Source organism: Schistocerca cancellata, chromosome 6 (assembly GCF_023864275.1).
Source record: "Schistocerca cancellata isolate TAMUIC-IGC-003103 chromosome 6, iqSchCanc2.1, whole genome shotgun sequence".
NCBI classification, from domain to species: Eukaryota; Metazoa; Arthropoda; class Insecta; order Orthoptera; family Acrididae; genus Schistocerca; species Schistocerca cancellata.
This window is the reverse complement of record NC_064631.1, coordinates 180159844-180304022: the sequence shown is the minus strand read 5'-3', so window position 1 is coordinate 180304022 and position 144179 is coordinate 180159844. Positions and strand designations below refer to the sequence as shown.

The window sequence follows — 144179 nt, the reverse complement described above, 5'->3', positions numbered from 1 at the left end:
GGTGGCTCATGTCGGTACCAGTGACGTGTGTCACTTTGGATCGGACCAGATTCTCTCTGGTTTCGGGCGGCTAGCGGAAATAGTAAAGACTGCCAGTCTTGCTTCCGAGATTAAGGCGGGACTCACCATCTGCAGCATCGTCGATAGAACCGACTGTGGTCGTTTGGTGCAGAGCCGAGTGGAGGTTCTAAATCAGAGGCTCCAGAGGTTCTGTGACCGTGTAGGCTGCAGATTCCTTGACTTGCGTCATCGGGTGGTGGGTTTCTGGGTTCCACTTAATAGGTCAGGAGTCCACTACACACAGGAGGCGGCTACACGGGTAGCGGGGGCTGTGTGGAAGAGACTGGGCGATTTTTAGGTTAGAGGGTCTCAGGAAACCACAGAATGGACGTCCGTCTAAAAGTGGGCATGTAAAACACAGTGAGGTAGTCGTAGAAATGGTTGGTATTGTAGTTGTAAATTGTCGTAGCTGTGTTGGGAAAGAACCAGAGCTCCAAGTCCTAATAGAAAGCACTGAAGCTCAAATAGTTGTAGGTACAGAGAGCTGGCTAAAACCGGAAATAAGTTCAGCCGAATTTTTTAAAACGATCTAACAGGGTTCAGAAAGGATAGATTAAATGAAGTTGGTGGTGGAGTATTTATTGCTGTCAGAGGTAGTTTGCCTTGTAGCAAAATTGAAGTAGATAGTTTGTGTCAAATAGTATGGGTAGAGGTTATACCTGACAATCGGACTAAACTATTAACTGGATCGTTTTACCGACCCCCCCTCGACTCAGACGATGCAGTTGCTGAACAGTTCAAAGAAAACTTGAGTCTCATTTCAAATAAGTACCCCGCTCATACAATTATAGTCGGTGGTCACTTCAATTTACCCTCGATATGCTGGAAAAATTATACGTTTAAAGCCGGCGGCAGGCATAAAACGTCATCCGAAATTGTACTGAATGCTTTCTCAGAAAATTATTCTGAACACTTAGTTACTGAGCCCACTCGAAGCGTAAACGGTTCCGAAAGCACACTTGACCTTTTAGCAACAAATAATACTGGACAAATGTGGAGTATTGTGACGAATACAGGGATTAGCGACCACAAGGCAGTTGCTGCTAGGTTGAATACCGTAACATCTACAACCATCAAAAAGAAACGCGAAGTAGATCTATTTTAAAAAGCTGATAAAAATTCTCTTAACGCCTTAAGAGACAGTCTTCACTCCTTCCGATCTGATCATGTAACTGTAGAAAAGTTGTGGAATGTTTTCAAAGAGGTAGTATCGACAGCAATTGAGAGATATAAACCACATAAATTAATAAGTGATGGTACTGATCCCCTATGGTACACAAAACGGGTCAGATTGTTGTTGCAGAAGCAACGAAAAAAGCATGCCAAATTTAAAAGAACGCAAAATCCGCAAGATTGGTTATCTTCTATAGAAGCTCGAAATTTAGCGCGGACTTCAATATGAGATGCTTTTAATAATTTCCAAAACGAAATTCTGTCACGAAATCTGGCGGAAAACCCAGAGAGATTTTGGCCATACATAAAACACACCAGTGGCAAGACGCAGTGAATACCTTCATTGCGCGGTAACAATGGTGAAGTCACTGATGACAGCGCCACTAAATCAGAGTTATTAAACACGGTTTTCCGAAACTCCTTCGCCGAAGAAGACGAAGTAAATATTCCTGAATTCCAAACAAGAACAACTGCCAAGATGAGAAACATAGAAGTAGATATCCTCGGTGTAACGAAGCAGCTTAAATCAATTAATTAAAGGCAATGCCTCCGGTCCAGATTGTATACCAGTCAGGTTCCTCTCGGAGTATGCTGATAAAATAGCTCCATATTTGGCAATTATATACAACCACTCGCTCACAGAAAGATCCGTACCTAAAGACTGGAAAATTGCTTAAGTCACACCAATACCCAAAAAGGGGAGTAGGAGTAATCCGCTGAATTACAGGCCTATATCACTAACGTAGATTTGCAGTAGGGTTTATGAACATATACTGTATTCGAACATTATGAAGTACGTCGAAGAAAACGATTTATTGACACAAAGTCAGCATGGTTTCAGAAAATATGGTTCTTGTGAAACACGACTAGCTCTTTATACTCATGAAGTAATAAGTACTATCGACAGGGGATGTCAAATAGATTCCATATTTTTAGATTTCCAGAAGGCTTTAGACACCGTTCCTCACAAGTGTCTTCTAACCAAACTGCGTGCCTACGGAGTATCGCCTCAGTTGTGCGACTGAATTCGTGATTTCCTGTCGGAAAGGTCACGGTTCGTAGTAATAGACGGAAAGTCATCGAGTAAAACAGAAGTAGTATCCGGCGCTCCCCAAAGAAGTGTTGTAGTCCCTCTGTTGTTCCTGGTCTATATTAACGACATAGGAGACAATCTGAGTAGCCGTCTTAGATTGTTTGCAGATGATGCTGTCATTTACCGTCTCGTGAAGTCATCAGATGATCAAAACGAATTGCAAAATGATTTAGATAAGATATCTGTATGGTGGCGAAAGTGGCAGTTGACACCGAATAAGGAGAAGTGTGAAGTTATTCACATGAGTACTAAAAGAAATCACCTAAATTTCGATTACACGATAAGTCACAGAAATCTGAAGGCTGCAAATTCAACTAAATACTTAGGGATTACAATTACAAATAACCTAAATTGCAACGATCACATGGATAATATTGTGGGTAGAGCAAACCAAAGACTGCTATTCATTGGCAGAACACTTAGAAGGTGCAACAGGTCTACTAAAGAGACTGCTTACACCACGCTAGTCCGCCCTATTCTGAAGTATTGCTGTGCGGTGTGGGATCCGCATCAGGTGGGACTGACGGATGTTATCGAAAAAGTACAAAGATGGGCAGCTCGTTTTGTATTATCGCGAAATAGTAGAGATAGTGTCACAGACATGATACGGAAATTGGAGTGGCAATCATTAAAACAAAGGCGTTTTTCGTTGCGACGGGATCTTCTCATGAAATTTCGATCACCAGTTTTCTTCTCCGATTGCGAAAACATTCTGTTGGCACCCACCTACATAGGGAGGAGTGATGATCACGATAAAATAAGAGAAATCAGGGCTCACAAAGAAAAATTTAAGTGCTCGTTTTTCCCGCTTGCCGTTCGAGAGTGGAACGGTAGAGAGACAGCTTGAAGGTGGTTCATTGAACCTTCTGCCATGCACTTTATTGTGAATAGCAGAGTAATCACGTAGATGTAGAATGTTGTAATCCCCAAATCCTCGAAAAATAAGCGAAAAATATACCTATTAAAAAAAGCAGATAAAAATTCACTTGACGCCTTCCTGAAAGACAATCTCCACTCATTCCGAATTAATAATATAAGTTTAGGCCAGATGTGGCTTAAATTCAGAGAAATAGTACCGGCAGAAATTGAGAGATTTATACCAAATAAATTAACAAGCGATGGAGCTGATCCTCCTTGGTACACAAAACGGGTTAGAACACTATTGCAGAAACAACGAAACAGACATGGCAAATTTAAACAGACGCAAAAGCCTCAAGATTGGAGATCTTTTACACAAGCTCGAAATTTAGCGCAGACTTCAATGCGAGCTGCTTAGAACAGTTTCCACAACGAAACTTTGTCTCGAAACCTGGCAGAAAATCCAAAGAGACTCTGGCCGTATGTGAAGTATGTTAGCGGCAAGGAACAATCAATGCCTTCTCTGCGCGATAGCAATGGAGATACTATCGAAGACAGTGCTGCCAAAGCTGAGTTACTAAACACAGCCTTCCGAAATGCCTTCAAAAAAGAAGACTAAGTAAATATTCCAGAATTCGAATCGAGAACAGGTGACAACATGAGTAACGTAGAAGTAAATATCCTAGGAGTAGTGAAGCAACTTAAATCACTTAATAAAATCACTTAATAAAAGCTAGTCTTCTGGTCCAGATTGTATACCAATTAGGTTCCTTTCGGAGTATGCTGATGCTTCAGCTCCATACTTAACAATCATATACAACCGTTCGCCCGACGAAAGATCTGTACCCAAAGACTGGAAAGTTGCACAGGTCACACCAATATTCAAGGAAGGTAGTAGGCGTAATCCACTAAATTACAGGCCCATATTGTTAACGTCCATATGCAGCAGGATTCTGGAACATATATTGTGTTCGAACATTATGAATTACCTCGAAGAAAACGGTCTATTAACACACTGTCAACATGGGTTTAGAAAACATCGTTCCGTGAAACACAACTAGCTCTTTATCCACATGAAGTGTTGAGTGCTATGTACAGGGGATTTCAGATCGATCCCGTATTTCTGGATTTCCGGAAGGCTTTTGATACTGTACCACACAAGCGGCTCGTAGTGAAATTGCGTGCTTATGGAATATCGTCTCAGTTATGTGACTGGATTTGTGATCACGGTTCGTAGTAATTGACGCAAAGTCATCGTGTAAAACAGAAGTGATTTCTGGCGTTCCTCAAGATAGTGTTATAGGCCCTTTGCTGTTCCTTATGTATATGAACGATTTGGGAGACAGTGTGAGCAGCCGTCTTCGGTTGTTTGTAGAAGACGCTGTCGTTTATCGACTAATAAAGTCATCAGAAGATCAAAACAAACTGCAAAACGATTTAGAAGAGATATCTGAATGGTACGAAAAGTGGCAGTTGACCCTAAATAACGAAAACTGTGAGGTCATCCACATGAGTGCTAAAAGGAACTCGTTAAACTTCGTTTACACGATAAATCGGTCTAATCTAAAAGCCCTAAATTCAACTAAATATCTAGGTATTACCATTACGAACAACTTAAATGGGAAGGAACCCATAGAAAATGTTGTGGGGAAGACTAACCAAAGACTGCGTTTTATTGGCAGGACACTTCGAAAATGTAACAGACCTACTAAGGAGACTGCCTACACTACGCTTGTCCGTCCTCTTTTAGAATACTGCTGCGCCGTGTGGGATCCTTACCAAATAGGACTGAGGGAGTACATCGAAAAAGTTCAAAGAAAGGCAGCACGTTTTGTATTAACGCGAAATATGAGAGTGTCACAGAAATGATACAGAATTTGTGCTGGACATCATCAAAAGAAAGGCGTTTTTCGTTGCAATGGAATCTTCTCACGAAATTCCAATCACCGACTTTCTCCTCCGAATGCGAAAATATTTTGTTGACACCGACCTAATTAGGGAGGAACGATCACCACGATAAAATAAGGGAAATCGGAGCTCGTACGGAAAGATACAGGTGCTCATTCTTTCCGCGCGCTATACGAGATTGGAATAATGGAGAATTGTGGAGGTGGTTCGATGAACACTCTGACAGGCACTTAAATGTGATTTTCAAGGCATCCATGTAGATGTAGATGTAGGTATTATATGGCTTGAATATAGTTTTATTTGACTTATTTACAGCTGAACTGTGTAAGGAAGTTATAATTCTACGAATGTGAATCCTTACACTGGGATGAATTTTTGAAATCTTTCCAGTGACGACCCATAGAAACATTATGAATCGTTTATTACAGTATGGCATGAAGATCTTGCTCTCGCTTCCATATACTTTCAGTAGCATATTTCCACACTCAGATTTTTGTTGGTCAAATTAAATAATGTGGTACATTGGGGAACATTCTTGAAATCGCACCTTCACGTAATTTTGGGCGATTTCTTGAGTTCTTCTCATTTATTTGCAAATTTTGAAAAGTATTAATCGCTATTAACTTCTCCTCTTCTTAATGTTTCACACAGACCATGGATATATTCGAAATCACCTAGATTTTCCTGCAAATTGCTCCATACTTGTAGGTATCTGCTCAGAAACAGACTACCATGGTTTAGCTCATATCGTCTCTGTAACAACAACAGTTCGCCCATCCAGCGACAACGTATTTGTATGGCATCTGGAACATGTTATTTAATTAATAACAATACACATTTACTGTAAGTTATACACAGCTCTTTACTAATATTACTGCTATGCACTTTATTATTTGTCTTCAGACTCTCTCACTATCTTTTAATATCGTTTCTACAACAGAAAGTCACCAGTAAAACTTGCCTTTACAGACAGATTAGCAGTCCTTTGACGTCTAGGGGTAACATTTTACCAGACATTGCACATCTTACTACAAATGAAGTCAAAACGTTCACAATTCGTATATCCTTGAATATAACACTGCATCAGTAGTAGATCATCTTCACAGTGCTACCACTTGTAATGACTCAGGCTTGTGTAAAGTTGGCTGTGGTAGTATCATAGCACACTCTACGCAAGCCCGAGTCGTGAGAAGTGGCAACGTCACTACGATGGCTTACTAAAGAGATTTAATTCTGCGTTATAAGACACAACTATTGTGAGGGTTTGAGATTCATTTGCTGTGAGATCTGCTACATTTGTTATACTTTTTCTGTAGAAGTGCAAAGAACGCTGGTCTATCCGTAAAGAAGAGTTTTCTGACTGATGTGTTCCTATAGAAGCGAAATTTAAATACAACGTAAGACAGTGAAGACCTGTAGTGAACATGTCACTAAAGAGTGGTGTGTTACCCACAGGAAATGTGTATTGCTATTAATTCAAGGTTATTTTTCAAATGTCACACAAGCCATGTGTTGCAGGATGGTCAAGTGAGTATAGTGAGTATAGTGCAGTCTTGGAGAGTGAGGGGAGGAGTCGAGTGATCAAGGTAGATGTGTTAGGCTATGCTGTGTGCCGGAAATAATTTTCTTATGGTATTTTTCAGTTATGGAGAGATATTTTGTAAATTCATCCAGAAGACTTCAACAGCTACTGTAAGAGCGCATTTGCTGAAACATCCAAGCATATTGATTAATTTGGTCAGTGATTTAGAACTGGAGATTTTTATGATAATGTAACAACAGATGATTTACAGATGGATAGCATTCACGTTTGTAAGAAAGTAAAGAAAAATTTTTCAGATTTTTTCACTATTAAAGTAAAGTGAATTTTTAATATTTCAAGTGTTAAAATACTTTGTTTTAGTGATGTAATGTTTCGTTAATACTTTTTGTTGTTTTTCCATCAATCAGCATTCGTCTCTTTATTTCAAGTTCCACATAAATACTTTTGCTTTCCCGAGTTTCTCAGTAACAGTTTAGTTGACAGTGGTTACTGCAGTAATGACATTTATCGGTACAGAAGTTTTGTGGACGTCTCAACAGTTTAAAGCGCGCATTGCACATCGTGCTGATAGTAGTTTGAATTTTTATTTTTTAACTAGCGTAGAAGCAGCAGCTGCAGTAGTTTGGAGATAGCAGCAGGACAGCATTTATGCATTGCGCAAACAGGCAGGCTACTTACAATTTTTGTATGATACAATTAACATTTTAACAGTGACATACTTTTCAGACAGCGTCTTTCTGGTAGTTATTTATGTTTCATATTTCTTAAATTCAGCAGACAGACTGTATCTTGCCACAAGCGTTACAGTACATTGTTTAATGTTCCATTCCTGATTAACTTTTGCGTTGCTGATCACTTTTCAAGAATTACGAGATTACTTATGAACTTAAAAAAGAACTTAACTGCTTCTCTAATCAAGAGTTTAACTTCACATTACCACAGAGGGAAAATACCAATAAATATTATAATACATTACCATACAACAAAACGAATTAGCCACTTTCGATGTAGACGTACAATTGATACCACTAAAAAATGGTCGAGCGTGAAATTTGAATTACCCACCATGTTACGCAGGTATGTGTTAACTATCTATGTGCCAGACAGAAACGTATAAAATACGATGAAGCGGACGCGCGTGCTAAATAGGAAAGTTCAACTACTCGATAACTCGATTCAGTCGGGTCGACTGATGAAAGAAACGAACGAATAGCGTGCGGGCTGACTGACGTGGGCAGAGCGGGTGGCAATGTGTTGGCCCGCAAGGTGGGGGGGGGGGGAGGGGGGCACAGCGCGCCCCCCTTATGTATCCGCCACTGCGTCCCACAACCTCAGTATTGGCTCTGGAGCAATATAGTTTGACGATCACTGCTCGAGACAGTAACAAGAAATTCCGAAATTCTTTTTTGTCGATTACATGGAAATGAGGGCCCACATAGGGGAATGGCTGCTGGAGCCCTGACCTACACCAGGTGGTCTCAAAGAGTCTATCCATTTCGCCGGCACTTCTACTGAGACGTAAGAGATGACATTTGTTGTTGTAGTCTTCAGTCAAACGAATGGTTTGATGCAGCTCTCCATGCTACTTTATCCTGTGCAAGCCTCCTCATCTCCGAACAACTACTGCAACCTACATCCTTCTGTATCTGCTTATTGTATTCATCTCTTGGTCTTCTTCTACGATTTTTACTCCACATGCTTCCCTCCGTACTATACTGGTGATCCCTTGATGCCTCAGAATGTGCGCTACCAACCGATCCCGTATTCTAGTCTGGTTGTACCACAAATTTCTCTTCTCCACAATTCTATTCGCTACCTCCACATTAGCTACGTGATCTATCCATGTAATCATCATTCTTCTGTAGCACCACATTTCAAAACTTGTATTCTCTTCTTGTCTAAACTGTTTATCATCCATGTTTCACTTCCGTACATGGCTACACTACGTACAAATACTTTCAGAAAGGACTCCGTGACACTTAACTCTATACTCGAGGTTAACGAATTTCTCTTCTTCAGAAACGCTTTCCTTGCCATTGCGAGTCTACATTTTATATCCTGCCTACTTTGATCAGCGTCAGTTACCTTGCTTCCCAAATAGCAATAGCAGATAGAAGAGGTTGACAGTCTTACATTCCTGGGATTACAACTTGATAATAAATTCAGTTGGGAGGAGCACACCACAGTACTGCAGAAACGCCTTAACAAATCTGTATTTGCAATTCGAGTCTTAGCAGACATAGGCGACATGAAAATGAAAAAGCTTGCATACTTTGCCCTACTTTCATTCCATAATGTCATATGGTACAATATTTTGGGGTAACTCTTCAAGTCAAACAAAATTTTTCAGAGTCCAAAAGCGTATAATACGTATTATTTGTGGAGTAAATTCACGGGCGTCCTGTAGAAACCTCTTCAAATAACTGGGTATACTACACTACTGGCCGTTAAAATTGCTACACCACGAAGATGACATGCTACGGACCCGAAATTTAACCGACGGGAAGAAGATCCTGTGATATGCAAATGATTAGCTTTTCAGAACGTACACACAAGATTGGCGCCGGTGGCGACACCTCCAACGTGCTGACATGAGGATAGTTTCCAACCGATTTCTCATACATAAACAGCAGTTGACTGGCGTTGCCTGGTGAAACGTTGTTGTGATGCGTCTGTAAGGAGGAGAAATGCGTACCATCACGTTTCCGATTTTGGTAAAGGTCGGATTGTAGCCTTTCGCGATTGCGGTTTATCGTATCGCGACATTGATGCTCGCGTTGGTCGAGATTGTTAGCAGAATATGGAATCGGTGGATTCAGGAGGGTAATACGGAACGCCGTGCTGGATCCCAACGGTCTCGTATCACTAGCAGTCGAGATGACACGCATCTTATCCGCATGGCTGTAACGGATCGTGCAGCCACGTCTCGATCCCTGAGTCAACACATTGGGGCGTTTGCAAAACAACAACCATCTGCACGAACAGTTCGTTTGCAGCAGCATGGACTATCAGCTCGGAGACCATGGCTGCGGTTACCCTTGACGCTGCATCACAGACAGGAGCGCCTGTGATGGTGTACTCAACGACGAACCTGCTTGCACGAATGGCAAAACGTAATTTTTTAGGATGAATCCAGGTTCTGGTTACAGCATCCTAATGGCCGCATCCATGTTTTTCGACATCGCGGTGAACGCACATTGGAAGAGTGTATTCGTCATCGCCATAGTGGCGTATCACCAGGCGTGATGGTATGGGGTACCATTGGTTACACGTCTCGGTCACCTCTTGTTCGCATTGAGGACGCTTTGTACAGTGGACGTTACATTTCAGGTGTGTTACGACCCGTGGCTCTACCCTTCATTCGATCCCTGCGAAACCCTACATTTCAGCAGGATAATGCACGACCGCATGTTTCAGGTCCTGTACCGGCCTTTCTGGATACAAAAAATGTTCGACTGCTGCGCTGGCCAGCACATTCTCCAGATCTCCCACCAATTGAAAACGTCTGCTCAATGGTGGCCGAGAAACTTGCTCGTCACAATACGCCAGTCACTACTCTTGATGAACTGTGGTACCATGTTGAAGTTGCATGGGCAGCTGTACCTGCACATCCAAACTCTGTTTGACTCAATGCGTATCTAGGCCGTTATTACGGCCAGATGTGGTTGTTCTGGGTACTGATTTCTTAGGATCTATGCACCCAAATGGCGTGAAAATGTAATCACATGTCAGTTCTAGTACAATATATTTGTCCAATGAATACTCGTTTCTCGTCTGCATTTCTTCTTGGTGTAGCAATTTTAATGGCCAGTAGTGTAACTACTGCCTCTCAGTATACATTCCTGGAAATGGAAAAAAGAACACATTGACACCGGTGTGTCAGACCCACCATACTTGCTCCGGACACTGCGAGAGGGCTGTACAAGCAATGATCACTCGCACGGCACAGCGGACACACCAGGAACCGCGGTGTTGGCCGTCGAATGGCGCTAGCTGCGCAGCATTTGTGCACCGCCGCCGTCAGTGTCAGCCAGTTTGCCTTGGCATACGGAGCTCCATCGCAATCTCTAACACTGGTAGCATGCCGCGACAGCGTGGACGTGAACCGTATGTGCAGTTGACGGACTTTGAGCGAGGGCGTATAGTGGGCATACGGGAGGGCAGGTGGACCTACCGGCGAATTGCTCAACACGTGGGGCGTGAGGTCTCCACAGTACATCGATGTTGTCGCCAGTGGTCGGCGGAAGGTGCACGTGCCCGTCGACCTGGGACCGGACCGCAGCGACGCACGGATGCACGCCAAGATCGTAGGATCCTACGCAGTGCCGTAGGGGACCGCACCGCCACTTCCCAGCAAATTAGGGACACTGTTGCTCCTGGGGTATCGGCGAGGACCATTCGCAACCGTCTCCATGAAGCTGGGCTACGGTCCCGCACACCGTTAGGCCGTCTTCCGCTCACGCCTCAACATCGTGCAGCCCGCCTCCAGTGGTGTCGCGACAGGCGTGAATGGAGGGACGAATGGAGACGTGTCGTCTTCAGCGATGAGAGTCGCTTCTGCCTTGGTGCCAATGATGGTCGTATGCGTGTTTGGCGCCGTGCAGGTGAGCGCCACAATCAGGACTGCATACGACCGAGGCACACAGGGCCAACACCCGGCATTATGGTGTGGGGAGCGATCTCCTACACTGGCCGTACACCACTGGTGATCGTCGAGGGGACACTGAATAGTGCACGGTACATCCAAACCGTCATCGAACCCATCGTTCTACCATTCCTAGACCGGCAAGGGAACTTGCTGTTCCAACAGGACAATGCACGTCCGCATGTATCCCGTGTCACCCAACGCGCTCTAGAAGGTGTAAGTCAACTACCCTGGCCAGCAAGATCTCCGGATCTGTCCCCCATTGAGCATGTTTGGGACTGGATGAAGCGTCGTCTCACGCGGTCTGCACGTCCAGCACGAACGCTGGTCCAACTGAGGCGCCAGGTGGAAATGGCATGGCAAGCCGTTCCACAGGACTACATCCAGCATCTCTACGATCGTCTCCATGGGAGAATAGCAGCCTGCATTGCTGCGAAAGGTGGATATACACTGTACTAGTGCCGACATTGTGCATGCTCTGTTGCCTGTGTCTATGTGCCTGTGGTTCTGTCAGTGTGATCATGTGATGTATCTGACCCCAGGAATGTGTCAATAAAGTTTCCCCTTCCTGGGACAATGTTCTTATTTCAATTTCCAGGAGTGTATTTACTCCTTAATGAAATTTGTCCTAAATAATAATATTTTTCCAACAAACAGCTCAGTTCATATATACAATACCAGGAACAAAAATGATCTGCATAAGGACTTAAAAGCACTTACTTTAGTTCAAAAAGGGGTCCACTACTCAGGAACACTCATCTTCAATAATTTGACAGCAAACTAAGAAACTTTAGTTACAAATAAAGATCAGTTTAAAAGGAACCTGAAAGACTTACTAGTGGCCAACTCCTTCTACTCCACTGACGAATTTTTTAATAGAAAGAAATGCTGTATTGTGTATACTCATATTATTGGTTTTGTTACTTCAGCTTAAAAAAAATGATGTATTGTATATACTCATACTATTAGTATTGTTATTTCAGCTTAAATAAGTTGACATGTTTCACATCCACGAAGATCTCCTCAGCACGGATCTATGGAATGAAAAACTAATCTAATCTAATCTCATTTACAACTTTAAGTGGCTCTTTTATTAATCCAACTTTCTCAGAATCACCTTATTTAATTTGACCACATTCCATTATCCTCATCTTGCTTTTGTTGATGTTCACCTTATATCCTCCTTTCAAGACACTGTCTATTCCGTTCAAGAGCTTTTCCAAGTCGTTTGCTGTGTCTGACAGAACTACAATGTCATTGGCAAACCTCAAATTTTTATTTCTTCTCCCTGGACCGTAATTCCTACTCCAAATTTTTCTTTTGTTTCTTTTACTGCTTGGTCAGTACACAGATTGAATAATATTGGGGATAGGCTACAACCCTGCCTCACTCCCTTCTCAACCACTGCTTCCCTTTCGTGCCCCTCTACTCTTATAGCTGCTATCTGGTTTCTGTACAAATTGTAAATAGCCTTTCGCTCCCTGTGTTTTACCCCTGCCACCTTTAGAATTTGAATGAGAGTATTCCAGTCAACACTGTCAACAGCTTTCTCTTTGTTACAAACGTAGGTTTTCCTTTCCTTAATCTATGTTGTATGAGGAGTCATAGGGTCAGTATTGCCTCGCGTGTTCCTACATTTCTCTGGAATCCAAACTGATCTCCCACATTGCATTTATTCTACACTCAGGCTCATAAATTAAGGATAATGCTGATAAATGGTGAAACGACGCTCTGGTGGGAGGTTTGCGGGTTTAAATCACCTCGGGGTATGACCATGCAGTGCACTTGACCTGCGGTCGTCGCACGGTGGCGCTGGCAGTAGTCCACATACACAAAGGTGTGTTGGTGCATGTCAGAGTATGGTGCACTGAGTAAGCGTGCAGACGTTTTCAGACGTTCTAATGGTGACTTTGTTGATAATGGCTCAAAGAACACATATTGATGACGTCATGAGGAGTAGAATACTAGGGCGACTGGAGGCTGGTCAAACACAGCAGGTCATAGCGCGGGCCCTCCGTGTGCCACAAATTGTGATTTCAAGATTATGGCAACGATTCCAGCAGACAGGAAGCGTGTCCAGGCGCTACAGTACGGGACGTCCACTGTGTACAACACCACAAGAAGACCGATATCTCACAATTGGTGCCCGCAGACGGCCACGAGAACTGCAGGTAGCCTTGCTCGGGACCTTACCCCAGCCACTGGAACAGTTGTCTCCAGACACACAGTCTACATACGACTGAACAGACATGGTTTATTCGCCCGGAGACGTGCAAGGTGCATTCCACTGACCCCTTGTCACAGGAGAGCCCGTAAAGTCTGGTGTCCATTGGATTTCCAGTCCCCAGTGTAACGCATTGTGTAGGGTCCACTTGGTCGCTCTCTGCACGTCGCACAACGCTGCCTGCCTATAACAGCACGCAAATACGTTAAACCGTGACCGGGGGAACTTAGCGTACGTCCCAAAAAATGTCACGCTGTGCCTTTGTATGTTTGTCAGTCGTTGGACAACGAATCGAATGCGGCCACATTCCTGGTATTCCGCCCTTGCCAGTGGCGCATGGCGTCTCTTGCGGATGGTAATGCTCAACCCTCAGCGGAAGACCGGTTCCTTGTCCACGTACATTCAGCACGTGGCGTAACGACTGACATCACCCACGAAGCGGATTCACCGGAGACGAAGCTTCCTGGCTCTTTCTGTCGCAGACCATGACTAGATCCGGTTGGACACGGATGGGTGGTTCGATATCGCTGCCTTCTGTTATTTTGAAACGTGTTAGGTACTAAAAATCATGAGAAATTATCGAATGTGTATGTACTGCAGAGGGATTAGAAATGGAGAAAAAATTAAATTGTTTTAAACGTACTGTGTCGCATAAATGACCCCACACACGAGCAGCCATATTGCCCACATCGCTGCTAACCAGCCAGGCAGCCGTACTGCGTTCGCGAATCAATCAGACTGCCTGGGATCCACATCGCTGCTAATCAGCCAGGCAGCCGTATTGCGTTCGCGAATCGATCAGACTGCCTGGGATTTCTCTGCGACAAGCGATCAGCGATCGATCGCATCATAGATCGCAGCGATCGATCGCTGATGGCTTGTCGCAGAGAAATCCCAGGCAGTCTGATCGATTCGCGAACGCAATACGGCTGCCTGGCTGTTTAGCAGCGTTGTGGGCAATATGGCTGCGACTAGCTTCTCTATTTAGCAAGAGTTGTCGTGCAGTTTTCTTTCGTTTCCCTTCTCCCGAGTTAAGTGAAAAGTTACGTTAGAATTTTTAGCTATCCACAGACAACGAACTACTGCGAGAAGTGAAGCGGAAGCCAGAGTTGCCATTTACATTAAGAACTACTACAACAAAATACACCCTCCGACTTTGCAATGATTAGCATTTTGAAGCTTATAGCGTAAAAGTAGAATTGATAGGAAGTTCATAGTAATAGTCGCGATGCAGTGGGCACAATCTTATGCTGTACAGTTATTTATGAAGTAATTTTATGCATTATTAAAGTTTTTAACTTTTAGACAGAATGTCACACTTACCTACGATAATGTTAAGACATTTATTATTTAGGGCAAATCAATTGTACAACTATACTCGAAACTCTTTCTATTTCCTACGATCTAATTCTGCTTGACACACTTTATAACAAGAGTTATCGTCATCAGCAGTGCTGCTATTGACTAGGCATCTCTGTAGACGCATCGAGCAAATTGTGTAAATATTTGCAGTTAAACTATAAGGACAAAGAACAGAAATCGAAATGCGGACTAATAAACGTAAAACGAATTTTATTGTCACACTGAAACAATGTACACAATTCATTTGCCGCCAGGGAAAAACGTAAATACCCTGGAAACTAACCTATAGTTCCCAATAAAAGCGTTTCAAGACAAGTTTAATAAATTGTAATTATAGTTTATTTTAAATTTGTTTTGCATGTATTCTTAGGGATACGGAAATCAACTGCAATTGCTGCTAAACGTCACAGTCCATTTTCCGTAGCTGAACTTCTCTACATAGTGGCTTTCGTAATACTGACCCAGATCGAAATTGTTCGGCAGATCGCTCGTGTGTGGGGTGTCGAGGTGATCGACCGATTATAGGTGATTTCGTATGCAGCGCATCGCTGCGATTAGTCACTCGTGTGTCGGACTCTTCAGAGTAAAACATTCAAATTCATAACTCCGAATTATTCATCAAACTGGACATACGGTCTGTTAAGAAAGAGCATGGCCGGCGTTTCAGTACTCACACATGGTACATGCAAGGTAGCGCCTTAGTTTTTTCACAACTGAACATTGGGAACCTTTGTCCTCTATGTAATGTCCATAAAGCATTAGTTCACGTTGAATTCTTGACTGAGGTACACAAGAAGAGACATGGGCGCAGCTTACGCGTCGGGTTTATCAGAGATGTTTAACGCCGGCTGCCAAATGTTGGTTCAAAAATGAAGGTTGGATACTGCAAGAGGACAATGATTCAATGCACCACAGCAGGCTTTGCTTTTTTTCCTCTGGAAAAAGGTGAAAGTTGTGCGGGTACTGTATTGGCCCTCACTGTCGCCTGACGCTAAACCTATTGAATATGTATGTCCTTACGTCGAAAAGAACTTAGAAGGGAAAAATATGTTCATTTTCAAACAGCTGGCAAGTCAAGTTCGACGCATTTGGAGATCTCTTCCACGTGAATACGCGGGAAACCTGGTTTCAAGCATACCTTGGAGAAGCCAAGTAATTACCGACGCTGCCGGTGACTGGATGTGCTATTAACCGTAACTTCATTTCTCTTTTGTTCATATATGATGTATATACATCTTTTAGCGTGTTGTCAAATACATTTTTCTGCTGATTAACCCGACGACGATCATACTTAACAGACTGTGAGCAGGATTTGTTTCATAAGGAAACTTTTTGAAGGATATATAAAGGTCTGAAGATTGTGACTGGGTTAAAACAAATAGCTATGTTCTTAGTTTTGACAAGGAAAACAGAAAAAAGTAAAATCAATAACAAAAAATGTTTTTTATGCAACAACAAAAACACTATTATGTCAAAACAAAATATTTCACCGCCATTAAACTTGCAGTCCTCGTAAGAAACCATCATTCCCTCACGGGGGAAATAATCTTGCTTCTCTGGTTTTTAAAAGAACAGGGAACAACTGTCGTTCGTTCTGACGAAAAAGAAATGAAGCTATCCTTGTACTGAAGGATAATTCGAACGCAGCAGTGCTTCGCTAGGAATAGTCCTGTTGCCTAGGACACGCCCTTCACTTCTTGTGCCAGTAAAATTCACTCATTCAATTTAACTTACCACGGTTCAACCTGGGATTTCTCACATTAACAAGTCATTGCCAAAGGTGAATCAAACGATGATTCACAGAACAGAAGTTCCCAAGAAGCACTACACTGAAGGGCCTGTACGTGCCTGTCTAGAGAGCAAGATGTTGCGCATTTATTCTGTCAACGTTCAAATTGCCCTCAAATTCTAGTGAACTCATGTAAATTAGGGAACTGCTTTGGCAACAGTAAGTGTAAGCGGACCGGGAAGTTTTGTAAGTGATAGCAATCGGTAAGCAGTCACTCATTTATTGGCAAACACAACTGTCCGTGATTTCTTCGGAGCCGGCGTGTAAGCTTGATAGCAACAGAAAGATACTGTTTTCAGGCTACACGTACAGTCCTAGACTGTCTCCAAGTTGATAAGTCCCAACTGTGCACAAATCAACTATTGCGAACTGCCTACGACAATAAACTAATTGTAAACTATCTACGAAATATTTTAGAGTCTGAATTTTACAGCTATCGAGCCACGAATATTGACGAACCAATCGATAATAACTCTCGCAAAAGACTGATCCCGTACTCGCTCCCTGCTGCCCTTACATAGCAGAGGGTTGCGCGAGCTCTGTCCTTACCTGCTACCAGAACAATATTTTCGTCACTAAATGCGATTCGTCAGACTGCACAGGGTCATTTTACTTTTCAATCGGTGCATTGTTCTACCCTTTAACGAGAAATTTGAAACGTTACTCAAACTTTAAATGCATAGAATGAGTTTTTGGCGTACTATATTATTCACAAGGCAAGTATCCTTATTCTCTACGTAAGACTATAATATTATTAGATTATACAAAATGACAGATTACCTGCTTCTCCATTGTGCACAATATATTGGCTGGGTTCTCATGTTTTATACTTAAATGTCTGATTAAAAAAAACAACAAAAAAAAAAAACAAAAAAACAAAAAAACAAACAAACGAAGCACCCGGAAGTGGAGGAGGACATGAAAGTAAACGTTACAAGTTGACAGGGTATGTGATGTTAGTCCTGTGATTACAATACAGAGCAAATTTGCAAACGACTAGACAATATGAGTCCACTTATCAGAATGATGTTGCAGCCGCTCTGGCCTGGCTCGAGCTCTATCGGGGACAGATCTGGTGTATCTCAAAATCACCCAGACAGTGCATAGAGACACGTGCCATGAGTGAACGGGCATTATCCAGTTCAAAAATATGATACTGTCACTCGAGGGGTAACACATGAGGATGCAAGATGTCTTTGACGTATCGTTGTGCCGCCAGAATTCCGTCAGTCACTGTCAAGCTTGACCTGAAGTTATACCTAATGGCTCCCCACGCCATGACGTCAGGAATAACACCGCTGTGTCTCCCCAAAACATTGGAAGAAAGACGCACATCCTCAGGACGCCACCGTGCCGACGATGGTCATCCAGGCTACTGCAGAAGCGCCCTCCAAACGCAGCCTTTTTTTGTTGTGGTATTAACGCTTGGTTCGGTAATACCATCCATACCCTTGCAGACGCCAGTCTCCGACCAGTATTGTGGGATGAAAAAGACTGTCAAAGGGAGTCCGTTTATTGTCCTCGGACAGCAGTCTAGACGTGCAGGGGTCGCGATGTGCTTTCTGCACAATACAGCATTCCTTCCTTGTAGTGGTCAGAAGTGGTCGACCAAAACCTTCAAAACTTTGACGATCAGTATGCCTGCTCAGACGTTCCCATGCAGTCAAACAACGGGCCTCTGTCGCATCTGAATGCTCCACAAATCTGGATATTATACAATTCGACCAGCTGGCCAAATGGAGACCCCACAAGGAGACTCTTTTCAAACTGAGTCACGTGCTGATAACGCTGTCTCACACGAGCACACGGCATCTCCGTGTCCTTCACACTGATCACTCAGCATCTGACGCTCTTGACGCCCCTTATACAGCGCGAAGGAAATTTCGCGCACTCTGACTTCGTAGCGCGGTTCCTCACATACCAGCAAGACAAAAATGTGTCTCACAAATTTTCGAAATTTCGTCCTGCGCATATTTCTGGCAGTAAACGGACGTTAAAGACTGTCAATCTGGCGACAGTGTAACCACTTGTACGGTAACTATCTCGGGTGCAGCGGATAGCGTTTTGGGTTAGCACGCAGGTGGCCAAGGGTTCGCTACTGGGTCGAGGTTTATTTGTTTTTATTTGCCAAAACCGGTCTGCCTGGTATAGTATGTGACGTCTTAATCGTTATACAGCGATTAGAGTGGGTCTTCTACAAAACATTTGTAATTACCTACTACGAACACAGAAATGCAAGTACAACCGTTGTCATTGGTCAGCTTTTAAAGAAGCGTTTTGCATGTCGTGGAGGAGAATTGTTTCGCAACACAGCATCTATTAGATTCCAAACATGCCTTCTGTGTACTCTCTCCCTATAGTCCCATTGAAATTATTTGCAAAGCACGTTGCTATCACTATTGCTCACGTAACGCCCTAACAAAATGCAATGGGCCTGAATGTGAAAAATTAATAGTTGCTATTTGTCGATGGGACCATTAGGGGAAGGACACAAAAAATCTTTGGGTCCTGGTAGATACAGTGGTGTGAAAAAATTTGCGTCCGTGACGTGCAGTAGGCTTTTAAAACCTGACCAATGTAACGACTGTACTTACATTACTATGTTCGTAATACGTAACGGCAAATGTTTTGTAGAAGTCTCACTGTAATCGCTGTATGACGATTAAGACATCAGATAGCGTACCACGCAGACCACTTTTAGCAAATAAAAACAAATAAATCTCGACCCAGAATCGAACCTTCGACCTCCTACATGCTACCCAAAACGCTATCCACTACAGAAATCGCACAACACAACTCCTTTATCCCGACAGAGGTTGTTACCGTACACTTGATTACAGTGTTGCCAGATTGAAATCTTTAAATTCCATTTACTGCCCGAAATATGTGCAGGACGAAATTTTATGAGGGACATTTTTGTGTTTCTGGTATGTGAGGAATCGCGCTGCGAAGTGCGTGTGCGCGAATTTCTCTTGACCCTGTATACCGAGCCGAGTCACGCAACAATACCAAATACGAGCAACGTCAGGGCACTCTAATGGCCGTTCTCTCACAGAGAATTGCACTGAGGTCATTTACATGGCCGTCGATGGTGCGTTAGTGTACAAAGTTAACTGACCCCCTACCATTTCTGCTGGGTGGTACCCTTATTTGTCACACAGTGTGTGTCAGATTGTTACTCGCTACACATATCGGTCACCTGGTTTGACAGACAATGGAAGTTCCTCCGAATGCGTCTTCCAGCACTGTGGTGCTACTTCGCTTAGGAAACGTGCCTACTTTCGTGATGGACAGTTCTGATGTCTCGAGTTGGTGCTTTGCGTCTCGGCATTGCAGTTTTGAGTTCACTTTGTCGCTTACACCGACTGGCCGTGAGCATAACATATGGAACCTACAGATGTCACTGGAACACCTTTCGCGAGCTGCAAGCTTGTCTGTGGCCTTGACATTATCCTAGGGCCTCCAAACGCTTTTGGCATCGATCATTATCTGACCAACCAGTCAGCCGTAATGGCGCAACTAAGTAAATCGTGTTGTTGAAACATTACACCATCCTCCATATATAGAACAGAGATAGATCATGAATGCTTCGGCATTTCAGTAATTCCAGCTGTCTACGTGATCGGAGAAATCTATGCCCACTTTCTGTGGCAGTACAGCTCGACTGTTCGTTTACCCGTCCACATGCAACATTCTCCCGTGTCCAGGAGCTGAAGTAATGAATTAAAATATATGCCGAGGCCTGCCCGGTGACCAGTGGCTGACATACCTGCGCGGACCACCCTAGTCCAATGCCCTCTATAACGGATCTTATACGTTGGGATAAATTTATTTTATTTTTTGTTAGATGTTTTCGTTAAATAGCTGAATAAATTGTAATTAAGAATAATTTAATTAAGCAGAGTAGAAAAGATAGTCAAAGAGATGTTCATTGGGCGGACATTGTCGTAATGTAACGTCATTGCGTTGTTCGGTTGTTAAAACAAGTCGTTTGTGTTCCGTTCTGCTATTCGGTCGTGCGCGTATCTGAAAGGAATTAATTCAGGAACTGTAATAAACTTTCACATAATAGTCAAGATTCGATGTTGCGACAAAAGGGGTTAACGTCATTGTTAATTTGAAATGTGGGCGACAGGATTAGTTTTGACAGATACGTGAAAACGGACGTAACGAAAGTTGTTCGCATATCATCCTTGAACGTGGCTTTTTATTCAATTTACGATTGCGGTCTCATTAAAAGCTATTATCTCATGATTAGGATGAATCCCTCTTTCCTCCTAGATAGTGATCATTCATTAACATTTACGTCATAAGAAAAAGGATTATTAATAAAAGTGATGTTAAATGACAATTACGTGTTATTCCGTTAGTGTGGAAGCGACGTAATATCTCTGAAATGACATTGATATATAATTTGTGTTCAATACTGAACTGAGATAGGAAGTAAATTGAAATTAGTGAACATTTGATACTGAGACTATAGAAGCAGAAGCGCTTAAGGTTTCTCTTCTCTAAAATGGCAAAATAGGTACGAACTTTAACTCAATAGTCGACATTATGTATTGCAAAGACATTAGCATTTCATACTTATTTTGACGACGCGCTGTTAAACAAAGGAACGTCGAGTCTCTGTACGAGTAAGAAAATTAAATCTAAAAACATAATTAATAACGGCGAACTCCGCTTTAGCAAACTGTATTGCGTGTCGTCATCGGGCAATGAAATGAAATGGCGTGTGACGAGGGCCTCCCGTCGGATAGACTGCTCACCTGATGCAAGTCTTTCGATTTGACGCCACTTCGACGACTTGCGCGTCGATGGGGATGAAATGATGATATTACGACAACACCCAGTCCCTGGGCGGAGAAAATCTCCGACCCAGCCGGGTATCGAACCCGGGCCCTTAGGATTGACAATCTGTCGCGCTGACTACTTTTTTTTTTTGCATTTTGTTCGTTATTGATCGTTGTGTTTGGTCGTTGCGGACGTCGCAAGACATCCTGTTCAAGTTCGGTGGTTGATCCTTCCACTCAGTTTTTTATTACAGAGGCCAACCGGCTCTCTGAACTAACACGCTGAGCTACCGTGCATCACTCAGCTACCGGGGGCGGACGTCAGCGAGCAATAACTGCTCGACCCTGCAGACTTGTGTGGTGAAATTAGAAGTCGGGCATATAAAATAAACTTAAAAATCCGTTCAAGCTACAGTGGAGTCGGCACAACACGACGTGGGCAGTTATACCTCCCTAACACAAACTTCAGGAGCCCGATATGTGGGATTTTACGGATTCAATCGTTCAATGCTCCTGATCTGCGACCCTGAGCTGATAAGAGATGTGCTGATAAAGGATTTCGGGACGTTCCACGACAGGGGGATATTCTTCCACGAGGAGGAGCCGATCAACAGGCACCTGTTCGCTCTGACTGGCGTCAAGTGGCGCCAGCTGAGGATCAAGCTGTCTCCAGCGTTCACGTCGGGCAAGCTCAAGGGCATGTTCAAGGTGAGTGGCGGCGCAGGAGAGGCAGCTGTCCTCGTGGAGACGTCAATCGTCTGTAGTACACTGAAGTTATTTTAAATCTCTTGACTGATTTACAGTTTACATTTATTCTGTACAGTGTTGTGCTACAAGAAGGAAGGAACATACCACTTTCAGTTTATTTCAATTTTATTCAGACGTTATAGGTCCCACTGGGTCCATTGGGAAGGCCACGTTGCCCCAATGGTTCTGCGTCCACCTTCTCCATTCCTTCCATTTCACCAGCATCGCAATACAGGTCCACACTTGATACAGGAAGTACGCATGTAGTTTGAGTTGTCCATATTTTTGGTGAAAAAAATGATGACCAAATAGAATTAAAATCAGTATGCAAGGTGATTTTGCTTAGTGGGCACAAACTGTAGGAGACGATCCTTCAGAGGATAAGGAAGATAAAATGTCATATGCACACCTGGTCAGAAATGTGTTACGAGGGAGGTGGTGATAAAAGATTTTTGACAGTGTAATTTTCAGTGTAGACACATATGGCAACACAACAGGCAAGTCGAGATGTTCTGACTGTACAGCGTTTTAGTTCCACACAGCTCCACACTCAACTGGAGCAACACCACGTAGTAGCCACATGTCACACCACCAAAGGCACAATGTCCAGCAGAAGAGGCACGCTCACCTGCAGGAAGTGCAGATATGACTCTCCTATGAGGCCTTGTGGACGGATAACTGGTCCCATGAGGTGGTCGCCAATAATCCCAACCTACACATCAAGACTGAATCGGTGCTGATGGTTTGCTGACACCATACCATAGGGATTTTCCGTAAACCACAGGTGAGTGTTGTGAAGATTGTCGATACAGCCCCTCATTAAGGTAGCCACATCTGTGAATAGAATGAATTATAGAAATTACAGAGCCGTGGAGGCCTTTGCGATGAACCAGCGACAAAAGTGTTGCCATGCAGACAACTCTGTAGGCCTGAAAGCGTTGTAAGTGGTACAGACAGTGACAATAATCATGGGGAATCTTCCACATGTTCCTCCGGGTTACCACGTGCTGATGGGTCACCTACCCGGTTCTGAAAACAGGCCCACTGTTGAAGGTCCTTTATCTCCACTTTCAAGTGGGTGTATCTACTTTAGAACGCATTTCCGGCAATATGTCTGTAATATTTTCTGCTCCTTATTCTCTCAGTAATCGCTTCCTGCTGTTTGTATCCATTCAGCAAAATCACCCTGTATATATTTTGCTACAGACAAACGGAGCAGAGAGGAAATAGACGGTTTTATTCTAAACAAGAAAATTGAAAACAATATTATGAATACTGAACGAATCAGACAGACACATTAACTACAGATATCGTCTGGAAGCCACTGCTTCAACACGCACACATTGTAATAAGAGGGTTGAGGACTTATGCAAAGTCATGAAAGCTGTTAAATTACAACAAATTCAAGCACTATGTGAGAAGGGAGGATTTTATTGCGAAAGTACGTGAAAAATTAAATAACGATTATTTATAGATAAATTTCAGATATGATACCAGATGCAACAGTAAATATGTCGAGAAGAACGACAGAAACATCCTTAGCACATTCTTTCAGAAGAAAACAGAAAATGGACTCTCCAAATGGAACCAAAACTTGTTTACCATAAAAATAAACAGATTGTAGAGAATGTGATGGCTTTGAACCACATTCGGACTGAAAGTGATCATCGACTCATCAGACGTGAGAAATCAAAGAGAGTTGTGGACAGGAGGTCAGATTTGTAGATTATCAGAATTTATTTAAGAATAGACAGGTATACCAGATTAAATTAAGGAACACGTCCTACATCTTAGAAAACGAAGGTTTTGCAGACATACATGAAACGGATAATTATGTGACACCGGTACTTATACATAGAGAAAAGGTCTTAGTATTACAAGGAAACCAAAAGATAAAGAAATCGTAATGAAAGAGAAGTCGAGAATTTCAAGCAACCTATAATTCGAACTGCTGAATTGAAAAATCTAACTGAAAATATCTCCTAAAGGGACTCAGAAGATGTACACAATCCAAACTGATCTTTCCCAAGGTTGGCTTCTACCAGTTTTTCCATTTTTTTTAAAGAATTCGTTTTAGTATTTTGCAACAATGAATAACTAAACTGATAGGTCCTTCATATTCACACCTGTTGGCACGTGCTTCTTTTGGAATTGGAATTATTATACTTTTCTTGAAGCCTGAGGGTATTTCGCCTGTCTCATACATCTTGCACACCAGATGGAAGAGTTCGCTCATGGCTGGCTCTCCAAAGGCTGATGAAATGTCGTCTACTCTTGGAGCCTTGCTTCAACTTAGGTATTTCAGTGCTCTGTCAAATTCTTCTCACCGTACCATATCTACCATCTCATCTTCAGCTACGTCCTCTTCTATTTCTGTAATATTGCCTTCAAATACATCTCCTTTGTATACGCCCTCTAAACTGTGTATAAACAGCATAAGCTATGAAAATTATACAGATGGTACACGTCGGCGTGCTTGACAAAAGTGTAATGAAATATCTTTGTATCATGTTCTTTATTTTTGTATACCTAAAAGACAGATATTCATAGGAGTGACAGTAGATGCATTTCTGTTTACATTATGAACTGTCGGTACATGATCTTGCTTGTGTGTTATCGACATCGACGCGGCGGTCAGAGAAAGGTAACGGACGGACCAGAGGAGTGTAAACATTGGATGTGTACAACGAAGAGGCGCTTCAGTTAGGTGTTGCTGAGAGAAGAGGTGTAAACAATCATTTGGTTCTAAAGAACAGGCAGTTCTTTTCACATAAGCAGTGAGCCAACTGTAACCAAACGTTTTCTGTTTTGCAACATTACCATGACGATGGCTGTGGTAGTAATGAAAAACTAACATAAAATAAAATGTGCTTCTCTTAGTACAAAATCAACCAATTACCACCCAATTCGTTGTGCATTAATTGCAATCAAGTCTTCCCTCTTTTACAACAGTATCATATGGAAAACTAAATTAAGATTTTTTTCTTTAAACACAACAGCCACGAAAATGAGACCCGTATTACTTTGTTTTCTCTTACACCAGTACTACTATAGGTGTTCTAAATGTCCACCATTCGATTCAACATATGCTTCAGTACGACAAAGCCAGTTTCGTCGCACTCGTTCACACACATGCACGTTTGCCTGTATGGTACTGGCAGCATCGAAAATGCTCTGAGTATGTTCATCCACATTATTTGCTTGTTAAGCATAAGTAAGTTCCTTCATATGGTCACAAATGTAAATATCTAGTGGATTTAAATAACGACTGCATGCTGTCCATCGACATGGACCAGAACGTCCTGGAAATCAACTGCTCAGAATTCTTTTTACTCTGTTACCAAGGTGGGATGGAGCACCATCGTGGAATATCCATATGTTATGACGTTACGGCTAACGAATGTCCTGTACTCAAGTTGGGAGTAATGTTTCCTGTTGTTACCAGTGAATCGTACAGGCAAATCGTAAGGCCCAATAACGTAATTATCAATTATACCCCATCTCCCCTCCCTCTCCCCGATGCATTAACGGAAAATGTGTTGCTACTACACGGCGCAGGCTGTGTACATATGACATGTGCGTGTTACGGAAATTAGTTATTGCGTCACGAGTGATACACGGTTCATCCGTGACGAGTATTTTGTTTACAAAATCATGCTGCGCAAAAATGGTTCAAATAGCTCTGAGCACTATGGCACTTACCATCTGAGGTCATCAGTACCCTAGAACTTAGAACTACTTAAACCTAACTAAGCTAAGGACATCACACGCATCCACTCCCGAGGCAGGATTCGAACCTGAGACCGTAGCGGTCGCGCGGTTCCAGACTGAAGCGCCTAGAACCGCTCGGCCAAACCGGCCTGCCATGCTGCGCACTTTGTCACAAAAACCACTCTCGTGGAGGGAAATCTTGTTCTTCCAACGCTTGTATGCGTTGGACGTGGGAAGGTAGCAGAATCAATGTGCGGTGAACAACATTGTGCGATATCCCGAATTGGTTGGCAATGCTTCTAGTACTCTGTGTAGGATCTTGTTCCTCAGCTTCCAATGTGCGTTCTCCGGTTTGTGGCCTCTGCCTTCTGAGCGGGGCAATAAAGAGCCAGCATCTCTATGCAAATTAAATACGCATATTAGAACAGACAATATGTTTTGCAAACAGAATTAAATGCAAAAAGGTAAAGATAACTAACTACTGCACTTCATTACAAATGAATAGCAAAATAATCGTTCAAAAGCAGAGAATTGTGATGATACAAATGTTTGGTGAACAGCAACAAATGTCGGTCAGCAGGTAGTCTTCGTTGTGGGAGGCGTTATCGATAAATTCGTACAGCTGCCCTCGCAGCACCTTTTGCCTCGCCATAAATTAAATGAATATCGAAAAGTTCAGCGATAGTAAATATCCCTTCCATCCTAATGTTTAACAGAGTAGCAATAACGTGTGCACAGGCAACTCGACAACAGGCCGTAGCTGCCTACGAGTTTGCGACTCACGCTCGCGGCGTCAATGTCCGGATAATTAACCTGTGTTTGGGGGAGGGCGTGGAGCAGCCACCCCGTAGTGTTTTGATCTTTTTTAGTGAGTACTTACACCCTAATGTGCATGGTGTTTACACAAGTGACGTATAATCCGGGTGCACTTTCAAGTGTCTGCTTGTCCAAAGACGTTGCCCCGAAATTAATATTTTTGTTTTGTTTTTTTTCGTTGGCAACCGTAGGAAACGGACAAACACGTTACTACACGTTTTAAATCAGCTACTTGTGTTCTGTTAACAGGATTTTTTTGGCAGCTTATATCGTTTACATCCTGTATACTCCTTCCATTTCTCAGCTTTCCCTGCTTCGCTCAGGACTGATTTTGCATCAGAGATCTTGTTATTCAGGCAACTGCTTCTTTTTCCAAATGCCTCTTTAATTTTCCTATAGGTGATATCCATCTCTGCCCTAGTGATATAACCTTCTAAATCCTTACACTTGTCCCCCAGCCATACCTGCTTAGGCGTTTTGCACTTCCTGTCAATCTCATTTTTCAGAGGTTTGTATTCCCTTTCGCCTGCTTCATTTACTGCATTTTTATATTTCTTCCTTCCATCAATTAAATTCAATATCTCTTGTGTTATCCAACAATTGTCTACTAGCCCTCGTATTTTTACCTATTCGATCATTTGCTGCCTTCATTATTTCATCTCTCAAAGCAACCCATTCGTCTTCTACTGTATTCCTTCCACTGTTGCCGCCATTCGTTTACTAATGCTCGCTCTGCAACTCTCGACAGCCTTTGGTTCTGTCAGTTTATCCAAGTCCCATCTCCTTAAATTCCCACCTTCTTGCAGTTTCTTCATTTTTAGTCTACATTTTATAACCAGGACATTGTGGTCAACTCCACGTCTGATACTAGAAATGTCTTACAAGCTAAAATCTGTCTTACCGTTACGTAATCAGTCTAAAACCTTCTGGTGTCTCCAAGTGTAAGGAATGATTAAACAGCGCTCTGTGCAAAATTCTACCAGGCGGCTTCCTCTTTAACTCCTTTTCCTCAGTACATATTCACCTACTATTTTTCCTTCTCATCTGTTTCCTACTACCGAATTCAAGCTCCCACCGCGATTAAATTTTGATCTTCTTTAACTAGCTGAATAATTTGTTTTAACTCATCATACATTTTTTCCGTGTCTTCATCATTTGGGGAACTAGTTGCCTTCTAAACTTGTATTATTGTGATGGGTATTGGCTTAGTGCCTATCTTGGTCTCGCTAATACGTTCACCATGCTTTACGTAGATACCGTCTGCAAAATGGTTGCGAATCGAGTTGGTAGTAAAAATGCAATAAAGTAAAACCTGATACCTGATGCTGAGGATTTACTGCATGAACAGTGAAAATGTAGTAAGACCTGAACTGTTTTCCTTCCATTACTTTGTGCGGGATATTTGCGAGAAAAAGTTTCGATAAGGTTTGAAATTATGAGTAAAGTTTGTTTGAAGATGGTAAGCGCTCTCATTCGCAAATACTGGACAATGTACACAGTCTGTAACTTTAATATTTGTCTTATAATGTCAAACCTTTAACGTAAGATTATTCCTTCTAACGAATAAAGTATGACAGCATTTTAAATTTTAAATTCTGTCAACAGTTACAGGGGCTGGACGAAAATATAGAAACAACACAAACACAACACATCTCATACCTGAACTTCTTCTTTACTGCATCTGTCTTATATAGGTTTCAACTGGAGGCTCTCCATCGTCTCTTGTTCTGATCATCTTCCTTCATCTCTTTGTATATTCATCCTCTTGTAGTGTCATCCATCATTCCAATTATTTTTCTACCTGTTCTTCTCATTCCTTTCACTTTTACCTCTATAATTCTTTGTTACAGACAGTTCCAATGCAGTGTTTGTCCCAACCAAGATTTTTCCCCTTTCTGATTACTTCCAGCAATTATCTTTCTTGTCCTATTACCTTCATTACTTATTCATTCTTAAGTCTGTCAATCAGCTTAAACATTATCTCCATAGCCAATGTTCATAACTTTCTAGTTATGTTTTTCTTTCTTATAATACTAAACTCTAGGGATAACATTTAGCAGATCTTTTCCTCAGCTCCATTGGAACTCTTTTAGATGTTAGTAATTGCTTCACCGTTGCAAATGTTCTTCTCATAGTCATCCTCCTCATTGCTTCTGTGCAACTGTTATTCTGTTATTAAACTTCTCAGATACAGAAAGAATTGTACTCATACTGTCTTCTTCCATCTTCCGCTTCTTTCTTACTTATTCTAATCATTTTCCTCTTTCCTATTTTCTTATTCCACCAGCGTTGCTTGATCATACGCATATTGTATAGTCTGTATCCTTTCTTCTCCAATCATAATGCCTCTTGTATCGTCTCTGGCGTTATCTATCAGATTATCTCGATGTAAGTTGAATGGAATCGGGGACACTGAGCCTTAAACCCCTTCTAATGCTCATCTCTTCCATCCCCTCATTCCGTACTGTAATTGTCACATTTTGCTGTGAATACATCTCCTTTATTAACTTTATATCTTTCCAGTCTAGACCCTTATCTTATAAAATTCTGAACAGCATATTCCAGTTGACTATCGAAAACCTCCCCCCAGGCCATAATAGAAAAATACACCTTGTTCATTTGTATAATTCTTTTTTCAATCATCCTGAGACAACACGTAGCATCTCGTGCTCCTTTACCTTTTCTGAAACCACTTTGATCTTCCCCAGTGTCTTCTTCAATTTTCTTGTTAACTCTGCCTAGTGTGACTCTAGTTATAGCCTTTGTAAGATGACTGATACAACCAGTTGTTCTACAGACTTTGCCTTCTTTTGTATCGCACTTTTTCCGTAAGATAGGGTGCAGGAAAATCGTTGGCACTCAGTCCAGTTCCAGTCGTCTAGGAATGCATAAATACAGATCCTATATGGTTTTGAAGAGAATCTTGTTCCATTCTTTCTACAAAACAGTGGCAAGTTCAGGTAACGACTGTGAACGTGGGTAGCGATCACGTACCCTTCTCTCCAACGCAGACCTCAAAGTCTGAGTAATACTGAGATATGGGGACTATGGTGGCCGGGGGTGATGTGACATTCCAAACTCGTGGTGACAAAGCCAGTCCTGGACAATGTGAGCCGTGTAAAGAGGGACCCTGTCGTCTTCAAACACATCGTCACCATTGGGGAACATACATTGTACCATGGGATGAATCTGATCAGCCAAAGTGCTCAGATAAACGTTGGCAATAATGCGATCTTGCAGAGAAACCACGGAGCCCACGGTATACCATGATATGGCTCCCCAAATCATCACTGACCACTTGCAATGTTTCACCCTTGAGACATGAAGTTGGAAACAGTCTGCAGCAGCACTCGACCGACCAAAAGACTGTCTTCCATTGCTCCATGGTCCACCTTTTATAGTTTCAGCCCACGTTTTCCTGTTACAAGCATTTGCATCTCTGACAGACGGTTTTGGAGTTCCAGCTTGCCCTGCAAATTGCAGGTTATGGAACCCACTGCATGTTATTTTGGTGCTGACAGGATTCGTGAGTACGACGTTCAGTTCTGCAGTAATTTTTTCAGCCATCATCCTCTTATTTTTCGTCACAATTCCCTTCACTAACTGTTCGTCACTATCACTCAACACACACTTTCATCCACGTTGTCACTTAGTGGACAACATTCTTCCGCTTACCCCATTTGCTGTTTCAGTCTCCGACATGGTGCCTCTTGAAACGCCAAACACTTGTGCCCACTTTGTTATCGGAGAAACCACCATATAAGCACCAGCAATTTGCATTCACTTAGCTCCGACAGAATGCACTCACAACTAGACGGAACACTGTTATCATTGCGACTGACACTTCATCGTATTGAGGGCACTGCACAGGTGCCATTCTTGGTCAAACACGAGAGTGCATCCCGCATGCTTGGCTAGCATCTCCATTTATGTTCAACTATGCTTTTCTCATGGTGTTTCCATGTTTTCGTTCATTTCCTGTATCACTTTCTGGAATTCGTTAGACAGGCTATCTGTATCTGGGACTGGGTGACTATTTGAGCCATTTACTGATACAGATTGTCTGGATGACTGATTATTCGCGCCGTCTTTCATCAGTATTAACTCTCGGGCAGTTTTCAAGTGATTGTAAGGTCACGAGTGATTCGCGTCCACTAAGAGACGCTGCGAGCAGAGCCAGTGAGTAGTGGGTGGGTGTACTTACTTATCCAGACGCTGGTGGATTGCGGCCACGAGATGGCGGCTGTGCCGGAGGGGGTGGCGGGGCGCGGCGAAACGGTGGAGGTGCGCGAGCTGCTCGCCAGGTACTCCACCGACTTCATCGCCTCCGTCGGCTTCGGCATCGAGGTCCACTGCCAGCGCGACCCGGACAACGAGTTTCGCCGCTGGGGATCTTCGAGCCCTCCCTCATCGCCGCGCTCGCCATAATGCTGTCCATCATCAGCCCCAAGTTGACCAGATTCATTCAGTAAGTGGCAGTCTGGGGCAGTCACATTACCTTTAAAATGACGGTAAACGATTTTTCTTTCTTCTCACTGTATTTTTAGCACACCCCTTTGATCCATAATGACGATAGTCGTATATTGTGCCATGGACTTTAGGAGACATAGACAGTCACGAGAGTTGCTCGACTGTCCGCCAAATATTAGAAGCATTAAATAATAAAATATCGCCAGTTCTTTTTTGTGATCTTTCCAAACTGACTGATAGTGTAGACCACACTAACTCTTGGAAAAACTTAGTTTTCTGGAGTAGATGGTATTACACACAATTGGTTTGAATTGTGGAATCGTAGAATGCAAAAAGCTGTGCTGAGCAATTCCTACAATGGTGAAAAGAGAGAAAATTATAGTAACTGGGGGAGAGATCACAAAAAGAGATCTGCAGCGTCCGCTACAATTCCCTATTTTCATAATAAGACACCCAAAAAGACCGACACATTAGAAAGCAATTGTCCGAATGGGACGAAATTGGTAGATGCGACTTATGTATAGAGACAAACAAATTATTACAACTTCAGAAAATTTGGATGATTTGTGCAAGAGAAACAGCTTCACAAATTGAGCAAGTCAATAACGTGTTGGTCCACCTCTGGCCCTTATGCAAGCAGTTATTTGGCTTGGCATTAATTTATGGATTTGTTGGATTTCCTCCAGAGGATATCGTGCCAAATTCTGTCCACATGGTTCGTTAGATCGTCAGAATCTCGAGACAGTTGGAGGGCCCTGTCCATAACGCTCCAAATTCTCAATAGGGGAGAGATCCAGCGACCTTTCTGGCCAAGGTAGGGTTCGGAAAGTACGAAGACAAGCAGTAGAAACGCTCGCTCCGTATGGGTGGGCCTTATCTTGGTGAAATGCAAGCCTAGTAAGGCTTAGCATGAAGGACAACAAAACGGGGCATAGTATATCTTCGACGTAGCGTCGTGCTATAAAGGTGCTGCGAACAACAACCAAAGGGCTCCTGCTATGAAACTATATGGTACCCCAGACTATCACTTCTCGTTTTTGGGTCCACATGCCGAGCGACAGTAAGGCTGGCATCCCACCTCTGCCCAGGGAGTCTCCAGACGCTGGTCATTGTCCCTCATTTCGAAGTGGTACTCATCACTGAAGACAATTCTATTCTAGGAAATGAGATTCCAGACCAAAGATGTGTCAGGAGACTGCCCAGACAGTTGTGATATACCAACATGACTGTTGCCTGGTATATGGCCTAACAGCCATGAGATGCCCGTTCTTCTCATTGCAAGACCCCTTCGGTTGTTGTACGCAGCACCCTTACAGCACAGCTCTACATATACTGTACCTTGGCCAGCAAAGCCGCTGGATCGCTCCCCAATTGAGAACATTTCGAGCATTATTGAAAGGACTTTCCAGCCAGCCCTGGAGTTTGACTATCTAACGTGCTAATTGGACAGAATTTGTCACGACATACCTCAGGAAGACATACAACAGCTCTTTCAATCAGTGCCAAGCCTAGTGCCTGCTATCATAATGGCCAGAAGTGGACCAGCGCGTACTGACTTGCTGAAGCTCTAACTCCTGAATAAATCATTCAATTTTCTGTAATTGTAATCATTTGTTTATCCGTATATGTACATCACATCTACTGGTTTCTGTCCCATCCGATAATGCCTTCATAGTGCACGGTTCGTTCTTTTTTTTTATTTTTTTTTTTTTTTAGTTGTATGAGATTGACCTTCCACTTAACATTCAACAAGCAGAACTGGTACTTTTTACAGACGATAATAGTGTTATAATAAACCGCATTAATGATGTTTCTCGAAGAATCATTAAGTGGTGCTCTGAAAATGCACGCTCTCTTAATTTTGAGAAAACATTCTGTATTCAGTTCTGTACAACAAACAGAGCCACACAAAAAACTGATGTAGCCCATGAACAGGAGTCAGTAAACAGGGTAGAATGCTCCAGATTTTTGTACACATTGATGAAAACTTGAACTGGAATAAGCACATTACTGAGCAAAAAAAATGGGTCAAATGGCTCTGAGAACTATGGGACTTAATATCTGTGGTCATCAGTCCCCTAGAACTTAGAACTACTTAAACCTAACTAACCTAAGGACATCACACGCATCCATGCCCGAGGCAGGATTCGAACCTGCGACCGTAGCAGTCGCGCGGTTCCGGACTGAGCGCCTCATTACTGAGCTTCCCACACTCTTTAAGGTTTGCTACTTTTCCTCTTCGTATATTTGCTAGTCGTGAAAGCAAACGAATTAACCTCCTTACAGATTTTGCATATCTCCATTCAATAATGTTTATTGAATAACTTTATGGGCAAACTCATCACCTTGAAAGAAAGTAATGGTCGCGCAAAAACGAACAGTAACAACAATATGTGGTATTCGCTTGTGGTCATCATGTAGGTATCGCTTCAAGGAATTGGGCAATACACAATACATTTTTGTTAATTAAATTCGTCATAAATAATCCCTTAGAATTTGGGAAGAGTACTCGTGTCCACAATTACAACATTAAAAGAGGAAAAAGTGGCCTTTATTACCCATTATTGAAACTTCAATGGCCCAGAAAGGAGTTCAGTATGCAGCAATAAAAAGTTTTGGTCATTTGCCCAAAAACATGAAATGTTGACGGATAGCAAAGTAAGCTTTAAATTTAAACGAAAATCGTTTCTCCTGGACAACTGTTCCATAGACTAATCTGTATTTAAAAACTGGTAGTCTGTAAAAAGTTGTTTTTTGAATATAGCTGCACGAGTAGGAATAAAAAATAAGAAATAATGTTTTCGTTGATATTACCACTAAATGTATGTACATATACTGTAGACTGACTCGTTTCAAATCAATTCGAGGAAAGAATGATTGATATAACATGCAATCAACTAGCCATCGTGATTCGTGACTGTGCGAAAACACTACACAGGTTGGTCCAAACTGGTTCCAAAGTTAGCACATTTGGCCACGTGGTGGACAGTTGGTTCCTGTATTGTTCTTTGGCGAGAAACTGTGACAGGCGCTGCAGGGGCCTCATTTCATCCCGTGTAAACATCCCCCACGCGAGTGTCCTTCCACCATTTGGCTGACCACAACTCCATTAAAACGCAGGACGCATCGCTTCATGTGGGTTGTAACTGTGGCGATTCCCAATCTCAACTGAACAGACAGCCTTGATCCTAATCGTTGATGTTCGAAATAAAACATAGTTCTATTTGTGAAGCGTTGCTGCGACAAACCATAGCTTTTAACAGATCTCACTGAAAATTATTACTAGCACAAAATACTTTACTGGGACCCTAAATAATCATCTCACTGCTTAGTATTAATACCCGCGGCTGTGCTAAGTATTTCTACTAGGCTCAATCGTCTCCTCTACTGAAATTCTGTCACTTTCGAATTAAACATCGTCGCCTTTCCTCCATTCTGATAATATGATTGGATAACCTTTAGAACTTTTCTCTGAGCTATTTCCTTTGTCCTTGGTGCTAAGCGAATCAATTTGTTTTCTTTTTTTTTTAGTTTGTAAGTGTCAATTATAACTTTCCTGTCAAAACCTTATATAACGTACTAGCGAGTACCTAGCATGCCTTGCATGTCATTCAGGGAAAGAAAATGTTTGTGTTTAAATTTTGTTAGTTGAAGTGCTTTTGGATACACTATAATTTTTTGTGCATAGGCAAATAAATCAGGTTTCCCTACACACCGGAAGGCCACACACAACTGCCCAGGCCAGAAGATTAGGATTCGTCAAATTTAATTCACAAACTAGAGCAATTGTCCCTGTGCTTCGTTGATGGTCATAGCAAATGCGAGTCGCACCAGAAATCGCAAACGTTTGAATTCAAATGGTATACCTGTTGGGATCTTTGGGGCATGTAGCAACGGTATAGCTTTTCATGTAAATTTTCCATTTGAAACTGTAGCTTCGATTATATTGTTCATTTTTGTCACTGACATTCTGATGCGGTTGAAAGTCGTGGTGGATTTATGTTTCGGAGCAAAATGTAGAGAAGTCGTTTGATTTCGATTTTCGCATACATGTCGACAATGTATTGACAGAACAAATGTCCACATTTCGAGATGTGATTTTCATATCGACTGATGATTCACGAAGCGTGATGTGAATAATTTTTGCGCCAAATTATGTCATTTGGAAAAATGAATTGTACTTTCGTTTGTTTGCCAAGAAATATTCCGATTGCTTTATGTCGCCTGATACCAACGTTGATATAGGTTCGGGTGGTGAAAATATTCTGGCAGTTTCAGTTTTCCTCCCGTGCACCACATTCTCGGTGTTTCATTCTCAAATTTGAGGGCACCGCAATAGAAGCACAAATTTTTCAAATAACTCCACTTGGCTAAAGGCTGTGATAACAACATCGTAATGGAATGCACCGAGATGTAAATCAGCCTGCTGTGTTCGTCTGGACCGAGCATTGCCTACTCGAGAACATTCCAGTTTCCCGTTTCTCGTCTGTTTCTGAAGCTCGTAACACCTTTTCCTTTGGTGCCTGAGCTGTAGATCGAGCAGTCGTTTGTTTTGGTGGCATAACTCATTTGACAGCAAGAGTAAAGTTTTGAGACGGCTATTAGAAATTCGCTTGGAAAAAGAAAAGAGAATGAGTGCGATACCTGTCTCTTAATGTCCACCGGCAACTGGAATTTCAGAGTGAACCGCACTTTTTATGTCACACACTAACGGAAATGTCGCTGTTTGTATTTGATTAAATTCAGATGCGTATGTACTCACACATCGAAAACACACACTTGCGGATAAGCTATATGAAATACACACAAAGATTGAAATTACTCGCTCGTCACCTATAGTAAAATCGATATACTAATTGAGAAAGTTTGGCAGGTGTACGCACAAATTTTCAGAGCAGTCGAATGACTGCTGTGGGATGGCATGTGGGACGAATGAAGACACAGTCATTTGTATATGTGGATAACCAAATGCAGATGTTGAAAGCACACATTTCTCACCAGTTCACGTACTCTACTAGTATTCAGCATATAAAACAGTGAATGAAATAGGCCTGTCTGGCACAACCAAAATCCGTCAATTCATTTAGAATACAAAAGCAATGACCAACTATACAAGGTGTTCACAAAGGACTTCACAATTTTAAAATTTCATGTAAATTTATTGAATGAAGATATAGAGCTGGATTTAGTGCTATTTTATAGGCAAACATATCAAGTTTTTTTACCTTGAACTAATGATGTTGTATGTGGCCTCTACTTGCTGCACACAACCCATCGGAAGTTAGCTTCTTCCCAAATTGCTGTAGCATTGCAGGTACAACTTGCTCAGTGACGGCGTAAATTCTTGCTCTAAGTTCAGGTAGAGAAGCCGACACGGAAGGTTCAAACACAGTATTCTTGATGAATCCGCATAAAAAAAAGTGTAGTGGTCTCAGGTTTGGGGGCCATGCAATTGGCGCATCATGGCCAATCCATTGCCTTGGGAAGCAGTCACTGAGATAATCCCAGATGTCAGCCAGGTAGTGGGGTGGTGCACCATCTGTCATGAAGAAAATATTTTGTTATTGGTCATTCTCGTCGATCTGTGGTATCATAAATTGTTGTAACATATCCAGGTACACTAAACCGTTCGTGGTTCTCTCACGGATAAAAAGGGGCCTTACACTTTGTTCTTGCTGAGTGCACAAAAAAGGTTCAGTTTAGGGTTATCACGAACATGTTGCAATGTTTGATGTGGATTTTCACTGTCCCAAATCCTGCAGTTGTGTATGTTAACCTTGCCTCTTAAGTGAAAGTCGACTCGTCAGAAAAGATGATTTTGTCCAAGAAATGTTCACTCTCATGTAATCGATTTAATATATCAGCACAGAGCTTCTTGCGACCAATTTTATCAGTATCTTCTAGTGTTTGTACGATCGTCAATCTTTACGGTTTCAAATGCAGACTGTTTCTCAACACTCTCCAAACAGTCATATGTGTGATTTACAGTTTGCGAGATGCATGCTGGGTCGATTTCGTAGGGCTGCTGACAAAACGTTGTCTCACTCTCTCAACGACGTCGTCAGCTGTGCTTGGATGACCTACCGATTACCCATATCTTACCGACTGCCCTGTTTCTACACAAAATTTATGCCACTCATAAGTTATAGGACTACTAGGAGGATCTTTAGCGTATTTGGTACGGAAATTGCGATGAACTATTGTCGCCGACTTCAATTCTTCAAACCAAAACACACAGCATGGGTCCAGCAGAGACAGCCATTTTTAACGTAACTGCCGCTACCGCTCATTACGGTGCGATTCGGTACTACTGAACTACGCGAGTCAAAACTTGATGTATTTCCATACAAATTGACACTACAATCACCTCTGTAGGTACTAGGAATTAATTTATATGAATTTTCAAAACTGTAAAGTCCTTTTTAAAACACCCTATATTGTATTAAATTTTTATTTTTCTAAAATAACTGCTGACCTTGAACAATACCTCGTCGTATTCCTTGCTCATGGCCTCTGTCACATGCACGTTTCCCAGACACTCTGTCTCCACCAAAAAAAGAATCACAAAAATATTTTTCATAACAAGCAAAAAATGAAGTGTCCATAAAGGATGGAGGAAAAAAAATGAAACTTTATGGGTCGAGAGGATACATGACGTTATTTCAGAGATATTAAAATCGAGCAACATTTACAAATAATGTGATGGTATGAGCGCACTTATCAGTAAGACGTTGCAGCACATGTATATGAATGCATGCACTAATTCGGATGGGAACTGTCTCATTAATCTTCCTGCCCTCAGGCAAACTGGCCCACTGTTGTGACTGCTCATTGATATCCTGGATATTGGAACTGGGGATGAGCTGAAATTCGAGTTGATCCCACATGTTCTGTCAGGCATACATCTGCGCTTATTGCTGGCCACACAGACAATCATAGGGACACGTGTCGTGTGCGGATGGGCATTTCGTGCTGAAACATGGCACCACAATACTACCACATGTGAGTTAACACCCGAGGACGCAGGATGTCCGTAATGTGCAATTTTGTGGTTAAGAGTTCCCTCAGCCACTGCCAGCTGTGACCATGTCGTACCCAATGGCTCTCCACACCGTGACACTAGGGGTAACACCGCTGTTCCTCCCTGTAGCATTGGAAGAATGGGACCTCTGTCCATGTTTCCGCCATACTCGCTGATGATGGCCGTCCAGGGTATTGCAGAACCGCAGTTCATCACTGAACTCAATGCGACAGCACTCAATAAGCAGTGCATGGTTCCCAGTCTCAGCACCACTCAAAACACAGCTGTTTGTGTTATGCTGTCAACAGCAGCCTACGTGTACAAGTGCAGTTCCCTAATCTGGCTACTGCTAGTATCCGACCAATGATGTTGGATGACACAGACCATTGCACGTATCCCATTACTTCCTCTCACATGACAGGCATAGATGTGAAGGGGTTATGAAGTGCTTGGTATTGTTACAACTGCCCGAGCTCAGGGGTTGTAATATGTCAGAACGACCGAGAGGTATGGTTTTGGGGAGACGGGTGACTCACACCAAAGTGTGCAGAGAAACAATGGAAATTTGTGATTAACTTTATTGCACTCAAGTACACAGGTCACCTTTCGCTGATCCTAGTGAAGGCGGCACACAGCGTGCGTGCGTGCACCAGTACCAATGCTAATTCCTGGATCTTCTGCATCCAGCCACCCAGCCTTGTAGACGTAGTGCTGCCACTGACGCTACGGCGAAGTGGTTGCTGTGTGTACTGGCTATGCTGGTATCCCATGACACAGCTGACTGGTCCCCCAAGCGCAACTTGTCGACCCCACGTAGAGCACCAAAGGGAAACAGCCTTTGTCTGTCATTGTAGTGAGCTCTGGCAGTCCTCCCAGGGCAGATAAGTCGGTGACCACATATAGTTCTGCAACCAGGCAGCGATGTTACATCCCGACCTCTCCCCTGAGATGGCAGGGGAAGTCCGCTGAACGATGTCACCCGGAGAGCAGAGGCCAGCAGCCCTCTCGCTCCTCGCGCCAGTGTAGCTCCAAGGTAAAGCCTGCCCCACCACAGCTATGGCATGATCGTGGCAGTAGTAGGGCCGGTTGGTCACTGATGTCCATCACCAGAGGTCGTCGTCATTTTCTTTGGTTCTAGATGCAAACAAAATGACGACACAACTGCCTGATTTGAGCTTCCGGGCTCACTGTTTTAAACGTCATATTCCTACGCATCTGACATAGTTCCTTTGGAGGGGACAAGTGATGTGCTCTGTAATAATTACAACGTCTGCTTTCTTCAGTCCGCTTCGGCTCTGAATGGCTCTGAGCACCATGGGACTTAACATCTGAGGTCATCAGTCCCCTAGAACTTAGAACTACTTAAACCTAACTAACTTAAGGAGATCACACACATCCATGCCCGAGGCAGGATTGGAACCTGCGACCGTAGCAGTCGCGCGGTTCCGGACTGAAGCGCCTAGAACTGCTCGGCCACGGAGGCCGGCGCCGCTTCGGGCCCTACACGCAGAACACTAGGTACTGTTGTATCTGGGTTCTTCACAGCACATCAGTGTCCTATGCTGCCCTGATTACTTTATCATACTTGTATACAGTGCCCGCCAGGCCATGCCTCCTCACTGTTGCTTAAACCTGCCTTGCTGAATCGCTTGCCAAATATCAAGATCGCCTGTGCCTGCCATTCAATGTGACTATCAGCCCCTCAGCTATTACCTTCGAGCCATACTGGGCGAAATTTAGAAGAATTCCCCAAATCCTCGCCTGTACTTATTCGTGGTGTAGCGTACCTCCTGCCTTCCGGGAAGATTCCTCCCGAATCTGAAACATCATACTCCCACTCAAGTACCTTAACTCTAATAATGTACAGGTTGAGGACAAACTCCAGAATTCAATATACAGGACTTCCGCTCACATTTTATTATTACCATGTACCTCTTACCATACCCTTACATACTAATTAAGAGCTTAAAATTAATTGCTTCTGCGACTAATGGTCGTCAACTATTCTATTGGTAATTGGTGTGTTGCTATGTCCACAGCCTGTGCCCTCTTGCATCTTACCCAGAAATACAATACGCAGAAGCCTGCTAGAAACACGCCACAACAGGTGGCAGATACGCTGACCACTATTATTTTGAGCTCCTGTTATTCTCGGAAATCGTGTACATGCTGCCATATTTGTTCCGTCGAAATTCCCCATTGCTGGCACTCTATTAATCTGTCCAAGGACTGCAAAAGCTCTGGATTGAGGTGTCATTTAAATAAGTTTAATTTTGAATGGGTAATACTCTCAGAGGTCCTTCTGCAAGTCATAACAATTGAGCCTGTAAATGTAGCCAGAAGACGAAAATCCGTCCCGACTACCTCACAAGTCGTGCCATTAACGATAATTCCGCTTTCATGAAGTTCGAGTTTTTTCAACCCTACCGGTCTGCCTTCTTCATAGCAGTTCAATCATACAGTTTCTGGCGTAAATACGGCGAATGACCATTGGCTACCCACCCTCTGGGAGTATGTTCAGGCTGGCAGAAGCTCCTTCCCACAACTCGTCCCGTTTACTTCGCCCACGAACAAACTCGCTTCACATATCCGCAAACAAGACTGTACTTTACCATGTGGACAAATCACAAATTACTCTATCACTCCCTCCCTCTTCCCGAGAACTCACAATCCACTAAACACAATATTAATAATAACGACATGAAAAACTAAAAACACCAGGAAAAAATAATATCTCTGTGGCAATAAAAAATACTCACTCCCTGATACACTAAATAAAAAAAATAGGTGTACGTTACAAGCAACGAGCTGTCATTGAATTTCTCACTGCAGAGAACGAAACTGTGGGGAATATTCACAAATACTTGTCCAATGTCTATGGAGCATCTGCTGTCAACAGAAGTCCAGTTAGTCGCTAGGCACGGAGGGTGATGTCACCAGAAGGCGCTTCGGTGGAGCTCCAAGATTTGCAGCGGTCGAGGAGACCATCCAAGGCTGTTACACCTGACATGTTGCAGCGAGCTGATATTGTCATTCGCGACGACAGACTCATTACGATTCGGCAGTTGACGCTGCATCTGTCAATCAGCAAAGGAAGTGTGAATGCAATTATCCGCATTCTTGGATTCTCAAATGTGTGCAAGAAGGGGCCCACGGTGTCTAACGGTGGATCACAAATCGCACACAAAAACATTTGTCTTGATTTGTTGCAGTGTTTTGAAGCTGAGGGGTGGCCTTCTTCTCTCAGACTGTGGCAGGTGATGAAACCTGGGTTCACCATTTTGAGCCAGAAACAAAACGACAGTCGATGGAATGGCGCCATTCTCATTCCACACAGAAGAATAAATTCAAAGCTACTGCCTCCGCCTGTAAGGGCATGGTCACCGTGCTCTGGGACTGTGAAGGTGTGATTCTTAGTGATGTGATGCCAAGAGGCGGTACCATTAATACAGAAGCATATGTCAACGCTTTAACAAAACTCAAGATGCGCTTCCAACGACTTCAGCGCCACAGCAACCCAGAAGATGTTTTGTTGCAACGCGATAGCACTCGGCCCCACTCAAGTCTGAGGACTGCTGAACACTTCACAAAACAAGACTGGACATTGTTACCCCATTCACCCCACAGCCCTGACCTAGCCCCATCGGCCTTCCACTTGTTTGGGCTATTAAAGGATACCATTCGTGGAAGACATTTTGCGGTCGACGTGGAGATGATTCACACGGTGAAGCACTGGCTCCGCAAGCAGGACAACGATTGGTGCCGACGAGACATACACGCCCTTGTTTCGCGCTGGAGGAAGGCCATAGAACGGGATGGAGATTAAGTGGAAAAAAAGGGTGTGTAGATAAAACACCATTCTTTCGTGTGTATAATTCTCATTATGTTCAATATAGAATTGTTGAAGAAAAATATGCAATGCATTACTTTCTGGGCAACCTTCCTAGCATTTTCGTTGTTTACACTACTTCCTTACATGCCCCTCCCCACCACGTCTACAACACTAGACTTCAGAAGCGTACATGCGCTGGTCCATTCTCTGCTTTTTGGGCATATCCACCTCCTCTATAAATGTTGCAATCCTAAGAGCAGACTCCAGGTCCTCTGGGTTCTTCAACCGTACCCTTCGTGAAATTTCAGTAGGTATACCACGCAAAAAAAACATCCATCGCTCTACCTCCTGTAACTGCATTCTGGGTCTGTACTTGTGTCTTTGCATTTAGCTTACAGATTCTATCCGAGAACGCTTCCACATACTCTTTGCGCAGCATCGATGACGTACTTAATTTCTCCCGAAAGAATCGCACACTGTTCTGCTTTTAGTATCACTGGCACAGTCCAGTGGCCCACTCCTGAAACATGCGTGCTTTACTGAATGTCTCGTGGTAGACAACATAAGCATTGACGTCCCCCGCCAAACGCATATTCGCAACACACTAGGTTACCTCACCTGGCCACCCATGTGCTTCCGCAACGTCGCTAACATCCTTAATGGAAACTGTCATGTCCTCCGTTGCCTTGCCCGATAAGGGATTAACCAACGTGACCACTGTCGGGTCATATGGAACAGAAGGCACACTCAGCCCAGACTTATTCGACCGTTTCTCTGCTTCATGCCCTCAAACTACTTTATTAACGATACCATTTGCCGAGTTAAAGCACCAACTGCATCTGAGGTAGTGGCATGTGTTTCAACCATTTTGTGTGTGGTGTCACCGCCAGACACCACACTTGCTAGGTGGTAGCCTTTAAATCGACCGCGGTCCGTTAGTATACGTCGGACCCGCGTGTCGCCACTATCAGTGATTGCAGACCGAGCGCCGCCACACGGCAGGTCTAGTCTACAGAGACTCCCTAGCACTCGTCCCAGTTGTACAGCCGACTTTGCTAGCGATGGTTCATTGTCTACACACGCTCTCATTTGCAGAGACGACAGTTTAGCATAGCCTTCAGCTACGTCATTTGCTACGACCTAGCAAGGCGCCATATTCAGTTACTATGAACGTATTCTGAACAGATAATATTGTGAATCATGTACCGTCAAGAGCGACATTCATCATTAATGGATTAAAGTTAAGTATTAAACTAATTACGTCCGCTTTCTGAATTCTCATTCCTTGTCATGTTCCAGACCTCACGCCAGTATAGTTCTTCCCTCTTCACACCAGCCTGCGTGAGCTAAAACGCGTGTATTTCGGCCTCCACTCGTAACACGGTGTTGGCTCTTCTGCTAACACAAAATTGTGTTCTCTACTTCTACCTTAATTCAACTGATTTTTTTTAAAAAAAGACAAACACAAACTCCCATTCAAACCATCACAAAAGATGTAAACACAAATTAGTTCCCCCATCGGATCGTCACCCATCTACAGTCAGTACAACTACTAGACTGATGACTTTTATGCCTACATATGGAACAAACAGCTGCTGCAGTTCTGGTAAATGGCGACATATGCCGTGACAAACTGTAAAATGTACACCTTATTGGCACTAAATTATCTTGTCCACCATTACCGATAAACAAGTCCACAGGAGCCGGCCGGAGTGGCCGTGCGGTTCTAGGCGCTACAGTCTGGAGCCGAGAGACAGCTACGGTCGCAAGTTCAAATCCTGCCTCGGGCATGGATGTGTGTGATGTCCTTAGGTTAGTTACGTTTAATTAGTTCTAAGTTCTAGGCGACTGATGACCTCAGACGTTAAGTCGCATAGTGCTCAGAGCCATTTGAACCATTTGAAGCAAAGTCCACAGGTTTTATGGCTTCACAAAAGTAACTCGGAACATCCTGTACCCTAGCTCCCACAACTAAATCTGACAAAGACCACAAACATCCAAAATAATATAAATAAACCTTAAACTCACCACACCACATTGTGCTGAACTGGTACCACCCAACCTATTTCAATTGCCACTGCCTCACTCACCGCTCACCAAATCGAACTCTCCCACCAAACTGTAGAGTTGGATGTGGGCGAACACTTTCCGACACAACCACTTCCTGACGCCAAATTGTTACAACTCCCCAAGCTCAGGGGTTGTAATATGTCAGAACAACCAAGAGGTATGGTTCGGCAGAGAGGGGTGCCTCACACCGAAGTGTGCAGAGAAACACTGGCGAGTGTATCGTTAACTTAACGCATCGAAGGTACACAGGCGACCTTTGGCTGATCCTGGTGAAGGCGCCAATGGCAGTGCTGGAATCTGCTGCATCGGGGTCCGATCGCCAACCCCTGCAGACTTAGTGCTTCCACTCACACCACAGCTACGTAGCCAGTTGTGCCAGCAGCCCGGGGTACAACTGACTGCTCCCTCAAGCGCAACTCGTGATTCCGTGTGGAGTGCCCGAGGAAAACAGCCGTCCGCCGCAGCTGTAGTGAGCCTTAGCAGTTCTGGCTGTCCACCCAGTGCAGCTTCAGCTTTGCCAGTAACCACACACAACTGGCAGGCCGCGTGTCTGTGCCACGGCCTTGCCCTTGCGGATGGCAGCTTGCAGTCTGCCAGACGATGACAACCAAGAGAGCGGAAGCCAGCAGCCATCTCACTCCTCGCATCAGTGCAGCTCCAAAGCGCAACCCACCCCACCAGAGCTATGGCGCGTCCATGCGGCGGAGATTGGTGGTAAATCAGAGGGCCAGTTCGCTGCCGATATCCATCACCAGAGGTTGTCGTGCTTGTCCTACAACTTAAACAAAAGTCGTTCTCCCCAGTTCTTGATGCAGACAGAATGGCGACATGACTGCCTGATTTGAGCCTCTTTTCCCTACGCCTCTGATGTAGTTCCTCTGTAGGGGACAAATGGAGTGTTCTTTAGTAGTTATGTAAGTTTTCCTCAGTCAGCTTTGGACCCTACACACAGGTCACTAAAAAAAAGCACTCCGTCGTCAGGCCACAAGTGGCCCATCGGGACCATCCGACCGCCGTGTCATTCTCAGATAAGGATTAGGATAGGAGGGCCGTGTGGTCATCACACCACTCTCCTGATCGTTACGATGGTTTTCTTTGACCGGAGCCGCTGGTTCGTCAATTGGCATCACGAGGCTGAGTGCACCCCGAAAAATGGCAACAGCGCATAGCAGCCCGGATTGTCACCCATCCAAGTGCAGGCCACGCCCGACAGCGCTTAAATTCGGTTATCTGACGGGAACCGGTATATCCACTGCGGCAAGGCCATTGCCACCGGTCACTAAGCTCCGTAAATGCAATGTATGGGTTCTTCACAGCATGTCAGCGCCTGTGCTGCCCTGATTACTTCACACTTGTATACAGCACCTGACAGGCCACGCCTTCTGGCCTGCGAGTGCTGTTGTAAACCTACCTCACAGAATTGTTTGTTAAATATCAACATCGCCAGTGCCTGCCATCCGATGTGATAATCAGTCCTTTAAATACTATCTTCCCGCCACAACTGCGCGAAATTTACAATAATTCCCCAAATCCATGTCTGTACTTATTCGGGGCACAGCAATACACAATACAACGCTCCTCGTTTGTGGTGCACCGGTATGGTCGAACAGAACCTTGAAGAGCGATATGCTGGTCCTCAGGTTCCCATGCAACCAACACTAGGCTTCTGTCGCACCTGAATCCCCTCATATCTTGACATCGCACAGTTCGAGCAGCGAGCCAAATGGAGGTCCGAAATGAGGACCTTTCATACTGTCAGAGATGATAACGCTGTCTCACATAAGCGCATGGCATCTCCGAATCCTTCAAAGTGATCACTCAGTATCTGACTTTGTTCACGCCTGTTTTATATCGTGCCAAGCCTACTCACAACACTAAACGAGAGCGACACTAGTGCATTCTGGGGGCCATTCTACTTACCACAGAGAACTGCGACTCTATTCATTTACATACCTGCCGATAGTGTTGTAAGTAGGCTGTTTATGTTTTCTTTATGTAAGTAGGCTGTTTACGTTCTTATATTGGTAACGCCGCCGCCACGTAGCGCTCTCTGTATGAAAATCACTGGCTGTGCTGTGTGCAGTCTGTGGCTAGTTTGCATTGTTGTCTGCCATTGTAGAGGGGCAGCTGGATGTTAACAGCGCGTAGCGTTGCGCAGTTGGAGGTGAGCCGCCAGCAGCGGTGGATGTGGGGAGAGAGATGGCGGAGTTTTGATAATTTGTAATACTGGATGTCAATTATGAATATTAAGGTAAATACATTGTTTGTTCTCTATTAATATCTTTCATTTGCTAACTATCCCTATCAGTAGTTAGTGCCTTCAGTAGTTTGAATCTTTTATTTAGCTGGTAGTAGTGGCGCTCGCTGTATTGCAGTAGTTCGAGTAATGAAGATTTTTGTGAGGTAAGTTATTTGTGAAAGGTATAGTTTAATGTTACTCAGGGCCATTCTTTTGCAGGGATCTTTGATAGTCAGATTGCGTTGCGCTAAAAATATTGTGTGTCAGGTTAAGCACAGTCTTGTATAAATTGTTCAAAGGGGACGTTTCATATGTCGACCCTTTGCCTAGGATACCTCACTGGAATCTTCTGATTTTTTCTTGTAGTTTGTGTATTTAGTGTAGCTTTTGTTTATTGCTAGCGCGTAATTGTAGAGAGAATCTCCTTTGTAGTTGCAGTCTTTCATTGTTGTACTGTAAAACAGTTGTGGCATGGATGTAGATTTGCACCAAGTATTTCGCAGCTGCGCTTGTAATTAACTACATATTATTTTCAGTGCTATGTTAATGTGTTCTCTTATTTTTGCTATTCAAATTGTGCTTTTCTGTGTTATCGTGTGAAATATTGTGACAATAATGGCGTGTGAAAAACGTAACACTAGGCTCCAAAGTAAACTGAGAAATAATAGTGACGACGAGCGTAGCTTATCAGCGCCGCCGAGTAATGAATTTACTAATGTTCAAAGTAGTAATTTGGTAACTGTGCACAGGGAAATGGAGCGGGCGTCAAATAATGGTGTAGACAGTGAAACAGGTAGTGAACAGGGAAGCATTATCGATCGATCGGTCGGCAACAGCTCGCCTCAGGAATCGGGAATGACAGAACACAATATTGCAAATACTGTAGACTCAGGTTTTGGGTTCTCACCGTTTTTTCAAATGAGTCAAGACACATTTTCCGCTTGTCAAAATGTGAATGTTGCCGGTGCAAATTCACTGCCGAAAAGCACTGAGGAACATGTTTCAGACACCAGTGCATTGTTATTACAGTTAATGCAACAAATGGGACAAAGGCTACAAAAGTTAGACACAACGCTTGAACAAAATCAGAGACAAACACAGCAAAAGCTTCAGAAGTTAGACACAATGGAACAAAATCTTCAGAAGTTAGACACAATGGAACAAAATCAGAGACAAACACAGCAAAAGCTTCAGAAGTTAGACACAATGGAACAAAATCTTCAAAAGTTAGACACCACACTTGAACAAACACGTGAAGATTTAACTACTGAGTTACATAACATCGAATCGAAATGTCAAAAGGTCTGTAATGACGTAAAAACACAAATTTGTGAGCATTTCCAACCTATTTTTTCGCGTCATGAGAATGCGTCACAGAATCACGAAGCAGCCATAAAAGAACTGCAGACTACTGTTCATGAAAATCATGAGACCTTGCAAGCTAAAATGGACTCAGTTGCATCTAACGATTCGGTTACGCAACTTGCAAAAACTCAGGAAAACTTAAAGGACACAGTAGAAAGACACATGGGGGAAATTAGTTCATTATCAGAGAAAGTAGTTGAACTTTCGGATCAGCTAAATAATTTATCTACGAAGGTAGATGATAATCTGAATGGCACAAAACCAGTAGTGTTTAATGACACAGAAGAGTGCAAACAAATTAGGAAATTCAAACAAAATCAGAATCAAATTAATACGCAACACCAAAGAGAAATCCGGGAAGTACAAGATCAGCTGACACAGGTAATACAAGAATTACGTATTTTAGAGGACACTCGCGCTCCAACACGGGAAGAGGAACTTAGAAATACGCAAAAGCCACAAAATAATAACACAGGGCATTTCGGTAATTATGAAAGAAATTGGCAAGGTACACCGAATTTTGAGATGGAACCGCCGACACGACGTAACAATGACCGAGATGCTACTCGCCGACACGATGATTTTGACTATAAGCTGTTCATTACTACACGTAAATTCAAAACGTTTAAGAATTCTGCCAACGACATTCATCCACAAGCGTGGCTCCATCAATTCTCTCATTGTTTCCCTCCCAACTGGTCATTGGAGCACAGGTTAGAATTTATGTGTGGCTACTTAGAGAATGAACCAGGTGTAAGAATGCGATCGGTCATTCACGATTGTCACAGTGAAGGAGATTTTTATCATGCCTTCCTCTCAGCATATTGGTCTCAAGCTACACAAGACCAAGTAAAACATAGCATCATAATGATGAAACACTTCGAACAATCTGAATTTTCCAGTCTTGTGAAATATTTTGAAGACATGTTGCACAAGAATCAGTACCTGTCAAACCCATACAGCCCCTCAGAACTCATCCGCATTTGCTTAATCAAACTGCCTGAACATTTACGACATATTATTTTAGCAGGACGTTGCAAAGACGACATTGAAGCTTTTCAGGGACTGTTACAAGAACTAGAAATTGACACTGACAGTCGCGGGATGCGAAAACAGGAAAACAATCACTACAGGTCACATCCGTCACAATTCCGTGACGACAGAAACGATAACTGGACGCGACAAGGCTATTGACACCACACAAATCGTGACCAAAATAGACACCACCCGTATGACAACCGTTGGCAAAGTAGTAATAATTACAGGGAAAGATCACCTCTCCGCAGTAATGACTATCACAGAGACAATCAGAGAAACAGACAATATGGGAACCAAAATAATTATTATCAAGGGAGACAGAATAACTTTAGACGCAACGGTCCAGCGCGCAGTTACGATTCAGGGAGAAATTCTCCACCACGTGACCGACAAGAAAGATACTATCGAATCTACCGACATGACGACAGACGATATGATCGTAACGACAGACCTGATTTGCATCAGAACTGGCGAGATTTAAACAGAGCAGAGCACTCTCGTCACGATGAATTTGTAGAAGTTAGGTCTCCAAATCCCAATAACGACGCGCGCCAACAAAGAAACAATAGGCAATGACTCACTCCGCTGGCAGCCACAATACGTACTTATGAAACTGACGACGGAGCTGCCGTAGCTAGTAATTACGTAAAAATGGAAGACATAAGGGACATCTTACTCCAGGAACACGACGTAAAACATAACAACATTGCATATCCTGTGATTCACATTACTGTAAATGACGTAAAATTTACGGCAGTACTTGACTCTGGCAGTCCCATTTCAGTAATTAGTGAAACAGCTTTTAGCAAATGCAACAAATCGAACGTTTGCCCCACACTTCCGTTACGTAAGATTAAATTACAAGGTGCAATCTTTGGAAAAAGTGTAGCTGTACGCCAACAAACCAATTTAGAATTCTTTTGCCAAAGCCACAGCTTCACTATGAACTTTCTTATTGTTCCATTATTGTCGACGGAAATTATACTGGGAGTAGACTTTTTGAATGAATACAAAGCAATCTTAAGCTTTCACGATGCTGAAATAAGTTTAGAGAAAGAAGGTAAGTCAATAGCTTTGAAATTTGAAGACTGGCTCTCAAACCATGATGAGGAAATTAATCGGCTTTACCTTCTGTTAGATAACAGTTCGGAATTTTCTACGGAACTAGACACTAACAATCACTCTGCAAGTACTGACAGGGATGACATCGATGGCATATTTGAAATTAATGAGTTAATTCAGAATAAAATTCAAACAATTGAGAATTGTAATGACACTGATAGGCAGGACCTTTTTGAGATTTTACAAGCACATTCCACAGTTTTTACTCACAAAACAGGAACAATCAAGGGATTTCAATACCAATTTCGTGTTCGTGAGCATACTAAATTTTGTGTTAGACCATACGTAATTCCAGCACATTATAGGGACCGTGTTAGAACAGAAATACAATCTATGCTTGACGAGGGCATTATTGAGCCTGCAGTAAGCTCATACAACAATCCGTTACATGTTGTTGAGAAGAAAAATGGATTGATCAGACTTGTCTTAGATTCGAGACAAATCAATACTATCATTATTCCTGAAATAGACAGGCCGCAGACGATGGAAGAACTTCTTCAAAATTTTAATGGTGTAAAAGTGTTGTCTTCCATTGATCTCATATCCAGCTTTTATCAGATCGAACTTCATACAGAATGCAGAAAATACACAGCTTTCCTTTGTTTCGGCGTTTGTTATCAGTTTCGGAAACTTCCTTTTGGTTTGAACATTTCTTCGGCAGCATTCATTCGTGGGTTAAATTCCATATTACCTGAGTTCTTAAAACGTCACATCGCCTTATATGTGGACGATATTCTAATAGCAGAAGCTTCATGGGAACAACATAACCGCATCCTCAACAATTTGTTACGTATTTTTGCAGAATCTGGAATTACAGTTAACTTGGAAAAGTCTGAATTCGGTAGGACAAAGGTGAAGTTTTTGGGACATATTATTTCTTTTGAAGGCATTCAGCCGGATCCTGAAAAGTTAGAAGCAATCAGAGCCATTCCAGTTCCATCCACAAAAAGACAAGTCCGTAGTTTTCTAGGTCTCGTAAATTTTTACCGTCGTTTTCTGAATATGCAAATTCTAGTTACACCAAAACTTTGTTCTCTCACTGGAAAAAACACTATTTGGAACTGGGACGAACAAGCACAGTTGGAATTCAATTCTTTGAAAGAAGCGTTACTTCACGCGCCAATACTAGCTCATCCACATCTGTCACAAGATTTCTGCCTTAGCACGGATTCTTCTAAAGTCGGTCTTGGTGCCCACTTATTTCAAGAAGCCACAGAAAATGACACTACTGTTCAGAAAACCATTGCTTTTGCTAGCCGAGTGCTAACAAAATCTGAAAAAAATTATTCCGTTACTGAATTAGAAGCTTTAGCTATCGTTTGGGCATTTAACAAATTCCGTTTCTTTCTTTCCGGTAAGCACGTAAAAGTATACAGTGATCATCGTGCATTACAATTTCTTATGTCTTCAAAATTAAATCATGATAGGTTAAAACGTTGGGCATTGTTTCTGCAAGAATTCCGCTTCACAATAGTCTACATTCCCGGCAAGGAGAACATTGTTGCGGACGCGCTGTCACGCGCACCGGCTGGGCTTGAGAAAAGTAACACAGAAGGCAACCTCGAGAAAAATTTCAGTATTCTTTACATTCAGAAAGTCGCCTTTGAAAACTTCATCACCACATCTTTAAAGGACATTGCTCATGAACAAGATAAAGATCCGATTTGGAAAGACATCAAAAGTAAATGGCATGAAAAGACACACACTCAGATTCGGCATTATTACCTGGTTAGAAACAACATACTCTTCAAACGCTGCACTGTTGATGACAAGCTATGGGTACTTTGCATTCCAGACGATTTTGTTAATAAGCTCATTTGGTACATTCATTTCAGCTACGCACATTTTGGCCCACGAAAATGTTATCATATTCTTCGAACGACTTGTTATTTTAACAATATTGAAAAGCGAATTCGAAGAGTCTTGTCTATTTGTAAACTTTGTTAAAAGGCGAAACCGTCTACTATCTCACATCGTGCTCCGTTGTTTCCAATTATTCCTTCTAAATTAAAAGAATTTGCTGCTGTTGATCTTTTTGGACCCCTTGTCAGAACATCGAATGGATTTTCGTACGTTCTAGTCGCTGTTGAAGTTACTTCAAAATTTGTTTCTTTCACTCCGTTACGTAAAGCCACTGGACGGTCTGTATCCAACGCCTTTGTTAAAAATTTCTTACGTGAAGTTGGACACGTTAGTAAAGTCATTTCAGATAACGGACCGCAATTCAGATCTGCTGTTTGGTCACGCATGCTTCGGAATCGTAAAATCAAACCTGTTTTTATTTCATTGTATTCACCACATTGTAACCCATCTGAACGGATTATGAAAGAAATCAATAAGCTTTGCAGACTTTATTGTCACGGAAAGCATCAGCATTGGGACAGATATTTACACTTATTTCAAAACGTGCTGAATGAAATGCCTCATGACCCCACTGCTTTACCACCTACTCTTGTACTGAAGAATGAAGAACCACCGAACAGAATCAGAGAGCTTGTACCTTTCCCGAATACACGTAAACTTCGACACAAAGACATAATTGATTTGGCTCTTAAAAATATAAAATCTGCAGCAGACAAAAGGAGAAAACTACAAGGTAAAGCAAATGCAAAGAAATTATATATTGGTCAGAAAGTTCTCATTAAAGCTCATTCATTGTCACATAAGAAGAAACACTTGAGTCACAAATTCTTTCTAGTTTACAATGGACCTTACAGAATCCGACGTATACCACATGATAATTGCGTTGAAGTTGAAACTCTGCGTACTAGGAAGAGTAAAGGTTTACACCACATTTCTCATGTAAAACCATTTATTGACAGATAATCTGCTTTTAACTTAGTCTTTGCAATTTTCACTTCACGCTACTTGTACAATTTGTCACACTGAGAAACTGTTAACATGCAACAATGTTTGAAGTTAAATATCCAGTCAAGAACCAAGAGAACTTATTTAAACAGAAATTACGAATGCATTGTTATTGTGAACAGGCGACACAGTGTTATTGTGTGTGTGCATTCTTGCTTGTTAGTTGCACGATTATGTAACGACTATAAGGCTCACATACTTGGAACATATACCGGCACTGCTAATGAAATTTTCATGCAACATTTTGGTTTGCTTGAGAGTGGATTCTGGATTTAAGGTACTTTCAGTGAGATACCAGATGAGACAGTGGTTAGTTTATGTGACAGCTACACGGTTTTATCACGACGCTACTAATGAGCGAAAATTTACAATGTTGCTTTTGCGGTGTATCTGTTTGATATCTGCACAGTTTTTCTGAATTCTTCTATAAAGTGAGACATGTTTTAGTGGTGACTTTTGTGGTATAGTTACAAGGAGACAGCCTTTTCTGTAGCACAACAATACGTTACAGCACAGTACTTTCTTCATCACGGCAATAAGCGTAATAAGTATGATATCTATACGCAAAGCATTTCACTTTGTTTATTATGAGGTCAGTACATTGACTTCTGCAGAACTTAGCTTTTGGAGGACGATAACTACGACACTTCCACAGAGATTATCTTACAGCAAGACGCACATTTAGCTCTACAGGACACGTATTTGAGTGATTAATTTTGTACTAAAAACATTCATTTTCAAAGATATTTGAAATACAATGATACAGAGGTTTTCCGTAATACATTTCATTCCATTCTTGTAATCTGTAACACCTGAGGGTATAATTACAATAATCCTCAGGGGGGTACATGCCTGCTTTGTGTATCATGTGTTTGGCAAGCACAAGGAGCCCTAGCTAATATGGTATTTGCTTATACAACTTTACACATCGGTACCATATTCCTCTAACACACAAATTACACAGCTATCTGATCATTTAACAGAGAAACAAACATCTTTTTACTACGTCAGTGACACATGTTTACGTAATTACACCGTTGGGTAACTTCACACTTATGAAATTGTATTCGTCTGTACTGTGTGAACTCTTCATATTTTTTCGGACCCATTGTGATACTATGAGAGCTTTGAATGATGTATTTGGTATGAGATCGTGATTTTTAAAGTACGTTTGAGGTAGATGACACTATTGACATGAGCAGAGAATTTTCTTTAGGTTTTAAAATTATTGCAGAAAGCTACGACGATTTTGAGATTTGACTGAGGTGTTATGATGTTATTTTTACGACGACGATGTGTATTATGCTGTTGCAGTATGTTTATGATTAATAAGATGATGCTACCATATATGAGGAATGTGATTACGTGTTTATATGTATATGAATAATGAATAGAAGTTAAGGACTCTTGACTTGTGAAAAAGGATGTTGGAAACCAAGAATCGTACTTTAAGAGTTATGAAATGTGTGTGTAGATGCGTGAATGTATCACAATGCCGGCGAAAATTTTTTGGACACTGTTATATTCATAAGATTTGGTTTCTACACATTTGCAACTCAAATTCTCGACCCGTGAAATTTTGTATATGAGACTGTCTCTGTAGCGGAAAAATGTCGTAAATATTTCCATAAGAATGTTAAGTGACCACCTGCACGTGCGTCGTCGGCACACAGCTGTGTCAGACACCTGGAGAACAAGCCATTAGGGTGTGCCTTTCCGGAAGCACAGGCAGAAAAAAAAAGGAGGCCTAGACGCCCGCTAATGACATTCGTTTCTAGAAAGCATCGCAAAAACGACTTGGTCGAAATTAAAAACATATGATAACACTGTGGAGCTCTTAATTTATGATATTTACTGAAATGCCTAATAAAATGACAAGAAATATTTTTACATCTGCACACCTGATTACGACAAGCGTCTTTCTATGAGAGTTGAGAGAATTTCTACTAACTTATGAAATGTCACATGACTATTGAATGATATTTTTATGCTTTGGTTTGCGTAATTGCTTATTTCATTTGATATCTGGTTTCCAGCTGTGTTACAGCATTGCTTTGATAAAATAAAATGCATTTGCTAATGTGAACACTTTCTGTCAACAGATCTATTAAATAATTATTTTATGATCCACATTCTTTAAAAAAGGAGCACTTGGAAAGGAAAGAACAATAAGAAGGAACTAGTAACAGTAACACATAATTTTCTTTTCTAGTACATAGTATATTTCTTTCCACAATAAGTTGTTGTGGTGTACCACTTTAATTCATAGACATTAAGATGTGAATATACATTTTCCTTTTCTGCATTGTTGTTTTTACTGTAATATTTTTTCTGCTTGAGCTATGTCATGTTTAGATATAAGTTATTTCTGCTGCTGTTTGCCAGGCATAGTGCTGCTAAATTTCACTTTGTATTACTCTGTTAAGCTAGTTTTACTATTGAATTATTTTTATTGTTGCTGCACATTGCCTTATATTAGTTGTAATTTCTTAATGCTGCTTGCTTCGCAAATCTGCGTTTTTCTTCATTGCTGTTTATATTAATTTATTATGTGCTGCTGCATTGCCTCGTCCCTTAGTTTAGCATCTGAGCTCAGTAGATTTAAGATAGCTTAAGAGGGGGTAGACTATATAAGAAACTAACTATGATGACTTGGAAGAAATGTATTGAGAAGCTATATGAAAATGGTTTGGGGAAAAAAAAGGATACTGTACAGTGGAGAAAAAGTATTTTTGACAGTGGATGTGAACAGGATACAGAAAGCAGGCTTAGATAGGACTTTTTGGGAATAATGATGAACGAAGGGAGATCTCCATGCAAAATACTGCAGTAAAACAAACCCTGTCCTTTCCTTTTGTGTCATCCCTCTATATGTTTGTGTACCCTTGTGTATTTGTGTTTTTCCTGTCTTTATGTGTTTAGCTGATGAGAGCTATGTTGTAGACATTTTCTAATATTCTGTTATTTACTTTGTAAAGATGTTTAGACATTATTTATACTGTTTGGTTGCTCACATGTGAAGGTGATGTTTCAAACGTTCTTCTGATCTTTTATGTATGTACTTATGTCATAATTCTTGTAACACTGATGTATATGTTTATTTCTATTGTTTTGTAAAGCCTGTACTACAAATGTTATCTGTATTGTTATGTTTTTAATGATGTATTTTGTACCTTTGTTATTGTATTTTTATGTTATAAAATTGTAATTGACACCAGTTCATCAAATTAACTTGTAAGTTCCATTTCACTGCACACATCTCTGTTGGTCATAGTATATGGACAATATGTGAGAAGTAGGGACTGTTAGTGTTTGCACGTGTGTTGATAATTCAGCAAGGGACTGGATAACAGCATTGCTCGTTCTAAGGACAATTCCAAAAAACTTTGTGAGTGCACAAGTGGTGGTTATGGACTTGCTATATTAACCGCAAGACTCTTCGATGGTGAATGTGCACCTGTACAGTCGCAACAGATGGCTGCTGGCCGTCTCTACAAGGACTACAGTGGGTCTGCATCTCTGGTGGCCCACCAACACCAATATTCTCTACCAGGACTGCAGTGGGTCTGCTCTGTGATGACCTACCTACCAATATTCTTCAAAACGTCGAATGACTCTGCTGTGGGTTTGCTCTGTTGTGGCCCATTACCTGTCTGCATGTCAAGAGTCAGCACTGTCTTTCTGTTGGAAGGAGAACACTACTTCTGCAAGACTCCATGGAAATCCACTACTTCCGTGTGCATTTTCTTTTACTGCTCAGACTTTGAGTAAAACACTGAAATTTTACGGTGATGAACAATCTGGACTGTCTTTATGGACTGTGAGAAAGTTTTAGCTTCTGACCAACATTGTATCAATAATTGTGTGCATTTGATTTCTTTGTTATTGTAATTGTAAAAAAAAAATTAACAAATATGTATTGGCCACTGCCCAAAAATATTATGTAAAATTTTTTGTGGGGAGCATGGGGGCTATGTAAGTAGGCTGTTTATGTTTTCTTTATGTAAGTAGGCTGTTTAGGTTCTTATATTGGTAACGCCGCCGCCATGTAGCGCTCTCTGTATGAAAATCACTGGCTGTGCTGTGTGCAGTCTGTGGCTAGTTTGCATTGTTGTCTGCCATTGTAGAGGGGCAGCTGGATGTTAACAGCGCGTAGCGTTGCGCAGTTGGAGGTGAGCCGCCAGCAGTGGTGGATGTGGGGAAAGAGATGGCGGAGTTTTGATAATTTGTAATACTGGATGTCAATTATGAATATTAAGGTAAATACATTGTTTGTTCTCTATTAATATCTTTCATTTGCTAACTATCCCTATCAGTAGTTAGTGCCTTCAGTAGTTTGAATCTTTTATTTAGCTGGTAGTAGTGGCGCTCGCTGTATTGCAGTAGTTCGAGTAATGAAGATTTTTGTGAGGTAAGTTATTTGTGAAAGGTATAGTTTAACGTTACTCAGGGCCATTCTTTTGCAGGGATCTTTGATAGTCAGATTGCGTTGCGCTAAAAATATTGTGTGTCAGGTTAAGCACAGTCTTGTATAAATTGTTCAAAGGGGACGTTTCAGTGTGTATTCATATGAAGTTACATTGACATCCAACCGTATCTTCTGGATGCTTCACTATTTTTACAGTTAGTATATTTATAAAATCTAACTAGCAGATATAATAAATTAGCGAATACGTAAGTACATATAATAAAATAAAATAACTCAAAATATATGGAATGAGTGAATAAAATTCCGCAGTATAATAATAAAAGCTAAACCAAATAATTTAAAGGTAAATTCCAAAGAATATTTGAATAATTGATGTGGCCACATATGAGAATGGTGGCCTCACAATATGTTTGTTGATTGAATATAATGAAACATTTAAACAATAATTAACTGAACAGTGGAAAACGTAGTCATGTAGTGTGAGCAGAAATTTAAAACACAGTTTTATATGTTTTATCTAATGCGACCCGTTGCTTGCTTTAATCATAATTATGCTAAATGTTATTTTCTTTGCATAAAGAAAAGTATTATCTTCTCAATAACTATAAATCATGAGCTACACCCTTAATTGTTATACATGAAATCAGTGAATTTACTCGTGGCACTTATGTTGCCTATGTTTACAGTCACTTTCAAAACTCAAACTAATAATCAAATTAACTAAGCTATATATACTGCACCTTGAATTGCTGGGGTATCTATGTATCACCACAATAAAATAAAATCAGTGAATATTTGAGGAAGTGTGAATGAGAAGAGTGGCGTATTTAAGTTTAGAAAACTAATTACAAGTTTTATTAATTCTTTTAGAACTTCAATGAGCTGATAAATCTTACAAAAAAAAGTGGCAAACACGAATCAGAAGTGGAATGGTGCTTGATTGGCAAAGCATTCATTGATGTGGAAGGTACACTCCTGGAAATGGAAAAAAGAACACATTGACACCGGTGTGTCACACCCACCATACTTGCTCCGGACACTGCGAGAGGGCTGTACAAGCAATGATCACACACACAGCACAGCGGACACACCAGGAACCGCGGTGTTGGCCGTCGAATGGCGCTAGCTGCGCAGCATTTGTGCACCGCCGCCGTCAGTGTCAGCCAGTTTGCCGTGGCATACGGAGCTCCATCGCAGTCTTTAACACTGGTAGCATGCCGCGACAGCGTGGACGTGAACCGTATGTGCAGTTGACGGACTTTGAGCGAGGGCGCATAGTGGGCGTGCGGGAGGCCGGGTGGACGTACCGCCGAATTGCTCAACACGTGGGGCGTGAGCTCTCCACAGTACATCGATGTTGTCGCCAGTGGTCGGCGGAAGGTGCACGTGCCCGTCGACCTGGGACCGGACCGCAGCGACGCACGGATGCACGCCAAGACCGTAGGATCCTACGCAGTGCCGTAGGGGACCGCACCGCCACTTCCCAGCAAATTAGGGACACTGTTGCTCCTGGGGTATCGGCGAGGACCATTCGCAACCGTCTCCATGAAGCTGGGCTACGGTCCAGCACACCGTTAGGCCGTCTTCCGCTCACGCCCCAACATCGTGCAGCCCGCCTCCAGTGGTGTCGCGACAGGCGTGAATGGAGGGACGAATGGAGACGTCTTCAGCGATGAGAGTCGCTTCTGCCTTGGTGCCAATGATGGTCGTATGCGTGTTTGGCGCCGTGCAGGTGAGCGCCACAATGAGGACTGCATACGACCGAGGCACACAGGGCCAACACCCGGCATCATGGTGTGGGGAGCGATCTCCTACACTGGCCGTACACCACTGGTGATCGTCGAGGGGACACTGAATAGTGCACGGTACATCCAAACCGTCATCGAACCCATCGTTCTACCATTCCTAGACCGGCAAGGGAACTTGCTGTTCCAACAGGACAATGCACGTCCGCATGTATCCCGTGCCACCCAACGTTCTCTAGAAGGTGTAAGTCAACTACCCTGGCCAGCAAGATCTCCGGATCTGTCCCCCATTGAGCATGTTTGGGACTGGATGAAGCGTCGTCTCACGCGGTCTGCACGTCCAGCACAAACGCTGGTCCAACTGAGGCGCCAGGTGGAAACGGCATGGCAAGCCGTTCCACAGGACTACATCCAGCATCTCTACGATCGTCTCCATGGGAGAATAGCAGCCTGCATTGCTGCGAAAGGTGGATATACACTGTACTAGTGCCGACATTGTGCATGCTCTGTTGCCTGTGTCTATGTGCCTGTGGTTCTGTCAGTGTGATCATGTGATGTATCTGACCCCAGGAATGTGTTAATATAGTTTCCCCTTCCTGGGACAATGAATTCACGGTGTTCTTATTTCAATTTCCAGGAGTGTGTACAAATTTTCCTCTGCATTAATCCCTTTTACAATGCAATGTCACTTTGTTTACGAGAATTCACTGCAAGGTACAGTTCTATTCAAATGCCGGCCGCGGTGGTCTAGCGGTTCTGACGCTGCAGTCCGGAACCGCGGGACTGCTACGGTCGCAGGTTTGAATCCTGCCTCGGGCATGGGTGTGTGTGATGTCCTTAGGTTAGTTAGGTTTAAGTAGTTCTAAGTTCTAGGGGACTTATGACCTAAGATGTTGAGTCCCATAGTGCTCGGAGCCATTTGAACCATTTCTATTCAAATGGAGTCAACTAAGACCAAGCACACCACAAACTATGATTCATCAGAGAACAGAGAGCTGTGAGTGTCATTTAACAACCATATGTCAGCGCAGCAGTACTTTACCCTTTCACTTTGATTCAGGGGGCAGCAGGAAACGGCGCGCTATGGGCAAGAAGCAGAGCACTGCAGCGCCTGAAGTGCTCTGATGGGTCTATAGAAAATTGCGAACTACATAGACTGGCGTTCTGATTATTAGGAACTTCCCTATTAGTGCCCTGAAATCCCGGAAGATTTTAATGTGATGTGCACCCATTCGCTGTTCTGGTCAAGCCAATCTGACTCACAGGCAGAACGGTGCGTGCTGAAATTGTCAGACGTCAGACGAATAAATCCATCCTCGTGACACTCGATATGTCCGAGATGATATGCAGTTCAACTGTCACTACAGTTAAAAACTGCCAGTGGCTCTTAGCCCACCACAAGTTACAGACCACAAGTCTCAACCACTAGGGAAAGACCTGAAGTTCTCTACCAGGGGTGGACCAGAAGATGAAGAAGGCAAAGAATCACAAACACTTTCCACCAAGCCTCACTACAGGAGCCGAATTAGCAAAAATGAAAACACCTCCACATTGTACAAACCAAATGAACTGTCTCCTACTCATTGAATCTCCCCTCTTGACTGTTCTGTTGGCCTGGTAGCCAATCCAGACACAGCACTGGGATTTCCACGCATGGGAAGCAAGCCTCTGCTTTGATTATCCTGAGAAGAGCCATCAGCGACTCGAAATCTCTCTTGTCTGAAAAAAAAAAGATTTTAAACTAGGGAGGTGTCTGCCTAGATGGGACCACAGTCCCTCACTTACCGAGAGATCTGATCTTTCCAAGCCAACCACTTCCAATTTCTGAAAGAACACTTTTAAGCTTCCCAAACACTCATGGTCATGAAATATTTGTTTTTGCCGTTCGGTAAAAGAACCTAGCGACTTCCCGGCTTCTGGGGTGCTACGTCTTGCCTCTACTAAACATGTGCTCCAGCTGCTCTGTCCATATGAACACAGCTTCTAACATGAGAATGCTCAAGAGTTTTATGGTCTTCCCACCATTTGCACAAAATGAAATGATAATTAAATAAAGACCTTATGCTGCCGACAGGTATTAACATGCATCAATGGGGACAGTTTAAAATGTGTGCCCCAACCAGCACTCAAACCCAGGATCTCCTGCTTATATGGCAGACGCTCTATCCATTTGAGCGACCAAGGGCACAAAGGATAGGGCGACTGCAGGTACTTATCCCTTGCACACTTCCCGTGAGACCCTCATTCCCAGCTTAATGTCCACACACTATATTTGTAGTGCCCTTACCCATTACACTCATTACTCATGACAGACAATCTTACTGAGTCCCGTAGGAGTTCGGGCAATAGTTGTTCATCCACACAGAAGAAGAAGGTCATTGTCCGGTTAGCCTTAACTATATGAAGATGGTATCATATCAACGCACACTCTGCTGCAGAGTGAAAATCTCATTTTGGAAACATCCCCCAGGCTGCGGCTAAGCCATGTCTCCGCAATACCCTTTCTTCCAGAAGCGCTAGTTCTGCAAGGTTCGCAGGAGAGCTTCTGTAAAGTTTGGAAGGTAGGAGGCGAGGTACTGGCGGAAGTAAAGCCGTGAGGACGGGGCATGAGTCGTGTTTGGGTAGCTCAATTGGTAGAGCAGTTGCCCGCGAAAGGCAAAGGTCCCAAGTTCGAGTGTCGGTGCGGCACACAGTTTTAATCTGCCAGGAAGTTTCATATCAGTGCTCACTCCGCTGCAGAGTGAAAATCTCATTATGGTACCAGTTCTTTCGGACATATCCGAAAGAACAGATACCATATTCATATATTTGCACAAAAGCTCAGATTGTCGCAGTCTCTCTTAGATGGCTTCCTGCACTCACTTACTCCAACTGGCTACCTTTGCAATGGACTGTCACCCGCCCAGGTAAAATGTCTTGTGGACTGGTACCCTTCTGCTCTGACCGTCAGTAGAAAGAGGGGAGTGCCACGAGTGACATGACAATTAAAACAAGAATAAAATGATACATACATAACGCGATGAAAAACGGGAACACAAAACAGAATAAGGGGAGAAAATGGAGGTAAAAATACACTGACATGGAGACGTTCCTGGGGGACAGTAAAAAAAAGTCACCAGAAAGTTAAAAAACACAGTTGGCGATTCTTAAAACACAGAGAAGACACTGAATGCGCATCAGGTTAAACGTCGGCCACAGTATGAAAAACACTCCGGAACAACACACTTAAAACCCACTTGGAGCACACATGAGGAAGAATAAAACTGCCAGGTGGGACCTGCCGAGGGAAAGGTCAGAGAGGATGGAAAAGGAGGGGAGAGCTAGTTGCAGTAGGGGAAGCGGCGGGATGAAGAGAGTAGGGGCGTCAGCGGATACACTAACAGACAGGAGACACGTGGGGCAGGAGATGAAGAGGGAAGACAAGGCAGGAGGAAGTGCAGAGACACTGAAAAGGGGGCACAAGAGAGGGAGGGGGAATAGGAGGGGGAAGCCACTCAGGGGGAGGGAGGGGGAGGAGAGGTAGCCCTGAGGATGAGGCAGGAAGATGGGGTTAGAGTTGGTAGGAAGGGTAGATGTCAGGCGCAGCTCATCATCCGGGAGGGGTAGATGGCGGAAGTTGCGTTGGGAAAGGAGATGGTGGGTGTGGAGATGGAGAGAGGGTGGGACACAACGGTAAAGGTGTGGCAAATGGTTGGACGTGGAGAGGAAGGGCGACACCAGGGGGTGAGGGGGATCAAGGCGGCGGACAATATATAGTGTGTGGATGTGTTCAAGGAAAAGGAGAAGGTGGGGGAAGGGAATGAGGTCGTAGAGGATGCGCGTGGGGGATGGAAGGCGGATGCGGAAGGCGAGGCGGAGCGCATGGCGTTCGAGGATTTGGAGGGCTTTATAGAACTGGGGAGGGCCGGAAATCCAAGCTACGCTGGCATTACAGAGGATGGGGCTGTTCAAGGATTTGTAGGTGTGAAGGATGGTGGAAGGATGCAGACCCCACGTCCAGCCGGACAGGAGTTTCAGGAGGCAGAGGCAGTTGTGAGCTATGTTTTGGATGGTAAGGAGATGGGGAGTCCAGGTGAGGTGGCGATCGAGTATGAGGCCAAGGTATTTGAGGGTAGGAGGGAGGTGGATAGGATGGCCATAAATGGTGAGGTAGAAATCATGGAGGCTGTAGCAGCGGGTGGTGCGACCTATGATGATCGCCTGCTGGTTGAGCTTTTTTTTTTTTTTTTCCTTTATTGAATTTCAATTCCCCCCGAAGGGGGCGGGCTGGCAGCAGCTTAGGACGCCGCTCTGCAGCCTACAGATTTTCTGACAAAGAGCAGGAGAATAAATAATAATAAAAAACAGGCGATAAAATCGGGGACTTAGTGAGTAACAAGGTGAAAAGAAAACGAGGAAATTAAAACAAACAACAGGGGGATGATGAAGCGAATAAAAAGACATACGGAGCAGACAGGGAAAACAATAGACAATTAAAAAACACGGCGACAGTCTGGATTCTGTTCGCAAAGGATATAAAATTCACACCCAGCGACAGCATGGTTTCTGTTCGCAACACGTGGAAGACAAACAACACTGAATAGTCACTAGAACACTGCACGAAAAAGTCGGCAAAGGTGACACCACAGTCGAGAGCAGGTGGGGGGAAACGGGACAGAAGATGGGAAAACAAAAAGGGGGGAAAGGAGAGTAAAAGCGAAGGGGGGGGAACCGGGAAAGGAGCTGATGGAGGATGAGGACCCATAAGAGGGGTGGGGGGCAGATGCGACAGGGATGGGGGTAGGCAGAGGAGGGGAATACAAAAGGACTGGGGGGGAGAAGGGAGGTACGGAGAGGTGTAGTGGGGAGGAAACAGGATGGAAGGGGGGGGGGAAGAGGGAGCCCAGGGAAAGGACAGAGGAAAGGAGGGGGAGGGAGGATCAGAGTTGATAGGAAGGATAAATGGAGGGAGAGAGGGCATCATCCGGGAGGGGGAGTTGACGGAAGCCACCTTGGGAAAGGAGATGGAGGGTGTAGAGATGGAGGGTAGGGGGGACACAACGGTGAAGACGTGGCAGGGGGCGAGGATGGGAGAGGAGAGGAGCAACCAGGGGGTGAGGGGGTTCAAGACGGCGGGAGGTGTAGAGGATGCGGATATGTTCGAGGAAGAGGAGCAGATGGGGGAAAGGAATGAGATCATAGAGGATCCGCGTGGGGGACGGGAGGTGGATACGGAAGGCGAGGTGGAGTGCATGACGCTCAAGGATCTGGGGAGACTGATAGAATTTGGGGGGGGGGGCAGATATCCAGGCAGGACTGGCATAACAGAGGATAGGACAGATTAAGGATTTGTAGGTGTGGAGGATGGTAGAGGGGTGCAACCCCCATGTCCGGCCAGAGAGGAGTTTGAGGAGGCGGAGGCGGTTGTGGGCTTTGGATTGGATGGATCGGAGATGAGGGATCCAGGTGAGGTGACGGTCAATGGTGAGGCCAAGGTAGGTGAGGGTGGGGGTGAGACGGACAGGACGTGCGCAGACAGTAAGGGAGAAATCCAGGAGCCGGAAGGAGCGAGTGGTACGACCTACGATGATTGCCTGGGTCTTGGAAGGATTGAGTTTCAGGAGCCATTGGTTACACCATGCAGCAAAAAGGTCAAGGTGATGCTGGAGAAGGCGTTGGGACCGTTGGAGGGAAGGAGCGAGGGCGAGGAATGCGGTGTCATCAGCTTATTGCAAGAGGTGCACTGGAGGGGGGGGTTGGGGCATATATGCCGTGTACAGGAGGTAGAGGAGAGGGGAGAGGACAGAGCCCTGGGGCACACCAGCAGAGGGGTAGAAGGTGTGGGAATTGGCATGATGGATGGTAACGTAGGAGGGGCGGCGGGAGAGGAAGGAGGCCACCAGACGGATGTAGTTGATAGGAAGGGCGTAGGTTTGGAGTTTAAACAGGAGACCGGGATGCCAGACACGGTCGTAGGCCTTTTCAAGGTCAAGTGAGACAAAAATGGCGGAGCGACGGGAGTTAAGCTGGAGGGAGAGGAGATGAGTGAGGCGGAGGAGTTGGTCATCAGCAGAGAAGGAAGGTCGAAAGCCACATTGGGTGTTTGGGAGGAGGTGGTTTTGGTGGAGGTGGAGATGGATGCGCCGGGAAAGGATGGATTCCAAGAGCTTGCTGAACACCGATGTGAGACAGATAGGACGATAGGAAGAGGCATCAGATGGAGGCTTATTGGGTTTGGAGAACATCAGGATACGGGAGGTTTTCCACAGGTCGTGATAGAAGCCAGTGGCAAGGATGACATTGTAGAGGGTGGCAAGGAGGGAAAGGAAGGAGGGAGGGCAGTGTTTGAGGTGGCGGTAGGTAATGCAGTCGTGGCCGGGAGCAGTGTTCCGTTTAGTGCGGAGTGTGAGGCTGATGTCCTGTGTAGTGATGGGAGTGTTAAGTGCAGATGGTGGGGTGTGGCCCAAGTACTGGAAGTTAGGAGCAAGGGGAGGAACAGAGGTATTCGTACGGTCCATGACATCAGGGAAGAGGGAATAATCAAAGTGGGGATCATCTGGGATGGAAAAAACATCAGAGAGGTGGGAGGCAAAGTGGTTGGCCTTACTGAGGTTGTCAGGAAAGGGACGGTCATTAAGGAGGAGAGGGTACTGGGGGGGTGGGGCGGTTCCCAGTAAGGTGGTGGAAAGCAGACCAATACTTGGAAGAGTTGATGGGGAGCGTGGTGTTGAGTTGTGTACATGTCTGGCGCCAGGCTCGGCGTTTCTTCGCAACAAGCAGGTTGCGGATGTGTCGCTGTAATTGCCGGTGGCAGGTAAGTGTATCCCGGTCACGAGTGCGGAGAAAAGAGCGGTAGAGGCGGCGGGACTCGCGAAGGAGAAGGATGGCCTGTGGAGGCAGGGCGGGGCGGTGAGGGTGGATGGCTTTGGTGCGGATATGGGTGGCGACGGCGTCAGACAAGGTCTGGTGCAGGAAGGCAGCAGTGCGAGAGATGTCATCAGGAGACTGGAGGGTAAGGTCGTGGCTGTCAACCTGGGTGTGAATGGAATCCCGGTAGGCATCCCAGTTGGCACGGGAGTAATCATGGACAAGTTTAGGAGGGACGTCAGGGCGAGGAGCGTGGCGGGGATGGCGACCGTTAGAGATAGTGAGGAGGACAGGAGCATGGTCACTGCCAATGAGGTCAAGGACATCCGCAGTGATGCGCCCAAGGAGGTTGGGAGAGGCAAGGACTACATCAGGAGTGGTGTTGGATTCGGGCCGGGTGTGCTGAGGCAGGGGAACCAGGTCTCCATGGAGAGTGGTGAGAAACTGATGCCACTGCCGGAGGTCGGCAGGATCACGGCTGTGGATATTGAGGTCGGCGGCAATCACGTAGGTGGAGAAGGTGCGGTCAATGTGGGCCAGGAAATCGTATGGGATGGGGGTGCGAGGGCGGACATAAATGGTGGCACAGGTGATGGTAAGGGCGGGGAAGAAGAGGCTGAGGGTGAGATGCTCGGCAGGATTGTTAAGGAGAGGTTGGGGCCGGACAGGGAGGTGCTTGAGGTGGCCTATAGCAACTCCGCCACGTGCCAGAGGGTACGGGTTATCTGTGCGATGTAGGGTGTAAGGGGCAGTGGAGACGGAGATACAGGGCTGAAGGAAGGTTTCATTGAGGATGAAGGCACCCACGCGGTGCTGACGTAGGGTGTGGAGGAAGAGGAGTTTGTGGGTGGGCAGGGAGCGAATGTTGTGGTACAGGATACGGTACGGTTGTTGTACCATGGGAGTGGAGAGTTAGACGAGGGTGGTGAGGGGGGTGAAGGTGAAGTGAGCCTGGTTGTGGGAGTAAGTGGCATAGGTGGTAAGATGGAAGATAGAACGGGCAGCGAGGGCGATTTGGGAAAGAGTGTGGGAGCGCTGGAAGCGGTGGATGTTTTGGAGCACAATGGTGGTGAAACGGATGATGTCCTCAGCAGTAGGGGGAGGGCGGAGCGAGTTGTTGGGGTGGATGGGGTCATCAACAGGACGGACAGGGACAGTGAGCTCAGGGGTTACTGGTGGAGGTTTCGCTTTACACTTCGAGGAGTAGGTAGGATGGGGTTCATTACAAGTGTTGCAGGAGGGGGGAGAGGTGAGGTTGGGGCAATGCTTGAGGAAGTGGGAAGCTTTGCAGTGGGGACAAGTAGGGGGGTTCTTGCAGGCAGAGGTAACGTGGTCCTGGTTGAGCTCGAGGCAGGCGCTTAAGTACGCTATCGGGGGCACCGCTATTGGCCGCTGGGATCACATGTTCCACTGTGGCGCCCTCACACTAAAAGCGGGCCAGGAGGCGCGCGCCGCCACAGCTTACAGCGCGATGGTGCAGAGACCTCTATGGGTCTTCTACGTCCATGACGTCTGGCGCGGATTCAAATTCCGCAGCGCGCGGTACCAGAGTTTCCTTTGCTGAGCGTCTTTTTAATTAGGCTCAATGCTGGTTCCCATGCTCTGATGAGGTTATAGCCGCAATCTCGGTTGATGAGTCCGTCCCTGGTACGAATTTCGATAGCCTCTCTAACGACGCTGTCCCAGTATTTAGATGTCTGTGCCAAGACCCTGGTATGTTGATAGTCCATTACGTGATTTTCGGCCAAACAGTGCTCTGCGACCTTCGATTTGTTGGGGTAGCCAAGTCGAGTGTAGCTCTGATGTTCTCGGCAATGATCTTCGATGGTGCGCACTGTCTGTTCAATATAAGTCTTCCCACATTGACACGTAATCTGGTATATGTCGGCCTTCCGCAAACCGAGATCGTCTTTGACACTTCCCAATAATGCTCGCGTTTTATTTGGTGGGCAAAAGACAGTTCCTACTCGGTGTTTCCTCAATATACGTCCTATTTTCCCCGATAGTGCGCCAATATACGGTATATAGACCGTGGCTATAACCGCGATCATCCGACCTCATTAGAGATGCTAAGAGGCAACATCCAACAGCTATTTCTTACCTCATCTACTGATATGTGGTGCAGTGTTGTTTGCAACATTGTTGCTTGACTACAGGTATTGTTGATGAGTGACAGCCAACATGTTTTAGCATTTGTTATAGACAGCACTCTCTTTGCTAAATACAAATAGTTATGGTAACATCTGCGTTTGAATTGCTTGAAGCGCCATCGGTTGGTCATTTTGTCCAGTTTTTTGTTGCAATAAAATTCCATGTCTTTTCAAGCATCTGTGTCAGCTTTTACCTCCCTACCTACATTATTGCGTGAAGTACTGAATTTTCAGATGTTACCCGATTTTTGGGCCATCTGTACAATAATCTTTTGTTGCAATTCCAAACTCAGACAAGGAGTATTCACTGTGGAGAAAAGACCTGTTATGGTAATATCAGGTGTCAAATCTCACGTAAGTAACTGTTTAAGAAACTAGGCTTCATAAAAACAGCCTCATGGTGCAAATACTCTTATTTTGGAGAACAATTTACAGTTTGAAAATAACAGAAGCATTCATAGACATAACACTAGGATCAAAACTGGCTTCTATCAACAGTGTAGCCCTATTCTTGCACAGAGAGGAAGAAAGTATGCAATTATAAACATATTTTACCACCTCAAACATGAATATAAGATGCTGACACGCAGTGGAAGATTTTGAAAAATAAACTGAAATTCTTTCTGCTTAACAAGTTATTCTCTTCCATAAATGAATTTTTAAATTGATGATATATTTTTAGTTACTTATATTAAATTTTATTGTATAGTAAGATTAAAGTACAAGTACTGTTACGCAAATGGTCAGGATGTAGCCATATTTTCACTGAGAAAGTGTATATTACTTGTAACCTTATTGACATGTTCCGTGAGTTTTCCTGTGGAATATGTATGCAACAAAATAAAACTAAAATTTCGTCACCTTCCCTATAATTGTTACCACTTTCCTGTTACTGAAAATCTTGTGAATAAAATTCCCATTTTGCACAATGCCAAAACTGTTCTGTTCCTCGTTATTTTGTGTTATTAATTACTAAGTTTCATTTTGTTGCAGAGTCAGAGGTAAAAGAGCTGCTGCTGTCAGTAAATATTTTCGTGACATGGTGGCGCACACAGTTGCTTATAGGGAGAAAAATAACATTACTAGGAAAGATTTCATGGACCTTCTGATACAACTCAAGAACAGAGGATACCTCGACGGTGAAAAGATTGAGATTGGAGACAGTACTAACAAAGAAGTTTCGCAAATGGGTATGTGTCTTGTCTTTTGTAAGAAGCACTGCATATTATTTCTTCCTGGCCTATGTCTGGCAGGCATAGGGTGTAAAACTTGAACACTAATCGTTGTAAGATAGATGATAACAGCAAACTTCAGGTTCAGTAAACAACTGTATCCATATCCGCTTACAGCCTGTAAAGGAACTATGAAGTCTGTGGAAGATGATAATCAGTATTATAAGTCTGGTACTAAATATGCTTCCAAATAAATTCTTTGGAGGACGTGGGGTTAATTTAATTTTTATTTTCTACTGCCACGATCTACGGTAGATTATTTGTTTAAACATATCTAAAATAGCTGGGTAATTTCGACCCTTAAAGCTTTGTAACTTTTTTTCTGCAAGACGATAGCTATCCTTTTTCCATTTTTAACTTATTCAAAGAGATGTACAAAGTGTTTATTAGGTTTGTGCATAAGTTAGTAGCGTTTCTCCATAAGTTTAATAAACACAACAGATGCATATACACTCCTGGAAATGGAAAAAAGAACACATTGACACCGGTGTGTCAGACCCACCATACTTGCTCCGGACACCGCGAGAGGGCTGTACAAGCAATGATCACACGCACGGCACAGCGGACACACCAGGAGCCGCGGTGTTGGCCGTCGAATGGCGCTAGCTGCGCAGCATTTGTGCACCGCCGCCGTCAGTGTCAGCCAGTTTGCCGTGGCATACGGAGCTCCATCGCAGTCTTTAACACTGGTAGCATGCCGCGACAGCGTGGACGTGAACCGTATGTGCAGTTGACGGACTTTGAGCGAGGGCGTATAGTGGGCATGCGGGAGGCCGGGTGGACGTACCGCCGAATTGCTCAACACGTGGGGCGTGAGGTCTCCACAGTACATCGATGTTGTCGCCAGTGGTCGGCGGAAGGTGCACGTGCCCGTCGACCTGGGACCGGACCGCAGCGACGCACGGATGCACGCCAAGACCGTAGGATCCTACGCAGTGCCGTAGGGGACCGCACCGCCACTTCCCAGCAAATTAGGGACACTGTTGCTCCTGGGGTATCGGCGAGGACCATTCGGAACCGTCTCCATGAAGCTGGGCTACGGTCCCGCACGCCGTTAGGCCGTCTTCCGCTCACGCCCCAACATCGTGCAGCCCGCCTCCAGTGGTGTCGCGACAGGCGTGAATGGAGGGACGAATGGAGACGTCTTCAGCGATGAGAGTCGCTTCTGCCTTGGTGCCAATGATGGTCGTATGCGTGTTTGGCGCCGTGCAGGTGAGCGCCACAATGAGGACTGCATACGACCGAGGCACACAGGGCCAACACCCGGCATCATGGTGTGGGGAGCGATCTCCTACACTGGCCGTACACCACTGGTGATCGTCGAGGGGACACTGAATAGTGCACGGTACATCCAAACCGTCATCGAACCCATCGTTCTACCATTCCTAGACCGGCAAGGGAACTTGCTGTTCCAACAGGACAATGCACGTCCGCATGTATCCCGTGCCACCCAACGTGCTCTAGAAGGTGTAAGTCAACTACCCTGGCCAGCAAGATCTCCGGATCTGTCCGCCATTGAGCATGTTTGGGACTGGATGAAGCGTCGTCTCACGCGGTCTGCACGTCCAGCACGAACGCTGGTCCAACTGAGGCGCCAGTTGGAAATGGCATGGCAAGCCGTTCCACAGGACTACATCCAGAATCTCTACGATCGTCTCCATGGGAGAATAGCAGCCTGCATTGCTGCGAAAGGTGGATATACACTGTACTAGTGCCGACATTGTGCATGCTCTGTTGCCTGTGTCTATGTGCCTGTGGTTCTGTCAGTGTGATCATGTGATGTATCTGACCCCAGGAATGTGTCAATAAAGTTTCCCCCTCCTGGGACAATGAATTCACGGTGTTCTTATTTCAATTTCCAGGAGTGTAGCAGAGACTTTAGTCATCAATAGTATCTGCTCCTTCACTTTCTACAACAGTCCTCCAACAATGTGGTAACTTTTGCGATTCTGCGACTGTAGAAATCACGTAGTTTTGAGGCGAAAAACTCCATGTGAATGTTCGGAGCTCATTTTCGTCCGGAAAGGAAGTTCCTTGAAGGTCGTTCGGTAGAGATGTGAAAACACGAGGCGCAAGGTCAGATAAATAAGATATGTGCTAACTGCCCAGCTCAACTGCTGTATAAGTATTTTGTCAGCTAGCAGAGTGCGGGAGGGCGTTATCATGGAGTAGCATCACTTCAAACAATCTTCCTGGTCGTCGTTGTCGGACTGCGTCTGCAAGACGTCTCACATGTCGAAAATAAATGTCAGCAGTGATGGTTACACCACGGGGAAGTAATTCGTAATACAACACAGCGTTGCTGTTCCACCAGACGCATAACGTTATCTTTTGTGGACGCACACAGGCCTTTGTACGGCGTGTTGCTGCTTTTATTGATCTCAACCATTCCTTTCTTTTCCTTTTGTTAGCGTAAACACACCATTTCTCGTCACCGGTAACGGAATGGTTGGCGCTGTTCACGAGCCAATTTATGGTGAGCAAGCAGAAATGTACAGTCGTGGACAAAACGAGCGAGACCCCTCGTCTTTTCGTTATGCTGATCCGCACGGCTTTAAAGTCTGCTACGCAGGATAACAGGCAAGGCGAAAAAGTGCTACCAACATGCTATGCACAGGCGTGAAATTGAAAAACTATCTGAACTTTTTGGGCTGTTTTCAGTAATTTGTAGGACTATATTAATGCTGATTAGTGTGTTAAATACAACACGTAAATATGACAGAACTGAAAGAAGAAACGCTAATTGGTATAAACTGTACCAAAAAATATGAATTTCAACTTACCGAGATAACATAAATGTTTTAGTAAGACAAAGAACCCCAGATCATTACGAATTAGCAAAATATTATCTGCATTCGGCCGCGAAACGGTCTGTGTCAGCGTGCAGACCAGTCATACTGGATTACCGTTGCTGACCTACCATGAAAGTGTGCAAATTTAGCAATACGTGAAGATTCATAACGAAATTCAGTTAAAAATCATTCAGTGCCACACTTAAGTCAATTCCATTATTGACAGAAGCGGAAAAAGTAGGCAGTAACATGTGTGAAATTCTACAAGTGTGTCATATTGACATCCATAGGGCGCCAGTACAGAATAAAGGTAGCGATAAAACGTATTGGGGGCGCGAGAATTTCGTAAATTTGCTTTACTGATATTCTACCTGCCTCCATCGAGATTAGAACCGAAAACAAACCAGACCTTCCTTTCACTACGCTAGCAGACAACCCAGGCAAACAGCCCTCTGTTATTACCCCAGACACGAATAAGCCGGCAATTTCGCAATGAAAATTGCAAAATGATCTGCAGTTTCTGTTGCATAGAGCTTTCTGGACTCAAAAACATGAATTTTCTTCCTTTATGTCACCGCTTATGTGACAATCATTCGGGATGTTTATCGAAATGACAAAATGCTGTTATTAGAGTGTAAATTTAGTAGGATAATTCTGCACCACCCCAGGAAATAAACGGCTCCATAGCTGCCAAACGTATTCTACACTGTTTCGAATTCTCCACCAGACTCGCCCCAGCCAGAAAACGTTCATTAGCCGAAGTGTTTCTTAAGCTAGTTAGCAATGGGAATGTTCGCACTTCTAAAACGCGGTGGCATAAATACTGGGATGTGAATTACCATGTGTATAGGCAAATGGATTCTATTTGCATTCCTATAAACGTGATTTGGATCGAAAGCGTAGCTACGATTAATATGCTGATGTATCGACTGCAACTAGAACATGTCGAATAAAGAGTAGGGGGTGTTATTTATGCGGACCTCATCTTCATTAGCTGTCGTAGCTGTTGTCGTTGTTAGGATTTCGTCACCTAAACCGGTAGAAACGGAACCCTACTAGTCTCACTTTCTTGACTGTCTATCGGTCTACCCAACCCTTAAAACCCGTTTACCTCCAGAACGGGTACACATAATAAGCGGAAATGTATCGCACTTCTTGCGGTAACCGGTCCGTTGGTGGTGTAAAAAAGTGAGCTTCTATGTCAACGCAATCTAAAGATACGGCCGTTTATGTAAAGAAAATTTACGCGAAAGGTCAAAAAATGGCTTCAAGAACTATGCGACCAAACTGCTTAGGTTGTCAGCCCCTATACCTAGAACTACTTAAACCTAGTTAGCCTAAGGACATCACAGACATCTATGCCCGATGTAGGATTCCAACCTGCAACTGAAGCAGCCGTGCGGTTCGTGACTGAAGCGCCTAGAACCGCTAGGCCACCGCACCCGGCGAAACCCTATTCACCTCATGTATAATGATAATATATACTGTCTAGTGAGGATAAACTGTATTCGCCAGCAACTCAGATCGTTTGATCACGGAACTTTTACGAAGCTACATTCAAACTTTGTTCGAAGTCGTCTGCAATATCCATTTATAAACAGTCTAGGTACGTCGTATGCGATATCAACTTCTGAAGACGCTGGCAGATACTGCAGTACCATAACAAGTAGGTAAGAATTTATTGTTGTTGGTCCATGCATGACATTTTATTTCAATATCAATTTAACGCGCCTAGGTGTTCGTATATGGCTGAAACTAATGAACAAAAAGTAAATAAACAGCAAACAACTTCGATGTTCAAATCAAATGAAAGTCACATGTCGCAATTACAACATAATTTCGTTGTTACATCTACATTACTAGATCAACAGGATTTCTTTGCAATCCAGACTTACGTGCCTGACAGAAGGTTCTGACTATTTCTCTACCGTCCCTCTCATTAACAGTGAGCGGGAAAAAGGACCACTTAAATCTTTTCTTGCGAGCCTTGAATTACATTATTACTATGGTTTCTTCCTGTGTAAGTTCCCAAGGAAATAATGTTTTGGCATTCAGAACAGATGTTGGTGATTGAAATTTCGTGAAAAGATCTTGCGGCAACGAAAAACGCTTTTGTTTTCATGAATGTTACCCTAACTCGATTATCAAATCTGGGACCCTCTCTCCCCTATTTCGTGACATTATAAATCGTGCTACCGTTCCTTGGACGTTTTTGCGTGCACAGTCAATCACGACTGTCAAGGATATTATAGCAGTGGACGGACAAACGTAAAAAAAATGGCTCGGAGCACTATGGGACTTAATATCTGTGGTCATCAGTCCCCTAGAACTTAGAACTACTTAGACCTAACTAACCTAAGGACATCACACACATCCATGCCCGAGGCAGGATTCGAACCTGCGACCGTAGCGGTCACGCGGTTCCAGACTGAAGCGCCTAAACCGCACGGCCACACCGGCCGGCGGACAAACGTAGTGTAGGCAGTGTTTTCAGTTGGTCTGTTGCGTATTCTTAGTGTGCGGCCAATAAAACGCAGTCATTCGTTTGCCTTCCCCACAAAAGTATGTTTTCGATCGTTCCAGTTTAAGTTTTGCTGGCTACTGAGATGAACTGACAGTACTTCGACTTGTGTTTTGTCATGTAACCGAAAGTTAATTATTGTTATTGGACGCAGCTTTCGTGTTTTATTTATTTCTCATTCAACAGAGTACACTCCTCGTACACCGGACATAACTGTTTCAAAGTATTAAATTGTTACTGATGTTACCAAGTTGCAGTGGTCATCTTAACTTGCCGTTTTGAAACAAAGGAAAATATTATAGCGAAATGTAGCAACTAAGAAGCGGAGTATGCAAATAAACAAACATTTCCGGTTTAAGTAGTTGCAGTAGGTCTACTACACAGTAACGTAAATTAGGAGCAAAATCCATTAGTAGATCGTTATCAGGAAAACCAGCCCTCATAATGCAAATTGCCACTACAAGAAAGAAAGTTTCCAAACATGTCAATAAGCAGTCGAGGAAAGTGGACGCATTCTGTCTACTGAATCCCAACGCACACCACTTACGAGGGGACACGCCAAGTGTCATACCCCGATCTTGCTGAAACTTCGCTCAGTGAAAGAGGGGACAAAATAAGCGAAAACGTGTGTCGGCTTATCTGCTTACACTCTACCGCTTCTGAGAAAACGACGGTCAAAGTTTTCAGTGCGCTGTTGCTATAGTGTAGATACCTCTTAGCGGGTAAGGATTCAACTGAAGCGGTGGCTCTGCGGCTACCATAGCGACTTCGGGACTTTGCGCTGTGAGTTCGAAACCCGGTTTTTCCTTTCCACGCCACCCCCCCCCCCCCCCTCACTCTCTGAATTATGTACGAATGTTTATTCCAATTTATGTTGAAACACTGTTGTCGTTATTCGTCAGTTAATTTACTGTATAAAGAAATAAGTTCAAAAGGGAACGCATAGTGCGTAGTGGGCGATCACTCTGTTGTAGAAATAATTCAGAAGCCAAGATCGCTTAAATGCTGTTTACTGGATAACCGGTTTCAACACACTAAAGGTGCCATCATCGGATATGAATGTAGACTAACATTTATAAACCATTTGGATATAACGATACATGAGGCAGACCAGATGATTTTAGATCAGCTTGTCTCATTCGTTTATTATTTTTTAAATTCATTAATTACACATAAAGTTAATTGGCGAATAATGACAACATTATTTCAACATAAATTAGAAAAAAAAACATTCGTAGATAATTTTGATAGAGAGGCAGGAAAAAATAATAATAAAAAAAACCAATATGGTCTCGAACACGGGAACGGGAATCAAAGTTAAGAAGGAACGACGATGGCCACTGAGCCATCGCTTCAGTTGCGTTGTCAGCTGCAGAATGTATCTACACTATAGCAACAGCGCGTTGATAACTTTGACCGTCGTTTTCTCGGAAACGGTCGAGTGTCTGCAGATAAGTCGGAACACATGTTCGCTTATTTGGTCCTCTCCTTCACTGAGCAAAGTTTCCGGACAATCAGCCTGTGACACCTGGCGAGTTCCCCTCGTTAGTCGAGTCGCTTCTTACGCCCGGCGAGAATTGTGTATGCCTCAGAGTAAACTGCGCCACTTGGAAACACGGCGTGCGGGGATAAACACTTTTTCCTTCTTATAAGGCAACCTTCTACAGCTAAAATTCACGAAGTGTTCTTCAGGTTGCCTCAGATATTTCAGAAATGTTTCTTGCGTTAGGCCTGCCGCATATGCAAAACGTAAAAATTTCATTTCATGTAATATTTATCAGGATATGACATGACGAGAGTGGACCAGTCCCTTCTGAGAAAAATTACAGATTCTAAGTTGCTCCAGTATGTAACGACACGGGTACGGGCTTGCGATCTCTCGTTTATGCCATCGATTTCAGTGTTACACAATCTTGGCCACTGCGTTGTGGCTGCCATCGTGGAGGAGGCAGTCTGTTTCCTGCTAGCGCTGTTTCCGCAGCAGATATTAACCGCGACGAATCATTCAGTCAACGCTAAATGGCCCATCTGGCTGAGGCAGACAAGGGCGCTATAATAGCACTCCATGCAGAGGGATTTCCAAATGGCTATATAGCAAGAACTATGGGTCTTCACAAGTCGACGATAGCCAGGTGGATCAGACGAAAGGAAGAGAGTGTTAACCTGAATGGGAGGCCTCATGGCCATCGCAGCAAAACAACAGTAGCTCAGGATCAGCAGATACGCCGTTTCAGTGAGAACCACACTTTTGTCAACGCACTACAAATTCAGCAAACTTTGGGTCTCAATGTTAGCAGTAAGACCGTCACTCGTCGTCTAATGGAAGGTGGACTGAGAGCAAGAAGCGCTGCTGTGAAAGAGACATTGACTGTTTTCCACAGAGAAGCTCGCCTTGCTTTTGCTACTGAAAATGTCAAAAAATCTCTCCAGTTTTGGAGGCGAGTGATTTTCACGGACGAAAAAGTTTTCTCTACGGCATCAACCGGAAAAGTACTTGTTTACCGGCCTAAAGGTGCTAGGTATAATCGAAAATATATTTACAGTTGCCGAGGGAGTGGCAGGGAGTCGGTAAGGGTATGGGCATGGATATCGGCCGAAGGGTGTGGGCTCCTGTGGGAAGTGGAAGGAAGATTCGAAGCGCGCAATTACATATCAATTCTGGAGAACGTGATGTTGCCATCTGTGACAGCAAGATTTGGCAATGATCAGATCATATTCCAACAAGATAGCTCGCCTATTCATATGGCACATGTAGTTAAGAGGTGGTTCGACGACCATAGTAATATTACTGTAATGGAATGGCCATCTAAAGGAGCTGACACGAATCCCATTGAGAATATTTGGGCAGAAATGGTCAGAGTAATACGAGAAAAGGGGCAGTCACCGTCGACTCGCCGACAGCTTTCTGATGTCATTCATGACGCTTGGAATGAGTTACTTGAATCTCCTAGTTATGTGGCTCGAGTTGTTGGCTCAGACTTCGAGCTGTTGTGGAAGCCGAAGGAGGCTATACGCGATACTAAGCAGCATCAGCAGAGGTGTTTTTTTTTTCAGCCCTTCACCAATTAGCTGCAACAGTTGTTTCAAGCTTTTTTTTTTTTTTTAACAGACGCATATTTTATATAATTTCAAGGAAACGCAGTAAGTGGAATGTGGACAAACAAATTAATCCACAGCAAGATATGTAATATTTAATTTGATAAGAGAAGAAATACTCATCTTATACAGGGTGATTCAAAAAGAATACCACAACTTTAAAAATGTGTATTTAATTAAAGAAACATAATATAACCTTCTGTTATACATCATTACAAAGAGTATTTAAAAAGTTTTTTTTTCACTCAAAAACAAGTTCAGAGATGTTCAATATGGCCCCCTCCAGACACTCGAGCAATATCAACCCGATACTCCAACTCGTTCCACACTCTCTGTAGCATATCAGGCGTAACAGTTTGGATAGCTGCTGTTATTTCTCGTTTCAAATCATCAATGGTGGCTGGGAGAGGTGGCCGAAACACCATATCCTTAACATACTCCCATAAGAAAAAATCGCAGGGGGTAAGATCAGGGCTTCTTGGAGGCCAGTAATGGACTACAGTATCTGGAGATGTTAGAGAATTGGCTGTTCCCTCAGCTCGAACAAGAAGCACAACAATTCATATTTCAGCAGGATGGAGCGCCACCACATTGGCAATTATCTGTCCGTAACTACCTGAACGTCAACTACCCGAGGCGATGGATCGGCCGCCAGGCAGCCCGTGACAGAGCACTTCATCACTGGCCTCCAAGAAGCTCCTTAATACCTGCGTTTTCTGTCAGACAATGTTTGAAACTAGGCCTAGCAAGGTAAACAATTTTTCCACAAATTTTCAAATTGGAAGTCGGAGAGCCAGTTACATAAATCACGATGACAACAAACGTTTTTCAAGTAAACTGATCACAGGAGGCATCCAACGCATTCATTGTGTGTTACATGCACAGTATTTAAACTGGCAACGCCACCAAGACACAATACCACTAACAAGGGAACATTCCCATCTTACCCCCCTCAGATTTAGTTATAAGTTGGCACAGTGGATAGGCCTTGAAAAACTGAACACAGATCAATCGAGAAAACAGGAAGAAGTTGTGTGGAACTATGAAAAAAATAAGCAAACTATACAAACTGAGTAGTCCATGCGTAAGATAGGCAACATCAAGGATAGGGGGAGCTCAGGAGCGCCGCGATCCCGTGGTTAGCGTGAGCAGCTGCGGAACGAGAGGTCCTTGGTTCAAGTCTTCCCTCGAGTGAAAAGTTTAATTTTTTTGCTTTCAGTCAATTATTATCTGTCCGTCCGTCCGTCCGATGCAAGGCAACTGCGCCGTAGTATGATGACGCTACACCTAAACAAACATCGAAACACATGACGTCAGTCGACCACAGCGCACGGAAGAGAGAGTATTCCTGCTAACGAGACTCCCTGGCTGGCAGCTGACTGCTCGCTACTTCGGACGAGAGTGCATTAAATACGTGAGATGCATTCCGTGGGCAATATGAATCCATCAAATATAGCTCGCGACTTCAATAACAATGTCAATGAATATTTTCCGAACTGTAGGCTCTGAGCACTATGGGACTCAACATCTTAGGTCATAAGTCCCCTAGAACTTAGAACTACTTAAACCTAACTAACCTAAGGACATCACACACACCCATGCCCGAGGCAGGATTCGAACCTGCGACCGTAGCAGTCCCGCGGTTCCGGACTGCAGCGCCAGAACCGCTAGACCACCGCGGCCGGCTTCCGAACTGTAAGGCATCGGAAAGTTCCTTAAGGGATCGAACGATTGTCGAACATTTGTATGATTATTTCCTACATTTGTTGATAAACAGTACGTGTGGTGATGATTGTATGAAAATAAAAAAATAAACTACTCACTCGAAGGAAGACTTGAACCAAGAACCTCTCATTCCGCAGCTGCTCACGCTAACCACGCGACCACGGCGCTCCCAAGCTCACATTGACCTTGATGTTGCTTATCTTGCACATGGACTACTCATTTTGTATATTTTGCTTATTTTTTTCATAGTTCCACACAACTTCTTCCTGTTTTCTCGATTGATCTGTGATCAGTTTTTCAAAGCCTATCCACGGTGCCAACTTATAACTAAATCTGAGGAGGGTGCGATGGGGAGATTCCCTTGTTAGCTATGAAACAACTGTAGAAAAACGGAGCATCCTCATTATCCATGTGATGGATAAGACGACTAATTCACAACATAAATGTCAATGTAAGCATCAATCTCTGTTGGAATGTGCTTCCTGGACCAAATAACATACATTTCCTACGTCTTCAATGCAAATCATGTAGCAAATGTAATTTAAAGGACATAAAAATATCGAGTGAATTTACTAACATAATTATGAACCACTCACAAAGATAAATCGATGGTCACATAGTTGTAAAAGTATTCTACAGTATTGCCATTATCCATTAGACTAGCAGCGGGAAGAAAACGTTCGCTCAGCTGTGCTGAGATATCTTGAACTGACGAAGCTCGCGCTTCGAAGACGCCACAGCATCGTCTGCCACCATTTCATGAGAAACAAAATATCTCATCTGGCAACACTGTAAGATGCGGAAGTGTTAGGAGGAAGTGTTGTCTACTTCCGAGATGTTCTCGAACTGTGTGAGCCCGTGGTCTAGTGGTGCCGGCACGGTAGCTCAGCGTGTTCGGTCAGACGGTTAGCTGACCTCTGTAATACAATACTGAGTAAATCGATCAACAACGAACTTAAACGGATGTCTTATTACGTCCGCCCTGAGCAGTTAGAACGAACAAAAGCGAACAAAATGAGATTAAAAAAAAAAAAAAAAGTTAGCCAGCACGGTAGCTCAGCGTGTTCGGTCAGAGCGCTGGTTGGCCTCTGTAATAAAAAAAAACTGAGAGGAAGGATCAACAAAACGAACTTGACCGGATGTCATGTGACGTCCGCAACGACCAAACACATCGATCAACAACGAAAAAAAAAAAAAGTGGTAACCTTCGTGCATTCTAAACTTATGGTCGCCTATTCGCGTCCAACTGTTTTTTTATTTATTATTTTTTTTTACCACATTTCGGTCTAAAGTTATGAGTCTGATTGAGCATCGAAGATAATTCGCTTAACATCCTACCCACCAGCAATAACAAGTATTCCAGAAACAACTCCGCAGGACAGCTCGTGGCTGCGTCGCGATCATAACAGCTTACGCTCGAGCGTTTCCTCGCGCTGCAGCGGCTACCGGCCACCGGCCAGATGCCACCCGCCGCCTGAAATCCGGCGCCGCCCATGTGAACGCGGCGCCACGCTGTCAGTGTATGTGTCAACGGTCATATTCGAATTTGAAGTTCTAGTTATCATCCTGCAGTTAAGCATTGGATTTTCCATATTTGAAAATCATGAACTACAGTTAAGCATTGTAAAATTGAGCCGCAAGTGAAAAAAGGTGTAACATCTGCAACACAACGTTTACTTTTGGTATAACAGAGGAGTGAATGCTGAGGAGGCAGATAGAAAGATTTGAACTGTCTTTGGAGCGAGTGCTTTTGGGAAAAATACGCCAGAAAAAGATATCCGTGTTTCAGCAAAAATCGTTCTGGCATGAATGATTTTCCACATTAAGGAAGTCTCGACTACTGATACATGTGATAGATTACCATTTTACCATCATACGACATTTGCATTCAACAGGCAAAGTTCAGAAGTCTGGTGTAGGAGTACTGCATGCTCTAATTCGAAACAACAAAAATCAACGGAGTGACTATTATTGAACGTCATCAGGTCACTCATCGAGCATTCCTATGCAGTACTGTTACTGGTGACGTGTTATGGTGCCTTTACCGTTAACTTCCTAGGAAGAAATGAAAGGCTGAGCCCCACCAGAAGACGTAAATTCGAGGAAAGAGTAGTGTGCACATAATATTTTACATCTGATAAATCCAAAAGTGTGTTTTGGGCTACTAATTCTGCCCCCAGGGTGTGTGCAACACAGCTGGAATTTGTTGCCAACAACTGAGACACCTTTCGTTCGCAGTGTAAGAAAATCGAGCAACAAAACTACATCACCTGTGCTACTGCATGATAACGCACTATGTTGATTTGAGAAACAAAACTATCCAGGAGATTGATACGAAAGTCATTTCTCAGGCACTTGTATTGATAGGGAAGTCCTCTCTCAAGCACTTGTCCCTCTCGTCATATATTTGTAAAATTTTACCTTTCCCGCTCTTGATCGATCAACCGTCAAGGCAATTCATTTCTAGACGAAAATACTCTTAAAACTACTCTGGTTTAATGACATCGTTAGAGCCAGTAGGTTTCTACAGGCGTAGAATTTGTAAACAACTTTAGCATTGTCAGATCGTTTTAGATATCGTGAAAGAAAATTCTGCTGCTGATGAAGTTCTCTTTGATAATTACTGTAGCGTTTAGTAAACTAATGGAAAATGCAATTAAAATATTCACTGTACTAATACAAATTAAATTCAGCTTACTACAGAAACATCACGACGGTAGTCTATCTTAATAAAGCATTAAGTGTCTGTGAGACGATTGAGCCTACTTTAACACGAATTGGTAGGATATTACCGACTTTTGACTTCGAAAAGATCTGTATTTATTTCATTTCCTGTACCATTCGTAAGTATTATGAAAATGTGACATTTCATAGATAAAATTATGTATTCACAACAACAAAAAATATGTCGGCAGAAAACAAAAGTGGCATTATGAATTTGGCAGTACGGTAAGGTTTTCGCTCTGACACTAAGGGTTACTGAAAGTAGCAAGACCAACCTTGCTCGAGCGTTGTCTTACGATTCCCTTATTGAGTTTTTATCTGCCTGCTTGTAGCTGTGCTACAAAAGAATTAAAACTCTGGCTTTCAGCGAGTCTCGAAGGGCGAACGAAAGCAGCTTGCACCTGGTAGCTAAGCATGTTACATGGGAACTGGTTTTTTCCTAAAGTGGGAAGACATCCTTTTGTCGTTGAATTGTTGGCAAATGACAGTCAGACGCGTGCCGTTGGTCTAAGCGTTTCGGTGTGTTGAATTTGTACCAATGATTTTTCTACAGGTTTTTTCTGTCCCAAATAGAGAGTTGAAGTCTTCCATTAGTATTTTCACGTCATCTTGATGAATTTTGCTCATAGTATTTTCGAGTGTGTTCCAGAATTTCCAGTCCGGAACCGCGCGACTGCTACGGTCGCAGGTTCCAATCCAGCCTCGGGCATGGATTTGTGTGATGTCCTTAGGTTAGTTAGGTTTAAGTAGTTCTAAGTTCTAGGGGACTGATGACCTCCGCTGTTAAGTCCCATAGTGCTCACAGCCATTTGAACCTTTTGATTGTTGATGGGTGTGATTTCTTTGACAGAGTTGATGATAGATCTGTGTTCGAGAAATGCAATGCCGAAGATTGGTACGCCTTTCGCTACCTTTTGTTGTATTTTGCTCTTGAAGATGCAATGGTTTCCCTAATGCAGGGTTTCGTTGTCAGTTAGTCGTGGTTCTTGAAGAGCAAGGATGAGAATTTTTTGTTGGTCGGTTTCGTTTGTGAGATTATTTAGTTTTCGTGTTTGGATCAATGTATCGATATTTAGTTTTAAATGCATGTTTTTTGCTTGTAGGGAAATTTACCAGAGATCTTCGACATTCTCTGCCGTGCTAACCTGGACTCCCAGAATCCGAAAATCCAACTGGCGCCTGTCGACAGCCGGGTTGTGTACCACCTGGGCTAAAGTTGACTTTGCTTGCGTAGTTCATGTTTGATTATGTTTCATTGGTTTGGCTTGGGTGATACCAGGACCGGACAGGACCAGAGGGTGTTGAAGCCTTTGAAAGCAAATATTTTCAGCCAAGCTCATTGAGCTAATAGACGGTGACCAGAGTAGCGGTAATTTTCACTCAGATGTATCTGGATTTTGGGTTCAACGGATTGAGTAGCCGTTCAGGATTGTGTTAGTATTTGGTTCACCCCTAGTATTTGATTTCCTCGGTACCGCCCATGTGGGGGACGGTTTCCCCTATCCGCCACACGCGATTATTATTATCTTCTTTCCTTTCTCAGACCTTAGGTCTGGTTAAAAATGGAAAGTGATGCAGACGTCAGGAGATGGATGGAAATGTCAAATTAACGTTGCTTTCCAAGTCGTATTCAATCCATAATGAGGTGTTATTAAGGTAGTTGAACGTTCTAGCAATTACACTTCTATAATTTCCATATGAGTATTCCGGCCGGCCTGTGTGGCCGAACGGTTCTAGGCGCTTCAGTCTGGAACCGCGCGACCGCTACGGTCGCAGGTTCGAATCCTGCCTCGGGCATGGATGTGTGTGATGTCGTTAAGGTAGTTAGGTTTAAGTAGTTCTAAGTTCTAGTGGACTGCTGACCTCAGATGTTAAGTCCCATAGTGCTCAGAGCCATGAGTATTCCGATAGCCAAAAGAACCCGTTAGTGTGAAACCATCTGGAACTGCATTAACAACAAACTGCAAGAACTTGAGACAATACGCAGACTCCTTTCTTCGCTAGGTGACCTATTACTGATATTTAGGATTCTCTCCGTCCTAGGCGTAATGGAAATGGAACTTCAGAGGCGCTTTCCTCTATTCTTGACAAACATGAAAAACTTGCAATCACTGCGAGTTACAACTGCGTGATGATAATGGTTCAGGTTGTCAGTAGTTGTGGTGGTGTTATGCTGTCAAACTGCTTACAGCAACGTTAATGGTGGCGCACTTAATTTAGCGCTGATTACCTACTTAAGTAAAGATAGTGTTTTGGCGTCGTCGCTTGTCTTTATTTGGCCTCAGCTTGAGTAATCCGATTTAACGAACATAGTACTACATTCGCGGGCTGCTAATGATACAGTATGACTACAGAGATCATCGTGCGGGTATTACATTAATTCTGCAATTAATTGCTTAAAAAATATTACCCTCAGCTATGCAGCTGGAATGACTCATTACACAGTTACTCTATGTTGCACTTGGTTAAGTGTTCAGTTCGCTGCAATCCTGCTTCTACTGTTTGTAAATACTTGTATACTCCAAAAATGGTTCAAATGGCTCTGAGTGCTATGGGACATAACGTCTGAGGTCATCAGTCCCCTAGAACTTAGAACTACTTAAACCTAACTAACCTAAGGACATCACACAAATTCATGCCCGAGGCTGGATTGGAACCTGAGACCGTAGCTGTCGCGCGGTTCCAGACTGTAGCGCCTAGAACCGCTCGGCCACCCTGGCCGGCATACTTGTATACTAACCATTCGTTATTTGACTAAATATGAACTACAATCTAATTCGCATGCATATGACATGGGTTAGCGCCGGCACAAAGGTATGACTAAGGATTAGATGCCGTTGGAGTTCCGTTATTTTGATGGCAAGACAAATGTTCGCAAATCACCTCTATTGCCTCAAAAAAAAATGCATCTTAAATATCGATGGACTGACGTCCACACTGTCACAGCGCGTTGAAATACAGCAACGACGGCAGATGAAAATTTGTGACCGACTGAGCTTCGAACCTAGACCTCCTGCTTACTAGACAGACGTTCTGACCACTGCACTATTATTTTTTTTTAAGTTTGAGAAGACTTTCAGCACGAGGTAGGCGGAGGCAAAGAAGGCAGGGGTCGAAAATCCGAGGCCTGGCCACAATGCCTCCCCCATACCTGTCACTGAACAGCTGCATTATTCACATGTATTCCATGTTTGCACTCATATATTACTCTAAATTGTAGATCAGAATTGAAGTAGTAATTAAGGTAAAATAAATTACAGATTGTCGCCTCCAATGGCGTGCGTTCCTTGTCGAACATAACTTGTAACAGTGAACAGGCTGACGGAAAAATAAATAACAAACATTCATTCAGAAATATATTCACAATTTAAGTTATTATGCACTGGATGCATATGAGGTCTGTAAGGAAGCCATATATTTTTCAACAAATGGAAGAAGTTTCGGAGCCGGAGGGGTTTTGCCAAATGAGAACAGTTCTGATTTTAGAACCAACGTAAAAGAATATTCCAGGAATAAAAAAAAAGTGAAAGAATAGTATTCTGCTTCTAATCAATAAAACTGCCCACCTCTTTGTAGCCCACATAAAGCAATAGATAAAAAAATTTAAACCATTCCTTATATTTGTTATTCTTCTTCAGCTTAAAATGTTCTTCTGCAATATAAAACATGCACTCTTCTAAGTTCTAAGTTTTGTTTATTACGACGTAAAACACAAACTGTCCCAGAAGCCACGAATAACTGTTATTCTTTGCGGACGGGTAACATTTCCAGTCGGGTTGTAAAGCTTCAGTTATCGTTATATGACTTTCTGCGGTTCTGTTGATAGTGCTAATTTCTTCCTAGTCCAGTTCCAAATTCTGATTCTATTTTCACATAAGAAGGTGTGCGCTACAGTTTCTACAAGCCCACATTTGTCGCAGTATGGAGATGGTCTCAATTTGATTTTTCATAATCGTTCCGCTGTGGGTATGGTTTCGTTTACAACGTCGCACCATACGGCACTGACTCTAGTTGGTATAATTTTATTGTTGATATTTTTCCAGACGTTCCTCCAGCTTTTTGTAGGTTAATTTACCGGAGTTGATTTGTATAGACGATGTCTGGTAATATAATCATAGACGGTTCTAGTGTTGGTTTGTATTGGTGGAAGTCTTATACAGCTCCAACCGCCATAGTACTTTCGGACGTAATGTAGGCTGGCGTGCTACATTAACAGGAGCGTTCCTATCCCCAGGATCTAACGAGAGGAACAGAAGTTTCGTGATGCTTGTCTTAGTGGCATGTATTAGTTTAAAGGCACGTCTTTAATTCCAAGTCCCCTGTTTTGCCTCTGCAAAGTCGCCGTGTGGAAGAATACTTTGAAGATATTTTGTTTCCACACATACCAAGAGGCTACAGCTAATATTTTATGTGCAGTGACCTGCAGTATCGGTAAGACTGCTACGACATGATAAATTTTGCTAAGTATGTATGTATTTATAAACTGAACTTTCTGAAGTCAGTCTAACGATCGCAGGTCACGGTCCTTCAACAAGGTTCCGATGACATTAAGTTTCCGCTCCAATTGTTCGTGGCCATGCGCTTGGGATTCGCCCTTAACCACAATTCGAGATGGAGACTCTCTTCAGTTACATCTAACCAGTGCGCACCTATTGCACTATTGTAGGAACCGAGATGCAGTATTTTGGATTTAAAATTTTGTAAATTTGTGATAAGAACTTAAGGGACCAAGTTGCTTAGGTCATCGGTCCCTAAGCTTACACACTACTTAATCTAACTAAAACTATGGACAATACACACTCCATTGCCGGAGAGAGGAGTCGAAGCTCCGACGTTGGGCACTGTCGGGACACAGCAACCAACCTCTCTGCAGCACCTATCTTCACACGCTCCTCATCAGACGCGAATTGCCATCTTTGCCGCATACCACATGTGCGGTACCCCCCCTCCCCCCCCCCCCCCGGCCATTATTCCAATCGCTCGCGGCCACACTGTATTCCCGCGAGGGTTCGGACGATATCGTGCGTCTAGTACTGAAAATTTTAGATGACCCCTCGAGACCCAAATAATTATACAGGATGTTTCAGGAGAGAATCCTAAATATCAGTAATAGGTCACCTAGCGAAGAGAAGAGTCCGCGTATTGTCTCGAGTTCTTGCAGTTTGATGTTAATGCAGTTCCAGATGGTTTCACACTAACGGGTTCTTTTGGCTATCGGAATACTCATATGAGAATTATAGAAGTGTAATTGCTAGAACGTTCAACTACCTTAATAACACCTCATTATGGATTTAATACGACTCGGAAAGCAACGTTAATTTGACATTTCCATCCATCTCCTGACGTCTTACTGAATGAATTCTGAAGTGTACGCACAGTTGTGTTGCCTGCCGCAAGGATTCTGTGAAGTGTTGTGGCAGCTGGCAGTCATTGCTGAATACAGACATGTGCAAATATCCTCACTGCTCCAGGGGAACTCGTCTTTGTTGCATTTTTTCCACACCGTGATTAGCACAATAACTTGATGCCCGCAAGTCCTTAAATAAGAATCTCCTAGCGTGAGTAATGCATGAAAGGAAACAGAGTTTTGGACAAAAGAATGGATAGCTCCCTGCTTTTTGCGTTTCCGATAGCGCCTACGATAATAATCTGGTGTCATAATATGTTTCAGAACCCTAAAGTGTTTATTTTTTTACCTCACACTAAAACAAAAGTTATGATGTGAGAAGAGGAAATGACTCATATACTCCTCAGGAACTTAAGTTTTTCGTGTTTATTTTCCCACTTCATGCTAAAACAAGGGCGTTAATATGAGAAGAGGAAATGAAATATACGCTTCCAAGACATAATATTTCCTTGTGTGCTACTACTGCATACATGAAAGCCCTGCAGTTAATTTTTGTATGTTGGATAAATTTTGATATCACCTCACATTCCTTTGTGAGAAGGTTCCTATTTTCTTGCGATTCAAATAGAGTGGACATTTCATCACTGGTTAATATTCTGATGACTAATGACATGATACCCGTTGCAATTGCTCCATGGCACCTGTGAGTAGAGTCTCGCGTTTGTTACTATAACAACACGCAGGCAGTGATATCCGCTCACGTGCTGTCACAGCCAAGGTGATTTCTTTCTGTTTATGGCGAAGCGTCTGCTGCAGTGTCCACGCTCAGCCAACATAAACAAAACGCGGCGGCATTAGGCACTGCTGATCGCTGCGCTTGTCGCAAGCCTCGACAACAAGAGCACACTGTCTCTGCTAACGATACTATGGAGTTAACACATCTTACTTAACGTAATATGCAGGATGTGGGTTGGGTGAAAATTCTGTTTGTAACTTCCCATCATATTAAAATACTTTACAGTCATATTTGATGCAATATTTATTGTTGGTTGTCTCTCTAATGTTAGTAGTATTGATTCAGATTGTGCATGAACACAAAAACACACACACACGCACACACACACACACACACACACACAGTCATTGATTCCAGTGAGGGTGACAACTACTGTGTGTTGAACAACACATGCACCAGTCAGTTCCTCAGTTGGCGTCGAGTGGATGAGTTTTTTCAATTACCTTGCATTGCAAGAATTGTAAGGAGGAGCCTGAAAGTAAATGGACTTGTATGCTAAAGAGCTGCGACAAAGCAAAACTTGACCGATTGTCAGATAATTGTCCACATGGGTTTTGTGAACGAATATACTTTTAGTAGCCGCGCTGGATTAGCCGAGCGGTCTGGGGCGTTGCAGTCATGGGCTGCGTGGCTGATCCCGGCCGAGGTTCGAGTCCTCCCTCGGGCATGGGTGTGTGTGTTTGTCCTTAGGATAATTTAGGTTAAGTAGTGTGTAAGCTTAGGTACTGATGACCTTAGCAGTTAAGTCCCATAAGATTTCACACACATTTGAACCTTTTTCTATACTTTTAGTAACCAACCCACCCACGATCATTACCTAAGATTTCTCGAAGGCGTAGGGGAATTGATTTCATTAAGTCGTCGACAGTGTAGCTTGATGGTTTACTTCCCAACATATGTTTTCTATATTTGTCCAATGGTCGTTTGCTTTTGTAGATCCACGTGGCAATGGCCTTGTTACCTCTGCCCACATATTCTCTATCTGGTTGATGTTTGATGATCGTGGAACAAACGGCAACAGCTTTATCCTCTCTTGGCCATGAAACCAATCTCGCACTGATCTGCTATGATGGATGGGGCTTTGCTCCTGTAAATAAACTGTTATCTCGTTAGTTCATATATTTATATTTAAATAGCGTATTTGTAATAAGCACATAGGATTATTATTTTCCACAGTGTTTAAGAATTCAGGCCCTGTGATAGATAAGTGATCAATATTCAACAGTCCGATTGAGAATGTGGTTTACCCAGTCTATCATATGATGAGAGTCGTAGTCGGATATCCCCATTAAGACTGCCTGGCTGAATCCGACTAGAACGATCTGGTATCGAAATGAAACGACAGAAATCGGATAATTTGAACGTCTGTATCGCAACAATGCTGCGCACATAAGTTCCTATGATAGAGTAACAGGTAGCAACTGTCTAAGAAAAAGTGAGAAATATGTCTACTAGCAGCAATGTAACATAATCATAACCGACATTTATGTGATGGAAATACTGAATCGAACAATACACATCTATTTCAGTGGTGGGAAGATACAACATATCGGATTTGCTGATGACATATTGACAATAATATTAATAATAATAATAATTGCAGTACAGGATCAAACAATAAACACCAGATATTACAGCAAGCATATTATTAAAGATTCCAATACCACAACAGATAAATGCAGACTTTGCAAACAACAAATAGAAACAGTAGATCACATCACAAGCGGATGTACAATACTAGCAAATACAGGATACCCCAGAAGACATGACAATGTAGCAAAAATAATACACCAACAGCTTGCCTTACAACATAAACTTATAAAACAACACGTTCCCACATACAAGTAAGCACCACAAAATGTACTGGAGAATGATGAATACAAATTATACTACAACAGAACCATTATAACAGATAAAACAACACCACATAACAAACCTGACATCATACTCACCAATAAAAAGAAGAAATTTACACAACTAATCGAAATATCCATACCCAATACAACAAATATACATAAGAAAACAGGAGAAAAAATTGAAAAATACATCCAACTGGCTAAGGAAGTCAAGGACATGTGGCATCAGGATAAAGTTGACATTATACCAATTATACTATCAACAACAGGAGTCATACCACACAATATCCACCAGTACATCAATGCAATACAGCTACATCCAAATTTATATATACAACTACAGAAATCTGTAATTATTGATACATGTTCAATCACCCAAAAGTTCCTAAATGCAATATAACATATACCTTACAGTTAAAAGGAAGTCACGCTTGAACAAGGTCCGTGTCACTTTCCATTTTTAGCCAGACCTAAGGTCTGAGAAAGGAAAGAAGATAATAATAATCGCGTGTGGCGGATAGGGGAAACCCTCCCCCACATGGGTGGTACCGAGGAAATCAAATACTAGGGGTGAACCAAATACTAACACAATCCTGAACGGCTACTCAATCCGTTGAACCCAAAATCCAGATACATCTGAGTGAAAATTACCGCTACTCTGGTCACCGTCTATTAGTTCAATGAGCTTGACTGAAAATATTTGCTTTCAAAGGCTTCAACACCCTCTGGTCCTGTCCGGTCCTGGTATCACCCAAGCCAAAACAATGAAACATAATCAAACATGAACTACGCAAGCAAAGTCAACTTTAGCCCAGGTGGTACACAACCCGGCTGTCGACAGGTGGCAGTTGGATTTTCGGATTCTGGGGAGTCCAGGTTAGCACGGTAGAGAATGTCGAAGATCTCTGGTAAATTTCCCTACAAGCAAAAAACATGCATTTAAAACTAAACATCGATACATTGATCCAAACACGAAAACTAAATAATCTCTCAAACGAAATCGACCGACAAAAAATTCTCATCTTTGCTCTTCAAGAACCACGACTAACTGACAACGAAACCTTGCATTAGGGAAACCATTGCATCTTCAAGAGCAAAATACAACAAAAGGTAGCGAAAGGCGTACCAATCTTCGGCATTGCATTTCTCGAACACAGATCTATCATCAACTCTGTCAAAGAAATCACACCCATCAACAATCAAAAGCTTCAAATGGCTGTGAGCACTATGGGACTTAACAGCGGAGGTCATCAGTCCCCTAGAACTTAGAACTACTTAAACCTAACTAACCTAAGGACATCACACAAATCCATGCCCGAGGCTGGATTGGAACCTGCGACCGTAGCAGTCGCGCGGTTCCGGACTGAAGCGCCTAGAACCGCTCCGCCACCGCGGCCGGCCCATCAACAAGCGACTTATGACTATGCTCATTCAGAGCCCCAGTAAAAAATATACACTCATCAATGCACGTGTCCCCACCAACATCGAAAATAAGAAAAACACAAAAAATGTCGAAAAATTGTGGAACACACTCGAAAATACTATGAGCAAAATTCATCAAGATGACGTGAAAATACTAATGGAAGACTTCAACTCTCTATTTGGGACAGAAAAAACCTGTAGAAAAATCATTGGTACAAATTCAACACACCGAAACGCTTAGACCAACGGCACGCGTCTGACTGTCATTTGCCAACAATTCAACGACAAAAGGATGTCTTCCCACTTTAGGAAAAAACCAGTTCCCATGTAACATGCTTAGCTACCAGGTGCAAGCTGCTTTCGTTCGCCCTTCGAGACTCGCTGAAAGCCAGAGTTTTAATTCTTTTGTAGCACAGCTACAAGCAGGCAGATAAAAACTCAATAAGGGAATCGTAAGACAACGCTCGAGCAAGGTTGGTCTTGCTACTTTCAGTAACCCTTAGTGTCAGAGCGAAAACCTTACCGTACTGCCAAATTCATAATGCCACTTTTGTTTTCTGCCGACATATTTTTTGTTGTTGTGAATACATAATTTTATCTATGAAATGTCACATTTTCATAATACTTACGAATGGTACAGGAAATGAAATAAATACAGATCTTTTCGAAGTCAAAAGTCGGTAATATCCTACCAATTCGTGTTAAAGTAGGCTCAATCGTCTCACAGACACTTAATGCTTTATTAAGATAGACTACCGTCGTGATGTTTCTGTAGTAAGCTGAATTTAATTTGTATTAGTACAGTGAATATTTTAATTGCATTTTCCATTAGTTTACTAAACGCTACAGTAATTATCAAAGAGAACTTCATCAGCAGCAGAATTTTCTTTCACGATATCTAAAACGATCTGACAATGCTAAAGTTGTTTACAAATTCTACGCCTGTAGAAACCTACTGGCTCTAACGATGTCATTAAACCAGAGTAGTTTTAAGAGTATTTTCGTCTAGAAATGAATTGCCTTGACGGTTGATCGATCAAGAGCGGGAAAGGTAAAATTTTACAAATATATGACGAGAGGGACAAGTGCTTGAGAGAGGACTTCCCTATCAATACAAGTGCCTGAGAAATGACTTTCGTATCAATCTCCTGGATAGTTTTGTTTCTCAAATCAACATAGTGCGTTATCATGCAGTAGCACAGGTGATGTAGTTTTGTTGCTCGATTTTCTTACACTGCGAACGAAAGGTGTCTCAGTTGTTGGCAACAAATTCCAGCTGTGTAGCACACACCCTGGGGGCAGAATTAGTAGCCCAAAACACACTTTTGGATTTATCAGATGTAAAATATTATGTGCACACTACTCTTTCCTCGAATTTACGTCTTCTGGTGGGGCTCAGCCTTTCATTTCTTCCTAGGAAGTTAACGGTAAAGGCACCATAACACGTCACCAGTAACAGTACTGCATAGGAATGCTCGATGAGTGACCTGATGACGTTCAATAATAGTCACTCCGTTGATTTTTGTTGTTTCGAATTAGAGCATGCAGTACTCCTACACCAGACTTCTGAACTTTGCCTGTTGAATGCAAATGTCGTATGATGGTAAAATGGTAATCTATCACATGTATCAGTAGTCGAGACTTCCTTAATGTGGAAAATCATTCATGCCAGAACGATTTTTGCTGAAACACGGATATCTTTTTCTGGCGTATTTTTCCCAAAAGCACTCGCTCCAAAGACAGTTCAAATCTTTCTATCTGCCTCCTCAGCATTCACTCCTCTGTTATACCAAAAGTAAACGTTGTGTTGCAGATGTTACACCTTTTTTCACTTGCGGCTCAATTTTACAATGCTTAACTGTAGTTCATGATTTTCAAATATGGAAAATCCAATGCTTAACTGCAGGATGATAACTAGAACTTCAAATTCGAATATGACCGTTGACACATACACTGACAGCGTGGCGCCGCGTTCACATGGGCGGCGCCGGATTTCAGGCGGCGGGTGGCATCTGGCCGGTGGCCGGTAGCCGCTGCAGCGCGAGGAAACGCTCGAGCGTAAGCTGTTATGATCGCGACGCAGCCACGAGCTGTCCTGCGGAGTTGTTTCTGGAATACTTGTTATTGCTGGTGGGTAGGATGTTAAGCGAATTATCTTCGATGTTCAATCAGACTCATAGCTTTAGACCGAAATGTGGTAAAAAAAAAACATAAAAAAACCAGTTGTACGCGAACAGGCGACCATAAGTTTAGAATGCACGAAGATTATCACTTTTTTTTTCGTTGTTGATCGATGTGTTTGGTCGTTGCGGACGTCACATGACATCCGGTCAAGTTTGTTTTGTTGATCCTTCCTCTCAGTTTTTTTTTATTACAGAGGCCAACCAGCGCTCTGACCGAACACGCTGAGCTACCGTGCCGGCTAACTTCTTTTTTTTTTTTTAATCTCATTTTGTTCGCTTTTGTTCGTTCTAACTGCTCAGGGCGGACGTAATAAGACATCCGTTTAAGTTCGTTGTTGATCGATTTACTCAGCATTTTATTACAGAGGTCAGCTAACCCTCTGACCGAACACGCTGAGCTACCGTGCCGGCACCACTAGACCACGGGCTCACACAGTTCGAGAACATCTCGGAAGTAGACAACACTTCCTCCTAACACATCCGCATCTTACAGTGTTGCCAGATTGTGCAGAGGGCTGCACTTAGAGTTAGTTGTCACAGGCAGTCAGTTTTATTGGCCACGTTAAGTGAACGACTCGGACTTAGTCTCTGTGGCGGCCAGCCGGCGGTCAGTTTTTATGTCTAAGACTATACGCCAATGTGTTTCATTCACATATCTGTGTGGCGCTTAAGTGTGGTTATGGATAATACGTATGCTCAGATTGCAAATCTAACATAATAAATAAAGAGAGGGAAATGAATTAGGCGTCCTTCGTCTTCCGTGAAATCAAATATATTTTAGTTATTCTATCTTAAATGAACTGCGCAGAAAATCATTCACCAGAAGTAAATAACTTGTTAGCAACATCAGATGATATTAACACCTTGCCGGCGCGGGTTAGCCGTGCTTTCGGCAGCGTCATATCGCGGATCGCATGGCTGCTTGAGCCGTCAGTTCGATTCCTTTCCTGGGCATGGATGTGTGTTCGGTTAGGTTGGTTTAAGTAGTTCTAGGTCTAGGGGCTGATGACATAAGCAGTTTGGTCCCATAGTTCTTGGAGCCATTTTTTGAACTTTCACGTAAATTTTCTTTACATAAACGGCCGTATCTTTAGATTGCGTTGACATAGAAGCTCACTTTTTTACACCACCAAGGGACCGGTTACCGCAAGAAGTGCGATACATTTCCGCTTTTTATGTGTACCCGTTCTGGAGGTAAACGGGTTTTAAGGGTTGGGTAGACCGATAGACGGTCAAGAAAGTGAGACTAGTAGGGTTCCGTTTCTACTGGTTTAGGTGACGAAATCCTAACAACGAAAACAGCTACGACAGCTACTGAAGATGAGGGCCGCATAAATAACACCCCCTACTCTTTATTCGAAATGCTCTAGTTGCAGTCGATACATCAGCATATTAATCGTAGCTACGCTTTCGATCCAAATCACGTTTACAGGAATGTAAATAGAATCCATTTACCTATACACGTGGTAATTCACATCCCAGTATTTATGCCACCGCGTTTTAGAAGTGCGAACATTCCCATTGCTAACTAGCTTAAGAAACACTTCCGCTAATGAACGTTTTCTGGCTTGGGCGAGTCTAGTGGAGAATTCGAAACAGTGTAGAATACGTTTGGCAGCTATGGAGCCGTTTATTTCCTGGGGTGGTGCAGAATTATCCTACTAAATTTGCACTCTAATAACAGTATTTTGTCATTTCGATAAACATCCCGAATAATTGTCACATAAGCGGTGACATAAAGGAAGAAAATTCATGTTTTTGAGACCAGAAAGCTCTATGCAACAGAAACTGCAGATCATTTTGCAATTTTCATTACGAATTTGCTGGCTCATTCATGTCTGGGGTAATAATAGAGGGCTGTTTGCCTGGGTTGTCTGCTAGCGTAGTGAAAGAAAAGTCTGGTTTGTTTTCGGTTCTAATCTCGATGGAGGCAGGTAGAATATCAGTAAAGCAATTTTAAGAAATTCTCGCGCCCCCAATACGTTTTATCGCTACCTTTATTCTGTACTGGCACCCTGTGAATGTCAATATGACACACTTGTAGAATTTCATACATGTTACTGCCTACTTTTTCCGATTCTGTCAATAATGGAATTGACTTAAGTGTGGCACTGAATGATTTTTAACTGGATTTCGTTATGAATCTTCACGCATTGCTAAATTTACACACTTTCATGATAGGTCAGCAACGGTAATCCAGTATGACTGGTCTGCACGTTGAGACAGACCGTTTCGCGGCCGAATGCGGATAATATTTTGCTAATTCGTAACGATCTGGGGTTCTTTGTCTTACTAAAACAGTTATGTTGTCTCGATAAGTTGAAATTCATTTTTTTGGTACAGTTCATACCAATTAGCATTTCTTGTTTCAGTTCTGTCTTATATTTACGTGTTGTATTTAACACACTAATCAGCATTAATATAGTCTTACAAATTATTGAAAACAGCCTAAAAAGTTCAGATAGTTTTTCAATTTCACGCCTGTGCATAGTATGTTGGTAGTACTTCGTGGCCCTGCCTGTTATGCTGCGTAGCAGACTTTAAAGCCGTGCGGATCAGCATAACGAAAAGGCGAGGGGTCTCGCTCGTTTTGCCGACGACTGTACATATGACCAGCCCCTGATTTTTCATGATTTTGGCTTAGAGAATGCAGTACCCGTACATCCAATTTTTCAGCCTTCCCAATGCATATAAATGTCGCGTCATGGTGGAATAATCATAGTTCATTATACACTCCTGGAAATTGAAATAAGAACACCGTGAATTCATTGTCCCAGGAAGGGGAAACTTTATTGACACATTCCTGGGGTCAGATACATCACATGATCACACTGACAGAACCACAGGCACATAGACACAGGCAACAGAGCATGCACAATGTCGGCACTAGTACAGTGTATATCCACCTTTCGCAGCAATGCAGGCTGCTATTCTCCCATGGAGACGATCGTAGAGATGCTGGATGTAGTCCTGTGGAACGGCTTGCCATGCCATTTCCACCTGGCGCCTCAGTTGGACCAGCGTTCGTGCTGGACGTGCAGACCGCGTGAGACGACGCTTCATCCAGTCCCAAACATGCTCAATGGGGGACAGATCCGGAGATCTTGCTGGCCAGGGTAGTTGACTTACACCTTCTAGAGCACGTTGGGTGGCACGGGATACATGCGGACGTGCATTGTCCTGTTGGAACAGCAAGTTCCCTTGCCGGTCTAGGAATGGTAGAACGATGGGTTCGATGACGGTTTGGATGTACCGTGCACTATTCAGTGTCCCCTCGACGATCACCAGTGGTGTACGGCCAGTGTAGGAGATCGCTCCACACATCATGATGCCGGATGTTGGCCCTGTGTGCCTCGGTCGTATGCAGTCCTGATTGTGGCGCTCACCTGCACGGCGCCAAACACGCATACGACCATCATTGGCACCAAGGCAGAAGCGACTCTCATCGCTGAAGACGACACGTCTCCATTCGTCCCTCCATTCACGCCTGTCGCGACACCACTGGAGGCGGGCTGCACGGTGTTTGGGCGTGAGCGGAAGACGGCCTAACGGTGTGCGGGACCGTAGCCCAGCTTCATGGTGACGGTTGCGAATGGTCCTCGCCGATACCCCAGGAGCAACAGTGTCCCTAATTTGCTGGGAAGTGGCGGTGCGGTCCCCTACGGCACTGCGTAGGATCCTACGGTCTTGGCGTGCATCCGTGCGTCGCTGCGGTCCGGTCCCAGGTCGACGGGCACGTGCACCTTCCGCCGACCACTGGCGACAACATCGATGTACTGTGGAGACCTCACGCCCCACGTGTTGAGCAATTCGGCGGTACGTCCACCCGGCCTTCCGCATGCCCACTATACGCCCTCGCTCAAAGTCCGTCAACTGCACATACGGTTCACGTCCACGCTGTCGCGGCATGCTACCAGTGTTAAAGACTGCGATGGAGCTCCGTATGCCACGGCAAACTGGCTGACACTGACGGCGGCGGTGCACAAATGCTGCGCAGCTAGCGCCATTCGACGGCCAACACCGCGGTTCCTGGTGCGTCCGCTGTGCCGTGCGTGTGATCATTGCTTGTACAGCCCTCTCGCAGTGTCCGGAGCAAGTATGGTGGGTCTGACACACCGGTGTCAATGTGTTCTTTTTTCCATTTCCAGGAGTGTATTTACCAGTTCCGAAGTATACTGATATGGAATCATTATTGATTAATGCGTTAAAACGAACTTCATCAATCCCCGAAGGCCTTCCTCAAAACGGAAAGTCACTAATGTCAAAAAGATCCTCGTTAAAACAAGAAAACCATTATCTTGCCGTGATCTGTCCAACGGTATTATCCTCATGCACGGCACAAATGTTTATGGCTGTCTCTGCTGCCGTCACCTCTCTGCTGAACTCAAACAGAAAAATATGTCGGAAAAATTCCGATTTCTCCACTAGGTTACTCCATTTGCTAGTGTCCATGGCTCCACTGAGTATCTCCTGATGACAACATGTAAACTCAAATAGCCACAATTCAAATGGTTCAAATGGCTCTGAGCAGTATGGGACTTAACTTCTGAGGTCATCAGTCCCCTAGAACTTAGAACTACTTAAACCTAAGGACATCACACACAACCATGCCCGAGGCAGGATTCGAACCTGCGACCGTAGCGATCGCGCGGTTCCAGACTGTAGCGCCTAGAACCGCTCGGCCACACCAGCCGGCATAGCAACAGTGAACAACAAATAAATGAAAATCGATTAATAACAATCCATAGCGACCGGAATACCAGCAGGCATAACAAAAACGCTACGAACTTATGCATTAGCGAAATGTATCCCCCAACCTAGCAGTCATTCATCTGATGCTGTCCTTTTGCACACTGGAGTAAATGCGCATTGACTCATCACATCATTTTATCCCTACAGAGTTCACAATAGACGACGTAGCGGCGCTGGCGTTTATCTTCTTTGGAGCGGGTTTCGAGACATCTTCATCAAATACTGAGCTTTGCTCTCCACGAATTGGCGTTCAACCTACACATTCAAATGAAGTTGCAAGAGGAAATAGATTCAATCCTTAAGGAGAACAGCGGAGAGATTTCATATGAAGCACTTTCCAAAATGTCTTACCTTGACAAAGTAGTATCTGGTAAATAAATTCATCTCTAAAACCAAATCATTATTTGTAAATATTTTTCATTTTATTGTTTACCATAATCGATATTACTGATTTTCCACCACGCTCTGTTCTTTTGTAGTACAATATTGCTTGAATTAAATTTGTTCTTCTGTGGTTAGCTAAAAGTTTGCTACTGAATATAATAGAAGTTCTGAATTACAAAGCGTAGTCCTGACTTTTTTTTTATAAAAGTATAAAAGTGGGCTTCCCACAGGAGTAAGTGTTGCGGTACGTGTTGTGAATCTAGGAACCACTGCTTTAATAGTGGTGTACTTAATCAGCCATTTTTTGAACATTAAGTTCCGTATAGATATTCTCACTTTTAATTTGATCTCATACAAACTCTGCGTTTGTCTGTAGCAAAAATTTCTGCTGTTTGTATGCTCCTCTTACTTTTTTGTCTTAATGTCACTGCCTTTTTATAAAACAAAGCAGATTTAGATATGGTATTCTGCTTTTTGTTCTTAAGATGTTTCCCTATATGTATTCCACAGTGACTATTAATGCATTCATTTGTCTTATTATACTTCTCGATATTAAATTCGACATCAGTTCTGTAGATATACTGCAGTCCAGTCCAAATATCTGATGAAGTTACTTGTTATATTATTTCCTCTGTTTTAGCCATCTGTAAATATTTTCCTTCTGTGGCAACTGCTTTCGGTTTACTGATCTAATTTCCATATTACATATGCCTAGTATTTTATTCAAGTTTGTAAGTTGTCTTTAAAGCATACTATCATCCACGAACAAGACTGACGAAATTTTGTTGTTATATGGTTCAAATGGCTCTGAGCACTATGGGACTTAACATCTGTGGTTATTCCCCAAGTATATTTCTTCTGGCTTCATCTCTTGACATTCTTGTACGACTTAATTTTGTCGAAGTCAAATAATAAATGTGACAGACCACATTCTTACCTTAAAGAGTTGACAACTGCTACAAATTTCTTATTGCCCTAAAATACACTGTCTGTTTTATCATATGGGTTCTAATGGCACTGATTAAATTAAATGAGATTTAATAATTTTTTTTCAGTGACCTATGTAATAGCATTGGTCTTACAACATTCCAGAGACCCTGAAGGAGTATCCACCAGTGCCCCTCTTGAACCGGGAACCCAAGAAGGAGTACAAGATTCCAAATAGCGACATCGTGCTGGAGAAAGGAACCCCGATCTCCATCTCGGTGCTGGGTCTCCATCGTGATCCCAAGTACTACCCGGACCCCGACCACTTCGACCCTGAGAGGTTCTCCGAAGAACAGAAGGCCCAGAGACAGCCTTACGTCTACCTACCATTCGGAGACGGACCACGCAACTATATAGGTCGGTATCTACTTGACTTTAAGGAAATAGCTGTATTAGTTTTCGACGGCACCATACTTCGTAATCCGCTCTTTGATCTGCACTCTCTGTACTTCGAAGTTTCGTGAAACCAGAATCTGTTCTTAAATTCATGTTGATGTAGACATGTGCTAGACCTATTGGAACTTTTATAAAAGATGAGTGGACAATAATTACTAATTTCTCATATGAAGCATCTGTATTGGTCTCTTTGAATCCATTCACATAGGATTAAGATAACTAGTAAACAAATAAGACGTTAAGTTCATAATATATGCAGTGTGATATACATTACGGCATTCATCTTATTTGCTGCCCTTCTCCATAGAGTAGTAGAATTTTTAATACTTATAATGTCTTCTACTACCTTTTTGAACAAAAAAGTGATTATTTCATAGCATTAGTTGTTAAAGATAAAGAAATTGACATGCCGGCCGGAGTGGCCGTGCGGTTCTGGGCGCTGCAGTCTGGAGCCGAGCGACCGCTCCGGTCGCAGGTTCGAATCCTGCCTCGGGCATGGATGTGTGTGATGTCCTTAGGTTAGTTAGGTTTAATTAGTTCTAAGTTCTAGGCGACTGATGACCTCAGAAGTTAAGTCGCATAGTGCTCAGAGCCAAAGAAATTGACAACAGTCACTAAGTGTTGACCTAAGTGTTGTTCTTTTTGGAACATGGAATCCACTCAGACTGCAAGAATAGGCTACTGTAGTTGAACTTAGAAGCACTTTACTAGTACCAGTGGTAGTGATCGTGTGTAACCTTATGGGTATCATAAAATTGGTCAGGTGCAAGTAGTTCTGAAGGTCGCATACGAATGTAATCATCCGTATAGGCAGTTGATCCACCCTGGCAATCGGGAATCTCAACAGTTTTGCCTGTTACGACATTCATACTGGCAAGATATTGGTCCTGGGAATTTCAAAACTTCCGAGAAAGTTTTAATTTTATGTGTGAATTCTGATAACAAACGATAAAAGAATTAAATATTTGTCTGATATAATTACAAATGACAATGTACTAATTTTTTTCTTTACTTATACTGTGAAACCTTGCCTCTTGCCAAATTTCATTATTCTAGGTGAACGGGAACTACTATGTAGGTTTTACTGAATGAATTTGCATATGTCAAAATATGCGACATAAATAGGGCATATTTTAACTTCAGTCTTTTTAAACCGACAAGGTACCTTAGATCTTAGTAGGAGACATAAATTTCAACTTGATACATGTACCCGTTTCTGAGAAAAAGAGTTTCTGAAAGTCGGAGAGATGGACGAGAAAGTGATCCTGCAAGTGTCCTGTTTTTACCGACTGAGCTATGGAAGTCTATAATGTGGGACTGGGTAATACGCAGATAGAAGTAGCATGTTAATATTAAACGTTGACCAAAGACGTACAAACGTACTTTTAAGAATAATACCTTTAAGTGTTGTAATGTATGATGAGCAAATGCGCAAGTGTCCCTGTTTTATATATAGGGCTGTAATTTGAAACCCTGATTACTATCATTAAATGAAGTACTCTTGAAAAAAAGACCACTTCTTATATGGAACAGCCTAGTACAGAGCTATCGTACCCTAACATCCTGTCACTTGGAGAATGAAAACAATAAAAATGCGTAAAATGTTTGCTCGCCCTGAAACACTAACGATCGTAACTGTCCGAAATGCGTTAGTGCACCACGGTTTTTTTGCTGGATGGAAAGAGTTGCAATTTATTCGACTGTGTCTGAATTCCGCAAGTTAAGTGAAAAGCACAGCACACACAAAGTCTCAGCGCTGGCTGGCCCTACACTAAAGAGCCCTACCCTAAAGTGGGTCCACCTGTTTGTAGCTGCTGGTTGGCCCACACCAGCGACTCTGCCGCCTGCCTTCCTAGTTCCTCAAGTTGCGCTCGTGTGGGTGGCACGTGCAGCAACCTTGAAAGAAACGATAGGCCTTAGATGAGGCTGGTTGGCGAGAGAAGATGTAAAAGACCGATCTGGTAAAATCAGACTATGTTGCTGAAGCCCTGGCTTACAGTGGTGTGATATTCGAATCAAAGATAGAAGTCATGGAGCCCTGACGGAAGCCACTAATTCCGAATCATTGTGTTACCAACGGAGTCTTTACAAACTAGCGACGGCAGAAGGAGATAATTCGGCTGGTGAGCAATAAGACACAACTCATATCGTGCTTGTACAAAATACACTGCCACGCAGGGTTTTATACACCAAGCGCCAGGATCTTTAAGATACTGTGAAACACCATTCCTTATAACATACTCGACTACTATTACGTATACGCACTCAGTGGCGATCATAAGGCCATCCGCAACGTACACAGCAAGACTGTGAGCCTAGCCCGACTTGTCAGTGCCGTTATGATACACTAGTACGAACTAAGCTTTCTTCGTCTGATCTATCCACGTCTAAGTCTGTAGTTACTGTCATCATTCAGAATAAAACTTTCATCCATCAAACATCCATGGCACTGCCATCATTTAATTTTGCAAGACCAGATGAACTACCGATAAAGCTTGATGCGACTCTGAGGTTGGGCAGACTCCAGCTACATGGTAGCAAACCCCCGTCACAATCTGCTTCTAACAAGGGAACGCTGGCTCTTGGTAACATCTGTAACTAACACTTTTATTAGTACATAAAGTGAGTCCCGTTTACAGTCATACAGAGCAAGTCTTGCGAGAAATTTAGCATGTGTCTTTCTCACAAAAGCGTAGCTTTACTGTCGGATTATTTCCACGCTGCAGGGACAGCGAGGAGTCCATTATGCAGTTGTCATGGTGTGTCTCTCTCCTCAAACTGCCGCTTACCTTTCAGTTTCGATGGAAGTATTCCTACGCCAACCTTCCACAATGTTCGCAAGGCCTCTCTCTTCCCTCTCTGGGACACAGATTCCCCCAACTGTTAGCGGACTCTCTTTTCCCGTGGCCTAAAATAACAATGGTTAAACATGGCTTCACACACCTCAACGAATTCTGCTGTTCTATTCGATTAAAAATTACATTACACTCAAACCAAATGTTGGATTTAGATGTGGGCTGCATCAATAAATTGCGAAATTCCAGCCGCATTATTCACGACAGTTTGTACAATACGTTATGCTTTTCTTCAACTTGAAGTTTCACATAATATTATTTTTGGAAATCAACGTGGACATGGAAATGACATGTCACTGCCACCTCTCAAGGATGTGTACGAAATAGTTCTGAGCGCCATACATGAACACATCCGTTAAAATTATTTAAAGTTGTGACTTGATATAATGGTAGTAAAAAACCGCAAACGTTTAAATTTATCAATATAATTCTCATAGTCAAGTTACTGAAAGTCTGCAAAGTGACACTCTATAAGGACAGTCCAAAACGCATACTATATTTTTATCACACTTTTCCTGCACATCCGAAAATATTCGATGTCCATAGTACTGTCATCTTATGAAAATCAGAGAATCGATTGACACTGACTGGGCTCAGCTGCACCACCGACTAAATCCCCGATCCTTTTTTTATTACTCTTCCTTAAAGGTACATCAGGCTGTTTGGGTAAACCCATTGAAGAATGAGAGACTATGCAGCAAATCCCATATGAGTTGACAGTGGGCTTGGGGACTCCCAGTCCCAGTGGGAATAATTTGAGAGGGGACTCCCCATTCTGGAATTTGCCTCAGAACCAAGGAAAACCTTCAGGAAACATTGGTCAGAATGGTATGGGGGAGATATTTTTAATTTAATGTCCCTTCCAGAAATAAAATATCAAACTTAGTGTATTTGAGTGTGTACTTGTTCATGTGCATACCGAGTAAAGTCGGTGACTTGCTTGACATTTAAATTGCATGACAAATTTCCTGTGTCTCATACATACAACAGGAGTGAACTTCATACAGAATGACTGTTGATTTTCATTGCATTCTCGTAATGAAAAATCAAACCTCTCCTTGCTACCCCATTTGTGCAGCTACCGACTCTCTCAGTTCTTCCTAAAAAGACAAATCTCTTTCATTCGCTTCAGTGTAAAGCGCATCTTCCTATCCATTAAAATGTGCCCACAGACATTATGAAAACTAAGAAAATTTTGCTTTTACGAGTTTTGTGAGATTATTCAAAAATTCCTACAGCCGGCGTCACAAGTCTGATGGACGTCAAACTTAGCACAGCTTCGCTATTTAAACTGGCTTATACAGTCCCATCAATATTTTTGACCACCAACGAAAAGTGATACTAGATAATCTACACTGATAGATCAGAAACAGAAACAATCACGAATAACTCAAAAACTGCTACTCTGTTACCACATGGCGTTAACCCCATGGATATAACGAGCTAACTAACCGCTAGCAACAAATATGGTGTTGGCAGCTTTGATCGATAGCAGAACTCAATTTCAATCAAACATAATAAAAAGCTAAATACTCGGAAACTATTGCTTGCAAGAGCATGGGACTCCAGCCCCCGGAGTATTTAGACACCCTGAATCCGTATCTCTAGCCAAAATAATAGGTTATAATACAAAAGCAAACCCATGACATTTGACGACATTGTATTACTCATTCGTGATTCAGCTTCATTGTCTTGAAGAGTAGGTCCATTGTTGCGTCCAGCTTCTTTTGTCATGTGGCCAAGTAGTAAATGAAGCATTTACCTTGGCGTTAAATGGTTAGTTGTAACTTCCAAAGAAGATCAGACCCTAGCATTGAGGTAGTATTACAATTTCAATCGGTGTCATTAATATTCTGACAGCTACACAAATTTATTGTGAGGTACACATCATGTCTCTACCTTAACTATCCACACACTGCTCCCCTTCAGCCGAGGCAGCTTATTTTAACCGATAGCTGATGATATCACTGTTCAAACGTCAGACGATAAATACTTCAGCATGATACAACTTATCATTCATTCTGTCCTTCAGTGATCGACAATCCAAAAGGGAGTCCCTGACAGATTGGTTATGCAAGTATGGAAAAGATATTGAGAAGATATTTATTGTACATTCTCATATTAGGTGCTACGAACATAGAAAACAAAATTTGTCCTAATAGTATTAAAATAAAAGTTAATGGCTCTGAGCACTATGGGACTTAACATCATCAGTCCCCTAGAACTTAGAACTACTTAAACCTAACTAACCTAAGGACATCACACAACACCCAGTCATCACGAGGCAGAGAAAATCCCTGACCCCGCCGGGAATCGAACCCGGGAACCCGGGCGCGGGAAGCGAGAACGCTACAGCACGACCACGAGCTGCGGACTGAAAGTTAATGAAACGTTATCTTCATGCAAGTCAAACACCAGCATGTGATTCAAAATATATGAATGGGGAATCACATTTTATCGAAGCAATATATATGCAAAAGCAGCCGAATTGGTGTTTATATTTTGATGTTTAAATTGTTACATGTTGAGTAAAGTATCAACTTGTGTGGGGAAACTACGTGTAAGAACAGAGGCATTTTTATCTTCTGCGTCAACGTAGTTCAGTTACTTCAATAGCTTATCTCTAAAAATTAGGTGTGGCAGTGTTTTCAGATGAGGTAAAGCGGGATAAGTTGTCCCTCACAACATGTATACTACTCCGAATAAAGGGCGATTCTGACTATCAGTAAATGTGAATAACGACATGCATTATGTCTACACAGGAAAACATAAGCGAAAACCTGAAACGTCTGTTGTTGTCATTGTGGTCTCCACATCATCATCATTTTCATCATCACTGACACGCAAGTCGCCGAAGTGGCGTCATCAAAAAGACTTGCAATATGGCGGCCGAATCCCTAAGGGGATGTCCAGGCCAATAAATGCCATACGATCATTTCATTCATCATCATTTTCATCATCATTGACACGCAAGTTGAAGAAGTGGCGTCAACAAAAAAAAAAGACTTGCAATACGGCGGCGAACCCCGAAAGGGATATCCCTGCCAATAAATGCCATACGATCATTTCATTTCCACCCCAAAGACTGATCTGATGCAGCTATTAACGCAAAGTCATCTTATGAAGGTCTCTTCATCTCTGCATAACTACAAAACTGTACATACATCCGAAACTGCTAAGTATAGTCAAGTATTAATCTCCCTGCCCAACAGCTCCTACTCTTCTCACCTGTGAATTTGTGGTGACAATGATCTGTGGTGACTAGAGATACTAACGTACTGTCAGTACTTAACTTTAATCTAATTCCTCCAATCATGTTGCAGGTATGAGACTTGGTCTGCTGCAGGTAAAGGTTGGACTGGTGTGTCTGCTGTCCAAATACAACGTGCGGCCCACAGAGAAGACGCGAGAAACCTTGGAGTACAACGCCAGGACTATAATACTGATACCTAACGGCGGCATCCAACTCCGGTTGGAGAAGAGGTGTAGTTGATGAGGACACTGACACGAAGACAGGTTCACTGAAGTCGAGTGTGACTGTGAACGACGCAAGGGGAACGCTTAAACAGCATATGGTTTCACTCTGTTATGGAACATTATCTGAGAAATATTTTCCTGACACCAGACATTATAATGGGTTACAAAGCTTTCAAAGATTCTGATGTATTCACCTGCTCTTCGCGAGAGAATCGATTTCGTTCAAAGCTATTGTAGTACTACATGACAATTATAAACGCAGTTCGAAACTGAAGCATTTCCTTAACCGTGTCTGTACTACGTATGAGTTACCGTGGCCGAATACTCACGCACAAAGCTCGTTGGTTTTCTGCAGAGTGATCACGTAGCTTCAATAATTCATTAACATCGCTTCTCGTTTTATCATCTCCATTTGTGAAGACTTGTAACCTTTTATACAATCTATTTTTGTCAATCTATTTTGTAAATAAAAATCATACACTCATTTTAACCCACATTGACTAAATTTTGACAGGAAGAGAAGACGTTGCCTTCTGTTTATTCCTCGACACAGACTAGAGTACAGGTTTGTAAATGTTTCACAGTTCATCCTTTACAAAACTGAGTGCTTACTCCTCTCTTCAGATAATTTACAATTTATAACGTAAATGTACCTATTTTTGAGTAACGGCTAACAGCTACACATGACATGAAAATTTCGATTTATTTGATAATAATAAGTAACGAAAATCAAAACTTATGTCACTGAGCAAATAAAAAAGAAAAGAATGGATGAGGAATAAATGAAACAACTAGTCGCAACATGTTCAAGAATTTGGGTGACAATCTTGAGACTACGAATGGCGGTATATGAACACTGAGAGAGGGCAACTGTTTATTTTTAAAACTGAGAAAATGGGTAATTTCTCTGAAGTAGGGGATGCTTATTCCATAGTCTAGTGCAGCCAACAGAAATCCACTTGTGGTATGAGAAGGAAATGAACGCAACTTAGAATGTAATAGCTGAGTGCCTCGTGGGTTTTAGTGTATGAAAGAATAGCCTGAGGAACTGGCGGTCGAAAAATGTGTGTAGTAATCGCTCTCCAGGACTGTACATGACCAGGGTAGGTTCCTTCAGGAAGGGATAATGTCATCATATATTGATCCGTAAATACTCTTCCTCGACCAGAAGTGTAGAACGAAATCCGGAGTGCCAGAAGTTGTAAACTAATCACTGCCAATCGTATTGAGCTTTCGGTACGTTCCCGCTGTGAGCCACGCTTCTCCCTTAACCTCTAAAACATAGTTTCATCACCAGTACGTCACCTTCTGAATTCAAGTCACAGTATTAGATTCTTTTGAACAATAAAAAGCCTTAGCCGAGTCTGAATAACTGTGCCATACACTTCTCTAAACATCAGCTCCTCTCTCTGGAAACGAACCTGTTCATCCAGTCTAGCTACAACTACTTCACACTCAAATGGTCGTACTAAAACAGACCCATAGTATCTCAGAGTAACCAGATGAATGAAAGGTGAAGGGAGATGTTACTACTGTTTGGTTTAACTACAAAGATGTGACATGTAGATTCCAGTGTCAATTATGTTGAACGGGGCTCATAATTTCTTAATAAGACAGCAGTCCACCATTTCATATACTTTTGTTCAAAATGGCTCTGAGCACTGAGCACTATGGGACTTAACACCTGAGGTCATCAGTCCCCTAGAACTTAGAACTACTTAATCCTAACTAACCTAAGGACATCACACACATCCATGCCCGAGGCAGTATTCGAACCTGCGACCGTAGCGGTCGCGCGGTTCCAGACTGAAGTGCCTAGAACCGCTCGGCCACACCGGCCGGCATATACTTTTGTATGTGAGGTTTTATTTATTAACATTTGAGTGCTAATGGCTACTATGGCGTGTACATTCTAAACTACACTCCTGGAAATTGAAATAAGAACACCGTGAATTCATTGTCCCAGGAAGGGGAAACTTTATTGACACATTCTTCGGGTCAGATACATCACATGATCACACTGACAGAACCACAGGCACATAGACACAGGCAACAGAGCATGCACAATGCCGGCACTAGTACAGTATATATCCACCTTTCGCAGCAATGCAGGCTGCTATTCTCCCATGGAGACGATCGTAGACATGCTGGATGTAGTCCTGTGGAACGGCTTGCCATGCCATTTCCACCTGGCGCCTCAGTTGGACCAGCGTTCGTGCTGGACGTGCAGACCGCGTGAGACGATGCTTCATCCAGTCCCAAACATGCTCAATGGCGGACAGATCCGGAGATCTTGCTGGCCAGGGTAGTTGACTTACACCTTCTAGAGCACGTTGGGTGGCACGGGATACATGCGGACGTGCATTGTCCTGTTGGAACAGCAAGTTCCCTTGCCGGTCTAGGAATGGTAGAACGATGGGTTCGATGACGGTTTGGATGTACCGTGCACTATTCAGTGTCCCCTCGACGATCACCAGTGGTGTACGGCCAGTGTAGGAGATCGCTCCCCACACCATGATGCCGGGTGTTGGCCCTGTGTGCCTCGGTCGTATGCAGTCCTGATTGTGGCGCTCACCTGCACGGCGCCAAACACGCATACGACCATCATTGGCACCAAGGCAGAAGCGACTCTCATCGCTGAAGACGACACGTCTCCATTCGTCCCTCCATTCACGCCTGTCGCGACACCACTGGAGGCGGGCTGCACGATGTTGGGGCGTTAGCGGAAGACGGCCTAACGGTGTGCGGGACCGTAGCCCAGGTTTATGGAGACGGTTGCGAATGGTCCTCGCCGATACCCCAGGAGCAACAGTGTCCCTAATTTGCTGGGAAGTGGCGGTGTGGTCCCCTACGGCACTGCGTAGGATCCTACGGTCTTGGCGTGCATCCGTGCGTCGCTGCGGTCCGGTCCCAGGTCGACGGGCACGTGCACCTTCCGCCGACCACTGGCGACAACATCGATGTACTGTGGAGACCTCACGCTCCACGTGTTGAGCAATTCGGCGGTACGTCCACCCGGCCTCCCGCATGCCCACTATACGCCCTCGCTCAAAGTCCGTCAACTGCACATACGGTTCACGTCCACGCTGTCGCGGCATGCTACCAGTGTTAAAGACTGCGATGGAGCTCCGTATGCCACGGCAAACTGGCTGACACTGACGGCGGCGGTGCACAAATGCTACGCAGCTAGCGCCATTCGACGGCCAACACCGTGGTTCCTGGTGTGTCCGCTGTGCCGTGCGTGTGATCATTGCTTGTACAGCCCTCTTGCAGTGTCCGGAGCAAGTATGGTGGGTCTGACACACCGGTGTCAATGTGTTCTTTTTTCCATTTCCAGGAGTGTATTTGAAACGACAAACAAACAATTGTTACCGTTGACGAGGACCTCATGTAAGGCTCTGTCGTTACATGCAGAAAGAAGGCAGAAAGAATCTGCCACGAGACAAAAAGCATTTGTTCGTGGCCTTACGTCAAATGACAGACACACGATCAGCTATTATTTTTTGTCAGTGGGACTCTATACTAACTTTTACAGAATCAGAAGGGCCTTTTGAAAACTATTAAAAAGATTTGTCTTTCTTCATGTTTAAACAGACAGATTGTGTTGAAGCATATATAGTTTCGTCACGTAATTTTCTTTTAACGACGAAGCCTAGCATGAGAGACCTACGTGGTGGTGGTCTTTCCATCGCAATGGAATATTCTGATCAACTTGCATTTTACTGGTACAATATTTCTCAAATACTTTGGCAAATAATTTCAACGTCCACGTTCACAAATGTTATATCACTTTACTCGCTTGACGCGCAAGTCGCCGAAGTGGCGTCAATTCAAAAGATTTGCAACAGGCTACCGGTCTAACTGACGGGAGGCCCTAGCTACACGACATTTCATTTCACTCTACTCGTCTTTTCAAGAGCTATCAACGTTAAGGAATAGCGCTGAATTTAAAGAAACCGTACTTGTCCCTGTATTTCGGTTGGTACAAAAGTAAAGTGTATTAACCATGTAACAAAATTTCATGGACTAGTGAGTGCTGTCATTCGTCGGAAAACTCTTTTCATACTCTTGAACCTTTCATTAAATAAGGGAGTCGTAAAGTCTTATGAGAGTCACCTTGTATACTGGAAAAGTAATCACGGTGGATTCCAACACACTTTATAAAACTGTAAAAATCTGAATCCCCTCCCCTGTTATCTTTTACAGCATAAAAGCATGACACGTAGCACTTTCCTTTTACGTCAGTCATCCAAGTATGGCAGTAATTCGATAATTTTTTCTTAGTAAAGATCAAAGGCTGACGAAAAATTTTTGTGTACTGACAGTCCTGTGACTGAATTAGTATATAATGATATCACTGTGAGCACGGTTAAAATGAACACTACATGTTTATTTACATGTTTTCAGATGAGAAAATAACGTCTATATGATTGGCACTTTCCTCCCATGCCTATAGAATTATTTACAGCTGAACCCTGTAGTTGTTTAACTGGAAAGTGAGCTGCATTTGGAAAATCCAAGAGGAAAGAGGAAAAAGGAAAAAGTTGACAGATTTTTAAAAGGTAATGTAATCCACAACGCAAGCAGTGTTTGAAATGTGACTTTTTCTCTTCACGTTTCTTTACCTTCGCTTTTACATGAAGAAAGACTGTCACAGGTACACGAATCCCCATGTGTTTGGTGTTTGGCAAGAAGACATTTCCCCATCCTCGTTTAAAAAATTCGCTATACGTGTAATCTCGTGAGGCTAACCCAATGCCTACAAATCTCCTCTGGGAATGAGCGTAGCGTTTTAAGTGCCAGTATTGTGCTATAACTGTTTACATTCTCGCCCATTGCCTTCGCCGTTTGAATTCGGCAACAGCATTCAATATGTGTCGTACTTCCCACTTGCATGCTATCGGAAAGAACTCATTAGATGTTTTCTACATATTCGAGATGGGATTGTTTTCTTATCCCCATATTTCGATTTTAGGCTTGTAACGTTGTAACTTTAAATTTGGTATGCTGAAATTGTAATATTGTAACTTTAATTTGGTATGCTGATGTGTAATATTGTTACTTTAATTTTGGTATACTGAAATCGGAGCTAATTGACAATGAAAGTGGGTTAAAAGCCGTGATCTGTCTGGGGACGTTAACCGTGGATTACTGGGCAACTGTTTCATCAGATATTTAGCAGACTAACATTAATGATAATCTTTTAATAGTCATACAAAACCGGTAATATATATATATAAAAAGGAGAATTTAAATAAAAAGAAAGAAATCAGTTTATACTTGGAAATTTATTTTAAGATTGTTCATTGGAATTTCAGCATATTATACGTGAGTTATAACTGAGCTGGTGCCTTATTTACGATTGAAAAGAATGTGAGATTGTAATCTTACGGAACACATAAACTATGGAGCCAAGATTGGGAGACTGGATACAACACTGCATTCATAAAATAACACACGAAGAACATTGAAACATAAGCAAGAAGAAATTAACCACAACCAACAGATTCAGTTTTTACCCAAAGAAATTACGTTCATACCACAATCCTGTCCGTCATGTAATTACCACACACTGGTATACTAAATTCATATTAACTCTTTGTGAAGTCTTCGCAAAAAGAATAGCTGAGGGCTACTTTGATGATTACACCACATGCTCCACGTGGTCAACTTGGTTTACACAAAGCGTACAACTCCACAATAATTTTGATAATTAAAATACATTAGATCGAAAAGCACTTGACAAAAGAAAAACCTCGAACTGGTTACTAACGTCTTACTATTAACCTGATGGGTCAAACAGTTATATAAGCACGTGGTAGTGGTCTCGCAAAGTACACCCCACGTGAGCTGAACATAAAGAAAAGTTGCTATATTGAAAATATAGTCAAGACGAGACGTTATAATCACACAAACATTCGCATTTAAGATTGATGAACTTAGTTAGAGTTACTGATCAACACGTGGTTCCACTTTACTCACAAAGTAGTAACAAAGCAACTACCGCAAAATAATCTGAATTTAACACGAGAATTACACTCCGCTGCACTTTAAGATAGCATTAGATATTTTAGAGCTAAACCTGAAATCAAGGTGATTAAATTTTCAGTTAGGCTGAACTTAAGAAATCCATTGTCCTACGGACTTAACAGACACGCGCTTAGCCGGAGATCTTACCACTTCAGACGCTCGCCACGGCCACACAGCAACTGCCTACTGCCGAGCGTGCTTTCTCCAAGGTGGCTCACAAAGACCAACGGAAGTGGCCAGAGGGGCAGCTTCCTATACCAACATGACAACGGACGGACAGGACCATACTAAGGATGGAAACCTCTTTGCTTTTAGGAAGCGTAGCTACCTGTTCCGACGTTGGTCCTACTGTTCTCTAGCAGACAGCCTTGTCTGCTACCCTCAAGCATGCAACTAGAAATACATATGCTCGTTCATCCTCTCACACAAAAGGGAAGGGGGATGACAGTATCTTATCATATACAGTATATAAAAGAAAGCGGATGTAGGTTCCGTATGAGACTGTGTGACATGAATTACATATAAGAATTACATATAAACTGTGCTTTAAAGTGTAGTAGTGTGACAGATCGTTCTTGTTTATGTGTAAAAGTAACACGTTCCACTGCTCAGTCTCCTCCCAGATAGTCAGAAACGCCACAGTACATTTAGAAGAGGAATTTATTCCATAAATGGCAACAGATTTAAGAAATTAAACATGAAAGGAATCCAACAGAGACCTTTCATAACCCCAACGCTCCGGGAAAAGACTGTGCAGGGAATTTTCTGGCCATGCTCGGACATTCCCAAGCAGGCTTCTCACACCCTACTTAAACCAAAAGTGTAAAAGAAAAGGCAAAAGGACACCAGCTACTTGCTAAAACACAATAATTTCAACACATCTTTAGAATCTACCAATTTCAAACAAAAAAAAGAACACAATCTGTGACACCTATTTAAAAGGTAGTGTAGACCTAATTCGGTCAGCAAGTAAAAACAATGGTTCCTGTGTCATTAATATGAAAACAATTTCTGGTTGTTACCCTTATGGAGTTCACCAGTATTTGCTCATTGCAAGAGCCAACTGATCACAGGAAAATTTATGACTGTTTATTAACAAGCAAAATTTATGAAAATAGCAAAGGTGCCACAGCAATTAAAAAAGAACATCAAATAACAATGGTATTAAAAAGCAGAACATTACAATGCACAATCTGCAAAAGCAACAAAATGATAAGAGAAAAAAAATGTTTTACAAAGTGGTTATCGCAAAAAAATTCTATATCGTATAAAACTAATAATTTGTAGAATTAAAATAACTATGTGGCACTCATTTAATCACTCTACTATATTTCAATTGGCTAGCAAACAATGAGCACTGTGTCATTATACTGAAACTACAATAATTATGTGATTGTTACCCTTAAGGGGTTCCTCACAATAAATATGCCCCATGCAAAGGCTAATCGATCACAGTTCAATGAGAATAAAAAGCTATCTGACTGATAAACGAAGCAATGCCACAGCAATGAATTTACGAAACAAAATATCACAAATCTAATACATCACACAAAAACAAACATTGATCAATAAGACAGCTCTCAAAGTTCAATAGTCACGTGTAAAACAAAAAACACCTATAAATAAAACACCTGCAAAAACAAGAGTCAAAGACTAAAAAAAGATAAATAGAACACCTGCAAAATACAAGAGTCAGTCTAATAAACACCAATAAATCGAACTCCTGCAAAACACACGAGTCAGAGTTTCTCTGACAGAAACACACGTATATGCACTGGACTAAGAACCGTGTAATCACTGTTCACTGACACACTCAGTAGTTCCACTGTTCCGAGGCACAATATAAGGGAAAGGGGGGGGGGGGGGGTTCGTCACCGCAGCTGTCAGTAGGGATTTTTGTCCATCTGTTGCGTGCGATCCCGCCGTCTCTGCCCTCTCATGAAGTTTCTCTCGTGTCACGTACATCTCGATTTGGTTCCATGTTTGTATTGTCAAATTCGTGCGGTATCCTCGTTTGATACGCCAGGTTGATATTCTCGGGCAAGGATGACACTTAATGGCTCTTCTTTTGTGCCACCCTTAGCGACCAGAGAACATCGAACCAAGATTTACTGTCGCTTGACAGTAGGCATCCATCAGGAAATGTCGATAGGCGTCGTTGACGTCTGCAAGTTTCTCTGGGCAGTACCTGTCAAAAGGCTCCACGCCCCTTGTGTTGTTTCACCGCGGCCGTCTCGTCACGGTCGCGTGCGTGTGGTGCGTTGCCAGCAGATGGATTTCCGCGCGGTGGACCGCTCGCCCATCTCAGGTCATCGCCTCGAGGAAAGGTCGCCCGGGGCGGCCGCCCATTAGCTCCAGGTACAAGGGAAAGTGTTTGCCGCTTACTCTCCTTTTGTTGTCGGCCGCGCTCCCAAAGTGGCCCGGATGACAGCGTGTCCCGCTGGGAAACCCGCCAGTTTACAACTAGTCCGGCTGCTCCCGCTGTCTCTTAAGAGTTTTGCCGGTTCGCTTTCAGGTTCTCAACTGCATTCACAGAAATTTTTCATCATCCTCATGTGATTACACAATGTCATACATAATACCACTTAGTATTGTCTTTCACAATTTTTAAGAACAAAGTGAGACTTAATATTGTTTTTTAAATAAAAAAATTAGATTAATCGACAATATAAAATAAAATTTAAGTGACTTAAATCAGATGCTATTTATTAATTCACTAAAATGAATAGGGTTATGCCTTGCGCAAGTATAGGTCAGGAGAGCATAGGGTTCACATGTTATTTACACACACACATGCACACCTGTTGTCTATTCTACAAACTAACTACCCATAAACATGCATTACTCAGAATTCTACTTCTATACACTACTAGTTAAGCCCATAAGCTACTTCAATGCTATTTCAACACCGTGTATATACCACTACAACATTGTTCTATTTCGTCCTCTTCTTGACGCTTGCGCCATACGTCTTGTCACATGATAAATATGGAGAACTTTCCTTAAACATACACATTAAAAAGAACAATGGTTATTTACACGCCAAAACATTTATACCAGTTCGCACACCTGAAAAGAGACTCGCAATTATACATTTATCATACTCATATATTCACACATAAAACAGTAAGAAAATTTCACCTAAAATTACGTTATCACAACAATTAATCACGCAGATGACTCTGAGAAGGTTAAAAATATTTGCATTATACAGGTTATATTATATTTTCTTACCCATTTTGCTGCGATTTCGTTCCTTCTTTACGTTACCTTTCGCTTCCAAATCAGTTATTTCGCCTGTGGTGGTTATTCTGGATTCATTTCTCATGAATGGCAAAATTGTGGTCACCTCTATTCTGTAAAACAGTATCATCTTAACATATTGAACTTACAACAGACACAAAAGATCCGAATCCTCCTGTAGTTTAAACGACAAATGTTTTGCTTTATCCTTATTACCTTAAACCAAGCTTTCCTTCGTTCCCATAATCAAAATTATTTAATCATCCACTACCTTCAAGAGGGAAATTTCCTCAGTACAAATCATATAGGCTGCAGTGCATCCCGCACCAGCGAAAACAGTAAGCTGTAATGCTCACAGCATCAGCAAAACACATAAACGTCGCTTTTCTAGGACAAGTATTAACGCAGAATAATTTTTTTTAGGCTTTGGCTCAACATCAATCAAGACTACAAAAAGGATCCATATTTCCGTTCCATTCTCCATTTGCTGAAAAGCTGCTCGTATTTGACTACCACAATAATATTTCAGAGCCACGTAAATTACACAAACCACAATTCTTCTTTCACCTTGAAGGGAATCAATATACTTACGAAATCCACAGACAGCACTTTACGTACTCAGCTATAAAGAACAAAAAAGACACATATCATCAATATTAACATATCATCGCATATTGGAAGCCAATGGTTCAACAATCGTATTATCGCATCTTGTTTTCAAGATTCCAAACTTACTCATTCCTTTCTCAGAGTTCTCCTATCTTAAAATATTCATACAGCACGCATACTATAGTAAGAGATCCTCATTTATACTGACAGATATAGAATAGTAATAGATAGATAGTAGCACTGAAAGCAGAAAATCGGAAACAAGGCTACTAACAGCTGGGGACCTGGGTTTGCCAGACCCATAATACCCACAGATCGGATATTCCCCTGAGTTTATGCACTAATTCAGCAACGATCTTGCTTCTCTCAGGAGCGACTCCATTCAATTTACACACAAAAAAAACATAAACAGCATTTTACTCGTTCACAAAGAAACCTTTTATCTTCACGTTTGAATCAAACTAAATCCTAATTGCACAAGGAGAGAAAAAAATTAAAACATCACTTCAATCCATCACATAGAAACATCTTTATCATTAATTTTTATCAACATATTATTCAAAATGCATTTATCACAAATGTAAACTAATCAATTCTTTCTCCTCACCGTCCTTTCTACTTCTCACTGTCCTTTCTAGTCATTTGTCATGTCGCTCATTTGTTCCGATTGGGCGCCTTCTGCGCTGATCGTTTGTCATTGCCGGTTTCGTTCATTTCCATTTGCTGGATTATGTCTAGGGTTAGCCGGCCGAATTTCGACATCATGAGGTGCTCCGCCTACAGTCCTATTCCCTCCGTATTCACCATGATATCGATTCTGGTTGCCGTAACTGTTCCGTTCACGATTCTGTCCACGTCCTCGATCATTTCTGTTGTTCCACCTGTGTTCGCGACTGTTACCCCAGTTTCTATACGGCCTGTCCCGATTATTGTTCCGTTCGCGTCGCGACGACCAGTCACGCCGTTGATTAGTACTACGGCCACGACTGCGATCGCGCTGCTGTGCCCCGTAATAACTTTGTGCCTGATTAGGCGGGCATTCTGCTGTATTATATTCCAAATCTTGTAGAAGTGTTTTAAACGTTTCCACGTCCTCTTTGCATCGTCCCGCAAGAATGACGTGCCGCAAGTGCATCGGCAATTTGGTGATGCATATCCTAATTAGTTCCGCAGGCCCGTATGGGTCGTATAAAAATTGATTTGCCTGCAGCATGTGGTCGAATAGACGTGCAGGGCTGCCGAAACCAGACTGGTTCAAATTTGGCAGCATAATTATGCCATGTTTGACCCTATCTTGTGCCGCTTCCGACCAATAGGCGGACAGAAAGGCTTGTCGAAACTCCCGAGTGGAGTTGCAGTGACGCGCTGCCGACCTCATGCGAATCGCCGGTTCGCCTTCCAAATAGCCACACATATATTCTATCTTATGTGAACTTGCCCAGTCGGGAGGAAGACAGAACTCAAATTGCTCGAGCCATGCTCGTGGATGTATTCCTTTTTGCGAATTTCGGAATATCTCAAACTTTCTCACCGTAAGGAAATGTTTGAAATCAAATCCCCGCATTTCCTCCTGGCGAGGCCCTTGAATGTTTCTATTATTCTCAAGTCTGCCCCTCAAATTACATTCTTCCCTGTCGTCAAAATCTCCCTCGTGGCCGGAGTCCCTCTCTGCACTGTTCGTACGGCTATTTTTAGTGCTATTGGCGAGTTCGGAATCACACGCCATGCGGTTTTCCAGATGCGCCACGCGTTCTTGTAATTCACCTGTTACAGCTTTGTGTTGTCTGTTCACTTCAAACTGTCCCTTCTGAAATCTAAGAAGCGAACGCACTTCTTCGGTCTCTGCGGCCGCTACCGGTGTAGTATTGTTCTCGCTTTCCGTCAGCTTCATCCTGCCTACAGTGTCCGCTAATGCCGCAATCTTATTATCAATTTGTCTCTTGTCCTCCGCCCCAGTCTGCTTCAATTGTTCTATTTGCTGTTCCAACGCGTGGATCGCTAAACTGTTGTCCGCTATTGTGTTGCTAACCGACGTGGGACAATGCGTTTCCGCCTGCTGGACCCTCGAGATTACCTGCTGGTGTTCCCTTTGGCATTCTTCCCTCAGCTCTTGGAAATTCCTAAGTAGCCGTTCTTCGCTTTCTTTAGATTCGGTATCGCCCCTACGCTTGCTCTGTTCTAAAGCTTGCAGACGATCATCGATTTGTTCAAATGTACGGCCTAATTCTTTCATAATATCACTTTTTATCTCACTTGCCAGATTGTTTATTCTTTGTGAGATATCATCGGACACTCTCTGCATCGACTTGTCGACTTTATTTGTCTGCTGGATTAGTTTTTTGTCTATTTGTTCCCCTAGCTCCCGGATCGATTTTTCAGATTTCTGCGTCATTTGTTCGCCTAGCTCGCGGATCGATTTTTTGGATGATTCTTTTTGTTCTCGGAACGATTTTTCTGATTTCTCTGCGTTTTCTTTATTTTGTTGCAATAAGGCTTTCATAAGTTCTGCTACATCAATTTGGTTAGTTAGAGGCAAATTAATTTCTGGCTCTGATGTGAGCCCGTTCGTGCTGATTTGCATTTCGTCTGAAGTCTTCCCCATTGCATTTTCGGAACCGCCTGACGCGTTAATATTGGAAATCAAATTATCCCCTTGGTCCATGTTGCTTAAGTTGTTGGACCGCTTACTTTTAGCTTGGTTACGTGTTTGCATTAGTGCAATTTATACTCAGTACGCAACACACTAATCACAATAAATGTGTCCCCCAAAAATTACGACAGTCACACGAAAGATACCCAACCTAGTACACACTTTTTCACACGCAAAACAAATTTTTATCTTTGATCGAAACAGTAGAATTTACAAGCGAGAAGAAAAAAAAAAACACACAGACATATAAAACACACAAATATAAAAAACAAAACAAGACAAACAACGCAACGCCGATCAACAACGCCGTGAATCTTTTGAAAGTCTGCTCGGAAACAACGCAGAAGTTGTTTGAGCGCTGTAGGGAAAAAAAATTAAGATTATAACACGCTCGCAATCTAACATTTCAGAGATTCCAGAGTCCAGCGGAATCACAGAACAGGGTCGCCATGTGTAACGTTGTAACTTTAAATTTGGTATGCTGAAATTGTAATATTGTAACTTTAATTTGGTATGCTGATGTGTAATATTGTTACTTTAATTTTGGTATACTGAAATCGGAGCTAATTGACAATGAAAGTGGGTTAAAAGCCGTGATCTGTCTGGGGACGTTAACCGTGGATTACTGGGCAACTGTTTCATCAGATATTTAGCAGACTAACATTAATGATAATCTTTTAATAGTCATACAAAACCGGTAATATATATATATATAAAGGAGAATTTAAATAAAAAGAAAGAAATCAGTTTATACTTGGAAATTTATTTTAAGATTGTTCATTGGAATTTCAGCATATTATACGTGAGTTATAACTGAGCTGGTGCCTTATTTACGATTGAAAAGAATGTGAGATTGTAATCTTACGGAACACATAAACTATGGAGCCAAGATTGGGAGACTGGATACAACACTGCATTCATAAAATAACACACGAAGAACATTGAAACATAAGCAAGAAGAAATTAACCACAACCAACAGATTCAGTTTTTACCCAAAGAAATTACGTTCATACCACAATCCTGTCCGTCATGTAATTACCACACACTGGTATACTAAATTCATATTAACTCTTTGTGAAGTCTTCGCAAAAAGAATAGCTGAGGGCTACTTTGATGATTACACCACATGCTCCACGTGGTCAACTTGGTTTACACAAAGCGTACAACTCCACAATAATTTTGATAATTAAAATACATTAGATCGAAAAGCACTTGACAAAAGAAAAACCTCGAACTGGTTACTAACGTCTTACTATTAACCTGATGGGTCAAACAGTTATATAAGCACGTGGTAGTGGTCTCGCAAAGTACACCCCACGTGAGCTGAACATAAAGAAAAGTTGCTATATTGAAAATATAGTCAAGACGAGACGTTATAATCACACAAACATTCGCATTTAAGATTGATGAACTTAGTTAGAGTTACTGATCAACACGTGGTTCCACTTTACTCACAAAGTAGTAACAAAGCAACTACCGCAAAATAATCTGAATTTAACACGAGAATTACACTCCGCTGCACTTTAAGATAGCATTAGATATTTTAGAGCTAAACCTGAAATCAAGGTGATTAAATTTTCAGTTAGGCTGAACTTAAGAAATCCATTGTCCTACGGACTTAACAGACACGCGCTTAGCCGGAGATCTTACCACTTCAGACGCTCGCCACGGCCACACAGCAACTGCCTACTGCCGAGCGTGCTTTCTCCAAGGTGGCTCACAAAGACCAACGGAAGTGGCCAGAGGGGCAGCTTCCTATACCAACATGACAACGGACGGACAGGACCATACTAAGGATGGAAACCTCTTTGCTTTTAGGAAGCGTAGCTACCTGTTCCGACGTTGGTCCTACTGTTCTCTAGCAGACAGCCTTGTCTGCTACCCTCAAGCATGCAACTAGAAATACATATGCTCGTTCATCCTCTCACACAAAAGGGAAGGGGGATGACAGTATCTTATCATATACAGTATATAAAAGAAAGCGGATGTAGGTTCCGTATGAGACTGTGTGACATGAATTACATATAAGAATTACATATAAACTGTGCTTTAAAGTGTAGTAGTGTGACAGATCGTTCTTGTTTATGTGTAAAAGTAACACGTTCCACTGCTCAGTCTCCTCCCAGATAGTCAGAAACGCCACAGTACATTTAGAAGAGGAATTTATTCCATAAATGGCAACAGATTTAAGAAATTAAACATGAAAGGAATCCAACAGAGACCTTTCAGGCTCTGTTTACTTTACTCAGTTTTTTGCAGTGACTACTATACCATCAACCAATTATTTGCATCCTGCATCTAAGCACCATCGAAGGAATACGCGCTTGTTGATAGTTGAAACTGTTGGTTTTCATCGACAGAAGCTGTAAACAATATCTAGAATCTAGGTTACGTGTTTCATTTCCCATACATTAATGAAATTAAATAGTTGGTAGTTTGATAAAAATGGGTTAAAGCACTGTGGATTTAGTGTTATTTCTATCCGCTGAAAATACTCAACGACGTAAGCGTTTGTCCTCCAGAACAGCCAGTCTGAATTTATCTGTACACTCTTACCACGTTACCGACTGTGAATCGGCCTCCCATTCATCACTATCAAATAAATACAGAACACACATGAATGAGAACTGTTCAATACTAACCATTTGTGTCTCACTAACGTTGCCACCGGGAACTGAATATGTAGCACATACGTTCCTTTTATTTCCTTTCAGCCAGGTGAAGCAGCGCGTCAAGGTAACTATTTTCTTCCCTTTTCCTTCCTCCTCCTCCAAAACTCTTCCATTGTCTCAGGATGAGTCCTTTCCTCTCATCTGACCATTTGACAACAGCGTTTTTCTATTTTTTGATCATCCTGAAAATCTTGGCATTTCTTGAACGGTAGTCTGAACTTTTCTATGATGAGTAAGGCATCCTATTTAATTTCATTTCTTGTAAGTCCTTTTTTGTCATAACTCCCGACCCACTTTCTTTGTTTTCCTGTTTTGGAAGATCTCCTTCTTTGTTAAACTGTCTCCCTTCATTCTCTTTAGATGTCTGTCGCCCATAACACACCTTTTCTCGATCTCGTTTGTTACCTTACGGTAGAATGAGTATATGTACTTTTTCAATCTCAAAATACATTTTCCACGTTTGTTCTTGACTACACCTAATATTTTTCGTAAGATTCTCCTTTCTGTCCTTTCCAAATCTTCTGATGTCATATTACATTCACATAAAACCATTGATTTACGTCTGTTTTATAATGCCTTCATTTAACAACCATCATAAAACGTTTTTTATTGTACAAATCTCTCGCTTTCTTAGTTTAATTTTGATTTTGTATTTATTATCAAATGGAAATGTTAATACGTTTTAACAAAAATAATACCTTCTTTCTTTTAATAACTGATCTTTTCAAAATAAATTAAAATTTGATACAGACATGCGAAATACCTTACTCTTACTTGAAAAGAAAAATTATATACATAATAATACTATTTTATTTCGAGAAACGAAAAAGCATTTTATTTTCTATTTGGTGATTTCCCATTTTTGTACCAAATATTAATTTCTTGTGAGTACTCACATATCGGTGACATTAGTAGTGAGATATAAAAAGATATTTTACACAAAAATCATGATTCGAATTTGTTACTTACCATTTTCCACTTTTAATATGAAATTTAAATAAATGTATAAATAAAAGTTACTGGTAGCGAGATTCGAATCAGCGCCTTTAGGACGGAAAGCCTTTTCTAGGCACTCGGCTACCGGCGACTATATTAATAACTTTTTTTTTACTAAACACGCTCCGAAATATTCTATTTTTTTCTGTCGCAGTGCATAATTCTTTCAGTTTCCGTACTTACGTTGTTTGTTATCATTTAACTACGCAACACGCTGTTACTGCGAAGAATCAGCGCTACAATCACTGATTTAATATTTGTGTATGTAGAAATATATGCAGAACAGTGAATCTTAAGCGGCCCGGAATTAGGGGGGAGGGGGGGGGCGAGGAGTTGGGGGGCAAACCGGGATGTCTAGGACGTACGGAAATTCCAGGGGGAGCCAAATTGGTATTCTTGAAGAAAAAAACTTTGTTTCACAAAGCGCTTAACATCTAGCACACATTGGTCTATCGTCTATCCATATGTTTTTGAAATGCATCCCTGCTGGTTTTTGAACAGTTCTCAACACATTCTAAGTTGATTTCATATTGCGATTTCACATTACGTAGTATCACCTCAGTGTATCCAAGAAAATGAACTCTTGACAGAAATTTTTTTTCAGATTGTTACACTGCTAAGGGCCAGTTGTGCAGTCCCCCCGTTAGCAGCCGCTTCTTTCCATTCTCGGAACAGCACGGAAAACGCTTTGTACGAACATGTAATAACGCCCAACAGGAGAAAAACTCAGGATGACTGAACCGGTTATTCTGGCACGGTTAGTGAAGTTAACCTGAGATTAAGTTTTGTCAATGACAGGAATAGTTACACAATTAGTGATGGCAAGATTGTTTGTTAGAACCACGAAGGAGACAAAACGGGGACATTATACAAATTATATGGAAGAATATGACGATTACAAATTAATATAAAAATTTTGTACTACGATTACTTTTCGATCTCATGTCTGAGAGACTATAGCATGTGGATGGAAAGTGAAACTATTTACTAATATAAAACTTTTTGTTTGTAATAAGCCTAATAGACGAACGATATTAGTAATTTGAGAATTATATTATGTCATGTTATTTACAGAAATGAAGTAGAAAAAATGACCATTTGTGCCAAAACACTCAGGTTTATATGGCATGTGCTACAATTCCTGCTGTATTAGAAAGACCTATTTCATTTTATCTAGCAGAGAGTGACAAAATAAGCGTAATAAAATCGAGAACCACATTACTCTTGGGTACTATTTGTATTAACAGCTTTTTCAGCATTAGCACAACGATATTTTAAATTTTCCCTGTAGCAAAACGTTTAACGAACTATGATGAGAAAATAGTAGCAATAGGCCGAAGTTCTGGTGCATTTTGTTAGAGTAAGTTGTCTACATTTAGGGGCAAGGATGCATTTAGGGGCATTTCTATTGTCATCTTTTGATTGACAGGTGCTTAACCTAACGTTTGTCTAAGAGGATTATCACCCCCTGAATATAATCCTACCTTTTGATTGACAGGTCTTTAACCTATTGTCCTCCATTCCTCCCCCTCCCTCTCCTGCTCCACCTTCCCCATCTTCCTGGCAACTCACCTCACTGATATGGCCACAATTTTGACATCAGTTTGATTGACTATTTATTTAAATCGTTAAATTCCCCCCTCTGAAAAACCCCCTAGCCATCTCGGAAATTGGAGGGAAAAAGACGTAGTTGATAGGCTATTTGTGGGGGGGGGGGAGGAGAAATCGATTGCAATGTATGGAACATTGTTAAACAACTTACAGAATGTGAGGTTATTTATTTAAAGAATTTGGTAGGAAATCAAATGCAGTACATGGAGTATTGTTTTCACAATTTAGACAATGTATGGAATATTGTTCATTTAAACAATTTTTGGGGTATGAGACCACGTATAGAATATAGTTCATTTAAGTAAAGAATTTGGCCTGGAAATCGATTTTAGTGTATGGGATATTGTTTAATCAATTTAGACAATGTATGGAATATTCCTCATTTAAACAAAATGTGACATATGGAATATTTAAAGAATTGTGATGCTTTTTCGTTCCGATCAGGCAAGTAATACCGTCATGAAACACCTATCACATGTAATTATACTGTTAAAAATATTTCGATCATGAAGCATGCATGATCCGCCATCCCCCGCCCAATGCCAGGTCTCGCATAGCGATGTGTCCATCAATGGCAGTATGACACGCGGGCCGGCAGGTGTCATGCTCATCCCCAAACAAAAACGTCAGGTAGCGGCAACCCTTTGATATTTTATGTCTGAGAAATTCCTGTCGAAAAAAGGACTCTCCTTCTCTTTCTGCTCCTGTAGCATCCTGTTGCCATGCCTGCACGCGCCGTTGGTTGCAGTCGGACTGAGCTGCAAATAAAGCAACGTTTAACCAAGTAGACCACTGTGGATACTGAGTGAGAACTCCTTCCAAGGCAAATGCCTGACTGAGAATGGATTCCAACATGGGCTCTAAGCTAGTGTGTCCATTCGTCCCGTTTTTCCTGGGACAGTCCCGTTTTTTACCAAAATGTCCCACTGTCCCTAAAGTTTTTTGGGGGACGCTCAGATGTTCCGTTTTTTATGATTTCGCTTGGCTAGAGTATTTTACGCTACTGGTTGTTTGACATGCTATTAACTGCGCAATTATTTACGCTAGGAAGCGTTTGATGACTTTCAGCATACACCAAACATGTACCGAACTGTCAAAAATCGCAAGTAATTTTAAACGCACTATAGGTTACGAATAAAAACGAAGATTCTTCTCTTCTAAATCGATCCACTGAATCCGTCATTTCGGTCCAGAGATATTCTGCACCACTGATACTTGCTCTCTGGCTTTCATCACCACATTATGCCAAAACGAAAGTATAATTTTAACAGCAATATAAAAAGCGAGTTTCCTTTTATCACTGGTAGTGGAGAAACTGTAGAATGTACGTTGTTCAGATCAAAATTTGCTATTGGTCATGGTGGAAGGTCTGACATTGTGAATCACATTAAGACGAAGAAACATCGCATGAGTGATCAAACGAAAAGAGCAAATAAATGCGTGAGTGACTACTATGTAAACTTAAAATCAGTAACAGAAATGGATAGGCAGTTGGCAGCACAAGAAACTACATTTGCATACCACTCTGCAATGCATAACCACAGCTTTAAGTCAATGGACTGTACTAAAGCAGTTTTAAAAAAACTTTTCAATTCTAAATTCACATGTGGACACACAAAATGTAATGTAATCATTTCAAATGTTATTGCACCGTATGCAGCTAAGCAGGTTTTAAATGAACTGAAAAGTGCTCGATTCATTTCTGTAATGATTGATACATCGAATCATCTGGATCTGAAGTTGGTTCCTCTCCTTATCAGGTATTTTCACCCTGAAAATGACGTCACGGTGAAAGTGCTCGAATTGGTTAATTTAGCTGGAGAAACTTCAGATTTACTTCAGAATTATGTGCTGGAGGTTTTAAAGATATATGATCTTGAGAAAAGGCGATTGCAGTTTCTGCAGACAACACTAACACCAATTTTGATGGTAAGCAAAGGAAAGGAAAAAACAATTTGTTCTGTAAACTGCAACAGAACACAGTGAATAATATAGTAGGTGTTGGCTGTCCAGCACATGTGGTGCACAGTTCCTTACAATCTGGCTCAGATTGCCTACCCATCGACTGCCAATTAATTGTAAACAAAATCTACAAGCATTTCCACATATATACAGTAAGGGTTGAATCTCTGAAGTCATTCTGTAAGTTTGCTGAAACTGAATACAAAACTGTACTTGGGCACAGCAAGACAAGGTGGCTATCTCTGCTACCAGCATTGGAAAGAATTGTAGAGATATTTCATTTCCCTTGATAAGTCTCCTGTTATCCTTAAACAATTATTTGATAACCCTGTGTCTATTGTTCTTCTACATTTTCTTGTTAGCCAGATAAAACCTTTCTCCACAACAATTAAATGCATTGAGAAACAAGAAATCACAATAGTGGAAGTTTATCAAAAAATAAACACATTATTGGGCAAATTAAAATGTAGAAAATGCACATGAGACTCTAAGAAAGGTGGAAGAAGAGGGTGAAGTTACTGTAGAAAAATTTCATATTCATGCTGACATCTATGACCCTTGCATTTAGTATATTAAAGAATGGTGTTTACCATTTCTCACACCTTTTAAAGCATTTGACTGGGTTAATACTGAAAAGAAGCAGCTATAGTGGAAGGATACTCAAGAATGTTGTGTTTTTTGTTAAAAGTATTGTACCAAATTTTCCTGTTGATGAAGACAAACTGTTCGATGAATTTTCATGTGCACAGAACTTCATAAAAAGTGAAGAAGGAGACAAAGAAAGTGTTAGTGCAATGTGGTGTAAAATATTTGCTTATTTAAAAAGTAAAAACATTAACATGAAAAACATTATTCATTTGGTGGAGTTTTGTCTGGCAATTCCTGGTTCAAATGCTGCTGTGGAAAGTGTGTTTTCGTTAGTGAACTCCTTGTGGTCAGATGAAAAAAACAGAATGAAAGTTGAAACAGTGAGGGCCTTGCTCATTGTCAAAACACACTTTAATGATGTATCGTGTACTGACTTTAATGATACAATTTCAAGCGAAAATGCACTTCTTGATAAAGTACATAAAAGTGAAAATTACAGTGATCGTGTGGCAGAATAATTGTAAAAAGTGATTTGGGAACATCTGAGTGCATGTTGTAAAGGTAAACTTGTATGTGTATTATATTTAGTCAATACAATATTTATGTCCCGTTTTTTCTTCATTGTCCCAGGTTTTTCTCTAATTTATTTTAAATTTCCTCTTTTTCAATGAAAATAAAATGGACACCCTGCTCTAAGCTGGCGTCTGTGCTGGAATGGAATGATATCATGACAGGAAATTCAATTATATAGCATATGATATACAGTGTATTTATAAAATTTAATTCACAATGGCTGGATCTCACTTTACTTGGTTGGAAAAACTCATATCCAGCAACTAGATGTCCGAATTACACAATTACAATGCTGCAGATTGGAGGTGTCCTCTTAACAGAAAATTTCCATGTCGTGTTCACCTTGACATGCAGGGATCAACTAAGATAGTGCACAGTGCCACCACCAGAGAATGACCTAGCCCCCTACCCATCGCCCCTCCTGCTCCACCTACCCCAAAAAAAACTTGTAGGAAAAAGTCTCACACTGTGCTGGTTAGGATGGATCTCATGACATGAAATTCAAATCAAAGTCAGTAATATAATGATACATACTCTTTATTTAATCAATTTGTGGGGAGACAGGGTTCCCCACTTGGGGAGATACCATGACCGCAGCCTCCACCCAGCTCCGTATGACATAATAAGTGTAATCACCAGGGAATGGAATGGTGATATAGTAGCCTCCATTTGGGGTCTCCCACATGTGAGTCTATTGTCAGGGTGCAGCTACAAAGGTCAAAACAGCCCAAAGTCCTAATTACAGATCACATTATTAAATACCAATTATCACAGCCTAATGTCGGCCTCCTTTGATCTCGCAGCCCCAGAAAGAAGCATCGGGGGGCAGTATTCTGTTCAGTATGAACCAACATCTCCAAACAAGAAGATGGAGGTTTTCATTACTCATCAGAATAATGTGTTCCCATTGGCTAATGCTGGAGAAAGCTGATGCAAGTTCGACATCAAAAATAGAATGAAATAATTCATTTGCATTACCCTGTCAAATTAATTGCTTAAAAATTTACAGCAGTCATACAGATTCCTTAAAACACTCACTTGCACCATATGATGATCTTTCATCATAATTACATTTTCAAAATTTGAGTATCACACGGAAAATTTATGCAAATCAAGTAACGAAATTTCCATCACAAATAGGTTTTAGATATCTGGTGGAAAAAAATTCTGACGATCTCACTGACTCGCGATCACGGAGCACGTCATCCACTGACTGCAGGGTAGGCCCGTACACATTGGCTGGGAGAGAGAGAGAGAGAGAGAGAGACCCACACCTCCGCCGGCCATGGCTACTTGTACTGAACGTAAGCATGGACCCAAAACAACTATCGGAAACAATAAATTGATCAATCGGAAATTTGACATCGCGATTGGGTTTTTAAAAGTACTATAGACTTCCTAAATTGGTTCTCTCCGCTACATTCAGAAGGAGAGGGGAAGGTTCTTGTGCATGATAGAATAGACACAACAGCAAATACCACTGCAATGTACTGAGAAGCACTAAACACTAAATATTTAAACTGCGACCCAGTAAACAGCAGTAGCTGCCGTTGGTAGATGTCGAAGATCATTGAAACGCTCGCACATCCCACGCACTCACCTCCCAGACGACCACACCCGGTGCGCCCGACCACTCGTATGTCACCAGCACCGACATTCAGGGACGAGAGGAAACCACAGTCGTATACACAGGTGTATTTCAGGATGCACCACCCCCAGTCATGGACGGCATCCAGGAGTGACTGGAATGGTAGGAATTCGGATGTTACCTGTGGTGTTACCGCCAGACACCACACTTGCTAGGTGGTTGCCTTTAAATCGGCCGCGGTCCGTTAGTATACGTCGGACCCGCGTGTCGCCACTATCAGTGATTGGAGACCGAGCGCCGCCACACGGCAGGTCTAGTCTAGAGAGACTCCCTAGCACTCGCGCCAGTTGTACAGCCGACTTTGCTAGCGATGGTTCACTGTCTACATACGCTCTCATTTGCAGAGACGACAGTTTAGCATAGCCTTCAGCTACGTCATTTGCTACGACCTAGCAAGGCGCCATATTCAGTTACTATAATTACTATCCTCAAGAATGTATTCTGAACAGATAATATTGTGAATCATGTACCGTCAAGAGCGACGTTCATCATTAATGGATTAAAATTAAGTATCAAACTAATTACGTCCGCTTTCTGAATTCTCATTTCTTGCCATGTTCCAGACCTCACGTCAGTATAGTTCTTCCCTCCTCACGCCAGCCTGCGTGAGCTAAAACGCGTACATTTCGGCCTACACTCGTAACACGGTGTTGGCTCTTCTGCTAACACAGAATTATCAATACATCCAGTGCAAACATCCATCATTTTGAATCTTCCTTCACGCAACTCACGCACATCCACTCTGTCGCACACACCCAGCACACTGGTCACTTCGCCAGCCCTTGCTGCAGTGGGCAAGATCAGACAGGTAGGCGCATTCTCTGCACCCAGGGTGCACTGCGAAACAAGCAGCTGCATCTTGGAAGTATTCAGAAGTTCTACACAATTCTCTCCAGGCACACACCCACCAGTCTTAAGAATCTACTTTACCCAATCCGAAGCAGCCATGTTGTTGACCGTACACCTCGATTTTCTCACGCGAAATGCAGATTTCTCCCTTTAATACGAGTTATTTTCGAGATAGAAGAAATCGGACCATATACGCATTTTCACATCGCTAAAGTATCGTTATTTGTTGTCAAAATCCTGTACAGGGCTACGGCATATTCTATATTCCCTCAAAGTATCCTCTCATCAGGTAGCAAAATATCTTTTCTTGCCTGTCATGACCTGCATCAGAGGACTAGAATATGAAAGTTTTCGTTGATGATGGAGGTCTAAGATCTCCCACTGTCACAGGACGCATCCTCACTAGAGGTAACTGAGAAGTTGTGAATATAAGGATCATACTATGTGTAATTTCCACAAATTTGGTAATACATCTGATTTTATTACGATAGTCGTCTCTCCCTGCGAAGGCAGAGATTCAGATATCGTTAAAAGACACCACTGAAACTAAAAAACGGCCATGTTCAGATCCATACCAGTGGTGCCCTCGGCATCGTCTAAATCTTCCAGGTGGCATGTCACTGATATCAAATTGGCAGGCTAATTAATTAAATTTATCATGAGAGTCACTTCGCATGGCGAGAAACTTTTCTTTTTCAGTAGTCGGATTACACTCACCAGGTAGTTCAAATGGGAATCACTGGAGAGAAGACAATGTTCTTTTCGAGGAACACTATTGAGAACCGTCATTTGAAACTTACCACAGACGGATTCTACCGCCGCCAACATACATTTCTTGTAAGGACCGCGCTATTAAAAACACGATCTCAACACTATGTTACTATCACCATGCAAAAAAAGAGGTCTTGTTTCTAAAAGCGCACACCAGAGTTTCTGATAGCGTTACGCTTTCTGGTAAAAATGCTATCTGCAATTATAAAACAAGTCTCTGCATTCAACCACATACTTGCGTTGTATCCTATGGTGGTGTCTTTTAATAGTTACAACCGGTGGTGAATCACATTTGTGCCACGCTCACATCCTGAAACGAGTCACTTTTTTCGAAGATATCTGATACAGCTAAATTCCAACGTGGCTTTAGACAGTTCCTCTGCATCGTGTAACTGTTCCTCTGTCTCTGCCCCACCTCCCTGAAACTTGGTCAATGTGATCGTTCGAATTTAAGTTGGAACTGAGCAGAAGTCGGAGAGCGCTATATCTATCACCTTCTGTAACCTGTGTAGAAACTAGATGAGCTGAGTTATTGCTACAGGAGCGCATTTTGACCATTCGGGGGAAATGGAGACACTTTGTCACAGCTCCGCAGCTGTTTGCGATGTGTAAGGTCAGAGCCAAAACGAAGCTTTCTTCTGCAACACGAGGTAGTACAAAAGATAGTACAGGAACTGGAAGAAGAAGATTTATGTCCCTCAGAGTGCATTCATGTCTGTCACCCAAACATTCTGTCATCGTTATTTTGTACCATCCAACAGAGAAAAATTACGTACAATAAAAGTTCTGCTAACATCATCCGACAGAGAACTCGATAAGATTTTTCCATGGCCCTGTCTTCTGAAATAGAAAGGAAATACTGTCTGTGTGACGGCATCGAGCATATGTGGCGATCCTATTAAATATACAGGTATTGATCCAATGGAGCAGGTGGCCAGTGATGAAGTCGCTTGCACAGATCTGTCTAGAGTTTCATCGCTTTTACTGTGGGAGGACCACATCCCAGGACTGTCAGTTGATCAATAGCAAGAGAGGGTCCCTGTTTAATGTCTGATGCATTGTTTTTTCTGCTGTAAAACGTCCGAGCACTGTATTACTACAGATTTGTACACAGTGATACGTTTTGTTTTTCCACCACGACTTCGAGGTATTTGTCAGGTTGTAAACTGACATTAACATGTTTTGAGGCTCTCACAGAAAACTGGAAATCACGTGGAGTAAATCGTGCTGCTACTGTTCCAACAACACAAACACTGAATGACTGAAATAAAAGACAGTCGCAACATGAGGAAACTGGAAGCGTTTTCCGCCGTTGTGGAGCATTTGCGAATAGCTATCTGAAGGTGATTCGTGACCTTTAGTTTTCAACTCATCTTTCAGAGAAGTTCAGCGTCAGAGAAGTTGCTGCTGTACTAGGTAACGTTGACCACGTCACTGTATGGAGAGTGCTACGGGAGAACCAGTTGTTTCTGTACCATGTACAGCGTGTGCAGGCACTATCAGCAGCTGATTGGCCTCCACGGGTACACTTCTGCGAATGGTTCATCCAACAATGTGTCAATCCTCATTTCGGTGAAAATTTTCTCTTTACGGATGAGGCTTCATTCCAACGTGATCAAATTTTAAATTTTCACAATCAACAGGTGTGGGCTGACGAGAATCCGCACACAATTGTGCAATCACGTCATCGACACAGATTTTCTGAGAACGTTTGGGCAGGCATTGTTGGTGATGTCTTGATTGGGCCCCATGTTCTTCCACCTACGCTCAATGGAGCACGTCATCATGATTTCATACGGGATACTCTACCTGTGCTGCTAGAACATGTGCCCTTACAAGTACGACACAACATGTGGTTCATGCACGATGCAGCTCCTGCACATTTCAGTCGAAGTGTTCGTACGCTTCTCAACAACAGATTCGGTGACCGATGGATTGGTAGAGGCGGACCAATTCCATGGCCTCCACGCTCTCCTGACCTCAACCCTCTTGACTTTCATTTATGGGGCCATTTGAAAGCTCTTGTCTACGCAACCCCGGAACCAAATGTAGAGACTCTTCGTGCTCGTATTGTGGACGGCTGTGATACAATACGCCATTCTCCAGGGCTGCATCAGCGCATCAGGGATTCCATGTGACGGAGGGTGGATGCATGTATCCTAGCTAACGGAGGACTGTAACAAAGTGTTTGAAGTCACGCTGGTACGTTCCGTTGCTGTGTGTTTCCATTCCATGATTAATGTGATTTGAAGAGAAGTAATAAAATGAGCTCTAACATGGAAAGTAAGCGTTTCCGGACACATGTCCACGCAACATATTTCCTTTCTTTGTGTGTGAGGAATGTTTCCTGAAAGTTTGGCCGTACCTTTTTGTAACACCTTGTATATTAAACTCATCAGAAAGATATCTGTTATAAAATGAACATATTTTTGAAAAATCGATTTTTTGAAATTTTTGATGTCCTGATGCTCCAGTGGGACGGGCAGGGCACCACTATAAAGTATTTGCATCGGTTCGAAAAAATAGTAGATCCGGGGCTGTTAGTTGAACATGTTTGTAAGCTTCTAGCTTGTAGTCTCTCGAATACCTTCTTCGCGAATTTAAATCCTCTTTTCTTTTCTCATTTCACTTTTAGTTATTGCATATTATTATAATCATCATTAGCAGTATTAATAAAGGCGATTAACACTTTTAACTCAGAGCAATCTTTGTGGAAAGATATCCGGCCGGTGTGGCCGTGCGGTTCTAGGCGCTTCAGTCTGGAACCGCATGACCGCTACGGCCGCAGGTTCGAATCCTGCCTCGGGCATGGATGTGTGTGATGTCCTTAGGTTAGTTAGGTTTAAGTAGTTCTAAGTTCTATGGGACTGATGACCACAGATGTTCAGTCCCATAGTGCTCAGAGCCATTTGAACCATTTTTGTGGAAAGATAAATACAGAAAGGTTAGATACATACAACACAATGACGCTCCAATGTATTCTCTCACAGCAGGTTAGTATCGTCTACAAATCGACCAGCTAATCGAAATGAAATGGCCCGCCGTTTCCACAATCCTGAACAAGACCACCGATTAGCGCACTAAACAAAAGCGAACAGGGCAACAAAAATTGACTGGGTACGTATTACACACAATATCATACTAAGTGTTACGACGGCCAGGTAGAGCATAAAACGTTTTCTTGCAGAACATTCATCTCGCGTGAAAGTCGGTTGGTGACAATGATCAACTAACGAGACAGCGAAAGTTGACTCAGCTAAGAACTGTTACAAAATCTCGAATTTTTTGCTTGTCATGCCAATAATTGGGCTGACGGAAATGCTGTGCTTCCAAATAATACTTTTGCGCTGTCTGTGCATCAGAAACCGAGCGAGGTGACGTAATTTTTATCACGCTGGAATCGTGTTTGGTAGGACCGCGTATAATGTATTAATGTAAGAATAGAATAGATGCTGAATGATTAATGCATGCAGCTTGCCGCTAATTTTGTGTAATGTCTTGTCTGTATAGACGTGTATCTGTTGCCTTTAAGATCCCTTCACTTTCACACATAAATCTATACAGTAAAGTAAGGGCCTCCCGTTTTGTCTTTAGGCTGATCCGTGATAAGACAGGCGAAAAATTAGACTAATGGAGAATTCTGAGTATTTTCTCTAATTTCATTCGCTCTCTCTCTCTCTCTCTCTCCTTTATCTATGTACAGTTTTAAATATAATATTTCATTACGTAAAATCAGCCCAATAGAATCTCTGGTGGAGCCCTTCGTCTTAGTATTCAGCGGCTGGCTTGCTGTGAAAGATCTTTACATTTATTATTATTGTTAAGCGCTGCATTCAGTTGGGAAAATCGATCGTTTGAACAATTCGTTCCTTTTACGACAGATTTCGAATTCCAGATGTGTACGAAGCCTTTTTGGACGATTTAACAAAGACTGGGTGATTGCAGGCTCTCTTCGACACAGCTGAAACTTCCCCACTAATTACAGGGCCAACGCGATCATCAATGATTCAGACAAAGAACTCATTCGTTCATTCACTCCAGAATAAAAGGGGTCACAAACCTTATTTATGAAGGAAATTGTATATTCAATCCATCTCCATTACATGTCCATATCTCTGTTGATTCCAAGTCTTAATTCTTTTCCGTTTACAGTCTTTCTTTCTCTTCAAATAACCCGCTAGTGGCACAAATGTTAATAGCTCGCTTTAGCGCGAAGAAAAGCAAAAATGTCTCTTTTAGAACCCCGTCAATCTTTCAACAGATACTTCCGAAGCTGTCCTAGTTACCCGTCTAACAACCATGGAGAATACATACATGTATCTCTGTTATTCCAAAGAATAAACGTACTAGAAAATACTTTGGCGTCGACGAGCTGTCGCCGCATATGTTACTAGAAAATCAGATCAGATACTTTTCCAAAGTAAATAAATGTGGATGGTTTGATTGACAATGATTAATTGGTGCGTGGTAGAGGGTAATTTTCCGTGGGGAGATTACACGCGGTTCAAATATGTGTCGAAACATCTAGATTTAGGTTTTCCTTCATTCCTCTACATCGATTAAAGTAAATTCCAGGGTAGTTCTTTTGACAAACTACCACCGATTTCCTTCCTCTCCTACCCCGTGACCGAGTCTCTTCTCAGTCTCTAGTGACCTAGCTGTAGACGGGACGATAAACTCTAATGTTCCTCCCTTCCTTTTTTTAAAGCACAAATAAACCGATATCCCACATGCTAAGGAAATATTTTGGACCTCCCGGCTATAAACAAACCCGATCCTCACCAATAAGAGAGGGGTTAGCGACAATGATGCTGTTAGAGGAACGATAGTCAACGAAGCCTAAAAGCTGATAGAAAGGACAGTATTTGTATCTGATCCAACTCTAATACAAACACTAGAAACCCACGTTTAACATGAACTGAGAACATTTAAAAATTAATATCACCCTCGGCAACGTTATTTCTGAAGATGCTCTCTGTGGTCGATTGTAACATGTTAAAATAAAGAAACAATTACGTGCGACTTGTGACTGCCCTGCAATTTTAATTTCTAACGGTCGCTGCTCACCTGTAGGCAAATTCTGGGCTAGTCGAAAAGATTTAATTCAAATCCGTAGAGAAAGCTAAAAGACGCACTTTTGGTCTACGTAAATACGTACCAAGCACGAGGCGTGGTCATAAGGTCTTAATTATAACAACTAAAACGTAAAATTACGTAGTTAATTTATTATTTGTATAGAGATACGTGTCCGCAGTCCTGTTGCACGTTGAAATCGCCTGCCACAGCGTCGTTGAACGCTGCTACGGGAATCGAATAAGATTGGTTTTGAGCGTTTGAAGGAGAACAACTTTGGATCAATACATTATAAATTGTTGGAATTGTACGGCAACAGTGCACCATCACATGACTTCCTCTGTGCTCAGACATGTCTGAATGACTTTTCGATGATGCTGAGCCACAATCATGCATTATTTTTTTTTTTAAATACACCACCATTTGACTGTGCACTACCGTATTTCTCTTCTGTACATACCAGATTTCAGCTTTGACGCCATTATCGAGTACGACGTTCTTAGACCATTAACATCGTTTTGGTGCAGATTGTGTAGGATGATAAATACACAGTGCAACACGTCAGTTTTAAGTAAATATTTTGAAATGTCTGTTTGTCATTCTGCACAGAACACTGCAAAATTGTTATTTGCCTAAGAACAGTGTACTCGACAATGGCGTGAAAACCGAAAGCTGGATGGTACAGGAGAAAAATATAGTAATGTACAGTCAAATGGTGTGTATTCTTTCTGAATGACTTGTTGGAGGGCTGAACAGTAAAGAAACAGTGTGGTGGTGGTATAAGTGAGTACACTGTGCTTGTGTGTGTTGTTGTAAATACAAACCTGGGAAGGTCAACTGACAACCTAAAAGTGCTACTGGGCTCAAAGCCACATCACTTACGCCAAATTGAAAATAATTCTGTGTATGTGTGGAAAAAGATCTCGTTCATAAGCAAATAAATAAGCAAACCGATAATTTCGCGTTCAATAGACTTGGTCAGTGCGAACCGTTTGAAAACAGCGTAACTGCGTAAAAAAAAAAAGAAAAAACCAAACTGTAATGCCGAGCTGTATCAGAATGTAACATGAAACCCAAGAAAGTTTCTGCACTGACATATGGCCCTCGTAAAATAAATATACTTACAGAACCTACACTGAGCAAAGGAAACGATACTATCACGTATTATAATTATCACCTGCGAAATGAAGTACTGGCAGAAACAGCAACACAGCCATACTCCGCAACAGCTAAAAAACTAATGCTGAAACTAACTACAGTTGTTCTAGGGAAATTGGTTTCTTAATCTTGACAGAGAATGCCAATGAAACACATGACTCAACCTTTCAGTAGTGAAGTTTCAGTTAGGAAAAAACAATTATAGACTCTAATATGATAATTCGTTTAATTCAATAACATCCATGATACAGTAAATTAGCTCAGAAGATCAATCAATATAATAATTATAAAAAACTAGACTATTACGACGGTGACGTGGACCAAGCATACAAATCTATAAAAATAAAAATAAACATTTAGCTCATTAAATAATACCTTGTTCTTCATTTCGAACCATGTTTTATGTCCGTATGCTATCCAACCATTGTCCTAAGTCATGCTTCCTCCTCGTAATAATACTGCAACTCACATAGTTCCAAAAGTGCGTCCATGCATTACACTGTATACTCAACGAATCCCGCGTGCTGCACACCGCTGCTATTCACTACTCACCCTCAAAGATTCTACGATTCCATAGCGCTGCCATCGTAGACACAGATGCTGTTGCCTAACAACTGTTTCTCCGACCACAAATCTTCAAATATATCATTTTCCTTTACAAATATTGTTGTTGTTGTTGTGGTGGTCTTCAGTCCTGAGACTGGTTTGATGCAGCTCTCCATGCTACTCTATCCTGTGCAAGCTTCTTCATCTCCCAGTATCTACTGCAACCTACATCCTTCTGAATCTGCTTAGTGTATTCATCTCTTGGTCTCCCTCTACGATTTTTACCCTCCACACTGCCCTCCAATGCTAAATTGGTGATCCCTTGATGCCTCAAAACATGTCCTACCAACCGATCCCTTCTTCTAGTCAAGTTGTGCCACAAACTTCTCTTCTCCCCAATCCTATTCAATACCTCCTCATTAGTTACGTGATCTACCCACCTTATCTTCAGCATTCTTCTGTAGCACCACATTTCGAAAGCTTCTATTCTCTTCTTGTCCAAACTAGTTATCGTCCATGTTTCACTTCCATACATGGCTACACTCCATACAAATACTTTCAGAAACGACTTCCTGACACTTAAATCTATACTCGATGTTAACAAATTCCTCTTCTTGAGAAACGCTTTCCTTGCCATTGCCAGTCTACATTTTATATCCTCTCTACTTCGACCATCATCGGTTATTTTACTCCCTAAATAGCAAAACTCCTTTACTACTTTAAGTGTCTCATTTCCTAATCTAATTCCCTCAGCATCACCTGACTTAATTTGACTACATTCCATTATCCTCGTTTTGCTTTTGTTGATGTTTTACAAATATTTATACATCGAATAACATCATCAAAAAAAATAGCCACCTTGCAGTGGTTCGATGAGCCGTCTGCCAGACAATCAAGTCTGAATCGCAGAGTGATCATGAAGTCTTAGATGTAAACGAATTACGAAGAAGGGAGTAGCTGAAGCATCTCTCTGTGACAAAGGAATCGCGAAGGTAGGCACCGAGGCTCGGAAACCGGCGTATCACAATCCAGTTAACATTGGGAAAAGTTTGAATCAGTCGCAGATCTTGCATACAGTTTCGAACATGACACATCTCACCACCCGCTGGGCTCTGCAGGTGCTCACACCCACTCAGAATACCGACTGAATTGAAGCAGGAACGGGAAAGTTGCAACTTTGTGACACCAACGCATATTACGTCCTTCTACATCAAAATCTGCGTGATTACTCAGCAGTTCACAATTCGAACCTCCTCCAGCGCGCAAGCTCTGATTTCTCCTATTTTAGTGTGATGGTCCATTCTGCCTATGTAGGTGGGCGCCAACAAAATATTTTAATTTTGTTAGAAGGTATGTGATTGGCATTTCATGTCAAGATCGTGCCGCAACGGAAAACACCTTTGTTTTAGTGATTGCGATTCGAATTCGCATATCATATCTCGGGTACTCTCCATCTACATACCCCACAAGCCACATTACGATGCATGGCGGAGGGTACCCAGTACCTCTACTACTCATTAACTTTCCTGTTCCACTCGCTATAGTGCGAGGGAAAGACGAGTGTCTATATACATCCGTATGAGCCCTAAATTCTCGTACTTATCTTGGTGGTCCTCACGTGGAATGTACACTCATGCTCATAAATTAAGGAAAATGCTTATAAATAGTGAAACAACGCTCTGGTGGGCGGTTTGCGGGTTTAAATCACCTCGGGGTGCATTTGACCTGCGGTCGTCACACGGTGGCGCCGGCAGTAGTCCACATACGCAAAGGTGTGTTGGTGCATGTCCGAGTACGGTGCAGCGAGTAAGTGTGCAGTCGTTTTCAGACATGCTAATGGCGACTGTTTTGAAAATGGCTCAAAGAACACATATTGATGACGTTACGAGGGGTAGAATACTAGGGGATCTGGAGGCTGGTCAAACACAGCAGGTCATAGCACGGGCCCTGCGTGTGCCACAAAATGCGATCTCAAGATTATGGCAACGGTTCCAGCACACAGGAAACATGTCCAGGCGCTACAGTACGGGACGTCCACAGTGTACAACACCACAAGAAGACCGATATCTCACCATCAGTACCCGAAGACGGCCACGGAGTACTGCAGGTAGCCTTGTTCGGGACCTTACCCCAGCCACTGGAACAGTTGTCTCCAGACACACAGTCTACAGACGACTGAACAGACATGGTGTATTGCTTGGAGACTTGCAAGGTGCATTTCATTGATCCCAGGTCACAGGAGAGCCCGTAAAGCCTGGTATCAATAACACAGTACATGGTCATTGGAACAGTGGTCCCAGGTTATGTTGACGGATGGGTCCACGTATAGTCTGAACAGTGATTCTCGCCGGGTTTTCAAGTGGCATGAACCAGGAGCCAGATACCAACCCCTTAATGTCCTTGAAAGGGACCTGTATGGAGGTCGTGGTTTGATGATGTGGTGAGGGATTATGATTGGTGCACGTACACCCCTGCATGTCTTTGACAGAGGAACTGTAACAGGTCAGGTGTATCGGGACGTCATTTTGCACCAGTATGTCCGCCTTTTCAGGGGTGTAGTGGGTCCCACTTTCCTCCTGATGGATGAAAACGCACGGCCCCACCGAGCTGCCATGATGGAGGAGTTCCTTGAAACAGAGGATATCAGGCGAATGGAGTGGCCTGCCTGTTCTCCAGACGTAAACCCCATCGAGCACGTCTGGGATGCTCTCGGTCGACGTATCGCTGCACGTCTTCAAACCCCTACGACACTTCAGGAACTCCGACAGGCACTGGTGCAAGAATGGGAGGCTATACCCCAGCAGCTGCTCGACCGCCTGATCCACAGTATGCCAATCTGTTATGCGGCCTGGGTACGTGTGCATGGTGATCATATACCATACTGATGTCGGGGTACATGCATATGAAACAGTGGCGTTTTGTAGCACGTGTTTCGGGACCGTCTTCTCAACTTATCACCAATACCGTGGACTTACAGATCTGTGTCGTGTGTGTTCTCTATGTGCCTATGCTATTAGCGCCAGTTTTGTGTAGTGCCACGTTGTGTGGCACCAAAATTCTGCAGTTATCCTTAATTTATGAGCATGAGTGTACGTTGGCTGCATTACAATCATTCTGCAATCTGCTTCAGATTTTAGTTCTCTAAAATTGGTCAATAGTGTTCCTTGAAAAGAACGTCAACGTCCCTCCGCGAATTCCCATTGCCCGAAGCATCTCCGTAATACTTACGTCTTCTTCGAACATACCAGTAACAAATCTAGCAGTCCGCTACTCAACTGCTGCGATGTCTTCCTATAATACACCTGATGCGGATCCAAGATACTCGAGCACTACTGAAAAACAGATCCCATAAACTTCCTTTATGGTGTCTGCATTACGGGTGAACCACACTTAACCAAAATTCTCCCAATAAACCGAAATCGAGCATTCACCTTCCCTACCACAATCCTCATACGCTCGTTCCATTTCGTATCGCTTTGCAACATTACGCCTACATACTTAATCGTCGTGTGTCAAGTGGCGCACTAATAATGCTGTATCCGAATGTTACGTGTTTGTTTTTCTATATTCACGCCTAGCTGCCATTTACCACACTAACTAGAAATTGCGTCTAAGTCATCTTCTATTCTCCTACAGTCACACAACTTTGACACCTTCCGTAAACAGCAGCATCATCAGGAAACAACCTCAGATTGCTACCCACGCTGTCCGCCAGATCATTTTTGTATAAAATACGTGGAAAACAATAGCGGTCCTATCACACTTCCTTGGAGCACTCCTGAATTCCCCCCTGCCTCTGAACAACACTAGCGGTCGAGGACAACATAGTGCGTTCTATTATTTCTGAAGGGTTCGAGGTACTCACAAATCTGGGAACTTAACTTCGTTACCAGCCTGCAGTGACTACCTTGTCCTATGCTTTTCGGAAAACTAGAAATATGGAATCCGCCTGTTGCCCTTCATCCGCTGTTCACAGTGTATGTTGTACCGAAAGTGCAAGCTGAGTTTCGTGCGAGCGGTGCTTTCTGAAACCGTGTTCACTCTCTGTCTCAACGAAATTCATTATATTCGAACTCAGGAAACGTTCAAGTGTTCTTTAGCGAACCGATGTTAAGGATATTGGTCTGTAACTTAGCGGGTCAGTTCTTTTAGCTTTCACTTTTTAGTCTTTGGGGACTTTGCGCAAGGCAGGATATTTGCGATAAATAAAAGCTAAGTAAGCATCCAGTGTCTCAGAGTACTCTTTGAAAACCAAATTAGCATTCCACTCGGTTTTCAACTCCTTCAGTTTTTTTGTCTACGCAAACGATGCTTATTTATTACGTCGTCCATAACGGAGTCTGCTCGACAGTTCTGCTCGACAATCAAAGAACGGTAATTTTGCGCGGTTCTCCTGCGTGGAGGATTCCTCCCTTGAACTTTTTCATTATCCCCCGTCAATACTATCTGATGCGGATCCCACACCGCCAACAATGCTCCAGAAGAGGCCTGACAAGCGTATTGTAAGCAGCATGTTTCGTGGACCTTTTGCATTTTCTAAGTCTTCTGCCAATAAATCTAAGTCTTTGGGTTTTTTTTCCACAACATTATCTATGCGATCGTGTCGATTTAAGTTATTCGTAATCGTTATCCCAAAGTAGTTGCGTTTACAGCCTTCACAATGTGTGATTTATCGTGTAAGAGAAATATGGCGTATTCCTTTTAGTTCTCGTGTGGTTTTTACACTATTCATAATGAGAGTCAACTGCCACTTTTCGCACCATACAGATGTCTTGTCTACATCATTTTGCAATTGGTTTTAATCTGATAATTTTACAAGACGGTAAATGACAGCATCGGCTGCAAACAGTCTAATAGGGCTGCTCAGATTGTATTCTAAATCATTTACGTAGATCAGTAGTGGTAGCGGACCTATAGTACTTCCTAGGGGATCTCGAGGTATTGTGTTTCAACAGATGACTTTCCGTCAGCTACTACGAACTGTGACCTTTCAGACACGAAATCACGAATTTAGTTGCGCAATTGACACGATACTCCACAGACACACAATTTGAGTATTAGGAGTCAATTATGAGGAACGATGTCAAAAGCCTTCTGGAAATCAAAATATAGTGAATGAATTTGACATCCGTCGATAGCACTCATCACTTCGTGAGAATAAAGAGCCAGTTGTGTTTCGCAAGAACGATGTTTTGTGTATCCGTCTTGGCTGTTTGTCATTAAACTGTTTTCTTAGAGGTAATTAATAATATTCGAACAGTATATGTTCCAAAATTCTACTGCAAATCGACGTTAGTGATGTGGGTGTGTAAGTCAGCGAATCACTCCTCACAGATAGAACAGTAGCTCCAGGGGGCGCGGATTTCGATAGAGGACACTCTTGTGACGGAGGCCAATGCGCATGCGTTTTCGCGCCAATTTTTTGCTATAAAGTTGACTCTGGGAACTTGCAGTCTCTAGTGACGCACACTCACCTGTAAGATGGCTGGACGATTGCCAGCCGAAATATCGTGCCAAGAAGTCAACATGATCCGGCTGCAATCCCGAAATCTCACTGAATATTCAATACGCCGGGAAAACTTCAAGAATCACATACTGCTTACACTAAGCATGTCCGGCCTCTTCTGGAGTGCTGCTGTGCGGTGTGGGATCTGCATCAGATAATACTGACGGAGGATATCGAAAAAGTTCACAGAAGGCCGCCTCGCTTTGTATTATCGCGAACCCGGAGAAGTCGTCCACGCAGGAGAACCGCACAAACATACCGTTGTTTGACTGTCGAGCAGACTCCCGCATGGGCCACATAGTAACAAGCATGGAGAAACGACTGAAGGAGTGGAAAACAAGGTACGGGTAGAAACCTAATTCGGTTTTTCAAAGAGTAATCTGAGACACGGGGTCCTTACTTAGCTTAAGTTTATCGCAGATCTCTCGCCCTGTGCAAAGTCCCAAGCAACTGGAAAGAGGCGAACGGTGAAATAACGGACCCGCTAAGTTACAGACCAATATTCTTGACATCGGTTCGGTGCAGAATACTTGAACATTTTCTGAGTTCGAATATAATAAATTTCCTTGAAACAGAGAGTCAACACAGTTTCAGAAAGCATCGCTCGCGCGAAACTCAGCTTACCCTTTCGTCACATCACACACTGTGAACCGTGGATGAAGGGCAACAGGCGGATTCCATATTTCTAGATTTCCGAAAAGTATAGGAGAAGGTGTCCCACTGCAGACTGCTAACGAAGTTAAGAGCTTATGGAATAAGTTCTCAGATTTCTGAGTATCTCGAAGACTTCTTAATTAATAGGGCGCAGTATGTTGTTCTCGACGATGAGTGTTGTTCAGAGACAAGGGGATATTGAGGAGCGTCCCAAGGAAGTGGGATAGAACCGCTATTGGTGTCTATGTACATAAGTGATCTGTGGTTGTTTTCTGATGATACTGTTGTTTACGGGAAGGTGCCGTAGTTGAATGACTGTAGGAGAATAGACGATGACTTACACGCAATTTCTAACTAGTGTGGTAAATGGCAGCTAGGTCTAAGTGTATTAGAACGTAACTTAATACGGCTGAGTATGAAAAACAAACCCGTAATATTCGGACTCAGCATTAGTAGTGGACCACTTGACACAAGGTCGACTTCGGTTTCTTGGGAGAATTTTGGTTAAATGTGGTTCACCTGTAAAGCAGACAGCATGTAGGAAGCTTATGCGATCTGTTTTTTAGTAGCGCTCGAG

At 42.7% G+C, this 144179-nt stretch overlaps 1 protein-coding gene across 1 annotated transcript; it reads left to right on the top strand.

Moving 5' to 3' along the window:
* Positions 1-31149: 31149 nt before the first annotated feature.
* Positions 31150-106478, top strand: LOC126088236 (cytochrome P450 6k1-like). The gene is made up of 4 exons (XM_049906365.1): positions 31150-31190; positions 68911-69107; positions 99840-100091; positions 106309-106478. The coding sequence occupies exons 1-4, from the start codon at positions 31150-31152 to the stop codon at positions 106476-106478; spliced, it is 660 nt and encodes a 219-aa protein (XP_049762322.1).
* The last annotated feature ends 37701 nt before the right edge of the window (positions 106479-144179 follow it).

Coding starts and splice junctions, on each gene's coding strand:
- LOC126088236 (XM_049906365.1), top strand. CDS start 31,150: ATGCTGTCCATCATCAGCCCCAAGTTGACCAGATTCATTCA. Junction 31,191..68,910: donor AAGTTGACCAGATTCATTCA/GTAAGTGGCAGT, acceptor ATTTTGTTGCAG/AGTCAGAGGTAAAAGAGCTG. Junction 100,092..106,308: donor CGGACCACGCAACTATATAG/GTCGGTATCTAC, acceptor ATCATGTTGCAG/GTATGAGACTTGGTCTGCTG.